This window comes from Triturus cristatus, chromosome 2_1 (assembly GCF_964204655.1).
Source record: "Triturus cristatus chromosome 2_1, aTriCri1.1, whole genome shotgun sequence".
Classification (NCBI taxonomy): Eukaryota; Metazoa; Chordata; class Amphibia; order Caudata; family Salamandridae; genus Triturus; species Triturus cristatus.
Window position 1 is genome coordinate 96,910,998 of NC_140581.1, and position 144,179 is coordinate 97,055,176.

A 144,179-nucleotide genomic window follows, 5' to 3' on the forward strand; every position below is an offset into this window, starting at 1 on the left:
GGTCACCACTACCTGGCTGAACTCACTGGTGTCACGCCGGTATGCATTTATGATGTTGGGTATGTGTGACATACCGGTCCCTTCAGCTGGCTGGTCAGGTTCTCGCCTCACCTGCCTCCACTCCCACCACCCCTGCCCACACGAGCCTGGCCTGCCGTTGTGGGCACATCGGGTCTACGGGACCCCTGAGGGATGGCAGTGGCGGTATTGTCTGCCTCCTCCTGGGTGCCCGGCGCTCCTTGTCCCTCCTGGTCAGACTGGCTCAGTTGTTCACTGCGGGCAGGGCTCCTCGGTGTCTCCTGGCATGTGGCAGGAATGGGGGTGGTGGTTGGCACAGAAGGTCCTAAACCAGGTTCTGCAGGGGCTTGGACACCAGAGGGTCCAGGTCGGTCGGGGTCATCGGCGGAGTGTTGAGAGGCGTCGGTGCCGGTGGGATCAGGTTCCTCCCGAGCCAGGGACTGTGAATCTTCACCCCCATTGTTGCGGGTAGATTCATCACATTGCCCTGTGTGTGAGACAGACAATGTTAATGCTGTTTCATGCAACATGCATGTATCATACACATTCAAGTTGGCACTGTTCCTCCAGGTAGTTGTATGTGCCTAGCATTCTCCTCAATGTTCACTTGTGGATGGGTATGTTGCGGGGGACAGATTGATATGTTCTCCTGAGTCTTTGACATGTAGATTTTTGGCTTGGATGCTTCTTCGGCTATGTATTGGTGTTGTTGTGTTACATGTCCATTGTGACAGTGGGTAAATCCATTGCCTGTCCCTGGGGTGTCTGCTTGTGTAAGGGGTGTGTGTGACAGGGCCTGCTGGTGGGTGTAGTGTGATTTGGCAGTGGCGCTCCCAGGTGATGTAGCTGTCCCCCCATGGAGCATGTTGCCATGTCAGTGAGTGTGAGTTCCTGTCCTAGATATCTGACCTTGTTGTCTTGGTGTTTGTGTTTGCACTGGTCACAGGAGGGCCTTGTGCTGCCTACACCCAGGCCGAGTGTGAGCTATCTTGTCAGTACTTTCCCAATCCCTGTGCATTGCGCATGGTGCATGGGTATGTACCTGGGCCATATGGGATGAGGGTAATTGTGTCTGATTTTGAGTTCAACAATGTGTTTTGTGCCACCCACCCTCCCAGCATACCGGACATCCATTCTTGGGTTGCTGCTTCGTGTAGTATGGGACATAGCATGACCTTGCTTTCTCAATGGAGCATACACATGTTAGTGGCATTAGCGTTATTTTTGACTGTGGTTCTGGCCGGTGAGGGCTTGGGGGTAGTTGCGCGCATTTGGTGTAGTTGGGGTGTGGATGCCATTACCCCCATGTTACCTAAGTTGTTTGTGTACTCACCAGGCTCTGGAAGTCCTTGAAGTCCATGTACTCCCACCGGCGGAAGCAGGACCATCACCTTTTCCTCCCAGGGATGGAAATGTACTGGTCTGCGGGGCCCACCACCTCCAGTGATGTTGCTCTGGGTGTAGTCATCATTCATTTTGCGCTTTACCGCCCTCCGCAGATCATACCACCTGGCTTGGCATTCATTCCTGGTCCTTCTGAGGGGTGCAACAGCATTCACCCTATCGACGATCCTCTGCCACAGGCGTGATTTTTCAGCTATGCTGGTCTGTCTGACCAATGTTCCAAACAGCTGTGGCTCGACTCTGATGACTTCATTGACAAGGATCTCCAGCTCCTCCCTTGTGAACTTTGGATTCTTGTTTGTGGGCATGGTGTGGGGTGAGGGTGTGGATGGTTGTGGGTGTGTGGGTCTGAATGTGACGGTGTGGGTGTGAATGTGAAGAGGGGGTATGTGTGAAGGAGGTTGTGTGAAGGTGTATATGTTAAGGTGGATGGGTGCAGTTGTTGGTGTGTGCTCTCTAGCTGCAGTGAGTATGTTGCAAAGGCTCATGGTTTGTGTGTGTGGGCCCTTTTTATTGGTCCATTTGTGGGTGGGCCTCAGTTTGAATTTTTGGTGGGTGTGTTATAAGGGGTGGTTGTGAGTTTGCCCCTCTGTTTGCCTGTTTGGATGTGTCCAGGTCAGTCATTTCCATTTTTTGTGCACTGTAGACGTGTTTTGTGGTGTTGTGCGAGTCGAATAGACCCTCCTTGTGCTGTTTTACAGTGTCCGTGGTTCAGTACGGTACAGGGGTACGAGTCGTACAGGCACACACCCCCATGCGTTGTGAATGTACGGTGCGTACACGGACATTGCTATGTACGGTGCGTACACCGCCATTGCGTCTGTACAGTGCGTACACCGCCATTGCGTATGTACGGTGCGTACACCGCCATTGCATATGTACGGTGCGTACACCGCCATTGCTATGTACGGTGCGTACACTGCCATTGCGTATGTATGGTGCGTACACCGCCATGGCGTATGTACGGTGCGTACACCGCCATTGCGTATGTACGGTGCATACACCGCCATTGCGTATGTATGGTGCGTACACCGCCATTGCTATGTACGGTGCGTACACCGCCATTGCTATGTACGGTACGTACACCGACATTGCTATGTACGGTGCATACTACAACATTGGTCCGTACAACAACATTGCGTATGTACGGTGCGTACACCGCCATTGCGTATGTACGGTGCATAATACAACATTGGTGAGTTCAACAACATTGCGTATGTACGGTGCGTACACCGACATTGCATATGTACAAGTCATTCCCCGTGTACGGGACTTTTCCGTACGAATCGTATATCAGAAAGCCGGTCCGGATCGTACTTGTACGCTCGGACTGTATTTTTACGATTCGTACGGAAAAGTGTCCGGGTCCGTCTCGTACAACTTTTCCCGCTACGATTCGTACGGATCGGGCCGATCCGTATGTACTTTTTCCCGTACGAATCGTACTTCACGGGTCGGACGTGACTTGCACGATTCGTACGGAAAAATATATGGATACGAGTCGTACAGAAAAAAAAATACAGGATCGGAATCCACCCCTTAATAGTAGGCCTGGGCGAAAATTTTGTTCCGTTCGCGGAAATTGCGATAATTTAACATTTTCGCGTTCCGCGGAGAGCGCGAAAATGTCAAAAATTCCGGTTTCCGCAGCTTGGCGATAATTTGTTTCTTGCTCGCGCTGTAAAATAATACATTCTCGCGCGCGCGCGATCGCCTTACCTGAATCCCTGCGTTCGACGACAAGTTTTCTTCATCCGGTCGCGTTCTCCATGAGATGTTGTATTGTTTTTAGCCATTTGCGCTGTCTCGCGACAGTTCGCGCCCGCAGTGACGTCATGCGTCGCGCGATCACGTCTTTCTTCTCATGATCATGCACCGCGAGACAACTCAAAACAAGATGGCCGCGCCCGCAAGCAACCACATGGGTAAGTTGGCGACCCGCAACCATGCAGAAAATCTCGCGAACATGCCGGAAAAAAACTTCCGCATCTTCGCGATATTTCCGCTTGTTTGCGATAATTTTAAACATTTTCGCGTTAATTTGCGAAAGTTAATTTCGCAAATTCCGCCCACCCCTACTTAATAGGGGTAGGTGCTGGACACTAAACTTAATCAATTTTCTATTCCCACTCCAGTCACTAATTAATAGGGGTAGGTGCTGGGCGCTGAACTTCATTAATTTACTATTCCCATTCCAGTCACTATTTAGTTAGGGTAGGTGCTGGACACTAAACTTAATTAATTTACTATTGCCACTCCAGTCACTATTTAACCCCTTCGCTGCCAGGCCTTTTCCCCTCCTGTGCCACGCCCTTTTTTGGCTTTTTGGGGTAGTGCGCGCTTAGGCCCCTGTAACTTTTTGACCACATAAGGTATCCACGCCAAATTTGCATCCTTTTCTTCCAACATCATGGGGATTCTAAAGGTACTCAGGGTTTGTGGATTCTCCTAGAGGAGTCACAGAAATGAGCCAAAATACAGCAAAAGTTTGTTTTTTTTCGGAAAAATTGGAAAAACGGGCTGCAAATCAAAGCATCTGGGTTTTTCCCTGCAGATGTTTTCAAAAAAGGGTTTGTGGGGTTGAAATCACCATTTTCCCAGCTTTTCGGGGATACCAGACTTTTGTCAGAAACCCAACATTTTTTACACAGTTTTGGCATTTTTCTGGGACATAGCCTAATTTTGCTATTTTTTGTGCTTTTGACCTCCTTCCAGTTAATGGCAGAAATAGGTACAAAAGCAATAATGGATCCTGGCAAGCTATACATTTTCGAGAAGAAGACAAAATTCTGAATTCAGCAAGGGGTCATTTGTGTAGATCCATCAAGGTTTTTTTATAGAAACTAACAGTTAAATATAGGATAAATTGAAAATTAGTTGAAAAAAAAAGCCTTTTGTGTCAACATTTTCACCTGTAACTTCTTGTAATCATGACAGCTCTTTGAAAGCAATATACCATTACATCCGCTGGACATTACTGGTTGTGGGGATATATAGGACTTGTAGGTTCACCAAGAACCCGACGAACCCAGAGCCAAAAACTGAGCAGCAACTTGCAATGGTTTTTTATTATGTACCGGGTATATAGTAATTATTCTGTAAAAATGTGTACATGGAAAAATCGGTATGAAAGACACCTATGTATTTCTGAAATGGGAACAAAATATAGAGTTTAGAAACAGTAGATATTTGCACATTTCTGAAATTGGGAATACTCATACTAGCATGAGAATTATCAGTAATTTTTTAGAATGACTTCTTTTTTACACAATATCTTTCATTTGGAAGGCAGAAATGCATCGAAAGTCAATAGATAATAACAGTCCCTTTACAAAACTGAATTACCCTAAGTCTACCGATAAAAATGGTACCTCACTTGTGTGGGTAGGCATAGTGCCCGCGACAGGAAACGGCGCAAAACGCAACGTGGTCACAACTCAATATCGCAGTCAAAATGTACCCTTTTTTGGCAAAGTGCCTAGCTCTAGTTTTTGAACCCTAGCTCTGCGGGCACCTTGGGAAACCTAGCAAACCTATACAGTTTTGAAAACTAGACACCCAGGGGAATCCAGGATGGGGTGACTTGACTGCCTCCCACCAGGGTCTGTTACCCAGAATCCCTTGCAAACATAAAAAATTGTCAAAAAAAACACATTTTCCACACATTTCTGTGGTGGAAAGTTCCGGAATCTACCTGGATCCACAAATTTCAACCCACCTTGCGTTCCCCAAAGTCTTACGAGAAAAATGGTACCTCCCTTGTGTGGGTCGGCCTAGTGCCCGCGACAGGAAACGGCGCAAAACGCAATGTGGTCACAACTCAATATCGCAGTGAAAATGTACACTTTTTTGGCAAAGTGCCTAGCTCTAGTTTTTTAACCCTAGCTCTACGGGCACCTTGGGAAACCTAGCAAACCTATACATTTTTGAAAACTAGACACCCAGGGGAATCCAGGATGGGGTGACTTGACGGCCTCCCACCAGGGTCTGTTACCCAGAATCCCTTGCAAACCTAAAAAATTGACAAAAAAAACAAATTTTCCCCACATTTCTGTGGTGGAAAGTTCCAGAATCTGCGTGGATCCACAAATTTCCACCCACCCCGCGTTCCCCAAAGTCTTACGAGAAAAACGGTACCTCACTTGTGTGGGTCGGCCTAGTGCCCACGGCAGGAAACGGCGCAAAACACAACGTGGTCACACCTCAATTTCGCAGTGAAAAATGACCCTTTTTTGGCAAAATGTCTAGCTGTAGTTTTTGAACCCTAGCTCTGCGGGCACCTTGGGAAACCTAGCAAACCTATACATTTTTGAAAACTAGACACCCAGGGGAATCCAGGATGGGGTGACTTGACTGCCTCCCACCAGGGTCTGTTACCCAGAATCCCTTGCAAACCTAAAAAACTTGACAAAAAAAACACATTTTCCCCACATTTCTGTGGTGGAAAGTACCGGAATCTGCGTGGATCAACACATTTCCACCCACCCCGCGTTCCCCAAAGTCTTACAAGAAAAACGGTACCTCACTTGTGTGGGTCGGCCTAGTGCCCGCGACAGGAAATGGCGCAAAACGCAACGTGGTCACACCTCAATTTCGCAGTGAAAAATGACACCCAGGGGAATCCAGGATGGGGTGACTTGACTGCCTCCCACCAGGGTCTGTTACCCAGAATCCCTTGAAAACCTAAAAAATTGACAAAAAAAACACATTTTCCACACATTTCTGTGGTGGAAAGTTCCGGAATCTGCGTGGATCCACAGATTTCCACCCACCCCGCGTTCCCCAAAGTCTTACGAGAAAAACGGTACCTCACTAGTTAGGGTCTGCCGTCAGGAGCATGCTCAATCTCATGTAAATGTTGAGTTATAATTGTATTTTTATTGTTTCTGTCTTTTGTTGCTTTTATTTCTATTGCTTTGCGATAATGGGGGCTTGAATCGCCATCCTGAAATCTTATTTGACTCCTTGGTATGCCTCTGCATTTGTAAATTGCAAAAATGACATTGTTTCTATTCCGTTTTGTAATAATACACGTGGTGCTGCACATGATTGAACTGCTGTTGCCAAATGACATTGTTTCTGCTCCGTTTTGTAATTATGCACGTGTTGCTGCACAAGACTGAACTGCACTTAAACGTCACGTTACCCTTATGGCAGTTGACACGGGGCTTAGGATGAACATGTGCATCTGCTCAAAAGTAATTACACGTGAAACCCTTGGTGCATGCTCCGGTAACCTCACGGCACGTGTACGCGGTGTGCCAGGAACCCCACCCAGTCTAGAAACTATTTAAACCCACCGCAAGCGTGAAACGCTGCTTGCGCTCGTCCTATGCTACCAGCTTACCTGAAGTCTGAAGTCATCGCGTCTTCCTCTGGAGCTCCCGTTCCTGGATCGCCTTCATTCAGCTTCTTCCTGCTTCCGGATCCAGGAGTCAAGTTCTGGTCCTCACCCGCTTGTCTTCCCCCTCGGCAGCAAACAGGAAACCCAGCATACAGCAACCTAGCTTCGGTTCTTAAAGGAGCCACGACCTGGAAAAGAAGAAAAAAGACAGTGAGTTAGTGTTTTGCGCAAATACACGAAGACAAACCAAGTAAGTTCTCATTATTTCTTTATACCAACGTGGAGAGAAAGAACAATACTTATCTTTGCTAACTCCTTCCTCAGCCAGGCAAGAACTTCTTTTAAAAAACCTGAAAGAGGACATAAAAGGACTTTAAGGAAACAGAAAAAACAAAGACAATTTGTGTATACAGTTTTCCTTATCTTGGTAATCAGAGTTTAGGAATACATATATATTTATATATATATCTTCAGAGGTATTAGAGTTAAGGTTAAGTGTGTTTGCTTATGTTACAGAGAACAGTGTTATTCAACACACAGAAAAGTCTGCATATTTATCAGGTGACGTTCTGGCAGATGTAAGACCAGAATTAAGAGGTAAATGAATGTTATCATAGGTGATTATTAGTTGCAAACTAAGTATTTTATTTTAAACTCCAAAGACTTATAAATGTTTATTTTGTGTCTTGCTGTCCAGAGAAAAGAGACCGCCTGAGGCGACTGAACCCTCACAGCGCAGTAGAAGAGTGGCGTGTTTGTCTCTCTCTCTATTTATTATTTTGTCCACTTCCCCCTTCCCTTAAGTGTTTGCATTCAGTAAGCCGCAATTTGTAGTTGGTTTGCTGGAGGTAAGCTCTTGGGGGCAGCCAAGAAAAATCTTCACGTCTCTCAAGGTGACACCCCGGACTTCAGGTGAGTGAAGGTTTGACAGAAGCGCAAGCCTTTACTAAACCTAAGGGGTTTTGAGAGACATGGATTTGGAAGACGAAGGAATCGATAGTCGCGCAATGACTCAGGCCTTAGATGAAGATGTAGAAAGGGGTAACACGATCACAGATATGATGCAGAAGATGCAATTAGAAATTAATAAGTTAAAGCAGGAAAATGTGGTGTTGCGACAAGAGGTAGTTCGTTATAAGCCAAGAGAGTCCTTATGGGATGTACCCTTTACACCTTCTGTTCCAAGATCTTTTGAATCAGATAAAAAGACTAAATCTTTTAGGGGCGGTTTGGATTCAGACTCTAATGCACCTTCGGTACAAGTTACGGTGTCAGTTCCTAATGTAGTTCCACTATCTGCTCCAGAGCGTTTCTTTGGAGATAGTAATAAGTTTAACGTTTTTATCAGTCAATGCCAGTTACATTTTATTTGCAAACCGCAGTTATTTCCCAATGATGCAACCAAGGTGGCTTTTGTACTTTCTTATTTAGGAGGTACAGCGGCCAATTGGTCTATACCCTATATCAACAGGAATGACCCAATTCTGCATAACTGGCCTCAGTTTAAAGATACTATGACCAAATTGTTTGCACGACATACATACATTCAGGCCAGTGATAACGAACTTTTAAATTTGAAACAAGGTAAATCAGATTTGTTAACCTATGTCACAGCTTTTAATAGATTGTTAACTGAGACTCAGTGGCCAGAAGAAAAGCGCACCTCTTTATTTTATAGGGGCTTGCGTGACGAATTAAAGGACGCCTTGGCGCACATTGTAGATCTCCCAGATGATTACTCCGAGTTTGTGGATCTAGTGGTAAAATTAGATCATCGTTTGGGGGAACGAAAGGGTGATAAATCACGTTATGAGCCACAGTTTACAGTGTTGAAACAGGACAAGAAAGAATCTGACTCAAAGTCAACAGAGGTTGAACCTATGCAAATAGGAACAATAAAAGGACCTTTGACTATAGAGGAAAAGGATAGAAGACAGAAATTGAATTTGTGTTTATATTGCGCCCGGTCTGGGCATTTTGCAAAAGAATGTCCAAATAAACCTAAGGGTCCTAAAAAGGTGAATGCCCTCACACAGAGTACTTCAGAACAGGAAAACTAGGCAACTCGTCAAGGAGGGAGGTCACTTGCTCGAGTAGGAATTCCTTACAGATCTCCAAAATAACTAATATGGTGCCAAAAATACCACAACATTTTGTCATTCAAGTAGTGTTAATAATTAGCACTCATATGCGTCATTCAATTCCAGTTTTGTTGGATTGTGGGGCGACTGGTAATTTCATAGATATTAAGTTGGCTCAAGATTTACAAATACCCACGGAGTGGAAAACTCATCCAGAATCAGTGTGTGCAGTGGATGGTTCTGCACTCTCTTCAGGTATGATAACTAGAAAGACGAGTCCTCTTGTTATGGTTTGTCAGAATGGCCCTACGGAAAAAATATCTTTTGATTTAATTGACACACCTACTTTTGGCCTTATTTTAGGGGTACCATGGTTATCTTTACATAACCCTAAAATAAATTGGTCTTCTAGAACAGTGACTTTAGATTCCTCTCGCTGTAGGGAATTATGTTATCAGGAAGCATCAAATGACTTTATGACTATCTTACATTGTGCAAATACAGTAACGTCTATTCCTAACATTCCATCTGAATATCAGGATTTTAAGGATGTTTTTGATCCTGTAAAAGCCGCCTTTTTACCGCCACATCGGTCATATGACTGTCGCATAGATCTAATACCTGGAGCACCTCTGCCCAGTAGTAGAGTCTAGGGGCCCGATTAACAGAACTAACTTAAGACAAAATCCTAAACTTACTACCATTTTGGTATTCACAGAAGGCACTTACTCATTTTGGTATTCACAGATGGCACTTACTCATTTCGGTATTCACAGAAGTTAGGAGTCCTAACTTTAGGACTCCTAAATGCCTTCTGTGAATACCGAAAGTCTTAAAATTAGGATTTTTCTCAGTTTAGTAGTAGTATAGTTAGGACTCCTAACTTTAGGACTCCTAAATGCCTTCTGTGAATACCGAAAGTCTTAAAATTAGGATTTTTCTCAATTTAGTTGTCCTAAGTTTAGGACTCCTAACTTTAGGACTCCTAAATGCCTTCTGTGAATACCGAAAGCCTTAAAATTAGGATTTTTCTCAGTTTAGTAGTTGTAAAGTTAGGAGTCCTAACCTTAGGACTCCTAAACTGAGAAAAATCCTAATTTTAAGACTTTCGGTATTCACAGAAGGCATTTAGGAGTCCTAAAGTTAGGAGTCCTAACTATACTACTACTAAACTGAGAAAAATCCTAATTTTAAGACTTTCGGTATTCACAGAAGGCATTTAGGAGTCCTAAAGTTAGGACTCCTAACTTCTGTGAATACCGAAATGAGTAAGTGCCTTCTGTGAATACCAAAATGAGTAAGTGCCTTCTGTGAATACCAAAATGGTAGTAAGTTTAGGATTTTTCATCCCGAAACCTGACGGTAGTCTTCGCGCTTGCATAGATTATCACGGATTAAACAAAGCAACCATAAAAAATAAATATCCGTTGCCTCTAATCCCTGTCTTGTTAGATCAGCTGCGTCATTCAACCATCTATACGAAGTTAGATTTAAGAGGGGCTTATCATCTTGTTAGAGTGAAAGAAAATGACGAATGGAAAACAGCTTTTAAAACTAAATTTGGTCTGTTCGAATACACTGTGATGCCATTTGGCTTGTGTAATGCGCCTGCGGCATTTCAGTATTTTATAAATGAAGTGTTGCATGAGTTTCTTGATGTGTGTGTGATTGTATATATTGATGATATTTTGATTTATTCAAAAGATAAAGAACAACATATCCACCATGTCAGAGCAGTGTTAAACAAACTATTGGAAAATCATTTGTTCGCAAAATTGGAAAAATGCATTTTCAATGTTGATACAGTTGACTTTCTTGGATATTGCTTGTCACCTGCAGGTATAATGATGGATCCAAAAAAGGTGAGCCCTATTCGAGAATGGCCTGAACCCACGACTCTTAAAGAAGTGCAGAAAGTATTGGGATTTGCTAATTTTTATAGGCGCTTTAGTCCTCAGTTTGCTGAAACAGTTGTGCCTCTCACCAAGCTTTTGCATAAGGGTCAGGTATTTTCTTGGTCTAGCCAAGCAGCTCAAGCATTTGAATCCCTTAAACAAAAATTTACCACTGCTCCTCTGTTAAAGCATCCAGATCCAGATTTTCCATTTTTTGTTGAGGCGGATGCCTCACAGGTGGCGGTCGGAGGAGTACTTTCTCAAAGAGATGCTCAAGATGGGCAGTTGCATCCTGTAGCTTTTTACTCTAAAAAATTACTTCCTGCTGAGCAGAATTATACTGTAGCTGAAAGGGAGCTTTTGGCTATAAAGCTGGCATTCACAGAATGGAGACATCATTTGATGGGGACAAGATTCCCAGTCACTATTTTTAGTGATCACAAAAATTTACAGTTTTTTAGTTCAGTAAAAGCATTAACACCACGACAAATGCGATGGTTGAATTTTTTTAGTGCTTTTGATTTTGTAATCACTTACAGACCAGGTACTCAACAAGTACAATCAGATGTCTTATCACGATATGGGTATACACAGGATTCGAAAAAAGATCTGACAGGACCTCCTATTATCCCTCCACAAAAGATAGTAGCGCCATTGGTTCAACAAGAGTTTTTGACAAAGTTACGAGCTGAACATTTACAAATAGATGCACAAAGATGGTTGAAAGATCCTCACCATTCGATACAGGATGGTTTGCTCTACCATAAAACTATGTTGTTGGTGCCTACCAAAGAATTACAAGATGTGGTAGTGGCGTGGCATCATGATTCTTCACTGGCTGGTCACCCAGGATATCAAAAGACGCTAGATAATTGTAGGAAACATTTCTGGTGGTCTTCCATGATTTCAGATGTTAAGGAGTATGTAAGTGCTTGTGCTATCTGTGCTAGGAATAAATCTTTGCATAAAGCTCCTATGGGTTTATTACAACCCTTATCTACTCCACCCTATCCTTGGCACACAATCAGTTTGGATTTTATAACCAGTTTACCTAAAACTAATGGTTATACAACTATTCTAGTAGTCGTGGATTATTTATCAAAAATGGCACATTTTGTACCATTGAAAAAACTTCCAACTGCAGTAGAGTAAACAGACATATTTCTTAAAGAAATAGTGAAATTACATGGCTTGCCCACGAAGATTATTTCGGACAGAGGGGGTCAGTTTACTTCTAAATTTTGGACACATGTGTGTAAAGCTTTAAAAATGGAAATTGCTCTTTCCACTGCTTTCCACCCAGAAACAGATGGCCAAACCGAAAGGGTGAATCAGACGTTGTTGCAAACGATAAGATGTTTAATGGCAGATTTTACGTCAGAATGGGATAAAGCTTTACCTGTCGCTGAATTCATTTACAACAATAATGTACATTCAGCACTACAATGTACCCCATTTTATTTTTTAAACGGTTACCATCCAAGGATTCTTCCAATAACTATGAGTCCTTCTTCACCCCCAGGAGTTACAGAAAGACTTACCTCTCTGTTAAATATTCAAGAAAAAGCAACAAAACATTTAAATAAATACAAGAGGGTAATGAAGCAACAAGCAGATAAACATAGAAGTGACATTCAGGAATATCAAATAGGTCAGAAAGTATGGCTTTCAACCAGAAATTTAAAACTATTGGGTGTCAGAAAACTACTACCTAAGTACATAGGGCCATTTCCCATAATCAAGTTACTGACCCCTGTGACTGTGCAACTAGACTTACCTCCAGAATATGCAATCCATCCTACCTTTCATGTCTCCTTGTTGAAACCATACAATCTAAACACTAGATTGGAACCCCCACCCCCACCACTTCCTATTGATGGACATTTGGAGTATGAAGTCCGAAAGATACTGGATGTTAAAAGCATACAAGGAAAATTGTACTATTTAATTGCCTGGAAAGGTTATGATGCTTCTGAGAACTCTTGGGAGCCGGCTTCCTTTGTTCATGCTCCTAAGTTGTTACGACAATTTCATTTAAGATTTCCACATAAACCACGTCCGGTAGGGAGGCCTTTGAGGGGAGCGACTGTTAGGGTCTGCCGTCAGGAGCATGCTCAATCTCATGTAAATGTTGAGTTATAATTGTATTTTTATTGTTTCTGTCTTTTGTTGCTTTTATTTCTATTGCTTTGCGATAATGGGGGCTTGAATCGCCATCCGGAAATCTTATTTGACTCCTTGGGATGCCTCTGCATTTGTAAATTGCAAAAATGACATTGTTTCTATTCCGTTTTGTAATAATACACGTGGTGCTGCACATGATTGAACTGCTGTTGCCAAATGACATTGTTTCTGCTCCGTTTTGTAATTATGCACGTGTTGCTGCACAAGACTGAACTGCACTTAAACGTCACGTTACCCTTATGGCAGTTGACACGGGGCTTAGGATAAACATGTGCATCTGCTCAAAAGTAATTACACGTGAAACCCTTGGTGCATGCTCCGGTAACCTCACGGCACGTGTACGCGGTGTGCCAGGAACCCCACCCAGTCTAGAAACTATTTAAACCCACCGCAAGTGTGAAACGCTGCTTGCGCTCGTCCTATGCTACCCGCTTACCTGAAGTCTGAAGTCATCGCGTCTTCCTCTGGAGCTCCCGTTCCTGGATCGCCTTCATTCAGCTTCTTCCTGCTTCCGGATCCAGGAGTCAAGTTCCGGTCCTCACCCGCTTGTCTTCCCCCTCGGCAGCAAACAGGAAACCCAGCATACAGCAACCTAGCTTCGGTTCTTAAAGGAGCCACGACCTGGAAAAGAAGAAAAAAGACACTGAGTTAGTGTTTTGCGCAAATACACGAAGACAAACCAAGTAAGTTCTCATTATTTCTTTATACCAACGTGGAGAGAAAGAACAATACTTATCTTTGCTAACTCCTTCCTCAGCCAGGCAAGAACTTCTTTTAAAAAACCTGAAAGAGGACATAAAAGGACTTTAAGGAAACAGAAAAAACAAAGACAATTTGTGTATACAGTTTTCCTTATCTTGGGAATCAGAGTTTAGGAATACATATATATTTATATATATATCTTCAGAGGTGTTAGAGTTAAGGTTAAGTGTGTTTGCTTATGTTACAGAGAACAGTGTTATTCAACACACAGAAAAGTCTGCATATTTATCAGGGGACGTTCTGGCAGATGTAAGACCAGAATTAAGAGGTAAATGAATGTTATCATAGGTGATTATTAGTTGCAAACTAAGTATTTTATTTTAAACTCCAAAGACTTATAAATGTTTATTTTGTGTCTTGCTGTCCAGAGAAAAGAGACCGCCTGAGGCGACTAAACCCTCACAGCGCATTAGAAGAGTGGCGTTTTTGTCTCTCTCTCTATTTATTATTTTGTCCACTTCCCCCTTCCCTTAAGTGTTTGCATTCAGTAAGCCGCAATTTGTAGTTAGTTTGCTGGAGGTAAGCTCTTGGGGGCAGCCAAGAAAAATCTTCACGTCTCTCAAGGTGACACCCCGGACTTCAGGTGAGTGAAGGTTTGACATCACTTGTGTGGGTCGGCCTAGTGCCCGCGACAGGAAACGGCGCAAAACGCAACGTGGTCACACCTCAATTTTGCAGTGAAAAATGACCCTTTTTTGGCAAAATGTCTAGCTGTAGTTTTTGAACCCTAGCTCTGCGGGCACCTTGGGAAACCTAGCAAACCTATACATTTTTGAAAACTAGACACCCGTGTGCTTCCAGGGAGGCATGGCTTGCATGGATCCCCCAACGTTTCCTTACCCAGAATCCCCTGCAAACCTCAATTTTAGCTGAAAAAATCAAATTTTTCACACATTTTTGTGTGGGAAAGTTGAGGCATCACCGGGCTGACACAAATTTCCTACCACCCAGCGTTCCCCCGGGTCTCCCGATAAAAACGGTGCCTCACTCGCCCCAAAACCTATTGCCATACCTCCCTGGAATCCCCCGGGTGTCTAGTTTTCAGAAATGTGTGGGTTTGGTAGGTTCCCCTAGGTGGCCGCTGAGCACCGGGCCAAAAACCCAGGTGACCCCCCTTGCAAAACCAGGTCGTTTTGAGGTAGGCAATTTTCATGTCGCCTCAATACGTTTTGGGGCCTTGCCTGTCGCGGGTACTTGGGCCTCCCACACGAGTGAGGCACCGTTTTTATCGGGAGACCCGGGGGAACGCTGGGTGGTAGGAAATTTGTGTCAACCCGGTGATGCCTCAACTTTCCCACACAAAAATGTGTGAAAAAGGTGATGTTTTCAGCTAAATTTGAGGTTTGCAGGGCATTCTGATAAGGAAACGTTGGGGGATCCACGCAAGCCATACCTCCCTGGAATCCCCCGGGTGTCTAGTTTTCAGAAATGTGTGGGTTTGGTAGGTTCCCCTAGGTGGCCGCTGAGCACCGGGCCAAAAACCCAGGTGACCCCCCTTGCAAAACCAGGTCGTTTTGAGGTAGGCAATTTTCATGTCGCCTCAATACGTTTTGGGGCCTTGCCTGTCGCGGGTACTTGGGCCTCCCACACGAGTGAGGCACCGTTTTTATCGGGAGACCCGGGGGAACGCTGGGTGGTAGGAAATTTGTGTCAGCCCGGTGATACCTCAACTTTCCCACACAAAAATGTGTGAAAAAGGCGATGTTTTCAGCTAAATTTGAGGTTTGCAGGGCATTCTGGGTAAGGAAACGTTGGGGGATCCACGCAAGCCATACCTCCCTGGAATCCCCCAGGTGTCTAGTTTTCAGAAATGTGTGGGTTTGGTAGGTTCCCCTAGGTGGCCGCCGAGCACCGGGCCAAAAACCCAGGTGACCCCCCTTGCAAAACCAGGTCGTTTTGAGGTAGGCAATTTTCATGTCGCCTCAATACGTTTTGGGGCCTTGCCTGACGCGGGTACTTGGACCTCCCACACGAGTGAGGCACCGTTTTTATCGGGAGACTTTGGGGAACGCAGGGTGGGTGGAATTTTGTGGACCCACGCAGATTCCAGAACTTTCCGACAAAGAAATGTGAGGAAAAAGTGTTATTTTGAACACATTTTTAGGTTTGCAATGGATTCTGGGTAACAGAACCTGTTTAGAGCCAGTGAAGTCACCCCATCCAGGATTCCCCTCGGTGTCTAGTTTTAAAGAATGTACAGTTTTGCTAGGTTTGCCTACGTGCCAACTGCGCTAGGGCCCAAAATCCACAGATCTGCACATTGCTAAAAAAAAATCGGAGCCCAGTGGGCTTTCTGCCGCCCTGGGGGGGAATCGGGGAAGGAGGTTTCATCCTGATATGCCCCTAAAGGGGCAGAAAGACTGTGGCTATTTTTTGTGGGGGTGGGGGCATTGGTATGACCATTTTGGGCAGCCCCCACCCCCACGCATAAAAAAAGCCTGCATACTCGCTGGCGCCTACTGGGCTTTCTGCCCCCCCAGGGGGCAGATCAGGGGCCACTGCCACCATCTGCCCTCCCGGGGGGGGGCAGAAAGACTGGAATTTATCTGGGGGTGGGGTGGGGTATTGTCATGCCCATTTTGGGGAGCCCCTACCCCTCCACTAATAAAACAGAAAAATCCATGGTTTCTAGTGGGCATTGGGGGCTACAGCTCCCATCTGCCTCCTGGGGGGCAGAAAGACTGACATTTTTGTGGGGGGGAGAGTGGGGGCATTGGCGTGCCCGTTTCAGGCAGCCCACACCCTAAAAACAATTTCGCAAAAAAAATCCTTGGTGTTTAGTGGGCTTTCTGCCCCCCCCCAGAAGGGGCAGATTAGGGGCCAATGCCCCATCTGCCCCCCGGGGGGGGGAGCAGAAAGACTGTAATAATTGGGGGGTGGGGGTATGGGCCTGCCCGTTTTGGGCAGCCCCCACCCCTATTTTTTTTTTTAACAATTCCCTGGTGTCTAGTGGGCTTTTTGCCCCCCCCCCCCGGGGGGCAGATTGGGGGCCGATGCCCCATCTGCCCCCCAGGGGGGGGCAGAAAGGCTGTAATGGTGGTGGGTGGGTGGGGGCATTGGCGTGCCCGTTGCGGGCAGCCCCCACCCTAAAAATAAAACTAAAAACGAATCCCTGGTGTTTAGTGGGCTTTCTGCCCCCCCGAGGGGCAGATTAGGGGCCAATGCCCCATCTGCCCCCCGGGGGGGGCAGAAAGACTGTAGTAATTGGGGGGGATGGGGGCATGGGCTTGCCCGTTTTGGGCAGCCCCCACCCCTATTTTTTTTTTATGCAACTTCCCTGGTGTCTAGTGGGCTTTTTACCCCCCCGGGGGGGCAGATTGGGGGCTAATGCCCCCATCTGCCCCCCAGGGGGGGCGAAATGACTAAAATTCGCAAAAATACACAGGGGGGAGCAAAGGCCCTTGCCCAAGGGGCCGCTCCCCCCTCCCTGGTGTCTAGTGGGTGGATCCCTGCTTGGGGATCGCCCTCCTATGGCGATCCCCAAGCAAGGATCCACTGGGGAGGGGTACCATTGGAAAGGGGAGATTCTCCCTTTTCCAACGATACCTCTCCCGTCTTTCTACGTGCCCAGGGGGCTGAGATAGCCACCTGAGCAGGTACAAAGTGAAACCTGAAATGAGCCTCTTGGCTCATTTCAGTTTCACTTTCACTGTAATGACGTCGGCGCGACGTGCGCGCCGATCGTCATTACAGTGAAAGGGGGGGGGGCCTCGGGTGCTGGGGAAGCTCTTCCCCAGCTCCCAAGGCTATTTGTGCACAAAGGGAATCCCTCTGGTGCCCGCACCAGAGGGATTCCCTAGGGTATGCCTCATGACGAGCTGGACTCGTCATGGGCACAGCGCGACTGTGCTCCATGACGAGTCCAGCTCGTCATGGGCGTACAAGGGGTTAATAGGGGTAGGTGCTGGACACTAAACTTAATTAATTTACTATTCCAACTCCAGTCAGTATTTAATTGGAGTAGGTGCTGGACACTAAACTTAATTAATGTACTATTCCCACTACAGTCACTATTTAATTAGGGTAGGTGCTGGACACTAAACTTAATTAATTTACTATTCCCACTCCAGTCACTATTTAATTGGGGTAGGTGCTGGACACTAAACTTAATCAATTTTCTATTTCCACTCCAATCAATATTTAATAGGGGTAGGTTTTGGACACTAATCTTAATTTACTATTACAACTCCAGTCAGTATTTAATTGAAGTAGGTGCTGGACACTAAACTTAATTAATTTACTATTCTCACTCCAGTCAGTATTCAATTGCGGTAGGTGCTTGTAAGGAGGAGGACGGAGCGGACCGGAAGCGGATCGGGACTGTGCCGCTGAACTCCGCTCCGGAAGTAGGAAGCGGTCTAGCCTTAGACGCAGCCGAGGGGGAGGAGCCACCAACGGAAGGGGACGCAAGATGCCTAAAGAGAGGAGAGGGAAGAGAGAGAGAAAGCAAGAGTACGGCGGAGAAGGAGAGATCAAGGACGAAGGAGAGCGGCGAAGGGGAGGAGCGCAGGAGGAGGAAAGGGTAGATGGCGAACCAAGGAGAGAGAACGTGATATTCACGGCGACCAAACCCGGTGGGCTGAAGGGAGGAGAAGACGCCCCGGGTCCCAGCGCCACGGTCCGGGGAACGGGCCGTGGCTCAAGGCAAGTGACTCTACGGGGACCTTTTGGGTGGGGTTGGTGGGGAAGTTGCGAAGGGAGGTAGGGCACTAGAACAAGGGTGAGACCCTCCCAGACTCCCACACTTCCCTCCCCACACATGCCTTCGGTGATGGTAGCACGAAATACACCGCATAACTAGCAGCCATGACTCAGACCTGTTTTTGTTTCTTTTCCTCCCTTCCCTCACCTATCGAGCGTCTCAAGTGGCGGATTCCGAACACAGAAAGCCAAGACCCCTCCAAGTGTCGGACGGCCCGTGCAAGGAAGATTCCAGGGACAGTGACTGTACATTTTGTTTGTTAAAACTACTTATTCGGCCAAATCATACCGGAACATACCCCTGACATACCTACCGGGCTTGCTAGAATAAAGATTCAGTACAATTGCACCTTTTGAACTCAGCGGGTGTTTATTCTTGGGGTCGACCTTCCCGTTAGGGACTCACGAATACCACAGTTTGGTGTCAGAAGTGGGATAAAGTCAGGTGTCGACAATAACACAGCCCATGCCTGTTACTATAGAGAGCATCATTAACCAGCTGGCAGAGGGACAGAGACACCTCCAGTTGGCACTCGAAGAACAGGCCCAAACAGCCCGAAAAGACAGGGAGGTGTTGCATAGCGCCTTAAGGGATCAAGCCGTCATACTCACCTCCAAACAACAAGTACAAGATACAGCGATACTGAGACTGACAGACGCTATTGTCAGTACAAGAGTCCGTCCTAATGTTCCCGGGTCGGTCCTACAGAAATTTCAAGAAGGGGATGACCCCGATTTTTTTTTTGTTAACTTCGAGAGGGTAGCAACTACCGCTGCATGGCCCCAGGAACGGTGGAGTCAATATATAGCTCCTCTCCTGGCTGGGGAGTTACAAGCCGCCTATCAGGCCGCCAACCCCGCTGGAACGACCGCATACGAGGACGTGAAAAAAGCCATTTTAGAACGGCTAGGCTGTGACCAAGAATACTACAGGACCAGATTCAGGAAAGAGAGGTGGAACACTGGAGACAATCCACGGGCCCTATATTACCGGATCAGAGACTTGGGAAATCGCTGGTTAACACCCTATGTATCCACGGTAGAGGAATTGACAGTAAAAGTGTATCTAGAACAGTTCCTCAACGCCCTACCCACAACAACCCGTACATGGGTAAAACAACACCCTAACCTCACAACCGCAACAGCGGTCGACTTGGCTTGTGCTTTCCACAGATCACCTGAGTTTAAAGTCGGAGTAGCCCGGACCTCCTCTTTTCCGCTGAGAAATACACCCAGACCTGAACTAAAACCTCGTATACAGCCTAGACCAGTACCTCCCATCACGAGCCCGGGTAGTCAAGGCCCCCAATGCTATCATTGCTCCGAGTGGGGACACATAGCCCGACAATGCCCTCACAAAACCCCGACAGTAGAACCCATGGAAGTAGGGTATTCTAGGGGTCAGATATTATTGTGCGGTCAGGAGTCCCCTCGATACAAAAAGGACATACTGCTTAACGGAAGAAAACAAAAGGCATTATTTGATACCGGGTGTCACGTGTCCGTAGTGGACAGGTCCCTAGTTCCCCAACCGCAACTACGAGAAATGGAAAGAGTACAAGTCACCTGTGTACACGGGGATACAAAGTCCTACCCAGTCGCAGAGGTCCTCCTCGATATATCTAACGATTCCCAAATACGGAGAGTAGGGGTCATACCGTCCTTACCTGAGGCAATCATTATCGGTACAGACCACCCAAAGTTCGAGCAGTACTTGAATGAGACAAAACAAGAAGCACTAACATGGTTACATGAGGCACCCTTTAGCGAATGTGTCCTAGAGAATGGAACCGGCAAAGACCGGAAAAGCAAGACTGAAAGAAGGAAAGCAAAACAACTGTACATAGAGACACATACATCACATCACGCTTTTCCTATCTCCCTTACAGACCCCGTTGAGGCAGTTCCGATTAGCTTCGGCTCAGCCCAGAGGGATGATCAAACCCTTGTTCACGCCTGGGAACAGGTACAGGAGCCATATACAAACAAGGTAGGACCATATTTTATTATTAAGAAAGGTTTGCTGTATCGCGCTGTAAAGGAGGGGGAACAGGTCAAAACACAGCTCTTAGTGCCTCTTTCCTTTCGCACCCATGTATTGCAGTTGGCCCACAATCACACAGGGGGTGGACACTATGGGAAAGAGAATACATTGAAGTATCTCTTAGGCAGGTTTTACTGGCCGGGAGTCTATAAGGACTTGGCGAAACACTGTGCATCCTGTGTGAGGTGTCAATACTCCAATCCCGAAGGGATCAAAAAAGCCCCTCTATGTCCCTTACCAATAATCGATGTCCCTTTAAGCGTGTGGGCATGGACTTGGTAGACCCGCTTACTCCCTCTGCTAGAGGACATAGATACATCCTAGTCATCATAGACTATGCCAGCAAATATCCCGAGGCTTTTCCTTTGACAACAATGACCTCCCCTGCTGTGGCTAGAGCCATGATTTCTTTCTTTTCCCGGGTGGGTTTTCCATCCGAAATACTTACGGACCAAGGAACCCCTTTCATGTCCCGTTTAATGTCCCAAGTGTGTAAGATCTTAGGTATCCCCCAAATCCGAACATCGGTTTATCATCCCCAAACAGACGGCCTTGTGGAACGCTACAATAAAACCCTTAAAGGCATGCTCTGCAAGGCTATCTCTGAAACAGGGAGGGACTGGGACCAACAACTACCCCTTGTCCTGTTTGCGATCCGAACACATGAGCAGAAATCTACAGGTTTCTCTCCGTATGAGCTATTATTCGGGAGAAAACCCCGAACCCTATTAGACATGGCAGCCGAACAATGGGAGGCAGAGGACGAGGAGGGACAACCCATACCCAAATACGCAGCCGATTTAAAATCCGCTGTTGCCAAGATCTGGGGTTTGGTACACGAAAACATGGAAAAAGCCCAAGGCACTCAAAAGTTGTATTACGACCGAAACAGCAGATTAAGAGAGTTCGCTCCCGGAGACAAGGTTCTTCTCTTGCTCCCAACGACAGAGAACAAACTTCTATCCAAGTGGCAAGGCCCCTACGTTATCGAAAGAAAAGTCACCCCAGTCACATACAGCGTTCTCCAACCTCTCAGGTCCGGGGGCAAACAAATTTACCACATGAACCTTCTAAAAAAATGGGAGGAGCCCACTACACCCGATGAGCCAGGGCGATCGGTTCTTACGATAAACACAGAAAGGCCCCTAGAGATATCCACAGCAAACACACAGGAAGCCATAAGTGAGAAAGCACCTGTTGGGCACATTCTGTCCTCTAACCAGCAGACACAATTAACTTCCATGCTTGACCGCTTCCCTGGTCTATTCTCTTCCTCTCCAGGACTGACATCCCTAACCCACCACGATATCTTTCACTAGATAACAGTATTGTAAAGTTGAAGCCGTATCGCATCCCTGAAGCGAGAAGAGAAGCAGTAGAAAAAGAAGTCACAGATATGTTGCAGGCCCATATCATAGAACCCTCCACAAGCAACTGGTGTTCACCAATAGTGATAGTACCGAAACCCGACGGAAGTCTGCGTTTCTGTATGGACTTTCGCCAAGTAAACAGTGTCACAAAATTCGACTCATACCCAATGCCTCGCATTGATGAACTCATTGAGAAATTAGGGAATGCCAGATATTTAACAACCTTTGATCTGACTAAGGGATATTGGCAGAACACCCCAAGCCAAAGAGAAAACAGCCTTTGCAACCCCCTCCGGGCTCTATCAATTCCAGGTGCTCCCTTTCGGCCTCCATGGGGCGCCAGCAACGTTTCAACGTCTTATGGATTGCTTGCTGAAGACCCATACTAGTTACGCAGCTGCTTATTTAGACGACATAGTCGTCTTTAGCCCAACATGGACAGACCATCTGAAACACCTAGCAGCCGTATTTTCAGCCATTCAGGAAGCCGGTCTAAAAATAAACCCAAGGAAGTCCCTACTGGTTACTGATACCATACAATACCTCGGTTACACGATACAAGGGGGTCTCATAAAACCGCAACTAAATAAAGTAGAGGCAATCAAATCCCTCCCTAACCCCAAAACCAAACGCGACATACGTTCTTTTCTTGGGTTCATCGGGTACTATAGGAGATTCGTCCCTAATTTCTCCTCCCTGGCTAGCCCCTTACAGATCTACTAACCAAGACGTATCCGTCCCGGATACACTCTTGGACAATAGAACACGAACGCAGCTACCAAGCGCTAAAAAACGCCATATGCACGGCTCCCGTATTACATTGCCCGGACTTCCGTAAACACTTTGTCCTCCAGACCGATGCTTCCGGTCTCGGTCTGGGTGCCGTACTACAGCAACCTGACTCGGGGGGTGATCTCAAACCTATCCTCTACATTAGTAGAAAGTTGTTTCCTAGGGAATGTCATTATTCCACAATTGAGAAAGAGTGCCTGGCTATAAAGTGGGCAGTTGAAGCACTACAATACTATCTGCTAGGACGCCGCTTCACCATACTTACTGATCATGCCCCCTTAACATGGCTCGTGAAACACAAGGATTCCAATAATCGCATACTCAGGTGGTTCATGTCACTAGAACCTTTCTCTTTCCAGACATGCACATACCGGGAGCCAGACAAGGCTGTGCCGACTACCTGTCTAGGAATCCCTCCACTGAATGGCCCCAACGTCCATTCCTAGAGGGAGAGATATGTAAGGAGGAGGACGGAGCGGACCGGAAGCGGATCGGGACTGTGCCGCTGAACTCCGCTCCAGAAGTAGGAAGCGGTCTAGCCTTAGATGCTGCCGAGGGGGAGGAGCCACCGACGGAAGGGGACGCAAGACGCCTAAAGAGAGGAGAAACAGGGCTGGCAGCGCGCGAGTCGGGAGAGAAGAGAGAGAGAAAGCAAGAGTATGGCGGAGAAGGAGAGACCAAGGACGAAGGAGAGCGGCGAAGGGGAGGAGCACAGGAGGAGGAAGGAGAGACGGGAGACGGCGAACCAAGGAGAGAGAACGTGATATTCACGGCGACCAAACCCGGTGGGCTGAAGGGAGGAGAAGACGCCCCGGGTCCCAGCGCCACGGTCCGGGGAACGGGCCGTGACTCAAGGCAAGTGACTCTACGGGGACCTTTTGGGTGGGGTTGGTGGGGAAGTTGCGTAGGGAGGTAGGGCACTAGAACAAGGGTGAGAACCTCCCGGACTCCCACACTTCCCTCCCCACACATGCCTTCGGTGATGGTAGCACGAAATACACCCCATAACTAGCAGCCCTGACTCAGACCTGTTTTTGTTTCTTTTCCTCCCTTCCCTCACCTATCGAGCGTCTCAAGTGGCGGATTCCGAACACAGAAAGCCAAGACCCCTCCAAGTGTCGGACGGCCCGCGCAAGGAAGATTCCAGGGACAGTGACTGTACATTTTGTTTGTTAAAACTACTTATTCGGCTAAATCATACCGAAACATACCCCTGACATACCTACCGGGCTTGCTAGAATAAAGATTCAGTACAATTGCACCTTTTGAACTCAGCGGGTGTTTATTCTTGGGGTCGACCTTCCCGTTAGGGACTCACGAATACCACAGTGCTGGAGACTAAACTTAAAACATTTACTATTCCAACTCCAGTCAGTATTTAATTGGTATAGGTGCTGGACACTAAACTTAATTAATTTACTATACCCACTCCAATAATTATTTAATTGGGGCATGTGCTGGACACTAAACTTAATTAATTTACTATTCCCACTCCAGTAAAAATGTATTTAATGTACATGCTGGAAATTACACTTAGGGGCCGATTCCAATTCTGGAAAAGGCTGTACGAATCGTTGTACGGAGCGTTTTCTCCGTACGACTCGTACCTGGTAAACTTTCCGTACAACCTAGGAAGTACTATTCGTACAGAAAGCCTATTTCCGTACGAATCGTACAAAAGACCGTACGGGTAAAAAAAACAACGAATAGGATCCGGAACAGCCTGTACGTGACATCCGGACGTATTTAAGCAGCGGTTTCCGGCCCAGCAAGTACGATTCGTCCCTACGGCACTCCGAACGGCTCTTTTCTTACGGGAGCCAAAAGCAGCCGTAAAAACAGAGTCCTACAAACGGAGTCCCGGTACGTGACGTACACGCTATGAACCCCATCGTACATGTCATCCCGGTCCTCTTAGTCTACGACCTGGTGCACCGAAACCGACGCACACACCGCAGAAGGTGAGAACAACACCCAGGGGCCAGGGTGGGGGTGAGGGGCAGGAAACATACCCCATACCCAAAGCCAAACCTATAATATGGAGCCCATACATTACCACCAGGGTCTGGTCACTTGGGGGGGGCGTGTCCAGGAACCCCTGCGTGCGGCAACAACGGAAGTGTACGTGTACGTTGCGTTGCACACGTACCCGTACGGCACCAGTACAATAGTGATACGGGGCGTACACACACAATGAATGCAGGAGTACGGTGCGTTTCACACATACAGGTACGGCACCAGTACAATAGTGATACGGGGCGTACACACGCAATGAATGCGGGGGTACGGTGCGTTTCACACGTACCCCTACGGCACCACTACAATAGTGATACGGGGCATACACAAGCAATGAATGCGGGAGTACGGTGCATTTCACACACTACAATGGTGATACGAGGCGTACACACGCTAGGAATGGAGGGCTACGAGTCGCACAAGGATGTCCATCAAGTACTTGTCATTGCATACTTTCATGTGCAGGCCCTAGGTGTGTCAGCCAGTGATATTACACAGGTCATCTCATCTAGTTGCACAATTGATGTATGATGACCTGTGTACACATGTCATGTGTGATGGGGCACTATGTGACACACATCACCTTGAAACTTGCCACATGTGTGTCTGTAGTCCAACTGTGTCATGCACAGCAGCAGTGGGATGGCACAGTCATCACCACCCGCACCTGTCTCCTGATGCCAGGGACACTCTATCAACTGACATGTCACGATCAGCGTGCCCCTATGTGACTATGTTAGATGTGTGTCATGAACTCCCATGAGCTTGCTGTTAGTGTTCCGTCAACTGCATCTGCTGTTGGGGCATCCAACATGGGTCTGTGTGGAGATGGGCATGGCACACATCTACGCTCACCATGCCACATGTGGATTCCCACGGCTGTAGGGTCTGTGTGCATGGGACATCATATTTTCCCAGGCATACATGTCTGTGTCGTCTCAATGGCTGTGTTTTTTGTTGTCACGTGTACCCCTTCATCGCAATGTGTTTGATATGTACATTTAACATTCCATGTGACCTGTGCGTGTGCCTTGCAGTCAGCTGTCTGGATGAGATGACATCCTTCCAATGCAGCTATGTGGATGTGTGTCACTCCGGTGATATCTCTGGCTGTTCACTCAGACTTGCCCCCAGCTCATTTCAGGGCATGTCATGTAGACTTGACAATCAACAGGTGTATCTGGCTTTTCGTAGGAGTGCCAGCAAGCTGGCATATGTGTCCTGGATGTATTGCACATACCAGACTCCATAGCTACCTGATGTTTAGTAGCAGTTTAGCATGTGCTATGTTCATTGACATTGATGTTGGCAGACTCTCAATCTTCATTATTCCTAACAATGTCCTGCAGGGCACCGCCTGTCCCAAGACCAATGCCAGACTTGGCTGCCATGAGGGAACGTGCCTGCATCTGACGTTACAGATTCACTCGACAGTTGATTGAGGACTTGACTAACAAGCTGGCACCACACCTCCAACCGCGACACAGGTATCCTACTGCGCTGACCCCCAAGATGAAGGTGATGGCAGCCCTACATTTTTTTGCCACAGGTACGTTTCAATTGACCATAGCTGATGTTGGTGGGATGTCACAGACAATGTTCAGCCATGTTGGAGCACCTTGATGAATTCATCAAATTTCCTACTCCTGAGGAGTTGACAGATGTCAAGGGTGATTTCTATGCCCTGGGAGGGATGCCCCATGTCATTGGGTCCATTGATGGGACACATGTGGCTTTGGTACCACCACAGGCACAGGAGCAAGCCTATCGCAACCGAAAACATTACCACTCAATAAATGCCCTTGTGGTGTGTCTTGCTAATATGCTGATTTCCCATGTCTGTGCACGTTTTCCAGGACCAGCACACAATGCCTACATCATAGGCGTAGCAGGGTGCCACAAATGATGCTGCGGATGCACAACGAACGAGCATGTCTTGTTGGTGGGTATACTCTGTTTGTCCTGTGTGTTGCGGTATCTTTGGCTCTTACGGCATCTCCTGACGCACTTATTTACATGATGTTTCCATGTAGGGAACTCTAGATATCCCAACATGCCATGGCTACTGACACCTCTCCGCAACCCAAGAACAGCTGCAGATCACCGGTACAACAATGCACACGGGCAGACCAGGCAAGTGATTGAGAGGACGTTTGGCCGGTGCCTTGACAAGAGAGGCGGGTCCCTCCCATATGCACCGGAGAAGGTCTGCAAAATCTTCGTCGTGTGCTGCATGCTGCACAACATGGCAGTTGAGAAGGCAGTGCCACTCATCCTAGATCCGGATGAGCAGGAACATCCACCAGTAGAGGATCCAGGGCTTGGTCACGAGGCAAGTGATGAGGAGGAGGAGAATGATATCCGGAGTCAGCTCATACGCAACTTCTTCTCATAATGGTGAGTCACTGTATGTATGAGTGTGCAAGCTTGTAGCATTGAGTGGCATGTGTTGCAATGTGTGTGTCCAGCTGACTGAATGCAAAGTGACTTTGATGTGTGTTCTGATTTGTCACTCGAGTGATGATGTCATGCCACACAGTTTTGCGGAGAGACTTTCTTTGAAATTTGCATGTGTCCAACATTGTTCATGTTTCGTAACTGACCATGTGTGCGGCGAGAATTGTTTTAGGTGACTTCTTGTGTGTCAGTCATTCCCAGGTTTTTGCGCCTGTTGTCTGCTCGTGTCATCTTTGTCCTCCTGCTATTCCTCATGAGGATTGCAACGTGTGCTGAATCAGCGTTCCATGCACGGACATGTGGAAATGTCAGTTTGGGTAAGGATTGCAGCAAGGCTTTTTGGTGGTGGTACGGGTTGGGAATGTGTGGGGACTGCTTCTGTGCATGTTGTGGTACCTTGCATACATGTCTTCTCACCATGGAGCATATAACATGTAGCATCACTCCCATGACATGATAGTCATCCTTCTTGACAGTCATCTGTAGTGGAGTGTGGAGTCTGATGAAGGCATCAATGTGCGTAAACCTTGCCTCTGAAACATTGCGGATGCTACGGGTGGACATAGTGTGGAACATCACAACAACAGGCTCTATGGTGAATTGCAGCCTCTCCGTGTGCAGCAGGATGTGTTTGGCTCATCCCCTTAACTTGTGTGCCAGTTCATTGGGCTTTACAACATCCGTGTTGTGAAGGGGGGGTCCAGCGTATGTCCCACATGTTATAACTGACCTCTGAGTCTGTTCATATGGATGCATTTCCCTTTGTGTGAGTTTGTGTAATAAAGGTGTTCAGCACAATCCAAAGTGTCTCATCTGTCACTGCAGATCTCTTGCCAGTTTGCATGCGTCATCTATGGCATAATTGTCAAAGATTGAGCATATGAGTGTATGTGTACTTCGGCAACATGCATGCAGTTCTTCATGGCTAATAATCTCTATTGTGCATGAAGTACCTGGTTGTGTATGTATTTGTGCAGGTTGCTCCCCACAACGGGACGTCAACGCCTGCTGACGGTGTGTCTCCTGTGCGCAGCTCCGCATTTTGTTGCCTGATCCTATGGCCATCATTTTTGGTGATTGTTCATATATTTTCTCGGAGTGACCCATGAGTAACCTGACACTCCTTCCTTTACATACACCTGTTGCACTGTGCCTTTCTGACCTCCTTGTCTTTGTGTGCTACTTTTTGCCTAGTTTCTCACCCCTTCCGCCTGCTGCTGCCTCACCTGCGGCACCGCCCCACCGAATGCCCTGATTTTGCAACCCACACGCCTCCAAAATGCTCCTCCTTCCCCCCTCCACCCATTGTTAATGCAGCCAGCAGCTTGTCTGTGCCACTGTTGCGCCAACGCCATGCCAAAGGCAGCACCGTCTGCGCCTGCAACGTGCACAGTGCACGACCCTCTGGTCCTTGCATGACCCACGTCACACAACAGGCTCATGCTGCAGCCACCCTCCAAGCAATGTCCACCAGACAATCAACCGCCTGCTATCAGGCAACCCCTAAGCGCACACACGACACCTTTGCATACTGAGTGTGCAACTCCAACTGCCTACACAGCGCTGCCCTGCCTACCAGACCCTGTCAGAACAACCAGGTCATGTGCCTCCTATTCCACACCCGCTCCGTCCACCAGCACGCCATTGGACTCTGTTACCTCCTCAACACAACAGTCCCACACATCACCTTCATGACAGTAACCTGGATCAAAGCATCCTCAACACACAACTTCTTTATTGCCATCTCTGACGGATACAAGATCACCCGCAGGGACGGCACCAACAATCCCGGAGGATGAATTGCAATTTATTCACAAGTACACCCTCAGAGTCACAAATCCGGTTTCGCACCAACCCCCTGGCAACCCTCAGAGTAACACTCATCTACAGATCTCCAGGCCTACATCCACAATTCCGCAAAGCCATCAACACGTACATCTGCACGCACGCCCTCACCTCCACAGGCTACATGTGGCTGGGGGCCAGTAACGTCTTGCTGGAGGAGAACCACACCACCATCCATCATTGGGCCATCAACATTTGAATCCACGTCTCCGACAAGCAACACACTGCCCCACACCCCGCTACCGATCCCCCAAAGATGCTTGATGTAAGTCACCACAGACAAGCTGTGTGGGACACTCGAACCAACACCACCGCCACACCCTGCAACCTCACACACTGGATCAGCAACTGATCCAACAATCTTGCCACATTGACGGACTTTCCTGTGAAGCACAACAACAGTTAAGCCACCTGGGACAAGGCAGACCTACTGGACTCATACAGATCTAGCCGGACTCTTGTGCAAACCTTGCAACACAAAGAACCATCAGTTACCTTACAGCCCTGGAAAACACCACACACAGCCATCACCATATCATCAGCAAGGACAAGTGGAGATCCTTCAGATAGGGCAGAGGCACCAAAACACACGACATCAAGGAGCTCATCAGCATTGTGAGTGAACTGACAGCAGCTCTCCATTCAAAAGACACCCCACCCTTGCAAGGCAGATCAAATCTCTTGCAACTTTCTACCACTGCAACCTCATGGACTTACACGACAGCCTTGGCACACAGAGGCAGACATCACTATTATCCGCAGGACAAACCCCCCTCAGGTTCTGGACTCCCGTCAGCAGCAAATACATCACCTGGCTCATGTGCACCATCCACTCTGGCTCTCCATCAGGGCCCTTCCTACACAACATCTCAACCACATCATTCCCCATCCTTAAAGCCCACGTCCAGCACTTCATGAATGTCTCCTTTGAGTTTGCCACATTCCATGGGAGCTGGAGGCATGCAGAGACCCAGGACCTTCTTAAACAACGGACGGCAGTACCGCAGGATCTCCTGGATCATCACCCTGCTTCCCTACCCAGCAAATGTCATCAGGAAGACACTCAACGAGCAACTGACAAACTTCCTCCACGCAAACAGCTCCAGGTAACCGGCACCAGACAATCTTCCACAGTAATCACACCACTGCAACCGTCATAATTGCCACCACCAACGACAACTTTGCCCTGCTCAACAATGGTGAGACCACCCCCTTGACCTCTCAACGGCATTCTACACCATGTGCTACCACACTGTCAGCTCACACATTTCCAACACTGGTATCCAGAGGAGGGCCCAGGATTAAATCAACAAGTAGCTCACCAGCAAGGCCCAGGGAGTCGGCCTCCACCCTTCAGCATGTAGTACACTGAGGTCATCTGGCCCATGGCCCAGGGCTCATCTCTCAGCGTGACGATCTTCAATGTCTCCATGACCCCCCTCTCCACCATTACATGCACACATGACCTCATCATCATCTCGTATGCCATTGACACCCAGCTGCTCCTCACCCTCACCCTCACCAAAGACCCAGCCATTGCCAGATGCAACCTTCAAGAAGGTATGAGATCCGTTGATGAATGGCTGAACATCAGCCACCTGAGGCTGGACTTGGACAGGACTGAGGTCATCATCTGAGGATTGTCCCCTTATGGCTGGGTCAACTCCTTGTGTCCCACCAGCCTGGGCACCGCACCAGCACCCAGTGGCCACGCACCCAAGCTGGTGTTCATCATGGACTCATCGCTCACAATTACCATGCAACTCAACACCATCTGTACCTCATGCTGCAACACCCTCCGCATGCTGCAAATGATCCACAGATAGATCCACTCCAAGGCAAGACAGACCGTCCCCCAGGTCCACGACACCAGCCGGGTGAACTACAGCACAGCCCTCTACGGAGGAACAACAGCAAAACTGCAGGAGAACTTGTCCACATCCAGGGTGCATCCGCACACCTCATATTCAACATCCCCCACCCCAGCCACATCACCGTCCACCTGAGATAGCTACAATGGCTCACTGTCTGCTGCAGGATCACCTTCAGACTCCTCAGCCACACTCAGAAGGCAGTCCACAACCCCAGACCCAAAACCGACCTTGGACGTCTGTCATCCATCACCCCGTTGGCCCAACTCCGTGCAGCCAACCTTGCCCTGGCCACCATTCATCACATCCACAGAACAACTGCATGCAGGAGATAGTTCTCCCACCTCGCCAAACAGACCTGGGACCCCCTCCCCGGGCACCTCCACATGACCCATGACCTCTACGCCTTCATGATAATCTTCCAAATTTGTCTGTCCGAGCAGTATTGCCAGCCCCCCCTCAGCAGCTTGAGGCCTTCACGGGTGAGTATTGGGCTCCATGTCTGTATTTGAGGATACATTGTGACCCATGTGTGTCCTCGACCGGACTCAGATCCCAGTGTATGGATGGCTGGAGTTAGATCCACACTCAGGCATACTTTGACATATCCCCACACGTATGTTGTGGACTCATGCTAAATGACTGCAACATAAAATTTAAATTATTCTTTTTTGTATTATAGGTCTGGTGCGTGATTTGTACAAAGAAAAAGGTGCAATACAGGGACCATAGAATCCAAAGTTCACAGGGGGAGATGGGATCCTTGGCATTTGAAGTCAGCAGAGTCCAGACCACAGTGTTTGGTATCATTGGTCAGACTGTGACCAGCAAGTCCATGTGGCAGATAATGTCAGTCAATGAGGTGATGCTGTTGCACATGAAGGCCAGGTGCCAGGCCAGGTGACCTGGGAGATGTGGATGGGCCGCTGCCTCTGACGGTCTTTTCCGTGGACGACCCACCTTCCTCAGGGGACCCTCAGATGCAGGCCTTGACGATGCTTGGGACGCTCCGTCGGACAAATCCTCCTCCTCCTCCCTCCCTGTGGCTGGTGGTGGTCTTCGCCTTGTGGCACAGGAAGGGTTGCCCATGTTGCCGGCGATCCGATGGAGTGAATGGCTTATGTCCCTTTGCACCGCCAGGAGCTCAACCAGTCTTGCCTCCATCCGTCCTTGGTGTTCTTGTTGACTGGCGTGTTGCTCGGCCTGCTGGTTCTTCATCTCTGTGATTTATTTATTTATTTACTCATTTGTATTGCGCAACGATTCATCCCCATGGGGATCTCTCGACGCATGAGAGAAGAGCACCAGGAGATGAAGGAAATGCTTAGAATAGCCAGGTCTTGAGTAGCTTTTTAAAACAACAGAGATTAGTACAGGCACGGATCTCATCTGGCAAGGAGTTCCAATGGGTAGGGGCCAGATACGAGAAGGCCCGGTCTCCCATCCTAACCTTCCTGACTCTGCGAACACAGAGCAAATTTCGACTGCTAGATCTCAGCAGTCGTGTAGGATGGTACCGTTCGAGCTTCCTTGTCAAATAGGCTGGGCCCAGGCCGTGGAGGTACTTATAGACTACACATAACAGTTTGAAGATGGACCTCTTTTTTGTAGGGAGCCAATGTAGTTGGCGCAGGAGGGGTAGCGAGGGGGTCCGGGCCGGCTTGTTAAGAACAAGACCGGCCGCTGGGTTATGGACCACCTGTAACTTGGCGACCAAATCCTCCCTCATCCCTACCAACAATGAGTTACCATAGTCCAGTCGACTAATCAGAAGTGACTGGATAAGGGTCTGTCTGGCCGTGAATGGAATCCATGGAAAGATCCTACTGAGCATTCGCATGGTTCCAAAGCAGGCTCCAGCCACTGATTTTACCTGATCATCCATTGCTAAATTATTATCAATTTTTATACCCAAATTCTTCGCCCAGCCTCTGGGGGAAGGTGCATCTCCTAGTTCAGATGGCCACCATTCCGGGGTCCACATCTCTTTCGCCTTACCATATAGGACGATCTCAGTCTTTGAGGAGTTAAGCTGAAGAAAATGTTTCCTCATCCACTCTGCAATGCTGATCATACACTGGCGGAATTTGAGTCTAGTTTCCGCAGGACTTTCCTCAATAGGGACTATCACCTGGGTATCATCCGCATAGGATATGGTTTCAAACCCACACTCGCGGATGATTGTGGCCAGGGGGGCAACGTATATGTTAAACAAAGTAGGGCTCAAGACTGAGCCCTGGGGGACCCCTTTATCAATACTTGTGGTCCGGGAGCTAAACAGCCCAAGCTGAACACATTGGGTTCTGTCCGCCCAAAAATTCTGGAGCCATTTAAAGGCCCCGCCTCCAACGCCAATCTCTCGCAACCGATCTAGGAGGATCCAATGGGAGATGGTGTCGAAGGTGGCCGACAGATCCAGCAGCACCAATATCACAGGGACATCCCTATCCAAGGACATCCTTATGGTGTCTGTTACCTCCAACAGTGCCGCCTCGGTGCTATGTGAGGCGCGGAAGCCCGACAGCAGTATATTGTTCTGCTCCAGATACTGGTAGAGATGCTGATTAACTAAGGCCTCCATGATTTTTGCACAGCACGGCAAAAGAGAGATTGGTCTAAAGTTCTGAAGGTCGCTAGGATCCGCTAGTGTCTTCTTCAGAAGAAGTTTTATACACGCCTCTTTCCACTAGCGCAGGACGGTAGAGGTTGCAAGCGAGTTGTTACAGACAGTTGTGAGAGACTCGGCGAGGGCTGGAGATAGTGCTGATATAACAGCGGGGGGCATTGGATCTAATGGGGAGCCAGATTTTGCTCTGGCTAATAGAGAGCTCACTTCTTCGCTCGTGACATTAGGGATAAGTTCTAAGGTTGACTGACTCTGATTCTCCAGAATTGAGGAGGTATCGTACACGCCCTCCTCAGAATCAAAGGAACTATAGATCCTGTCAATTTTATTAATGAAGTGGCTACCTAAGTCCTCGCATAATTCCTGAGTAGGCGGTGGAAGTGGATTATTTGCTCTGGGGTTAGTGAACTCCTTTACAATCACAAAGAGTTCCTGAGATGAATTTTTAGCTTTCATAATGCGGGCATTATGTGATGGTCCCCTTTATCTCTGTGAGGGTCCCCACTACCTGGCTGAACTCCCTGGTGTCACGCCGGTATGCGTCCATGATGTTGTGTATGTGTGACATACCGCTCCCTTCAGCTGACCGGTCAGGTTCTCGCCTCCGCCTGCCTACACTCCCACCACCCCTGCCCACACGAGCCTGGGCTGCCGTTGTGGGCACATCGGGTCTACAGGACCCCTGAGGGATGGCAGTGGCGGTGTTGTCTGCCTCCTCCTGGGTGCACTGCGCACCTTGTCCCTCCTGGTCAGACTGGCTCAGTTGTTCACTAAGGGCACGGCTCCTCGGTGTCTCCTGGGATGTGGCAGGAATGGGGGTGGTGGTTGGCACAGATGTTCCTGAACCAGGTGCTGCAGGGGCTTGGACAGCAGAGGGTCCAGGTCGGTCGTGGTCATCTGCGGAGTGTTGAGAGGCGTAGCTGCCGGTGGGATCAGGTTCCTCCCGAGCCTGGGATTCTTCTCCCCCATTGTTGGGGGAGATTCATCACGTTGCCCTGTGTGTGAGAGACAGAAAATGTTAATGCTGTTTCATGCAACATCCATGTTTCATACACATTCAAGTTGGCACTGTTCCTCCAGGTAGTTGTATGTGCCTAGCATTCTCCTCAATGTTCACTTGTGGATGGGTATGTTGCGGGGACAGATTGATATGTTCTCCTGAGTCTTTGACATGTAGATTTTTGGCTTGGATGCTTCTTCGGCTATGTATTGGTCTTGTTGTGTTACATGTCCATTGTGACAGTGGGTAAATCCATTGCCTGTCCCGGGGGTGTCTGCTTGAGTAAGGGGTGTGTGTGACAGGGCCTGCTGGTGGGTGTAGTGTGATTTGGCACTGGGGCTCCCAGGTGATGTAGCTGTCCCCCCATGGAGCATGCTGCCATGACAGTGAGTGTGAGTTCCTGTCCTAGATATCTGACCTTGTTGTGTTGGTGTTTGTGTTTGCACTGGTCACAGGAGGGCATTGTGCTGTCTACACCAGGGCCAAGTGTCAGCTATCTTGTCAGTACATTCCCAGTCCCTGTGCATTGCGCAGGGTGCATGGGTATGTACCTGGGCCATATGGGATGAGGGCAATTGTGTCTGATTTGGAGTTCAACAATGCGTTCTGTGACACCTACCCTCCCAGCATACCAGACATCCATTCTTGGGTTAGTGCTTCGTGTAGCATGGGACATAGCATGGCCTTGCTTTCTCAATGGGGCATACACATGTTAGTGGCATTAGCGTTGTTTTTGGTGAGGGCTTGGGGGTAGTTGCTTGCATTTTGTGTAGTTGGGGTGTGGATGCCATTAACCCCATGTTACATAAGTTGTTTGTGTACTCACCAGGCTCTGGAAGTCCTTGAAGTCCATGTACTCCCAACGGCGGAAGCAGGGCCATCACCTTCTCCTCCCAGGGATGGAAATGTACTGGTCTGCGGGGCCCACCACCTCCAGTGATGTTGCTCTGGGCGTAGTCATCATTCATTTTTCGCTTGACTGACCTCCGCAGATCGTTCCACCTGGCTTGCCATTCAGTCCTGGTCCTTCTGATGGGTGCAACAGCATTCACCCTATCGACGATCCTCTGCCACAGGCGTTATTTTTCGCCTATGCTGATCTGTCTGACCAATGTTCCAAACAGCTGTGGCTCGACTCTGATGACTTCATTGACAAGGATCTCCAGCTCCTCCCTTGTGAACTTTGGATTCTTGTCTGTGGGCATAGTGTGGGGTGAGGGTGTGAATGGTTGTGGGTGTGTGGGTCTGAATGTGAAGGTGTGGGTCGGAATGTGAAGAGGGGGTATGTGTGAAGGAGGTTGTGTGAAGGTGTATATGTTAAGGTGGATGGGTGCAGTTGTTGGTGTGTGCTCTCTAGCTGCAGTGAGTCTGTTGCAAAGGCTCATGGTTTGTGTGTGGGCCCTTTTTATTGGTCCATTTGTGGGTGGGCCTCAGTTTGAATTTTTGGTGGGCGTGTTATAAGGGGTGGTTGTGAGTTTGCCCCTCTGTTTGCCTGTTTGGATGTGGCCAGGTCAGTCATTTCGATGTTTTGTGCACTGTAGACATGTTTTGTGGTGCTGTGCGAGTCGAATAGACCCTCCTTGTGCTGTTTTACAGTGTCCGTGGTTCAGTACGACTCGTTTCGTTGTATTTGCTTCTGTTTTTTTGTGTGTCCGACTCAGTCATACGCGACGTTCTCCGCGGTACGAGTCGTACTCCGACACATTCCCAGGGGTGCGAGTCATACAGGGGTACGAGTCGTACAGGCATACACTCCCATGCATTGTGTATGTACGGTGCGTACCCCAACATTGCGTATGTACAGTGCGTACATACGCAATGTTGTTGTAAGGTGCGTACATACGTGATGTTGGGGTACGCACCGTACATACGCGATATTGTTGTAAGGTGCGTACATACGCGATGTTGTTGTAAGGTGCGTACATACGCGATGTTGTTCTAAGGTGCATACATACGCGATGGTGTTGTGAGGTGCGTATATATGCATGGGGGGGCCTGTACGACTCGTACCCCTGTACGACTCGCACCCCGGAAACAACTTTTCACGGGATACGAGTCGTACAAAGTTCTCTTCGTAGCGGGTAAAGTCATTCCCCGTGTACGGGACGTTTTCCATACAATTCGTAAATCGGAAATCCGGTCCGGATCGTACTTGTACGGTCGGACAGTATTTTTAGGATTCATACGGAAAAGTGTCCGGGTCCGTCTCGTACAACTTTTCCCAATACTATTCGTACGGATCGGGCCGATCCGTATGTATTTTTCCCGTACGAATCGTACTTCACGGGTCGGACGGGACTTGTACGATTTGTATGTAAAAAATTACGGATACGAGTCGTACGAAAAAAAAAATACAGGATTGGAATCGACCTCTTAATTGTTATACTATTCTCACTATAACAGCTTTAATTTTTAAATCATTTTTGTTTAGATAGACTACGGGGTCTATTAACATGGCGGTCGGAGGCACCACCGCAGCGCTGGTGGTGGCGGAAAATGCTTTTTTCTGCACGCCAGCAGTGGTCCTCACGGCTGCCATATTAGTATGGTCAAACATAGCCCATTTCCTCTCCGCTGTGGTGCGACGCGAACCGCCATCAAAGTGTGCCCGCCACCGTGGTGGTGGGAGCCAATGGAGACTCACCGTCATGCGAAATGACGTCCCGTCGGCTGTACAAATCATGATGTCCCAAACATCTAGTCGCACCGCTGCGGAGAAACCGCCCAACCAGAGACGTCGGAAGATCAACAGCAGAGCGTGAAACCAGAGTCCCGGTCCCTTTTACCCGGTGCCGACCGCAATGGAACCAGCTCTACACATCTTCCCGGTGCTGTATCTGATACATTACCAGCAACTCATGGACCGTCGCGGACAATGCCGCAGATACGCAAACACACAACTCCGCACACAGCACACAACTCATGGGCTGATATAGGGTTCCTGTCCACACCAGATACCCTGGTGGGGACAGGAACACATCCACAAGTGTACCCACACATGTCCCACCTGTCACCAAATCGCCCCTCTGCATCCAGGACACCCATCGACCGCGATATTGATGTAATGTCCCGGTCACGCCACCGCAGCGGTAAAGCCATGGGAAAGCATGCGCACAATGCAGAGGGCAGGGCAGAAGGCAGGGCCTGCGCCAGGCATGGGCAGTGAACAAAGGTCATGGGGCCACACCTCCACCCTCCACACACTAGCCCCCCCAAACATGAAGGGACATGCCATGTGCCCCTCCTGTGCACCCACATGTCCCAAAACAAGCCAGGTGAACCCACACCCTGCACCACACACCAAACAACTAGGGAGACAACCTCAGCAGGTGTGGCTGCAGAGGAACACACAGCACAGAAGCACAGGGCCAGGCCAACACCACACACATGGCTAGAAAACTGAGTCCAAGCACAAAATGAACACAAACACAGATAATGAACAACACTCCACTGGGCACACGGCCTGCCAAGTCACACAGACATAACCCACACTGACACACAGTCACATACACAGACCACATGCCAGCAGCAATGGAGTACAACATATAGGAAAGCTAAATTGAGGTGGACACAAATTGAAGGACAAGGAGCTAACTACCAAGCATGTGTACATCACATGCAAGACAAGCCAAATATAAGAACATCCTCAGCCCATCAAATCACACATGGCTGACACAGTGAGTGAAGTCAAACCACAGTCACCTCAGTGCAACAACTCAGGGAGACAGCAAGGCAACCCATGTATAGGCACAGGGATGAAAGGAAGGCCTTGATGTCAAACAGTGAAAAGCAACATCTCTGTATCCAACTACTTGTCAGGAGTATGTCAGCAGCACAACACACATGGCCCATAGCAACACTCCATGACTGCCAAACACATGTAGGAATCTACACACATACCCCCATCACACCTGCAGCACACAACACCAGTGTTAGACACACAGCAGGGTGTCAACAATGTCCAGTCATTACACAGACAAACAATCACACTCTCTGTGTGGTATCCACAAACATCACACACACACACACAGGGATGCCAGAACCAATGTCTGCACAAAAACAACAGCCAAACACAGAACACAACTAAAACACACACAGAACCACAACAAGACCAGACATGAACTGTGCAGCAAAACTGTGGAAAAGGCAATGGGAGCACAGACAGAACAGGAGTGCACAACCCCATCAGTCAGGAACAATGCACAGACAACATACCGCACCACAGACAAGAAGTGCACCATCACAAAACAACCATGGAAACAAACTGGGACCAATGGGCCTACAATGACACACAGACAGACATTCCACACCACCCATCAATTCAACTTGGTGTCACAGTGTACCACATGCCTGTACATGCAGAAGAATGACAAGAGACAGCTCAAATAAGAGAGGAGAAAACACCAAGGACGCACCTAACAGAAGCACAGGAACTAGAATAGACCTAAGTTCATGTGACAGACACACATGTAAGGCAAACCACAACGGCAACACACATCTGAATGAAACACACCACACAAACAAAACACACACACTGACATTCAAATAGTACACCACACACAGAGCATCTGTCAGTTATAAGAGACAACACAGCCCAAACACTGCACACAGCCACATCAAACACACAACAGATGCACATGCCAATAAATCACATAGCAAACACAGCAGGAAATCAGGGGATGCACACCAGGCCAGGACAAGGCAACATACGCCCACAGCACTGCATGTACACCAAGCAGTGTGTGCACACCAAACATACCAGTCACACACATATATGAGTGACACACCATGAACACCCACAACAACAACCAAAACAGCACACAGACAACACCACACTCAGGAAGTGAAGCAGTACCTCAGCAAACACACATACACCTAACCCAACACCCACAGATGCACAAGTTTGGGACACCGAAGTGGAAACAACCTGACCAGAGGACTGCGCAGCACAAACAGTTGAACTGCATATGAACAACCATGACTGCTAAATAGTACAAGAGAATCACATATAACCATGTGGCAAAATGTCCTGAGTGGAACATTGCTCCCGCGCAAAGATCTGCACCACAAAGCACAGTGAAAAAGGAAGTGATGGGGAGGCACACTCACAGGCAACCCAAGGGGACAGCTGACATGTAAGTGAAGTGGTGTGTACGTCAGTAGTGGACATGGCAGGAGTGTACCATACACAAATAGATGGAGTGCAGACTCACAATGGCTAGGCATCTGAAGCACAGATAGGGGATGGTATGACACCACATCCCACATGCCATACTGGAGACAATAAAGCCCCATGTGACAGCAATGCATGAGAAAACACAACCACAATGTCAGTGTGGCTGAGCAGGAATGCACAATGACAACAAACAGCATCAAGACACAAGGATGATCAACAAAACACCAAACGGACTTGCCAGTCATATACTCTGCATAAACATGATTGTCATTAACAACAAGTAGGAGTCAGCCAGAACTGCAAGGACACAACAACACACTGCACAGTGCACAGCATAAAACACACACATGCGCACACAATCACAAGCACAGGGCTGACCAATCACACAAACAGGCATTCTACTCCTGGGTGACACATGTTTTGTTGACATTGCAGGGGCACACACACATCAACACTCCCGACAAATCCACCCCCTTCACACTGCACACTTCTAGACCACCCAAGTGCACACATTGAAAGTAACCCATGTGACTAGGATGACTGACCATCACAAGATGACTATACACCTACACTGCTGAGGAACAGATAAAGTAAGATCACACATACATGATAACCCTGGCCAGCCTGCCTACAATCCTGTGGATTGAATCCCACTCTGCTTCCAGTGCCTCCAAACCAGACATGTACAATATAGCTAACATGAACAAAGTATGATAATGACAACAGTATTTCAAATAAAACCACCATCATTGCAGCCACAAGCATCAGAGTCAGGAAGAACTGAAGTCCCTGTCACCCCTTTAAAAACTAGAAAAAGTGAGACAAGCCATTGGCAATGTTTAAGTGGCATACAGAGCATGTGGCACAGTAAACCATACACACACAGAAATAACTTTAATCAGTAAGGACACTGACAAAACAGACAACTGGAGCAACTGTCTTTATTCACATATTGCACAGATAGGCACCAATATTAGACAACAGCAAGGCCAATGGCCAGCACAAAGTGCAGAGTAGTTACATGAGAAGGTGCACAGGCAAGGGGAAAACAGGAGTGAACAACAAGGCCAGTGGCCAGTCCAATGTGCAGAGTGAGTCCATGAGAAGCTGCACAGGCAAGGGGCAAACAGGAGTGAACAACAAGGCCAATGGCCAGTCCAATGTGTAGAGTGAGTCCATGAGAAGCTGCACAGGCAAGGGGCAAACAGAAGTGAACAACAAGGCCAATGGCCAGTCCAATGTGCAGAGTAGTTACATGAGAAGCTGCACAGGCAAGGGGCAAACAGGAGTGAACAACAAGGCCAATGGCCAGTCCAATGTGCAGAGTGCATCCATGAGAAGATGCACAAGCAAGGGGCAAACAGGAGTGAACAGCAAGGCCAATGGCCAGTCCAATGTGCAGAGTGGGTCCATGAGAAGATGCACAGGGAATGTGGGTGACTGTCCCTGTCACCAACACAGTCAGGGGGGTAAGAATCGGCAGTACAGGCACCGCTGTAGGAGAGACAGGTGTAAGAGGGTGACTACCACTGAGATTTGCCTGTCAGTCGGACTGGGAGCTGACTGTGTGTCGGGGACAGTTGGAGGCCTGGCCTGGGGAGAGAGAGTCCCAGCTGAGGTCGAGGCATCAGTGGCTTGGGAAGCCAGAGGGCTGCTTGGACCAGGTGGTGTAGTGGCACGTGGAGGTGGAGTCATGCTACCGTGAGACACAGTGTGGGTGGGAGATTGTGGAGGGGTGCCTTTCCACTTCTTGGGGACTCGAAATGGTTTACCTGTCTTGAGATTAATGGGAAGTGGTGTGGACACAACAGGCACACCCACCACCAAAGCTGCATCAGGTGCAGACGGTGGCCCACCCTCTGGGGACAAGCTGGATCCTGCAGTTCGCTTGGCCTGGCTTTGCCTTAGTACCTCCATCCCCTGTTTACCAGGTGTTCCCCCTACAGTGCCCTCCTTCCCCTGCTTCACTGGGCTTTGGATGGGAGTCAAGGTTGTGGGTAAATCTGCCATGAAGCTCTTCTTATGTGTACTCTTGGCAGGCACCACCTTCTCTGTGGGCACGGAAACTGTCTGTTTGTCTCTGCGAGACGCTTTTGGGACAGGAGAGTCCTTGGCTGGGGATGCCTCTGAGGCATGTGACCCTGAGATCTGCTTTTTGGCTTTGTGGCCCTTGGTGTTGCCAGATGGGCTTTTGTCTTTGCCTTCTGTGGTGGCTTTAGTTTTCTGTGAGGATGGTGTCTGCGTCCTGGACCGCTTGGGGTGCTGCTGCTGTGTGCTGAGTGTGCTGTATCTTGACCTTGATGTCTGTTGTGCGTGGTCACTATCGTCAGATGTGGCCACTGGCAGGTGGGTGGACAACAGGACTGGATCTGGACTCCGAGATTGTGCCAGTTGAAAGGCTGCCGTCACTGCGGAGGACAAAGACTGGACAGTCCGGTGTAGCCCACCCACGTCTGAATGTATGCCCTCCATGAAAGCAACCACCTGTGGCAACTTTTTGTCATGGTCTATTATGGCATTGAGGAGAGCTGTTTGGCTCACACACAGCTGGCGTAAAAGATCCACAGACTCAGCACTGATGGCAGCAGGGGGGAGAGGGGCAGGGGCAGCGGTGCCTGAGATGAAGGACACTCTTCCCTTCTTAGTGGTGCGAACACGGGCAGCACTAGTGGAAGTAGCTGGGAGGGTGGGCACTGTACGCTCTGTAGTGGACGAGGAAGCAGAGTCCCCATTCCCTGTGCCCGCCAGCAAAGATGCGTCACCGCCGTCATCAGATGACGTAGAGCTTTGCGTCTCTGGCTGTGATTCCTCCAGCAGACTCCTCTCCCCCTCCGAGACGCTGGTCACATCTGTGTCACTGTGCTCGAGGGCAGCTGATGTGCTTGATGCCTCACCACTGGTGTCCATCCCCTGTCCTTCCGTGCCCACGGGAGATGCTGCATGAGAGAGAGATGTAGGGTCAGTTCATTAGCATCCACAGAACAAACATATGCAAACAAAGCATCACTGAAGATGATGAAATCTACATGTTGCACACCACCCTGTGCAATAACATTGTGCAACCTCAATTTTTTACTCGAACAGTGCGTGTCAACAAACAAACCAGGCATAAGTGAGCCATGTAATGACCACACAGCATAATATCCTGCCAGTGGCTCTGTTCAAGCAGACACACAAATAGCTCTGAGCACACCTAGGGCCCTGATGGGGGCAACATGTTGCCACTGTCATATCTGGATGGAGCAGAAGGGGACAACACAGATACAGACTCCAACATAACAGTCCACAATGGCCATGAGCCCATGCCATCCACCATGTTGTACTTTGGGGCACAACTACTGTTTCACATTGGCGTCAGATGTCCAAGCCTCACAAATCTGAGGTCAGGCAATGCACGTATTGATGAAAGCATGCTCAGAACAGGCACACTGCCGTTCCCTTCCATGTGATTCACCAGACTTCCCCCATGCAGACGATACCTGAAGACCACGACTCAGATTGCAATGTAAATGCCCAGTAATCAATTTACATTAGAAAGTACTGGTAGGGGAAATGCATGACAGCTGCACCCAGCACAGAGGCCACTTACAAGCCACTGCATCACACCACCAACATCACATAGACCAGCGCTGGCCCAGGCTGTGTACACATGCAGCCACTCACAGCCAAAGTCACCCTTTTCAGAATACTCACCCTAGCTTGCTGTTGATGTTCCTTCAAACGTGCATCCAGCTCAGGCTGTGTCACGGGCAAGATGCGGGCCATTATTGGTGTCATGCTGCGCCGCACCAACCTGCCAGTCCGAGGGATGAGCCCCAGTGTCATCTCGGCCACGTTCTTGCTCAGCTGGCAGATGTCATCCCACCTCTTGTGACAGTGGGTGTTCTGTCGGTTGGAGACACCCAGAGCCCGCACCTTGCATGCAATGGCCCTCCACACGGCCTTACGCTGGTGTACTTTGAGCTGCAGAAATGGGAGACAAGAGGGGGAAAACATCAGTGACACAATGTTATGTACCAATATCTCTCAGTACAGTAGCATGACACTGACTCATCACAAATCCACAGATAAGTCTCACAGAGACAAGAAAGCATCTCACATGGTACATCAGCATGGGAGAACCACACGTACATGCATGCAGGTGTGAGGGTGGACACAGTACCTGCTCATTTCTATACACATGCAGGATGCCAGCACATAAAGCCATGTCTTGTCTGCCACATCTACAGTCCATTTTTAAGTGAAGCAAGACATACATTACATATCAACATATGTTTTGGGGTAGACTCACTGTGTCCAACACTGCGCAACCCTCAATGTCCTTGCCCTGTGAATGGCTCACTGTGTCATGGATGTCACATTGAGGGACATGATCTCACAAACCCACACCCTTCTCACAAGGCCGGTCGTGTGCAATCTACACCGCTGAGACAGCTCATTGATGGAGAGTAAGGAAAATAAGACACATGTCACACTCTGTACATTCAGTGATGTGTCCTTGTCAGATTGGGCAGTGACTGTGCAGGCCAGTTGGGCTCACACTGAGAGGGACAACAGGGACCCACACAGCCATTCACACAAGCAATTACTGTCCTGACTCCTGCATTACCAACTTGCTGCGTCATTGTATGGCTGAGAAGACAATACATGTCCCTCAAATCTTGATGTGCAGGCAGGGAAACGTGTGACATAGGCTATACACCCCTTCCCCCTGGAGAAAGCATGCTAGGCATTGCATGACAAAACCCCACACTCTCAGGCACATACTGCAGCATCTCAACGTCATGTGTGCCCCCCTGCAGTCTCACTCACACTGTTGAAAACTTACCACAACATTTGGGGCCCCATATAGCCTTGGATAGTGTGTGAACACCTCGTCCACCAGGACCTCCAGCTCCTCGCTGGTGAAGGGACTGGCCCGGATCTTCTCAGTCCTCGCCATCGCTGTGGCCAGGTGACAGCAGCTGCTACAGTTGGTGCAGCAGTCCCTGGCGGCAGCAGCAGCAGCAGCAGCGGCAGGTGAGGGGTCTCAGGCAGCAGGCACTGGAAGCTGTGGAAATGTGAGGCTCTCTCCCACACATATATATAGCCCCTTGGGGTAGCTTCTGTGGTTCTAAGCTGCTGCAATTGGTGTTCCAGGTCAGCCTTTTTCAAATGCATCCAATGACCGGGGCTGCGGTGGTGGAGAACGCCTACCGCGATTTTCAAAATTGCATTAGGCTACCGCGATTGCGGTTCCCATTGGCTGTAAGGGCATGGTCCATGGCAGTGACACACCGCAGGGGCCAGGTGGGTGCTACCGCGGTGGTGCGTCTTTCAATTGCATCCAATGAACGGCCCCACGGTGGCGGAGCACGCCTACCGTGATTTTCAAAATTGCATTAGGCTACCACGATAAGGGCATGGTCCATGGCGGTGAAACACCGCTGGTGGCAGGCGTGCCAGACACTGCAATAAGTGACCGTGATTTGGATGGCGGAGCATGCCAACTGCCATATTGCAAGACTCATATGCCTATCAGTACTGAGAGTGTGGCTTTGGCATTGCCGGTGACACACCGCTGGGGCCAGGCACACCGCGATTTCGGTGCCATACAGTACAATGAGTGACCGTGATTTGGATGGCACAGCACTTTGTTTGGCAGCACCTGTGGACACATCATGCTGTGTCAATGGCCAATGGCCACTTATCAACAGTGCACAGTGGCCACGATTAATGGCACATCATTGTGCACACAATGTCATATTGACATTTAGACCACTGCTGACTACACATGCCATGTCTGTATATGTGATTTAGTATATTGGCATGTACTCACTCACATGTCACTTGTAATTTTGATGGGCATGTACACAGAACAGAGTTGTGATGGACTTTCCAATGGGTACACATGCCAGTGTGTGAAAGGGCAGATAAAATCCCAGTGATGTATGTGTCAATGAACAATGTGCATGTTGGACTGTCTACTTTTCTTGGCTCAGGCACACACTTGTAGTTTGTGCTCATTGTGTTGTCGATGTGTGCCCTGTGCAACTTACCGCTGAAGGTGTGGCAGGTACAGCAGCTAGGTATGAGACAGTAGTGTTACTGTTTCACACATATTCTGCATGAAATACTCACAGGCCAGCTCATGCTAGGTGTGGCCATATCCCTTTGTGCATTCTCATAGTCAGATATTGTTTTGTAGGTACTTGCTATGTGAAAGGGGACAAGTGTACGAGTAGTATAGCTGAAGGTGTCACTACATGTAAGGTGGTCTGCAACTCGACTGTGATGACAGTCCTTGTTGGCGTTCTGTCAGCTCAGTCAAAATGTAAGATGTGGTACAAATCTCATGGTGTATTGCATTGACATGTGTCCCCTTTTCTCTCAACTAGGAGGAGACCAAATCTGCATCGTCCCTACACAGTGTTGGCAGATATGGAGAATGAGGAGATCATCCGGAAATTCCGTCTGGATAGGGCCACCCTACAAACCCTATGTGCTATGTTGGAGCCCCACCAGCAGCCTCGCAGGACATATCCAGGTGCTTTCACCACAACAACTAAGGTGATGGCGGCCCTGCATTTCTTTGCAACTGAATCATTCCAGAACACAGTGGCCAGCGCAGGTGGGATGTCGCAACCAATGTTCAGCATGGTGCTGCGGGATGTCCTGTCCGCCATGATGATATACAAGGACAGATATTTACATTTTCCCTGGAGGCATGAGTCGGCGGATGTTAAGGGTGACTTTTATGCCCTTGGGCACATCCCCAATGTTGTTGGTGCCATTGATTGCACACATGTTGGGCTGGTTCGACCACAGGCATGTGAGCACGTCTACAGGAATCGGAAGTGGTGTGCCAGGCGGATAAGATCATCTCGCACGTGTATGTCAAATTTCCAGGCTCGGCCCACGACTCATACATCATGGAGAACAGCATCGTGCCCCAGCTGATGGCTAATCTGCTTCCTGAGCGGGCATGGATTGTGGGTGAGTATGCAGAGTCATTTAGCATGCTGTGTGTGTGACATGCTGTCCTCTGCCACAGTTGTATTACAAAGTAGGTCTGTTTATCTAACACCTAGGTGACTCTGCATATCCCAACAGACACCAGCTGAAGTCCGCTACAACGATGCCCATGGGAGGACCCGTCGTGTAGTGGAGCGAACTTTTGGTCTCCTCAAGTCACGGTTTCGCTGCCTGGACAATAACGGAGGTGCCCTCATGTACTCACCACAAAAGGTGTGCCAGATCGTTGTAGCATGCTGCATGTTCAACAACCTTGCCCTGCGCAAGGAGATCACCCTACTCCTGGATGGTGATGAGCAGCCGAGGTCCCCGCCTGCTAACCAACCCATGTCCAGTGATGAGGATAGTGGAGAGGAGGAAGGTGTTGACCTGTGGCAACAGCTCATCAACCGCTACTTCACTTGAAGGTGAGTGTTAGAATTGGGGATCTCTGGTTGGCACAGGTAGGTACTTGTGACAAGCAGGGATCCTCTCCTCTAGTCAGGGTAAGGGGTTACACTCCAACAATAACCCCTGCTCACTCTCTAGGTAGCTTGGCGTGAGCAGACAAGGCCTATCTCAGAGCGTTTAGGTTAAGCATTTGTGAACACACACACAGTAACTCAGTGACAACCCCACCAATGGACTCCACACTGGGATATATAAAAAATAGTACTTTATATATATATATATATATATATATATAGATTAGGCTTAGCACAAGACCAGATAACGTTTAAACGGCCCACAATACTTATTCGAAAAAGAGTTCTTGGGTTTAGCGTAGTTTTAAAGTTCTGTGCGCTCCGTTCGTTTCCGTACGCTTCGTACGCGGTAAAAACTGCTTGGGAGCGGGTCTCACACGCACTGTAGGCGCTTCGGGATGAAGCGTACACCCTACGGTGCGAACAGGCACAGTACCTTTATCTTCTGGTGAGTTCGTCACGGATGCTGCGCTGACATCAAGCGCGACGTACGGTGCGTTGTCCTCCGGGTGCGGTGCGTACTACGGTACGTTGGCCCTTGGGTGTGCAGGGCTTCAGGGGACGGTGTGTAGGTACGGTGCTTTCAATGTTCGTCGCGGCGTTCGCGCCGTACCATGAGATCGGCAATCTTGATTTGAAGTGCTGGACACAAGCGAACAGTACGCTCCGCTCAGGGGAGACGTATGCGACCATCGTACGCACCGTAGCCTTCCCAAAGCAGGGGAAAGGAGCGTACACTGGGCAGTACGGTTCGTAGGGAATGGAAGCAAGTACGGATGGCAGTCCTTCCGTTACGGTGCGAGCTACGGCTCGTAGGGGCCTGTTAGTCGCGTTGCTCAGGCCGGACGATACCTTCCTTTGCGGTGCGAGCTACGGCTCGTAGAGGGGCCTTAGTCACTTTGTTCGGGCCGGACAGCTTTGTGCAGGCTTCCAGGGGGGTACGCTTCGATCGTCGAGGCGTACACAGCAGTTCGCTTCAGGATTACGGGGAAAACGGTCCGTTTTCCAGTGCGCTCTCACGGCGGTGAAGTCCACTGGTCCTGAGACTTCGTTCAGGGGGCAAGCTCACTCACAAGCCCTTGGAGATCTTCAGCACAAGTCAAATAAAAGTTTCTTTGGTCTTTTCTTCCTCTTCTTCAGCAGCAAGGCAACCACTGCAGGCCAATCCCCCAGGTCAGGGACAGTACTCCTCTATGCAGCTTTCCCAGTTCCTTCTCGTCGGACAGAGGTTTCTTCTTGGCAGGACAGGATCTAATTTCTTGGGAGCAGGGTCCCAATACTTATACCCCTAATTCCTTTGTTCCTCTGGGGTAGAAGGGCCTTTGCCCAGCCAGAACCAGTTCCTGAGCACTTTTTTGACATGACTCTGACTTTCTATTCAGGGTACAGGGCAGAGACATCAGCCGCTCCACAGGAGGTGGAGCCAGCATTGTGGTGGCAGAGCACAGCCCTATTCAGAGTCCAGGTGCACTCCTCCTACCCATCTGGATATCAATCTCTCTATTCACCACCAGGCTGCCCCAGCCTGTCTCCTGGAATTCCTCAGCCCTGTCACTCACAGAAACCAGGCAGCAGATACACATCCTAGCAGAGGCGGGCTGAAATGATTAGGCAAGCGAATACCAGCTTTCTAAAAGTGGCATTTGCAAACACAGAATATTAAAATAAACTCTACTAAAAGATGTATTTTATTATTCTGAGTTCAGGCATACTAAACTCGAATTTCTACCATGTTCCCTGGGTCTGTTAGGATCATAGAATGTAACAATTCTAACAGCCCTTTCTGGCCTATGGAGAAAACGTAGCCTTACAATAGTGAAAAACGAAATTGGCTGTAATTCACTATTAGGACATGCCACACACATCAGGGCTTGTCCTACCTTATGCTTACAATGCACCCTGCCCTTGGGCCTACCATAGGGGTGACTAATATGAAGTTAAGGGAAGGTTTAGGGACTGGCAAGTGGGTGCACTTGCCCAGTCAGCATGACAGTACCAGACTGCACGCAGGTTCTGCAGTGGCAGACCTTAGACACATTTTACTAGGCCGCTTCTGTGGGTGGTACAACCAGTGCTGCAAGCCCACCAGCAGCATTTGTATTTACAAGCCCTGGGAACCCCTGGTGCACTTTACTGGGGTCTGACAGTAAACCAAATAAGCCAATCATGGAATCCAACCAACATATACATTTTACCATAGGGAGAGCATATGCACTTTAGCACTGATCAGCAGTAGTAAAGTGCCCAGAGTCATAGAACAGCCAACAACAGGTCAGAAAAAATACAGGAGGAAGGTAAATATTTCAGGGATGACCCTGCAAAAAGGGCCAAGTCCAACACAACCCCCTTCCAGCCAAAACGCAGGGTAGCCCAATCATCACCGTGATGGGCTTCCCTGCTTCGGGCGATAGAACAAGGACCTGGCCCACAACTACAGGGGCAGACTCCAGTTCTACGCCAATCTGAACCTATTGGAATCCCTCTGTCCACACTCTCAGGGCCCACCAAGCCAATCCATGGGGAACCCTTCTCCTCACCTGTGGACACCACCTGTGCAGCACCTAACCGTAACTGGCTCACAGGTGTGTCCCAAAAGACAGACAGCAAAATGCTACAGTGGCCACTGACAGTAGTCAGGGATGAGACCCAGGCCGTGTGCCTCTCAGGGCTCTCAAACCTCTGTGGCGCCAGGGAGTGGGGGGCAGTAGCCCCAGGTGCTTGGCAACCTTTGTCCATTCTCCCTCCTGTCAGGTCAGGTATGACATCCTGGCACTGACCCACCAGCCCCAGGCCTGTACCCGGCGGCTGGACCAAAGACTGGGGTGGCCTCTCCCACACCCGGTCCCCCTCCTTGGGGCTCTGTACCCTCCCACTTGGAGTGGTACCCCCTTCCAGAATTGCCAGGGCACCTGTGGCAGGTGTCCTGCGCAATTCGCCCACCAGTTCAGGGGTTCTATCCTGCAACTGGGCGTCCAGGTCAGGGGGGACACCCTGAACCTGGCCCTCCAACCTACGGTCTAAACCCTTCAGTTGAGCTGGGTCAGAGGCGAGGACTCCCTCCCTCTGCACCCCCTTCCAGATGGCTGTACCCTCCCACCTGGAGTGGTACACCAAAAAGCAACATGGATCAGGACACTGATTACAGATGGCCCTCCCTTCAGGTCAGACAACACCTGAACCTGGCTCTCCAACCTAGGGTCTAAACCCTCAGGCTGCACCGGGGTCAGAGGTGAGGACTCCCTCCCTCTGCACCCCCTTCCAGAGTACTGCACACTCCCAACGGGCGTGGTACCCCTAGAAGCAACATGGGTCAGGACACTGATTACTGTTGTCCCACCCTCCAGGTCAGACAATACCTGAGCCTGGCTTCCCAACCCTGAGACCAACCCATGCGGTTCAACGCTCGCCTGGCACACCAGGACTTCCCGGGGAGCACGCATGCCCCCCCTGAGGGTGACACATAACTCATGTGTCATGGGACAGTCTGCCTGGCACAGATCTCCCAAACCCTGTCCATCTGACAGTGCGCGAAGATCCCCCAGGACAGAAGTGGTGTCACCATGGTCATTCACTGGGGACGCAGCCCTTCTGGCTGGCCCCTGACCCACTGGTTCTTCCACTGGGGACTCCTTCCCCCTCTCACCCCTCACTCTGGTCTTCTGCACCCACCCAACTGGAGCGGTACTGCCAGACACCGAACTGATGGAGGCCTGCTTACAGACACTCCCCGTTTACCAGACACTAGGGGGTCCAGCACAATGGGCAGCCCCTCAGGACAGACTAGGCTCCCCACCTGGTGTTCCCTTAAAGAACCATCGAGGCTCTGAGACTGAGGTTGGGCACTACCGGGACATAACCCATTCTCACTCCTTCCCCTTAAGGACAGGATGTGAGGCCCTATACCCCTCTCACTACTACAGGACCTAGTTGGGCTATTCTGAGCCACTTCCACCACACTGGGTTTGAAGATACCTGAACCACTCATCTTGGGATCACTCCCCAATGCCTTTGCAGACCCTTTGGACTCCACCAAAAGGTCTGTCTCCAATGTGAGCTCCCTGCGGTCAGAGAACTCACTCTCCCACAGGTGTTGGCATAGTTCTGGAAAACAGGGACTTACAATATGCTCTCCCATAATTGGATCGCACAGCCCCCTAGCAGGGTTGACCAAACTATCCTTCACCTCACCATCCAGTGCCTCGCACACATACTCCACACCACTCTCCTGAGACTGGCAAGACAGTATCTGACTGTCTCTGTCACACAACCCACACTCTTCTGGGCGGTCTTCACACTCACATACCAGGACTTCAATTTTGGGGGAACCCCTCTCCCTGCACCTCTCATCTAGAGTCAGTAGAGTGTCCCTCCCACCACTAGGACCATGAACCCCTGCGCCAGTTACCCTATTCCTCTCAGGGACACTGCACACAACTGGAGCTACCTCATGTCACTGAACCTCCTGGTGTATGTTAACCCCCTCCTTCAAGTCAGGTGCCATGTCTCTGGGTGTGTGTACTACTCTCTCAGAACTAGAAAATTCAATATTACTGCCACCATCTGAGCTGGATTCCCCCCCCCCCACTCAGCAAAGCTCAATCTCTGAGCTACACACATTTCTTGTTGCTGGGCTGAGACACTCATGGTCTCAAGCCTCTCGATCTCTAAGTTAAGCTTCCTCATTATCAAGTCATGCTCCATTTCCATTTTCTTTTCTTCCAGAGCCAGCTTTTTGCTTTCCAGCTCCAGTTGCCCATTCAATTCAAGTTTTGCCATCTCCATTTCATGCATCCTGGTTTCTTTCCTGTCTGCCAACTCCTATGGCGACAGGCCTCTGCCAAAACTATGGACGCTTCCTGCTGGTTCAATTATTTCTGCCTCCTCATGTGATCTTGACTCAATCCAGGCCCTCAGCGCCTTGAGTAGATCTGCCTTGAGCTTACATCCAACAATGGGGACTTTGAACTTTTTACAGAAGCCCTTGAGCTGGGCCTTAGTGTAGCTCTTTAGTCTCTCCTCTTCCCATTCAACATCTTCAATTTGAGACAACAGATGCTGCTCTTTCCACAATGACTGAATCAGGCATGATTTCTTCAAACAATGGCGATTTCAAGCAAAACGAAAATTAAAAAGTATGTGGCTACGTTATTGGTCTGAACTCACTATGTGGCGTTTCAAAAAATCACTGTACATAAATCACAAATGCAAATTCAGAATCCTCACCGCTGACCACCAATGTTAGAATCCGGGTTCTCTGGTTGGCACAGGTAGGTACTTGTGTCAAGCAGGGAACCTTTCCTCTAGTCAGGGTAAGGGGTTACTCTCTAACAATAACCCCGGCTCACCCTCTAGGTAGCTTGGCGCGAGCAGACAAGGCATTATCTCAGGCGTAATGGTTAAGCATTGGTGACCACATACAATCACTTAATGACACCCCCACAAATGGACTCCACACTGGGATATATTAAAAAATAGTACTGTATATATATATAGATTAGGCTTAGCACAAGACCAGACAACGTTTAAACGGCCCACAATACTTATCAGAAAAAGAGTTCTTGGGTTTAGCGTAGTTTTAAAGTTCTGTGCACTTCGTTCCTTTCTGTACGCTTCGTACGTGGTAAAAACTGCTTGGGAACGGGTCTCACACGCACTGTAGGCACTTCGGGATGAAGCGTACAACCTACGGTGTGAACAGGCACAGTACCTTTATCTTCTGGTGAGTTCGTCACGGATGCTGCGCTGACATCAAGCGCGATGTACGGTTCGTTGTCCTCCTGGTGCGGTGCGTACTACGGTACGTTGGACCTTGGGTGTGCAGGACTTCAGGGGACGGTGCGTAGGTACGGTGCTTTCAATGTTCGTCGCGGCATTCGCGCCGTACCATGAGATCGGCAATCTTGATTTGAAGTGCTGGACACAAGCGAACAGTACGCTCCGCTCAGGGGAGACGTACGCGACAACCGTACACACCACAGCCTTCCCAAAGCAGGGGAAAGGAGCGTACGCTGGGCAGTACGGTTCGTAGGGGATGGAAGCAAGTACGGATGGCAGTCCTTCCGTTACGGTGCGAGCTACGGTTCGTAGGGGCCTGTTAGTCGCGTTGCTCAGGCCGGACGATACCTTCCTTTGTGGTGCGAGCTACGGCTCGTAGAGGGGCCTTAGTCACTTTGTTCGGGCCGGACAGCTTGGTGCAGGCTTCCAGGGGGGTTCGCTTCGATCGTCGAGGCATACACAGCAGTTCGCTTCAGGATTACGGGGAAAACGGTCCGTTTTCCGGTGCGCTCTCACGGCGGTGAAGTCCACTGGTCCTGGGACTTCGTTCAGGGGGCAAGCTCACTCACAAGCCCTTGGAGATCTTCAGCACAAGTCAAATAAAAGTTTCTTTGGTCTTTTCTTCCTCTTCTTCAGCAGCAAGGCAACCACTGCAGGCTAATCCCCCAGGTCAGGGACAGTACTCCTCCATGCAGCTTTCCCAGTTCCTTCTCGTCGGACAGAGGTTTCTTCTTGGCAGGACAGGATCTAATTTCTTGGGAGCAGGGTACTAATACTTATACCCCTAATTCCTTTGTTCCTCTGGGGTAGAGGGGCCTTTGCCCAGCCAGAACCAGTTCCTGAGTACTTTGTTGACATGACTGACTTTCTATTCAGGGTGCAGGGCAGAGACATCAGCCGCTCCACAGGAGGTGGAGGCAGCATTGTGGTGGCAGAGCACAGCCCTATTCAGAGTCCAGGTACACTCCTCCCACCCATCTCGATGTCAATCTCTCTATTCACCACCAGGTTGCCCCAGCCGGTCTCCTGGAATTCCCCAGCCCTGTCACTCACAGAAACCAGACAGCAGATACACATCCTAGCATAGGTGGGCTGAAATGATTAGTCAAGCAAATACCAGCTTTCTAAGAGTGGCATTTGCAAACACAGAATATTAAAATGAACTTTACTAAAAGATGTATTTTATTATTCTGAGTTCAGGCATAAAAAATTCGAATTTCTACCATGTTCCCTGGGTCTGTTAGGATCATAGAATGTAACAATTCTAACAGCCCATTCTGGCCTATGGAGAACAGGTAGCCTTACAATAGTGAAAAACTAAATTGGCTGTAATTCACTATTAGGACATGCCACACACATCAGGGCTTGTCCTACCTTATGCTTACAATGCACCCTGCCCTTGGGCCTACCATAGGGGTGACTAATATGAAGTTAAGGGAAGGTTTAGGGACTGGCAAGTGGGTGCACTTCCCCAGTCAGCAGTGGCAGACCTTAGACACATTTTACTAGGCCGCTTCTGTGGGTGGCACAACCAGTGCTGCAAGCCCACCAGCAGCATTTGTATTTATAAGCCCTGGGCACCCCTGGTGCACTTTACTGGGGTCTGACAGTAAACCAAATAAGCCAATCATGGAATCCAACCAACATATACATTTTACCATAGGGAGAGCATATGCACTTTAGCACTGATCAGCAGTGGTAAAGTGCCCAGAGTCATAGAACAGCCAACAACAGGTCAGAAAAAATACAGGAGGAAGGTAAATATTTCAGGGATGACCCTGCAAAAAGGGCCAAGTCCAACAGTGAGTGACAATGTACAATGGACCCATTGTGTGATGATGTCGCTGTTGTTGGCAAGGTGTGTGTCAGCTTTGTGACTGCAGCCGGTTGTTGACTCAATGGTGGCTGACAATGTTTGTGGGACAGAGTTGTGTGGCACATCTACATGGTGTTTATATCAGCACTGTCGCTCATTGTAATGTGTGCAGTATTGAGTACCTTGATGACAAGTGTTGAGTGATGGCTGTGATGCCAACACCTGACTAGTGAATATTGTTCTGTTCTCCTAGGTCCCTTCAGCCTCTCCTTGCCAACACACATTCCATACTTCAAGTACATTGTAATCATGGTGAAGACTGCACTACCTGGAATAAACATGGAGCTGACACAACAACATGTGTGTGTGAGTAGTGTTTATTTACAATGGGGACATGTGAGGGTGGGTGAATATTTACAATAAGGTGATTATTGATGCAGTGAGTTGTCAGTTATGGTAGATGAGACAATCAAGTAGTCACCACATCGATGAGGTGACCCAGTCCAACAGACAGATGCCATTCACAAGGCAGTGTGGGTAAGGACAGTCCAGAAAGTCAATGCAGTACTGAAGAGTGAGCCCATCATGGCTCGCTCCGTAACTGGTGTTTGGCAGGTGCTTTGCCACGGGTTACTCCCAGGGATTTCTTTGGACGGCCCCTTGCCTGTTTTGCAGGGGGGCCCTCTGCTGCGGGCCAGTGGGGTCTGAGGACTCACCCCTCTCTGTGGCCGCAGGGGAGCATGGTGAACTGTCATCCTGCAGCCCACCAGTGTGAGGTGGAGGTGTTGGTTGTGGTGCAGTCCTGTCCCTCAGTACCACCACTAGCTGGCCCAAGAGGTCCACAATTTGTCCCATGTGGGTGTCCATGGACCTCATCAGCAGGAGGAGCTCGCGGGAATCTTCCTCAGTCCGGCTCCTTCATCCCTGGGCCTGTTAATAGGCCCCAATGACTCTGTTGATATTGTCCAGGACTTTGGTCCCAGTGTCTGGTTGTCTATGTCTGACCCTTGTCCCACCTATCCTGCTGCCATGGACCTGTTGCCTCACCACTGTAGACACTCTCATTCTCTCCCTGCACTCCTCAGTTGGTGGTGTGGGGTGGTCATCCTCTGGTGCTGGGAGGGTGTTGCAGGTAGCACTGGTGGTGGTGGTGCTTGTTGAGGACGCACAGGCCATTACAGCAGGTGGCTACAGAGATGTTGTTGTAGCAGCAGATGTGGTGGGGGGACAATGGGGTCCTGGGACCTGTTGCGCCCTGGCACACTAGATGGGCTGGCTTCGAACTCCTCATCCAAGGAATCCAGGGAGTCAACATCCACGAGTCCATGTTCCAGGGGGGGTTGACTGGCTCAGCAGTTTGCTGTTGCCGTCCTCTGCAGTCAGTTCTTGGTCACCTGTGGGACAGAGGAGAGATGGTCATTGAGGTGCACCCTTCAAGCATGGTATTAGATGTACCTTATTCACTGATCATACACAACACCGTTTACTAGTTGTCACATTGTTTGTCTGCACACTACTGTGCATCCTGACTTGCAGTGGTAGGACATGCATCGCTTGTCCATGGTGTGACATGTCAATACATGCAATGCGCAACATGCATATTTTGTGATTACAAGGACATGTTGTCATCTGACGACTTGCGCCACAAAAATTTAATGTGAAGCGTCTTTGTTGATCACTCTGCCTGGCAGAGGTTACAGCTAAGCATGGACTGGCCATTGTTTTCTCATGCATTCCTTTGTCATGCCATATGCAAACCTCAATTTGTATTGCTGCCCATGTTTTCTTTGTTCTCATATGGTAATTGATGCTCTGGCCCCATGGCACTTACTCGTGGCATTCAGTGCTGTGCATTGTTGTGCAGCAAGTTTCATCAACATGTGAATTGGTGAGTCACACTTTAGTTGCTGTTACAGTTACATTCGCTTGGCTGGCTGCACCCTGTAAATGGCACTAGGATCTGTGTGAATTTTGGTGTGTTGAGAGTGCGGGTGTTGTCATATGGCAATATGCTTTTTGGGAGGAATGGCTGGGTGCATGCACTGTCTACTTACCTGTTTGGTTCTGACAATTGGGTGATTTTGTGACATCTCTGTGTGTGTGTGGTGGAGGGCTACATCCGTCTCAGGGGTGGAACAAGAGAGCATAAGATGGCTACCTACCTGTTAGGTGAGGTGTACAATGCAACGACTGACACATGCTTCTGGGTGGGGGTGAGTGCTACATCTTGCTCAGGGGTGGGACAGGGGTGCATGGTGGGAGTGGTGGTGCAGGCCTCCCACCCCCAAACAGCCCTCCCTGGGAAGATGGCTACCTACTTGTTAGGTGAGGGGGAACCATACAATGGCTGCCACATGCATCTGGGTGAGAGGGAGTGCTCCATCCTGCTCAGGGGTGTGGCAGGGGTGCATGGTCAGAGTTGTAGTGCAGGCCTCCCACCCCAAACAACCCTCCCTGGGAAGATGGCTACCTACCTGTTAGGTGAGGGGGAACCATACATTGGCTTCCACATGCATCTGGGTGGGAGGGAGTGCTCCATTCTGCTCAGGGGTGGGATAGGGGTGCATGGTGGGAGTTGTGGTGCTGGTTGCCTGGACACATGCCACCCTGTAAATGTTGTGTAGCTTTGGGGTGATTCAGATGGAGTGAATGTTACATCTGTGAGACCTGTGTTGGATATTGTGGGGCAGACTTGGGCCTAGAAGGTGTAGCTTTGTAGTTGTGCAAGACAGTACATAGCAGTGTGATGGTATACATTTGTTTGTATTTACCAGCCTGCACTCCCCCGGCTATTCCTGAGAGACTCTATGGATGCAGTATGGCAAGCACCTTCTCCTCCCATGAAGTGAATGTTTTAGTGGAACAGGAGGGCCACCGCCAGTCATCTGTGCCAACTCACGGTTCTTGCTCCTCTTCTTCTTCACAACAGTCTTTTAGGTCATGCCACAGCTTCTGGATTCCCTGTTTGTTGCGCGGGGTGGTCCCTACTGCATTGACCGTATTAACTATCCTTGCCCACATTTGTGCTCTTGTGGCTAATGTCTGTTGGACCAGGCTACCAAGCAATTGTGGTTCAACTCTGATTATCTCATCAACCATAACCTTCAACTCACTCTCTGTGAATTTCAGCATTTTCTGTGGTGCCATGATGTGTGATGTGCCATGGGGTTAGAGGTGCAGGTGTGGGAGTGGTGGTTGTGGTGGTGATGTGTATGGTGTGTGATGTGCAAAGAGGTTAGATGTGCAGGTGTGGAAGTGGTGTTGGTGGTGGTGATGTCTGTGTGCTGTGCTGTGCTGATTTGCCTCTCCTTTCAGCTGTGGTGTTGGGCCCTTCAGTTGTGGAGTATTGCAAAGGATAGTGGTCAGGGAAGGGGCTTGTTTTATACTCAGCTATGTGGGTGTGTCAAAGTGGGTTATTGCTGTCAGGTGTGTTGTGTGGGTTGTCCTGGGATTTGTAGTTTTCAGATTTACCATGGGTGTGTGTCTTTGGGATGTGTTAGGTGTTTTTAGGGGTAGGACTAGTTTGCTGTGTGCACTTGGTGGCCATGTTGTGTGTTTTCATAATGTCCGCCATTTTATTAACGGAGCGTCTGCGGCGGTGGCTATGCTACAGCCCTTCCGCCGCATCTCCCATTCATCACTGTTTTGCGACAGCGGTGATTGGAAACAGCAGAACGTACTGCGGGCACATCGGAGATATCCACATTTTCCAGGCAGTGTCTCTGCTATTGTGGCAGCGGGTTGGTGTGTTTCTGCCGAGAATCTGTACGTCGCGGACGGCTTTTGACCCTCTCCGCCCGCTACAGCGTTCTCTCTTTGGCTCTTTCCACCGCGGTCCTAATCGGACCGCCGGTTTTGCCACGGTACCCACGGGCAGTTGTTTTCCGCTACCATGGCGGTCGGGGTGGTTTTCCGACTGCCATCCTAATGTGCCCCCAAGTTACCATTCGATAAGAGGGACAGCCAGTGCCTGACTTTGAGCTTTATTATTTGTGTGCACAGGCAAAGTAACTTCACCACTGATACTTCCTCACACTCAAGCCAGATGGGGAAAAGAAACCAGCCCTGGCAAACTGCTCGGCTGGCCCCCCCTGGTGAGGGTGAGACCGAGCTGTTTGCAAGGGCCGGTTTTGACCGGTTTTGATACAGGGGGCTGTCTGATATTGCCGACTCCCGGTAACAAATCTTCAAACATTCAGAAGTATGTGAGTGATAAATGGGGCATCTGGGAATCAAAGTGTTGTAGTCAGTAGGGATGGTAGGCATAGTATCCCCAGCCATGGTAGAAATGATATTGTGATGATATCTCAGATAAAATCTGAGGATTAGCTCATGCTCTTCCTATTTTCAACAACCTCATGTGTACCTATCTTACAATTCTGGTTATAATAACCTGATATTTTTCCCACAAGAAATAATTGTGCTCTCTTAGATTAAAACGAAAATATTTAGTCCAGGTGGATATGCCCTTCGAAAAACAGAGTAGATGAGGTTTTCTGGAACTCAGTTTAAGAATGACTCCATCACAAATTGGCCACTATCAAATGCGATAATTTAAAAACAAAAAATTACATTTATGCAAACAAACGCATGTAGGTGTAATATCACTGCTGAAGTCAGCATGAGTGTAGTATCACATTTAGGTGCGAAATTGTTCAATGCAGAGGGAAATTTGGTAGTAGGATGTCACAATAGACATAAAAGGTGTGCATATCTATGAAATCACCCTTGGTTCATAGCACATGTAGGTGCAAAATCACTCATATCATCATGAGTGCAGAAAATGTTACAACCACAAATAGGACCCAAATCACACAGATACAAAAAACCCTTGGTGTATTGTCACCAGAGTGTGGAACCATTTTGGAAGCAAAATCACATTTTGGAGCAAAACCACATTTAGATGAAAACTCATCCTTGGTGCATCAACAGGCATGTGGAAACACTTTTAGATGCAAAAACACTTTTAGGAACTTAGGGGCCGATTACGATGGCGGGCAGCTCGCCCCCGCCTGGCTAGCGGTAGTCAACGCCGGCCCGGCGGGGGCGATCCGCCCGCCATCCTGACTGCAAAGACCACCCGGCATATTATGATGGCTGGGGGGTCCGCGGTGGACGGAAAGACCATCCGTCGCTTTTCCACCGGTTTACTCGTCGACTGGCGGAAAACGGGTTTAATATGGTGGTGGTGTCTGGAAGACACCGCCATCCATATTACGATGCAGGCTGTAATCAGCCTTTCCATGGCTGCATTGCTGCCATGGAAAGTCTGGCGGTTCCTGCTGTTGGGGGACTGTTGCGGGCCCCCAGGGTGTTGGGGGGTGCACATGGGCCCCTGTGTTTGCATGTACAATGTGGCAGGCACCGAGCGGTGCCTGTCACATTGTGCATGTTAAAGCACAACATGTATTTTTTACATTGCGGTGGGTGCTGCTTGCAGCACCGCCCGCAGCAAGGTAAAATATACAGGATGCGCCAACCACACTGGCGGGCGCATCATAATTCATATGGTGGGACCGGCGCAACTATGGCGGTGGTCCCATTTGCAGCTGCGATGGCGGGCAGACTTTGTCCGCCCGCCATCGTAATCGGCCCCAAAGTTCACATGAGGTACATTTATTTTTTGTTTTTGAAAAGCATTCCTATGAAAGACAAAGTCATACAAGACTGCAGTTCAAGGAAAGACAAGGTTTGATTAAATGAACCTCAGCTACAGCAAGCATTGGCTCCTCCTTCTCTAAGTGTCAATTTAATATTCTACTAGGTGAAAATAAACATAATGGAACAAGGAACAAAGAACAGGCCATTCCCTGAGTCATCCTCAGGAGAAGGGAAGCAATTGAGGAAGGCATCAGAACACAAGTGTTTTATTTTTGCAAAACTAAAACAAAATGTGGCATAGCAATGCAGCCATGGCATGATGGGTTCGCCGAAACTGCTCATGCACATTCGACAAAATAAATCTGATGACCAGGTGGGGTACACAAAATAAGTGACGAGCTGGACCAGCAGAGGCAATGTCTCAAAATATTCTTCAAACCTCCCAGCCAGCATTTCTGATAATCACACTGTGGATACTTTTTACACGTTAGTAAGGCCTAGCTAGGTTCACTTATAGAATATCGATGTTAAAAATATCGATGTTCTAAATATCGAAAAAATAATTTAGAATGCAAAAATATAGACTCCTATACCTAAACAGGTAAGTACAAAAATATCGATGTAAACAATACCGATTTAAATGTTATATAAAATAAAATAATATATATTAAATATATTAAACATTATTATTAATTTTAAGAAAATAAATTTAATATACATTTTTACAAAATATAACATATAAACTTAAAAAAATATAAACACACAAACATAATAATTTATACATATATATATATATTTACTTTAAAATAATTATTGAACTATTATCTTTAATTTATTTTAAAATTCTAAAATTATATACAAATAAAATATATATATATATATCCAGAAAAGCATTTCCCTGTTCCGGAGCCCCAAACCCTTCAGGGCGGCCTCACACAATGAGCACGGAGCAGCCCATCAATACCTCACTGATCACACAAACAACGTGAGGCCCAATACTGTGAAAATGGCTTGATTTCCAAAATCCAGCAGCGCCAGGTTCCATTCGTCTAACGTTTCGGCACCATTGCCTTGATCACAGACTGGAACGCCAACGCCCAGGTGCGCTTGGGCGTATTTAAACAGATTGCATCACGTGACTGAAATCACCTTTACTACTGATCCCACAGTGCATTGTGAACATACTTCAATGTAAGCTGGAAGTCCAAAATGTTAATACCTTAGTAGTGATTATTTCTTAACACACGCACTGTTGTTACCGTGGAATTATCTTTGCAAACAGTCAGGTGAGTTTGTACATACCGCAAATGTTCTCATGGCATGTTACATTCCGGAAAGAAAACTACTCGCAGCACGATCATAACAGGATTTTGTCCTGTCCGAATCCCTTCCATGCGCAGTTCCTTTTTTTTGCTCTAGTGGCAAAACCTCAGTAGGTTGGAGGCGCAAGTGATTCGGGCTCCTCGATTAAACATCCAGAAAAGCATTTCCCCGTTCCGGAGCCCCAGACCCTTCAGGGCGGCCTCACACAATGAGCACGGAGCAGCCCATCAATACCTCACTGATCACACAAACAACGTGAGGCCCAATACTGCGAAAATAGCTTTATTTCCAAAATCCAGCAGCGCCAGGTTCCATTCGTCTAACGTTTCGGCACCATTGCCTTGATCACAGACTGGAACGCCAACGCCCAGGTGCGCTTGGGCGTATTTAAACAGATTGCATCACGTGACTGAAATCACCTTTACTACTGATCCCACAGTGCATTGTGAACATACTTCAATGTAAGCTGGAAGTCCAAAGTGTTAATACCTTAGTAGTGATTATTTCTTAACACACGCACTGTTGTTACCGTGGAATTATCTTTGCAAACAGTCAGGTGAGTTTGTACATACCGCAAATGTTCTCATGGCATGTTACATTCCGGAAAGAAAACTACTCGCAGCACGATCATAACAGGATTTTGTCCTGTCCGAATCCCTTCCATGCGCAGTTCCTTTTTTTTGCTCTAGTGGCAAAACCTCAGTAGGTTGGAGGCGCAAGTGATTCGGGCTCCTCGATTAAACATCCAGAAAAGCATTTCCCCGTTCCGGAGCCCCAGACCCTTCAGGGCGGCCTCACACAATGAGCACGGAGCAGCCCATCAATACCTCACTGATCACACAAACAACGTGAGGCCCAATACTGTGAAAATGGCTTTATTTCCAAAATCCAGCAGCGCCAGGTTCCATTCGTCTAACGTTTCGGCACCATTGCCTTGATCACAGACTGGAACGCCAACGCCCAGGTGCGCTTGGGCGTATTTAAACAGATTGCATCACGTGACTGAAATCACCTTTACTACTCATCCCACAGTGCATTGTGAACATACTTCAATGTAAGCTGGAAGTCCAAAGTGTTAATACCTTAGTAGTGATTATTTCTTAACACACGCACTGTTGTTACCGTGGAATTATCTTTGCAGTCAGGTGAGTTTGTACATACCGCAAATGTTCTCATGGCATGTTACATTCCAGAAAGAAAACTACTCGCAGCACGATCATAACAGGATTTTGTCCTGTCCGAATCCCTTCCATGCGCAGTTCCTTTTTTTTGCTCTAGTGGCAAAACCTCAGTAGGTTGGAGGCGCAAGTGAGTCGGGCTCCTCGATTAAACATCCAGAAAAGCATTTCCCCGTTCCGGAGCCCCAGACCCTTCAGGGCGGCCTCACACAATGAGCACGGAGCAGCCCATCAATACCTCACTGATCACACAAACAACGTGAGGCCCAATACTGTGAAAATGGCTTTATTTCCAAAATCCATAATTTAAAATATATATAATAAAAAAACATTCTAGAATAAATTAAAACATAAAACTATAAAAAATATTTAAACTTAAATTGCCCAATACTATTGGCAACAGTAGAGAAAATGTTGGATAGCAAAATAAATAAATTTACTATTCCAACTCCAGTGAGTGCAACAGTAGGGAAAGTGTTGGATAGCGAAGATGTGAAATTTATTATTCCCACTCCAAAGAGTGCAACAGTAGGGAAAGTGTTGGATAGCGGAGAGGTAAAAATGACTATTCCCACTCCAGTGAGATCAACAGTAGGGAAAGTGTTGGACAGCAGAGGGGAAAAAAATTCTATTCCCACTCCAGTAAGTGCAACAGTAGGGAAGGTGTTTGATAGCGGAAGGATAAAAATTACTATCCCCACTCCAGTAAGAGGAACAGTAGGGAAAGTTTTGGATAGCGAAGATGTAAAATTTACTATTCCCACTCCATTCCAAAGAGTGCAACAGTAGGGAAAGTGTTGGATGGCCGAGGGGTAAAATTTACTATGGCCTCCACGTATTGAATGAGGAAGGGGAAAAAATGATGGAAGCTCCAATCACTCAGGAACAGATTAGGGGGCAATTAAAAGAGCTAAGAATGGGAAGGCCACTGGTTTAGATGCTATCCCCTCAGAAGTATATACAAAATGTTAACAGAGGAAGTCCTCCTGTATGGGAAGGTTTGTTTAATATGATATATACGGGGTGACACAGGTCCCAGAATCATGGAGAGAGGCATCCATAGTCCTGATATTAAAGTCAGCCAAGGACCCGGTAAAAGCAGAGTCCTATCGACCGATATCCCTGCTGAATTCAGACCATAAGATCTTTGTCAGCATTTTAGCAGGGAGGTTGACTAGAATTGCCCCTCAGCTTATACATGAAGACCAATTATATATATTCCCGGGAGGCAGATGCATGAGTTGACCCAGCAGCTGATCGGGTGTATAGCTACTTCAAGGTCGGTACCCTTGGCAGCTGTCACTTTGGACGCCGGCAAGGCCTTTGATCATGTGTGTTGGGACTATTTATGGGCAGTATTGGAAATTATGGGGTTCGGGCCATATTTTATAACAACATTAAAAGCTTTATACCATCGATCGACAGCTAGGATTCTTCTCAATGGCTCTCTTCCAAAGAGTTTTTGATCCTAAGAGGGACGAGGCAAGGGTGTCCCGTTTCCCCATAATTGTTCAATATATATATCGAACCATTCGCCCAGGTCATTGCTTTCAGGGCAGGCGCCTATGAAAAAAAAAAAATCGCGTTATACGCGGATGACCTTATAATTTACACTGCAGATCCGGCTGTTACAATTCCTAGGGTGGCGATATTAACGAAAGAATATGGAGCCTTCTCAGGATATTGAGTAAATAATGAGAAAACCGGAATAATGTGCTGGAATATTTCAGACTGGAGGGGAAGTGCCCAGGGGGAGATCAGGTACCTCGGAATAGGTATTATTAATCCATTAGAGAGAATTCCTCAGCATAATATAGAGAGGGTGTAAAGGATATCGAAAAACACTTTCTAGATGGAAGAACCTCCCACTCATTATATGGAAGAGTAAATCTAATTAAAATGGTGCTACTTCCTAAGCTGACATTTCTTTTTAATTGTATTCCACATACTTTCCCCAAAGGTCTGATAGACAAAATACAGGGCAAATTAGGCAGTTTCGTCTGGGCAGCCAGGGGGGCATGGATGTCCTGGAAGAAATTGCGACGAAAATTGGCAGAAGGCGGGCTGGCACTCGGATTTAAGGCTATACTGTATGGCTTTTCAGTTCAAGAACTACAGAGTTCTCCTAGGTACACCGGGTCCCATGGTGTGGGGCGAGTTGCTGGAGGAGATGGTTAAGGAGTGGGGCACGAAAGGGTCTCTCTACAAATTTGGGGGGAAAAAAATCTGCCAAAAAGTCAGACTGAAGACGCTAAATGCAGCACTCATCCTCTGGGTAGGGATAAGGAATATACTGGGAATGGGGTACTTTTCAGGTGGTGCACCAATATGGGAATCACCAGGCACGCCAGAATGTTTGCGTGATCATTTAAGTATTCCACTAAAGAGGGCAGGGATTGAACTATGAGGGGATCTTATAGTGATGAAAGAGATGGTGCCATGGGAAATCTTGACAGCAAAGACAGGGGGGTCCCTCTCAAGGTTTAAATATATGCAGTTGTTATCTTGGGGGGAGGCAAATAGGAAAGAGATTGGAGGAGGTACTTGGGAGTTTCAAAAGAAATTACAGAACGAGAACCCGAAAAGGAAGGAAGTTACTGACTGGTACTGGACCCTGGTGTTATCCGAAGAAAAGAAGTTGAAAGCACCATATGCGATCTGGTATGGTGCCATTCAGATGTCAGAGCTACAGAGAATGTGGCAACTTTCTTTCAAACTGTTGTATAAAGGGGTCAAGCTAGCTAATTTGAAAAGGATCCATTTCTTCACTGTCAATGGGTTATATTGGACACCAAGCAAACTGGCAAAATTCGTAGCAGCAGTAGCTCCAAGATGTCATAGATGTGGTATGTTGAGTGCGGATGATCGGCAAATGTTTTTTGAATGCCCCCTGTTACAGGATTATTGGACTTCAGTTGAGAAAGTAATAAATGATTTTTTTTTGCTCCAATATAAAAATCAGCTTAACGTTGATCATGATGGCGTTGGAGGATCAGTCGACCTCGCCCCCATCGACGAATAGGCAGGCCCTACTCTTCTATCTGATCCTTCTCGCTAGGAGAGAAATCTGTAAAAATGGACAGATGCTATACCGCCACAAGGGATGGAATGGCCACAGGCGGTTAAAACTATTTGCAAAATGGATATAGGACTCGAAAACAGTACACATCCGGAAATCTGGGATGAATTTTTAAACTGGAATGGTACTATAAGAGCTTAAAATCTTGTGCGTGCTATGATTACACCTGCGTGGAACTAGCAACCAGGAAACTGGGCAGGCTGGTACGCAGGACTGTCAAGATACTGCAAATAGCCTGGAGCTATGGTAAAAATGACTATTCCCACTCCAGTGAAATCAACAGTAGGGAAAGTGTTGGATAGCGGAGGGGAAAAAATGTGTATTCCCATTCCAGTAAGTGCAACAGTAGGGAAAGTGTTCAATAGTGGAAGGATAGCAATTACTATCTCCACTCCAGTAAGAGCAACAGTAGGGAAAGTGTTGGATAGCTGAGGGGTAAAATGTACTATTCCCACTCCAATGTGAGAGCAACAGAAGGGAAAGTGTTGGATAGCTGCATGGAAAAAAATACTATTTCCACTCCAGTAAGTGCAACAGTAGGGACAGTGTTGGATAGTGGAGGAGTAAAAATGACTATTTCCACTCCAGTAAGAGCAACAGTAGGGAAAGTGATAGATAGCGAAGGGGTAACATTTACTATTCCAAATCCAGTGAGAGCAACAGTAGGGAAAGTGTTGGATAGCGGAGGGGAAAAATGACCATTCCCACTCCAAAGAGTGCAACAGTATGGAAAGTGTTGGATATCTGAGGGGTAAAAATTACTATTCCAACTCCAGTGAGAGCGACAGTAGGGGAAGTGTTGGATAGCGAAGGGTAAATAATTACTATTGCCACTCCAGTAAGTGCAACAGTAGCGAAAGTGTTGGATAGCGGAGGGGCAAAAATTACTATTTCCACTCCAGTAAGAGCAACAGTAGGGAAAGTATTGGGTAGCAGAGGGGTAAAAATTACTATTCCCACTCCACTGAGTGCAACAGTAAAATAAATATTGAATAGTGGAGTGGTAAAAATTACTATTCTCACTCCAGTGAGTGCAACAGTAGGGAAAGTGCTGGATAGCGGAGGGATAAAAATTACTATTCCCACTCCAGTGAATCAACAGTAGAGAAAGTGTTGGATAGCTGAAAAAAAATTACTATTCACTATCAAACACGTAAACAATTTTGTCTACTAAAAATACTAATAATAATAATCATAATTGTTAAACAATATTAAAAAAATTAATATAGAAAATATTAAACATATAAAGAAGAACATATTAAATATTAATTACATATAACAAAAACCTAGAAATATTATAGAACATAAAATAAAAAATACATTTACAAAAAATAATTCTTTTAAACTAGAAAATATTTAAAAATAAAAAAAATTGATTAAAACATAAGTGTGTTAATTTTATTTCCAACCCCATAACACCAAACCAATAACAAAACACTTCAACATTTTTAATTAAATGTATTTACATAATTAATAATGAATTAAAAAATATTATTCATAAAAAAAGCTACTAAACGTTAATTAACTACATAATATCCACAACTCACACCTAAATAAACTATAAAATAATAAAACACAATGAAAATGTATTTTAAAATTTAAAACTATTACTATTAACAACTAATAATTAAATTTAATTTAATACCCACCTTTTACCCCTTTTAAAGTAAAAACAACACCCAAAACAATAAACAATTACCCAAACTAAATATCAAATAATTAACATTAATTAATAAGTATATATTAATTAAACACAAATTACTTACCACCCTTTACTCCTATAAACACCACAACATACACCTAAAATTAATTACACAATTAGCATAATTAATTAAAATTATTTAACAACCAATACTTAATTCATCAATTAAAAATAAATTACTTGCCACCCTTCCCACCCTTTACACCTATAAAAACCACAACACAAAATTAATTACACAATTACAAAAATTAATAGCCAATGAATTCATTAAAATCAATTAACAACCAATTATTAATTCATAAATTATAAAGAAACTACTTCCCACCCTTTACACCTATAATTAACTACAGAATTACCACAATTAATTACCAATTAATTAAGTAAATGTAATTACCAACCAATTAATAATAATTTACTTTACACATTCAACACTATAACACCTAAATAAAAAAAATATTAATACATTAAATTGATAAATATTAATAAATACAAATTAATCAATACATTTAATATAATAAAATTACTTTCCACCCGATTCCCCTACTAACCCTCAACCCGCTATGGAACTAAAAACACAAACTTCAAATAAAAATAAACTTATAACTTTAATATAATTACATTACTTCCTACCCTATTCCCCTATAAACCCACAACCCGCTACAGAACTAAAAGCGCAAAATTCAAATGAAAACAAAATACAAACAATTCTTATATAAAAAACACACACATCACATACATATAAAATATATACTAAAAATACATAACAATAATAAAAACGATATTTTTAAAAACTATGGGGTTCATTATGATGGCGGGCGGACTGATGTCCGCCTGCCATCATAGCGCCAGATGTGCGGCGGTCCCACCAGTGCAATTAGGATGCACCCGCCGGTATGTTAACATTGCGGACAGTGCTGCTGGCTGCAGCACCGTCCGCAATGTTAAAAGGCCATGCTGAGCATTTCCCTGCACTACGTGGCAGGCACCACGCGGTGACTGTCACACAGTGCAGGGAAATGCAGGGGGGTTTGGACACAACACAATATCCACGGGTCTTTTGAGCCTAAACAAGCTCCAAAAACAAGTAGCACAAGCAGCAACCTTTTAATTCTAATCAGTGGCAATCCTTTAAAGAGGACGGAATCCCATCACTCACCAAGGTGACATGCTTCATCATCTGGGATCTCCTCCTGGTTGCAAACCTAGTGCAACTAAGGGCTACAACCCCCTCACTGAGAGGGAGGAGCTCAGGGATGTTTTCCAAAAAATGGTATGTTAGTAGGATCTCCTAAAATCCAAAAGATGTGAAGAGTTGGGTTTGGTAAGAGTGATGAGCGCACTGCATAAGTGTAAAGTGTGATGTGAGGGTTAAAATTGGCTACCAAGAGAGGAATTTTTATGTATTCATTATCTCATGATTACCAAATTAAAAACAGTGCAGGTGCAGTTGTGAAATAATGACTGCATAGGTCCAAAAACGAGGTCTACATGTTTCAGCCATGTTGATTCTATGTAATTGTGGCCTTCCTCAGGACCAAGATGTTATTATGCTACTGTGTTGTGAGTAAAGTGAAACCAAGAAGAAATCTTGGTTGGAATAAATACAACCTTCAAACCAGATATCTAGGTTCTCAATGGATTACAGTGTGCTGGTGGCACCTGCAGAAAACAAGGTGAAAAAAAGGTCAGATGCTTGTGCAAAAATGTTTAATTAAAAACGTGGGTCATAATAACCCATCGTCATTAGCAATGTGCTCATGAAATTGTATACTAAGCTGTGCTTACCCGTAATTCACGAGAAAACAGTCTCACCTCATCTGGCTACAGCTCAGGAAATGAGGCCCCACTCTAAGAAAAAGAAACAGCATAGGTGGCCTGTAATACCTATGTTGCCTGTGAAATAAAGAGTCAAAAACATAACAATAATGCAATACTGACTAAGACTGTTCAGAAATGATATATTGAAAAGTATATATTAGAAATAAATACCCATGTGTTATCTATAGATGTAATCACTAACTCTCTGGTTTGCAGAGCCTGGATGACTCTACAGAGAGTGTACATGTTTCTTGTTAAATGTTGAACAAAGCAGCTTGCCCTACACTTCATCTAAGCCACTGTAATGCACTATAAGGTCAATAGAAAGACAGTGCCCATGCTGTTAGAAAAGGCACGAGTTAAGGTAATGGCATGCTGACTAAGCTAACGGATACTGTGAAGTGCGAACATCCCGGCATGACAAAGATGTTTAAAACCAAGTCGCTGACAGATAATAGAATAAACAACTGACAGTGGTCGGATTTAGAGAAGGTAATGGACAGCTAACAAACTGCTCTATTTAAAAGACAATTGTACGGAGAATACGCTTCAGGGGAATACACTAACCGCCTAAAAAAAATGGCAAGGCTACTTACCTATCCATCGGTGGCTCGGCCCCTACAGAGCCGTATTCGGAGGTAACCAACGGAAGGTACAGCGCCTGTATTTATGTCAAGAGAGAACCGCCGGTGTGGCTCGTTAGCTACCGTGCAGCTATTCCTGATGATGTGTGTTCGACAGGAACTACACAAAAAGCATTGCTTCATGGGAGTTGTAGTCCTAATTGGCGGTAGTATTGCGAGACCAATTTGAGCATAGATGTAATGCATGCATCTCGCTGGGGACTTGAATAGCATATTACATATTAATATTGCGCATATAAATGATCCGCTTATCACTAAGCTCAATAAATTTACTCCATGACTGTCGTGTAATCATTACTCATGACATACGTTAAGGGTAAACTAAGAAAAAGCCTTTGTACCGTGGGAATTGTAGTCCTAATTGGCGGGACGAAACAAATCCAAGCATAACTCTAGTGTATATGTATTGTCATAAGGCAAACCATAAGCTTGGATAATATTGATCGCCTGCTATCTACAGAGTGAATGTCCAAATAGCTAAATGACCTCTGTATTAAGCCTAGATGGAACACTGATAAATGAGTGACAGTGCATACTGGTTTGGGGAAATTAAATGCATGGTTTTGTCCCCTACGAAGACGAAGTGCCCAATCAGATGTTTATTTAAAAAAAAAAAATATATATATATATATATATATATATATATATATATATAGGAAGGAGGCAGCAGCAGCAATGTTCAATGATGAAATGGCCCCACCAGGAAACTCAATTAACCAGAATGCACCAGCATTGACTAAAAATGCTAACCTGAGGGACAAATGCAAATCACTAGAAAAAATGATGAGAAATGAACAAAAACGCTGGTGGGAAGCTAAATCATTGCAACGTTATATTGATGTGGGGCGGGTCCCCAGAGGTCTAAGAATACTTATTGCCCCCAGCTATGAAACACCGGATCGTGAAATGATGCGGGAGTGGGCAGAAACGAACTTAGATTCTTCGCGCAAATTATTATTTATTTTGGTTAAATATGCTGAACGAGACTGTATCAAGCTGGCGGAGGACATTGCCATCCTCAACAAAGAATTGGAATCAATGGAAGGGCAAGATGAAATTGAAAAACTCAAAACTGATATGAAAAAAAGACTCAAAAAGGAGGAAGACATAATTAGAGAGAGAAAAGCGTTCAAATTCCACCGGGACCGGTGTGACTATGAACAAGGCAAAATCTTTACATTCGCAAGAAAGTTTGAGGCATTGAAGGCTGACAAAACAGGTACCACAGCAAGCCAACGACAAGGGACTGAAGCAAACAAGGCGCAACCTGATTTAACTTCTGCATCAGAGTTGAGTTCAGCCGTAGAAAGTGGGTCTGAATCTGAATTGAATATGAAAGCCAAACAAGCAGCAACACGCAGACACTCACTAACGGAGGAGGTGGATTTTTTATGTCGAGAGCGCCTCCAATCACTCAGACCAAGAAAGCAACAAGCGAATCTAAAGCGAGGCGAAACAGCAAACGGAGAGAGAGAAGGAAAGCCAACCGACGAAAAATTAAACAAAAGACCACCAAGACGCCAGCAGAAGAAATTCTGGAAAAAATAGGTGCTATAGACCCTTTGACAACCAACGACAAAACCGTGATTAATTTAACTGATGTAGTCCTCAATACAGCAGAGAAACAATTGCTTGCCTTAGGTCTATCTTTCTGTCCCGAAAGTTCATTCAACTACGCCAAATCACGTGTGGATATTTACAAAAGTGTCAGAAAACTCAAGCTTTTAAAATACCATGCACAATTTAAAAAGAAAGAGAAAATTGTTGGAACAGAGACCAAGAATGATAACCAGCTTACAGAAACTGTTCCTTTAGAACTCACCCAAAATGAATCCGGTAATTTGGTGGACACTCTCTATGACTTGATTCACGAAGGTGACCAATTGGACAGTAATACCAGTGGTGAAATAATGAGAACCAACACCAAATTATGTCAGACCCCCTTCAAGCCACCATCGAAATTCTACCCGCTTATGATAAAGGACACAATAGACAGTTTTCAGGAACAGGTCATTAAAGACTTAAAACAACTGAATAAAGTTACATTCAGAGAAAGAAATAAAAATGTGAAAAATAAAAAAGAGCTCCAATATCATCAACTAATGACGAAGATAAAAAACAACAAGGAAGTAGTCATAAGGAACGCGGATAAAGGCGGCAACATCGTACTGTGGAAAAGAGAAGATTATTTGGCAGAAGCAATGTGCCAACTTAATGATAAAACATGCTATGGGAATAGTAACAAAATGATTTTTAATTCAATACAGACAGTGTTCAAAACGAAACTGATGGGATGGCGCTACACTGGTCAGTTAACCACAGATGAATATAAGTACTTATGGAATGCGAATCCCACTATCCCTATTTTGTACTTCATCCCTAAAGTGCACAAGAATGGTAAAAAACTCCCAGGAAGACCAATAATATCGGCGAGGAATAGCATTTTTGAAAACACTTCAATTTATATTGACTTCTTCCTACAGGAACATGTCCAGAAACTAGCGTCCTACATCAAAGACACAGGAGATTTTTTGGCTAAAATGGTAAACTTTCCATGGCACAATGACTATTTACTGATCACCCTTGATGTGACCTCGCTGTACACCTCAATCAAGCACAAGGATGGGTTACGAGCACTACAATATTTTTTGTGTAAAAGAGGAACTTAATACTCTGACCATACTAAAATGCTAGTGAATATGGTAGAAATGTGTTTGTTTAACAACATATTCATGTTCCAAAACATTATGTTCCAACAGTTACAGGGAGTAGCCATGGGAGCCAGCTTCTCCCCCAGCTATGCCTGCCTACACATGGGCTGGTGGGAGGAGCTGGTTCTCAGGATCAAATATATGGAAACTCTGGAAACTCACGTGAAATGTTGGTGGAGATTCATAGACGATCTTTTTTTGGTATGGCAGGGCACTGAAGAGTCAGCACTAAAATTCATTGAATCTTTCAATATTAATGATTTAAATCTCAGTTTTACCGCCAACATTAGTAGAACAAATGTGGTGTTTTTGGATGTTGAACTTGTTGTCAATCTAGACAAATTAGACACTAGACTCCATAGAAAACCTACGGCAGGAAATGCCATCCTTCATGCCAAAAGTGCACACCCAAAACACTTAGTGCAAAGCATTCCATATGGGGAGTTACTGCGCATTAAACGCATCTGCAGTAACGATAAAGATTTGGAAACAGCACAATTGGAATGCTTAACCAGATTTAGAGAACGAGGCTACAGTAAAACTTGTTTGATTAAAGCTCTTAACAAAAGCAATTCGAAAACAAGGGATAATCTGCTAAAGCAAAAAATAAAAGCGAGCAAATTAGATACATCAGACAGTAAATTTAGATTTATCCTGGAATACAATCAACATGAGTCATCAATACGCAAAATTATCAACAAGAACTGGTATCTGATTAAACAGGATCCAAGCATAGGTGAAATAATTTCCAAAAAACCATCTATAACATATAGAAGAAACACCTCTATGAAAGATGCTTTGGTGGACAATGATCCCTGTGGCGTTATAGCCAAGGGGTCATGGCTAGCTCAAAGGACCGGATTTTACAAATGCAAAACATGCAAGGCTTGTCAGTTTGGAGTAACGACCACCGAATATTTAACCCCCTTCGGTGGACCAATCAGACAGATTACAAAGGCCTTAAATTGTAAAACCGAATTTGTGATTTATGTCTTGGAATGTCCTTGTAGACTGAGATATATCGGCAGTACCATCTTGCAAGGACATAAGCGCATACTCCAACACATACGGGCCATCAAAAATCATGACCAGGCCTATCCTGTGGCTCGCCATTTTCATGAGAAACATGATGGAGATCCAAAGGATCTCAAGTATTTCCTATTGGACTCAGTCCCCAAAAACAAGCGAGGGGGCAATAGGGAAAGAGCCCTCCGTATCTTGGAAATGAACTACATCCTCAATCTAGATACCAAACAGCCAAACGGACTCAATAGCTCTGATGAATTACATGCCAGCCTGTAGTAACATCTATAGTCCACCAGCATTAATACCAAATGAATCATAAAATATGCTCTTCAGAAGTACATCTTGGAACAATCTAAGTGAAATGTTAAACTAAAATGATAAAATGAGAAATTGCCACAGCCGCAAAAACCGGCCTCAGTAACAAATTCATTGGCAAATTAAACCATTATAAAGTTACCGTCAATATTATAATCAATCGACCTACTGAATTTTCCCTTCCTAAGTGTATTGTTTTTAAACCACGTTTTTTAGATTAATTTTAGGCACACAGCACTTTTTTTACCAGCACTACATTTTTACACATTCATGGGTGATATTTATTTAATAAACACAACCAATAATCTCAAAATGAAATTAACTAGTAAGCAAAGATATTAGACATCACGTTGAATCCAGTCTCAGACTAAGGTGGAAAGATTGCCAATGCATTGGCTTAACAATATCCTATTAAAATACCAGCATTGGAAAACTAATATATGAAAATGATTAAAGCCAAACCATCTATCTAGATCAGCCTACACTCAGTATAAACACTAATATAGTGAATGAAAAGAGCATTTTAGGCCGATCGATTGATTAGGGATTTATCCTTCAAATATAATTTTTGTGCATGCATTTATTTATTTATAATAAAAAAAATGTATCATATAATGCAATGTATTTAAACATCATATAATATTGCTTTTAGTGATTTTATGGATGTATTTTAAGCAAAAAAATTGTGTTTCATTTGTATATTATTAAGTATTTAACTATTTATTTATTTATCTATTTATTCAATTGCAAATTTGCACACAATGACTTGCACTTTATTGTTATCCACAAAACAAAGTCTGAATCTTAGATTTAAATGATTCAAATATTGATGACAACAAAACAAGCAATATATGTTGATGTCTTTTACCTGCTTTTAAATGTTGTTATTAACAACTTTAAGATATAAGCACAATCACAATACATAAAGTTAATGTATTAGAAAGAAAAAAAACGACATAGAAAAAAACAAGCTTGGAAAAAAAAGTGTGTATCCTATAAAAAGCATTCCTATTGGCAAATGCGCGTCATGTGATCAAGTCCCCAGGGAGGGACGAAACGCGTAATGGCTGCCGTTCCTGTTGTGTAACTACGAAAATAAACTGAGCGGTATTACGAAAGGATTTTGTGGTCCGTGCTCTTTTGTATCCAGTATCCAGATGGAAGGAAATGTGGTGAAAGAGTATTAAGCGATATATATATATATATATATATATTATCTACTGGCGGTCGCCAGTAGATAGTTATAGTTAGGACCGTGTTTCCATAGGAAATCTCAAAATTCTATTTTGAATAACTTTGGCGCCGGTTGACGAATCCTCGCGAAATTTCAAAACTAATGGGGCGCTCCGCTCAGCTCCTACCCTGAAAGTCTCGGGGTGATTCGTTAAGCGGGGGCCGAGAAAAAGGGGGGTCCCAAAACGCGTTTTCCCCATGCATTTTTCCATAGGACCTTTAGTCGCAGCTACAGCCCGAACGGCTGAACAGAATTACTTGAAATTTGGCAGAGAGGTAGCCATAAGTTCAAGGAAGTGCCTTTCGCAGGTATGGTGTAAATCTGTTCAGTATTTCCTGAGAAAATAGCATTTAAAAGCATATCAATATCTATACGCGCGCAGGGTGCGCGCACTGTGCAAGCCCTGTGCGCGCACCCTGCCGTGCACGAGCGTAATTCTGATTGGTTGTTAGATGTCAGTAAACATTCGAATCGGTCGAAATCAGGAAGTGTCGGCCGCCATTTTGTCTGTCGCACTGAAAAGGAAAGGTGGAGAACGTGAATAGGGGGCAGAGTAGGGAGTTCTTGACCCCCTAGCCATTGTCAGGGGGTCACAGTAGGACCACGAAGGGCAAAAAAAAAGATTTTAATTTTTTTTTAAAACATCGGGAGGTGCGCGCACTCTGCGCGCAACCGAAAGAAAACATTAAAAAAAATAGAAATAAAAATCAAGTTTAAGTGTTTAGATATTAGGTGGCTCTAAAAAGAGCCCTTGTGTTTATTGAGTGATTTTCGGTGAAAAACCTGAAAAACAAAATAATTAATAAATACATAACTTAGCATTTAAAAAACCGTACAAATTCACTGAAAAAACCATAGGTTTCACACACGTTATAGTTAGGAATTAGCATTTAAAAAACCTTGCAAATTCACTTAAAAAACCATAGGTTTCACACATGTTATAGTTAGCTGGACATTTCACTCGTAAAAAACCAATGAAATTCCCCCGTTATAGTTAGTGCAGGCAACTATAACTCACGCGACCGCAATCCTCTGCTGATGACGTCAGATATTACATCACTGATGACATATGTGTCTTTATGAAAAATAAATATTTGTAATATATGTATAGCTAAAGATTAATGGAAGAAGACATGGGTAAATAAGTGTCTAAATACAGTGATGTAATATCTGACGTCATCAGCAGAGGATTGCGGTCGCGTGAGTTATAGTTGCCTGCACTAACTATAACGGGGGAATTTCATTGTTTTTTTACGAGTGAAATGTCCAGCTAACTATAACATGTGTGAAACCTATGGTTTTTTAAGTGAATTTGCAAGGCTTTTTAAATGCTAATTCCTAACTATAACGTGTGTGAAACCTATGGTTTTTTCAGTGAATATATATATATGCAAATATCTATTTGCAGTGTAACGCACTTTCGCTCATTGGTAAAAATGTATCAGAAAAGGGTAGTTAACCCTCGACAAGCAGTCAGTATACATCGTGAGTGAAGAATCCTATTGTCAAGTGTGCATGTACGGTCTGTTCTTCCTTCAGAACACCGCCACTCCGAATAATCAGTGCACCCTCACACACAGAGGGGACCCGCAACGGGCCCCCAAAGCCAGTCTCCGCCTGTCTTTTTGCGGCGGGATATCCGCCACAAAAAGACAGGGGGAAAGGGATACCGTAATCCCTACGGCTGTGCCTGCAATGTTGCCCTGGTTCCAGGTTCTGCAAGGCGGGTGGAAAAGGACCACCTTGCGGAACCATGGCGGACGGACTTACCGTCCACCACGGAAACATTGGGACTCGCACCGCCATGGCGGTGAGAATTTTCTGTATGATGGTGGAAGGACCGCCATTGCCGGCCCGGAGGTGGCGGTCCTTCCGCCATCATAACGAGCCCCTATATTTTTTAAAACGATATTAAGCACTTCCATATTTTTTAAATCGATATTACTTACCATAAATCGATATTCTTGACCACGATATTCTTGCTGTCGATATTTCTGACCCACGATATTTATGCCTCGATATTTGTGCAACTCGATATTTATGACTCGATATTCTGTCTCTGCACTGCCTAGCTAAGCAGAATAGCACGTTTAGCAAGCATGTATTTGATTGCATTTTTAAAAGGTTTAACATAACTATAATGTTTAAATAAGTCCAGACATATTTAAACATTATGGTGTCGATCACGATCCGTTAAAAAAATTCCCCGTACGACTCGTATCCGGTCTTTTTACCGTACGAATCGTACAAGTGCCGTACAAACTGGCAATCACGATTCGCATGGTAAAAAGTCCATACGAACCGCCTTGGGAATTATTCCCCTCACTTCCTCGGGTCGGAAAATGTGTCCGACACGTCCTCGGACGATTTACCGTACAAATGTGAAAAGTGAAGTCCGACCGAGGAATCACGATCCAACCCGTGCGTCCGATCTTACAACCGTATGGTAAAAACACCGTCCGCACCGAACTCCCATTGCAACCATGGAGACATGTGCCCGCATACACGCACAACACTCCCCCCAGCACCCATACGTACGAGTCGTACTCCCCGTGAATGTACACCCCCCCTGTATGTACACCCGTGTACGTGTCGAACCCTCACCCGTGTATGCACACCCGTGTACGTTCGAGTCGTACCCCCACCCCTGTATGTGTCGTACCACCGTGTATGTACACCCCTGTACGTTCGAGCCCTACCCCCACCCGTGTACGTGTCGTACCACCGTGTATGTACACCCCTGTACGATCGAGTCCTACCCCCACCCGTGTACGTGTCGTACCACCGTGTATGTACACCCCTGTACGTTCGAGTCGTACCCCCACCCCTGTACGTGTCGTACCACCGTGTATGTACACCCCTGTATGTGTCGAAGCCCCACCCGTGTATGTACACCCCTGTATGTTCGAGTCGTACCCTCACCCCTGTACGTGTCGTACCACCGTGTATGTACACCCCTGTACGTTTGAGTCGTACCCCCACCCCTGTACGTGTCGTACCACCGTGTATGTACACCCCTGCACGTGTCGAAGCCCCACCCGTGTATGTACACCCCTGTACGTTCGAGTCGTACCCCCACCCCTGTACGTGTCGTACCACCGTCTATGTACACCCCTGTACGTTCGAGTCGTACCCCCACCCCTGTACGTGTCGTACCACCGTGTATGTACACCCCTGTACGTTCGAGTCGTACCCCCACCCCTGTACGTGTCGTACCACCGTGTATGTACACCCCTGTACGTGTCGTACCACCGTGTATGTACACCCCTGTACGTTCGAGTCGTACCCCCACCCCTGTACGTGTCGTACCACCGTGTATGTACACCCCTGTACGTTCGAGTCGTACCCCCACCCCTGTACGTGTCGTACCACCGTGTATGTACACCCCTGTATGTGTCGTACCACCGTGTATGTACACCCCTGTACGTTCGAGTCGTACCCCCACCCCTGTACGTGTCGTACCACCGTGTATGTACACCCCTGCACGTGTCGAAGCCCCACCCGTGTATGTACACCCCTGTACGTTCGAGTCGTACCCCCACCCCTGTACGTGTCGTACCACCGTCTATGTACACCCCTGTACGTTCGAGTCGTACCCCCACCCCTGTACGTGTCGTACCACCGTGTATGTACACCCCTGTACGTTCGAGTCGTACCCCCACCCCTGTACGTGTCGTACCACCGTGTATGTACACCCCTGTACGTGTCATACCACCGTGTATGTACACCCCTGTACGTTCGAGTCGTACCCCCACCCCTGTACGTGTCGTACCACCGTGTATGTACACCCCTGTACGTTCGAGTCGTACCCCCACCCCTGTACGTGTCGTACCACCGTGTATGTACACCCCTGTACGTTCGAGTCGTACCCCCACCCCTGTACGTGTCGTACCACCGTGTATGTACACCCCTGCACGTGTCGAAGCCCCACCCGTGTATGTACACCCCTGTACGTTCGAGTCGTACCCCCACCCCTGTAAGTGTCGTACCACCGTCTATGTACACCCCTGTACGTTCGAGTCGTACCCCCACCCCTGTACGTGTCGTACCACCGTGTATGTACACCCCTGTACGTTCGAGTCGTACCCCCACCCCTGTACGTGTCGTACCACCGTGTATGTACACCCCTGTACGTGTCATACCACCGTGTATGTACACCCCTGTACGTTCGAGTCGTACCCCCACCCCTGTACGTGTCGTACCACCGTGTATGTACACCTCTGTACGTTCGAGTCGTACCCCCACCCCTGTACGTGTCGTACCACCGTGTATGTACACCCCTGTACGTGTCGTACCACCGTGTATGTACACCCCTGTACGTGTCGTACCACCGTGTATGTACACCCCTGTACGTTCGAGTCGTACCCCCACCCCTGTACGTGTCGTACCACCGTGTATGTACACCCCTGTACATGTCGTACCCCCGTGTACCTACACCCGTGTACGTCAGAGTCGTACCCCCACCCGCGTATGCATGGAGCGTACCCCCACCACAACATCCTAAGGACGGAGCGCACCCCAGGCCCCAACATCACAACCGAATGTACGACTCGTACAAAGCCACACACAAGGACAGCACTGTACAACAAAATGGGCCATGTACACACCGTATACACGCCAAAAAACGCACGTACACAACCAGGACAAACCACAACGACACTTGAATACACCATTCGAATGGCACAAAGCCACAAAACATGTCCAACAACTACCAAAACAACACATTCACTGACCTGCAACTGCCAAAAACAAACAGAGGCCCAAAACACCACCACTCCTTATAACACACCCACCCAAACTTCAAACACAGCCACACCCACCAATGGACCAATAAAAAGGGCCCACACACACAAACCATGAGCCTTTGCAACAGACTCACTGCTGCCAGACCCCACAGACAACCTACAGCACCAAACTAGAAGCTTCACCAGACCTTACACTTGCACACCTTCACACAACCACCTTCACAAACACCCCCTCATCACATTCACACACACACCTGCACAACCACAACCACAACCACACACCCACAACCATCCACACCCCCACCCTCACCATCCACACCCACACCCCTCACCATGCCCACTAACAAGAATCCAAAGTTCAGTAACCGAGAGTTGGAGGTCCTTGTCGATGAAATCCTCAGAGTCGAGCCACAGCTCTTTGGAACATTGGTCAGACAGACCAGCATTGCAGATAAAACAGCCATGTGGCAGACCATCGTCGATGCTGTGAATGCTGTTGCGGACACCAGAAGGAACAAGCAGGAATGCCAAGCCAGGTGGTACGATCTGCGGAGGAGGGTCCGAGCCAAGATGACGGATGAACACAACCAGGCCAACGTCATTGGAGGAGGGCCGTCCCGCAGACCCGTACACTACCATCCCTGGGAGGAGAGGGTGATGGCCATACTGCCGGTGGAGGCAGTCGCAGGATTAGGAGGACCCCGAGACCCGGGTGAGTACACAAACAACGCACCTCACATGGGGGGAACGTCATCCACAACCAAACTCACAAACAGGCACGCAACCACCCCAAGCTATCGCATGACTCAACCACACTCCATGAGCACGCACATGCCACTGGCGCCACCATGCCCCATGCACCCAGCTGGACAATGTCAAGTCACAGGCCACACAAGACACCAACACATGACACGGTAACCCGGATGGCGGGAGGGTGGGCCCCAAAAATCACATAGTGCAACTCAGAAGCAGACAACAATGCCCTCTGCCCATATGGCCTAGGTCACAGCCAGACAAACAGTGTGTCCCCACACAGGAAAGACTCGCCAGCAAATGGCGGACGCCTTGCATTAACACATGGGGGTGAAGGCACTGTTTTGCACATGACAGCAGCTAATGAACAGCCAACATTGTGAAAGAGTGGCAGCACACACCACCACAGCAGCAGCGCAGAGACACACACTACACCCAATGGGTGCCTGGAGATCAGAAACAAACTCACATCAACAAGCCAAGGGCCATTCAAAGATCTGCTAAGTGTGTGCCCAGGAAGCTGGGCTGAGGTAACAGAGGGTGACACACAGAGGGAGGGAGAGGGGGATAGAGAGTGAGGGAGAGGGGGACAGAGAGGGAGGGAGACACAGGGAGACGGACAGAGGGAGGAGGCTGACACACAGAGGGAGAGGGGGACAGAGAGGGAGGGAGACACAGGGACACGGACAGAGGGAGGAGGCTGACACACGGAGGGAGGGAGAGGGGGACAGAGAGGGAGGGAGACACAGGGAGACGGACAGAGGGAGGAGGCTGACACACAGAGGGAGGGAGAGGGGGACAGAGAGGGAGGGAGACACAGGGACACGGACAGAGGGAGAAGGCTGACACACGGAGGGAGGGAGAGGGGGACAGAGAGGGAGGGAGACACAGGGACACGGACAGAGGGAGGAGGCTGACACACGGAGGGAGGGAGAGGGGGACAGAGAGGGAGGGAGACACAGGGAGAGCAAATCAGCCATGTGGTGTGTGGGAATGTCTGCTCGTCAGCAGGTGGACTGCGTGCATGTAGACAAGGGTGGCCAGTGCCAGCACCCCCCCTCTCCGCCATGGCAAAACACAGGGCCATGTCACAACCTGTGCACGAGCACAACGACTGCATCATATAAGTGTGTGTAACTACTTCATGTGCCCACGTCCAGTGCAACACGGAAGGTGCCAATGCACGGCTCGCCACACCTGCCCACTCCACTGCTGACTGCAGTCACACTTGACGCAGCAAGTAAGACTGTGCCACACATAGTTAAAGGTGCCAAAGCTGTGCCCAAGGGACACACCCATGCACAAGTGCACTGTGAGTGGAATGCAAGACAGATCCAAATTTCCAGAGGAAATGTTCCAACTTTGAAACTGATGAAACATGGATGTTGCATGGACCAAAATTAACATTGTCTCTCTCACACACAATTCAACCTCGTGGTTCACCCCCCAACACTGGGGGGGAAGACTCACAGGACCCGGCTCTGCGGGAGGCCGATCCCACCGGCAGCGACGACTCTCACCACTCTGTGGACGACCCCGACCAACCTGGCCCCTCTGGTGTCCAACCACCTGCAGCACCTGCGTCAGGTACAACGGGGCCAACCACCACCCCCACTCCTGCCACATCCCAGGAGACACCCAGGATCCCTGCCCCACCACCACAAAGCAGCCAGGCTGGCCAGGAGGGACACGGTGTCCCGGGCACCCAGGAGGAGGCAGGCGACAACGCCAATGCCACCCCTCAGGGGTCCCGGAGACCCGATGTGCCCACAAGGGCAGGCCAGGTGCAAGTGGGCAGGGGTGGTGGGAGTGGAGGACGGCGGAGGCGCCAGCCTGACCAGTTGGCTGGGGAACCGGTATATTCCCATGTCCGAAACATCCTGGACACATACCGGCAGGACACCACGGGCATGGCCCAGGTTGTGTCCACCCTCAATGAGATGAAGGGGACCCTCGATGAGATCAAGACCCAGCAGGCCCAGCAACATGCCTGTCTACTGCAACACCAACGGAGGATGGAGGACAGACAGGCTGAGCTCGTGACGGTGTTCACGGGAATTCACGATACACTCCGACGGATGGCCGACAACATGGCCAACCCTCCCTGTGCCAGAAGGCGTAGAACATCACCACCCACAGGGAGGGATCAGGAGGAGGAGGATACATCCGACGGAGCATCCCAAACATCGTCACGGCCTGCTACTGAGGGTCCCCGCAGGAGGGCGGGTCGTCCACGCAAAAGACCGTGAGGGTCGGCGCTACAGCACCATCTCCCAGGACACCTGGCCTGGCACCTGGCCCACTGGAGCAACAGCAGCACAGCATCAAAAGACATTCTCTGCCACATGGCCTTGCTGGTCACTGTCTGACCAATGTTGACAAAGACTGTGGCATGGACTCTGAGGATTTCAAATGGCAAGGACACCAACTCCCCTACTGAACTTTGGATTCCAAACACCCGGAAAGCCCCTCATGTCATACCCCCCCCCCCACTAAAATAAAAAGTCACACCATGAAGAGAAGATGCCTGCTGGTTGCATTATTACCTTACATGTGTCTTGTAAAGTCTAAACATGCCTGAGTTCTCTTTTGACTTCAACCATCCACACCCTGGGGCATGAATCTGGCACAGGACACACGGGTCACAGTGTATTAGGCAAGACAGACATGGAGCACCATACACACCCGTGATGGGCCCAACCAGCTGAGGGGGTGGCCGCACAACCGTGCTGACAGACATATTGAGTACAGCAACAGTCATGCGCAGAGGTCAGGGATCATGTCCAGTGTCCTGGGGGGCACCCAGGTATGTGTAGACAGGTGGCAGAACCATGTCCTGCAAGCTTAAGTCCGGTGGATGCAGATAATGGGGGCCTGGCCAACGTTGGATGCATGGGGATGGCACATGTCACAATACCCACACAGTCATGGACATCATGCACAATACACAGTCTCATCCCACACACACAGCTTGCATCTTGCTACTCGACACATAGACACATAGCCACTATCAGGGAAAACCATGCCAGACATGCTGGATGCACCGTGGCAACACACCAGCATTGACTGAGAAGAGGCACTTTGGAGTCATAGGGACACCTTTATTAGTCATGTTTTCGGGATTGCAGAGGCAACTTGAAGTACACATGAACACTTCATGTGGAGTAACATGTGGGTCCAACACTGGCACCCCCCTCCTGCAGCACAAATGCGGGATAGCCATGGAACTGGCACACAAGTGTCGGCTAACAGCTAAACACCCACAGCTGCTCACGGAGAGCCTGCCATACACCATTGATCCGCTGATGTGGAAGTCCCACAGCATGTCAAGCCAATGCAAACCGTATGTGTCCGAGGGCAGTGTTACACACATTGATGCCATCATCACAATCCACTATCCCATCACTGATGACTGTCAACAAGTCTGACCATCTATTCAGGTGTACCCAGCTGCATGTAATGTGTACCATGGTGATGCAACATGTCTGCAGAGGAACCAAACATCGACAGGGGCAGTGTGCATACATCGTGAACAACTGCCACACCCAATACACCCCTGATGCATCCCTTACCCTAAGGAGACTTCCAAATGTGTCCGTGCCTGTAACGCTGAGTCAGCACACGATGACGTGTCCATGAGGAATAGCAGTGCCACAACAATGCAAGCAGCAGACGGCATGCGCAAGTACCTGGGCAAGAGAGACACACAAGAAGTCAGCCACAAAAAACACAGCCACTTGCATGTGCATTTACTCGACACATGTATGGATGACAACATGCTAGGTCACAATTATGACTGGGGAAATACAACCATCACTGGCACCATCACTCCAGTGACACACCCACACACACCTCTGACTCACGTGCCATACATGCAGGTGGAGACACACATCACAACACATGCCACACGGGGACCAATGCGTGCACACTCAGACACCGGTACTCACCACTGAGCAAAGAAGTCGCGTATGAGCCGAGTCCGGATGTCCTCTTGCGGCTCCACATCCTCCACATCACTAGCCCCATTGCCAAGCCCTTCGTCCTCCACGGGTGGATGGTCCTCGTCATCTTGATCGAGGATGAGTGGCACAGCTTTCTCAACTGCCATGTTGTGTAGCATGCAGCAGACCATGAAGATTTTGCAGACCTTCGCCGGGGCATATGGGAGTGTAGCCGGTCTTGTGTAGGCACCTGAATCGGCTCTTCAGCAGGCCAAACGTCCTCTCTATCACTCGCCTTGTCCGGCCATGGGCGGTGTTGTAGCGGAGCTGGGCCGGCGTGATGGGGTTGCGGAGAGGTGTGATCAGCCATGGCATGTTGGGATAGCCAGCGTCCCCTACATGGGAAGCACATGGACATCGTTAGAACAGGAGAAGCGGTCGTGCTGGAAGTCAACGCAAAATACAGGACAGACAGACTGTACCCACCAACAACACATGCTCGTTCGTTGCGCAGCTGCATCATCATTTCAGGCATCCTGCTACGCCTCATGATGTAGGCATTGTGTGCTGATCCTGGGAAACGAGCACAGACATGTGAAATCACCATGTTGGACAGACACACCACAAGGGCATTGATGGAGTGGTAGTGCTTGCGATTGCGGTACGCTACCTCCTGTGCGTGTGGTGGTACCAAAGCCACATGTGTCCCATCTATGGACCCAATGACATGGGGCATCCCTCCCAGGGCATAGAATCCACGCTTGACCCCAGTCAACATTTCAGGGGTTGGGAAATGGATGAAGTCATCCAGGTGAATCAACATGGCCTCTAAGAAATCATGCAGCACACGGCAGAACATGCTCTGGGACATGCCACCAACATGAGCTATGGTATTTTGAAAGGTGCCCGTGGCTAGAAAATGTAGGGCTGCCATTACCTTCAGCTTGGGTGTCAGTGCCGTAGGATAACTGTGCAGCGGTTGCAGGTGTGGTGCCAGTCTCGCCGTCAAATCCAGAATCAACCGTTGGGGGAAGCGGTAGCACCGGATACAATCATTCTCCCGCATGGCAGCCAAGTCCGGAATTGGTCGGGGAAGAGGCGGCGCCCTGCAGTAATTTGGAAGTGACAAGGAAGAGTGAGTGTACCACAACAACAAATAATTTGTCCTGAGCACATGTTAATCTGTCTATACACATATGCGACATACGGAGTCAGGTATGTGCCACATGCCCTGGACACGTATGGCTGGCAGGTGACACTCCTACCAAGACCCAGCTACACACGCAGATTGAGAACCTCCACATGCCATGGCATGGGATTAGCTGTGTCCCAGTGCAAGTGAACAGCCAGACGCAAGACAGGAGTGACATACACCCACACATCAGCAGAAGTAGGATGTCGATTGCAGAGACTGGTAGCGGAACACTAGAGCCACAGGTCACATGACATCACACTAGGACAGCCCACACACCTTGCCATGAAGGTGCACATGTCATGACTCACCACACATTCATAGAGAGGATGCAGACATGTCCTAGTTACGCTACTCCGTGTCCCATGCATACATACGCACCTCACATCCGATACCACATGTGGCATGGTGTGCGGAACAGTGTGCCATGGCCATCTACACACAGACACATGTTGGTTGCTGCAACGGCTGCAGCTTTTGAGGGAGCTCAAACATCTACCTAATGTGAACCCCCCACACATACATGACATAGTCACATCGTGCACCGTGGGTAGTGACATGTCAGGTGTGGTAACCCCTGTACCGGGCCTCAGGGGACACTTGCGTGTGTTGTTGTCCGTGCCATGCCAGTGTCGGTCATCCCAAGTGTGCAGTACGACATGCACACATGTCCAAGGAGTCAAGGGCATGCCTGGCACACATTGCACCGTCACACATTACATATGTACACATCTCATCATACATCTGGTGCCTTCTCCACTCAGGAGTATTGTGCCACATCACAGCCTTTCACACCTGTGCCCCACACATGTAGTACTGCCCAGACAATGCCTTGATGTCCATCCATGGACAAGTATGTCAGCCCTATTCCTTCCTGTGTGCTGCCTGTCACCACTGTGATGTGTGAAAAACACCGTACTTCTGCTAAGAGGGCCTGTGTACCTTCCCGTATCACTATGGGAGTGCTGCCGTATGTGTACCCATCGTGATGGTGAGCGTACAGGCGTGTGTACGGTCCGTACCACTACGAGTACGCATACGCAAGAACACTCATAGTGGTACGGCCCGTACACGCGTGCCTACGTTCACTTTCACTATGGGTGTCCTCGCGTATGCGTACTCGTAGTGGTACGGCCCGTACACACGCCTGTACGCTCCCTATCACTATGGGTGTCCTCGCGTATGCGTACTCGTAGTGGTACGGCCCGTACACACGCCTGTACGCTCCCTATCACTATGGGTGTCCTCGCGTATGCGTACTCGTAGTGATAGTGAGCGTACAGGCGTGTGTACGTACTCGTAGTGGTACGGCCCGTACACACGCCTGTACGCATACGCGAGGACACCCATAGTGATAGGGAGCGTACAGGCGTGTGTACGGGCCGTACCACTACGAGTACGCATACGCGAGGACACCCATAGTGATAGGGAGCGTACAGGCGTGTGTACGGGCCGTACCACTACGAGTACGCATACGCGAGGACACCCATAGTGATAGGGAGCGTACAGGCGTGTGTACGGGCCGTACCACTACGAGTACGCATACGCGAGGACACCCATAGTGATAGGGAGCGTACAGGCGTGTGTACGGGCCGTACCACTACGAGTACGCATACGCGAGGACACCCATAGTGATAGGGAGCGTACAGGCGTGTGTCCGGGCCATTGCTATGCATTTGGGGTGCCCTAGGGCCCCGGAACGCACCCTACCTGTGTGTGAAGCTCCAAATTACATAGGGGACACATGAGGGACAAGTATTAAGGCCTACATGCATGCTGGTTGTCATGGAGACCAAGTTTAAACTTTGATTTTGTTCTGGAAGGTGCACAGCAGAAGTCAGTTGGAATGAATCTACTTTGTTGCAATGTGTTTGTGGGGTTGACATCATGCTGAAGAAAAAAACAGAATAAGAACCCACTGACTGCTAGGTTTGAAGGGATTGGAGGAAACATAGGATGCAAATGTGAGTGACCAATCACTCTGCACTCCTGTGCATGTAATGGGCCAGCAAGGCAGATATAAGGCAGCCAGGTCCCATGAGGTAGCACTTGCCTGCACATCTCTGTATTCCACGACCCAGCTGCTGCTACTGATTCCCTGGAACCATGTCAAGGGCTGTGGAGAGGTCACAGCCATTCACCCTGGAGGAGAACATGGCTTTGGTGGATGTGATCCTCCCACAGTACCCCATGCTGTATGGGCGACCAGGTTATCAGGTGAGTGCAGTGTCCACTGGCACAGACTGTGTCCCTTTTTTGTGACTGTGACTTCTGCCATTGTGTCCAGGTGTGACACACATGCTATGTACTGTAAGGGGGGTCCCAGGGGGGGGAATGCCTGATGTCTCCCAGCAGTGCCCAGAGACAGGAGGGGTGTGTGCAGAGTCCTCCCAGCAGTGCCCAGAGGCAGGAGGGGTGTGTGCAGAGTCCTCCCAGCAGTGCCCAGACACAGGAGGGGTGTGTGCAGAGTCCTCCCAGCAGTGCCCAGAGGCAGGAGGGGTGTGTGCAGAGTCCTCCCAGCAGTGCCCAGACACAGGAGGGGTGTGTGCAGAGTCCTCCCAGCAGTGCCCAGAGACAGGAGGGGTGTGTGCAGAGTCCTCCCAGCAGTGCCCAGAGACAGGAGGGGTGGGTGCCTATCACTCCCAGCAGTGCCCAGAGACAGGAGGGGTGTGTGCAGAGTCCTCCCAGCAGTGCCCAGACACAGGAGGGGTGTGTGCAGAGTCCTCCCAGCAGTGCCCAGAGGCAGGAGGGGTGTGTGCAGAGTCCTCCCAGCAGTGCCCAGAGACAGGAGGGGTGGGTGCAGAGTCCTCCCAGCAGTGCCCAGAGACAGGAGGGGTGTGTGCAGAGTCCTCCCAGCAGTGCCCAGAGACAGGAGGGGTGTGTGCAGAGTCCTCCCAGCAGTGCCCAGAGACAGGAGGGGTGGGTGCAGAGTCCTCCCAGCAGTGCCCAGAGACAGGAGGGGTGTGTGCAGAGTCCTCCCAGCAGTGCCCAGAGACAGGAGGGGTGGGTGCCTATCACTCCCAGCAGTGCCCAGAGACAGGAGGGGTGGGTGTGATGCACAGTGTGAGCCTGGATCATTGATTGTGTAGTTGCCCTCATTCCACCTGTGTCCTTTCAATGGCACGTACTGCTTTTGGCCTTCCCCAGAGGATCATGTCCCTATGACAAAGGTGCAATGCGTTGGATGCATACTATGCCTTGTTGTAAACAGCAAATGTGTTCTAATATGTGTCTCTGTGACATGTGCCAGGTGTATTGATGTAGTGTCACTTGTTCATCCTCACAGGTAGACGCCTCTGCCAAGGAGCACATATGGCTGACCGCCGTCAGCGCCGTGAGGAGTGCGGATGGTCGGAAGCGGCGCCTGTCCCAGGTGAGGAAACGCTGGCAGGATATCCGGTGCTGGACGCGGAGGATCGCACGGGTCCTGCTGGGGGACTCACCTGAGAGCCATAAGAACCGCGGGCGCCGCCGTCTCTCCCACATCCACAAGCGTGTGCTGGCGGTGGTCTTTCCAGACTTGGACAGGCGCCTACAGGAGATGCAGCAGCAGGAAGGGGGTAGGTACATGTGTGTTTGTTGTGTTTCACCAGCATTTGTACGTGCACTGTTCCATGGATACACTGCCAGGGTTTTATGGTGCTGTGCAGATCCTGTTACCCACAGTATTGCAGTGCTCTCCTGCCTCCCTTCCGCTCCTTGCTATGTGTTCCCTGGTCTGTGTGTAGTCACTCCGTCACAAGGTTATGTAGCCTGGCACCTTCTCCAAGTGTACTATGCCTGCAGCATCATGTGTGGGGGTGGTGTGTAACAGGTTTTGGGACCTTGCCTGTGCCCTGTCCAGTTCTGGACTTGTGGGTTCCATGTCAGTTGGCACTAATGCTGAGTCCAGACATGGGAGTTAATCTCTCAAGTGCGAGGCCTTCCAGCACGCATGTCCTATGTGGTGGCCTGTGACATGATGTGCATGAGTGTGCGGTACGCATAGTGCAGGGATGTTAGCGTGTGTTGCAGTCATTCCCATTCAGGAGCATGGAGTTGTGTGGCCACTACTGTCCCCAGGGGCATCTTTACCTAGGTATCATGTGTGTAATCCGAAAATGTCGAACATCTCTGTGTCTACAGCATAGGTTGTGCTCTGTGCCATTGTCCCCTGGCACCATGTATATTGACGTGAAATGTAGTACAAGTGTCCACTGTCCAGCCTGACCTGATTTTCCCAGTACATACTCACGGTGGCCATTGCCTGTGTGTCTTGTTACAATCATCTGATGATGCCCATTTGTACATGATTATTTGGACAGGCGCACCTTGGGTATTTTGTGTGCAATATTGAATTTTTGCATCCCATGTGTATTTCACCCAGACTAAGAGATGTACGTGCTTCCTGTGTCTCCAAAGACCCATCCCTCTGACCCCCCCCCCCTCCTTGGGGCCTGTGGTTCCTTCGGGTGCAGGGGAGTCCCTGGAGGACCTTGCCGAGGTGTGCAGCGCGCTCCTAGAATCCACCTTTGGCCCTGCCCCACCCCCTGTGGTGGAGTCCTCCATCCCTGCACCCACGTCGCCTACCCTTCGCCCTCCTGTCCCTGCGGTGCCTGTTCCTTCCCCCCCACATGATGCCCTCACCCCTGTGGAAGACGACGGCTTGTAACTGTGCAGGCAAGCTAGGGGACACGCATCCCACTGTGTCCCCCATCCAGCTGTGACTCATGGACTGCCCTATGGGCTTTGTAAATATTGAACTTTCTACTAACACACTATTTAAGTTCATGCTGATTAAAGCCATTTTTGTTTCCTTTGAACACTACTGCTTTTCTGATGTTGCTGTTGGTGGGGCTGCAACCTGATTTTGGGTGGTAATCATGTGTTGGGTGTGTGGGAAATGTAGTAGTGTGCTGGTCATAGGGGGGACCCTGGTATCTGTGTGCCATCACACGGTGTTAGCTAGGTTTCTATGTCCATGTACGCAGTTGCTGCTTGGTGGAATTGTACCAAGGTGTATTCCTTCCTCTGTGTACCCTGACATCTTCCCTGCAGGGTGTTCCCAATATGTGGTGCTGAGCTGTGTCTACACCAGCTGGGTGTGTGACGGACTCCTTCAACTTTGCACATGCATGCTGAGCGATGTCTCCACCTGCATCATTCGTGGCATCCTTGGTAGTCATAGTACTTGTGTGTGTGGACTATTGACATGACTTCATGTGTACATGTTTTCTTTTCTGCGCTATGCATGCGTATACTCCCAGCCTCGCACACATGTGGTACATGTACTGCAGGGTCTTTGTGCACCTGACTGACATTTGTGGGCATGGTATCTGTGGCTACTCCACCCTTTGCGTTGCATGGGCACTGCTGGGAGTGTTAGGCACCCACCCCTCCTGTCTCTGGGCACTGCTGGGGGGACTCTGCACACACCCCTCCTGTGTCTGGGCACTGCTGGGAGTGATAGGCACCCACCCCTCCTGTCTCTGGGCACTGCTGGGAGTGATAGGCACCCACCCCTCATATGTCTGGGCACTGCTGGGGGGACTCTGCACCCACCCCTCCTGACTCTGGGCACTGCTGGGAGTGATAGGCACCCACCCCTCCTGTCCCTGGGCACTGCTGGGAGTGATAGGCACCCACCCCTCCTGTCTCTGGGCACTGCTGGGAGTGATAGGCACCCACCCCTCCTGTCTCTGGGCACTGCTGGGAGGACTCTGCACCCACCCCTCCTGTCTCTGGGTACTGCTGGGAGGACTCTGCACACACCCCTCCTGTGTCTGGGCACTGCTGGGAGGACTCTGCACACACCCCTCCTGTCTCTGGGCACTGCTGGGAGTGATAGGCACTCATCCCTCCTGTCTCTGGGCACTGCTGGGAGGACTCTGCACACACCCCTCCTGTCTCTGGGCACTGCTGGGAGTGATAGGCACCCACCCCTCATGTCTCTGGGCACTGCTGGGAGTGATAGGCACCCACCCATCATATGTCTGGGCACTGCTGGGGGGACTCTGCACACACCCCTCCTGCCTCTGGGCACTGCTGGGAGGACTCTGCACACACCCCTCCTGTGTCTGGGCACTGCTGGGAGGACTCTGCACACACCCCTCCTGTCTCTGGGCACTGCTGGGAGTGATAGGCACCCACCCCTCCTGTCTCTGGGCACTGCTGGGAGGACTCTGCACACACCCCTCCTGTCTCTGGGCACTGCTGGGAGTGATAGGCACCCACCCCTCCTGCCTCTGGGCACTGCTGGGAGGACTCTGCACACACCCCTCCTGCATCTGGGCACTGCTGGGAGGACTCTGCACCCACCCCTCCTGTGTCTGGGCACTGCTGGGAGGACTCTGCACCCACCCCTCCTGTCTCTGGGCACTGCTGGGAGGACTCTGCACCCACCCCTCCTGTCTCTGGGCACTGCTGGGAGTGATAGGCACCCACCCCTCCTGTCTCTGGGCACTGCTGGGAGGACTCTGCACACACCCCTCCTGTCTCTGGGCACTGCTGGGAGAGATAGGCACCCACCCCTCCTGCCTCTGGGCACTGCTGGGAGGACTCTGCACACACCCCTCCTGTCTCTGGGCACTGCTGGGAGTGATAGGCACCCACCCCTCCTGTCTCTGGGCACTGCTGGGAGGACTCTGCACACACCCCTCCTGTCTCTGGGCACTGCTGGGAGTGATAGGCACCCACCCCTCCTGTCTCTGGGCACTGCTGGGAGGACTCTGCACACACCCCTCCTGTCTCTGGGCACTGCTGGGAGGACTCTGCACCCACCCCTTGCTGGGAGGCCTCTGCACACACCCCTCATGTGTCTGGGCACTGCTGGGAGGACTCTGCACACACCCCTCCTGTCTCTGGGCACTGCTGGGAGTGTGAGTGATAGGCACCCACCTCTCCTGTCTCTGGGCACTGCTGGGAGGACTCTGCACACACCCCTCCTGTCTCTGGGCACTGCTGGGAGTGATAGGCACCCACCCCTCCTGTCTCTGGGCACTGCTGGGAGGACTCTGCACACACCCCTCCTGTCTCTGGGCACTGCTGGGAGTGATAGGCACCCACCCCTCCTGTCTCTGGGCACTGCTGGGAGGACTCTGCACACACCCCTCCTGTCTCTGGGCACTGCTGGGAGGACTCTGCACCCACCCCTCCTGTCTCTGTGCACTGCTGGGAGGACTCTGCACACACCCCTCCTGTCTCTGGGCACTGCTGGGAGTGATAGGCACCCACCCCTCCTGTCTCTGGGCACTGCTGGGAGTGATAGGCACCCAACCCTCATATGTCTGGGCACTGCTGGGGGGACTCTGCACACACCCCTCCTGCCTCTGGGCACTGCTGGGAGGACTCTGCACACACCCCTCCTGTATCTGGGCACTGCTGGGAGGACTCTGCACACACCCCTCCTGTCTCTGGGCACTGCTGGGAGTGATAGGCACCCACCCCTCCTGTCTCTGGGCACTGCTGGGAGGACTCCGCACACACCCCTCCTGTCTCTGGGCACTGCTGGGAGTGATAGGCACCCACCCCTCCTGTCTCTGGGCACTGCTGGGAGTGATAGGCACCCACCCCTCATATGTCTGGGCACTGCTGGGGGGACTCTGCACACACCCCTCCTGCCTCTGGGCACTGATGGGAGGACTCTGCACACACCCATCCTGTGTCTGGGCACTGCTGGGAGGACTCTGCACACACCCCTCCTGTCTCTGGGCACTGCTGGGAGTGATAGGCACCCACCCCTCCTGTCTCTGGGCACTGCTGGGAGGACTCTGCACACACCCCTCCTGTCTCTGGGCACTGCTGGGAGTGATAGGCACCCACCCCTCCTGTCTCTGGGCACTGCTGGGAGGACTCTGCACACACCCCTCCTGCCTCTGGGCACTGCTGGGAGGACTCTGCCCCCCCCCCTTCCTGTGTCTGGGCATTGCTGGGAGGACTCTGCACCCACCCCTCCTGTCTCTGGGCACTGCTGGGAGGACTCTGCACCCACCCCTCCTGTCTCTGGGCACTGCTGGGAGTGATAGGCACCCACCCCTCCTGTCTCTGGGCACTGCTGGGAGGACTCTGCACACACCCCTCCTGTCTCTGGGCACTGCTGGGAGTGATAGGCACCCACCCCTCCTGTCTCTGGGCACTGCTGGGAGGACTCTGCACACACCCCTCCTGTCTCTGGGCACTGCTGGGAGTGATAGGCACCCAGCCCTCCTGTCTCTGGGCACTGCTGGGAGGACTCTGCACACACCCCTCCTGTCTCTGGGCACTGCTGGGAGGACTCTGCACCCACCCCTCCTGTCTCTGGGCACGGCTGGGAGGACTCTGCACACACCCCTCCTGTGTCTGGGCACTGCTGGGAGGACTCTGCACACACCCCTCCTGTCTCTGGGCACTGCTGGGAGTGATAGGCACCCACCCCTCCTGTCTCTGGGCACTGCTGGGAGGACTCTGCACACACCCCTCCTGTCTCTGGGCACTGCTGGGAGTGATAGGCACCCACCCCTCCTGTCTCTTGGCACTGCTGGGAGGACTCTGCACACACCCCTCCTGTCTCTGGGCACTGCTGGGAGTGATAGGCACCCACCCCTCCTGTCTCTGGGCACTGCTGGGAGGACTCTGCACACACCCCTCCTGTCTCTGGGCACTGCTGGGAGTGATAGGCACCCACCCCTCCTGTCTCTGGGCACTGCTGGGAGGACTCTGCACACACCCCTCCTGTCTCTGGGCACTGCTGGGAGGACTCTGCACACACCCCTCCTGTGTCTGGGCACTGCTGGGAGGACTCGGCACACACCCCTCCTGTCTCTGGGCACTGCTGGGAGTGATAGGCACCCACCCCTCCTGTCTCTGGGCACTGCTGGGAGGACTCTGCACACACCCCTCCTGTCTCTAGGCACTGCTGGGAGTGATAGGCACCCACCCCTCCTGTCTCTGGGCACTGCTGGGAGGACTCTGCACACACCCCTCCTGTCTCTGGGCACTGCTGGGAGTGATAGGCACCCACCCCTCCTGTCTCTGGGCACTGCTGGGAGGACTCTGCACACACCCCTCCTGTCTCTGGGCACTGCTGGGAGTGATAGGCACCCACCCCTCCTGTCTCTGGGCACTGCTGGGAGGACTCTGCACACACCCCTCCTGCCTCTGGGCACTGCTGGGAGGACTCTGCTCACACCCCTCCTGTGTCTGGGCACTGCTGGGAGGACTCTGCACACACCCCTCCTGCCTCTGGGCACTGCTGGGAGGACTCTGCACACACCCCTCCTGTCTCTGGGCACTGCTGGGAGTGATAGACACCCACCCCTCCTGTCTCTTGGCACTGCTGGGAGGACTCTGCACACACCCCTCCTGTCTCTGGGCACTGCTGGGAGGACTCTGCACCCACCCCTCCTGTCTCTGGGCACTGCTGGGAGGACTCTGCACACACCCCTCCTGTGTCTGGGCACTGCTGGGAGGACTCTGCACACACCCCTCCTGTCTCTGGCCACTGCTGGGAGTGATAGGCACCCACCCCTCCTGTCTCTGGGCACTGCTGGGAGTGATAGGCACCCACCCCTCATATGTCTGGGCACTGCTGGGGGGACTCTGCACCCACCCCTCCTGACTCTGGGCACTGCTGGGAGTGATAGGCACCCACCCCTCCTGTCTAGGGGCACTGCTGGGAGTGATAGGCACCCACCCCTCCAGCCTCTGGGCACTGCTGGGAGGACTCTGCACACACCCCTCCTGTGTCTGGGCACTGCTGGGAGTGATAGGCACCCACCCCTCCTATGTCTGGGCACTGCTGGGAGGACTCTGCACACACCCCTCCTATTTAACAATATGTACGCTTTGTCCATACATGTGTGTGGGTTCGCTCCATGGGGGTACGGGTCGTACTTACACTGTTGGGGTGGGGGTACGCTCCATACGTACGCGGGTGAGGGTACGGGTCGTACTTACACTGTTGGGGTGGGGGTACGCTCCATACGTCCGCGGGTGAGGGTACGGGTCGTACTTACACTGTTGGGGTGGGGGTACGCTCCATACGTACGCGGGTGGGGGTACGGGTCGTACTTACACTGTTGGCATGGGGGGTACGCTCCTTGCATACGCGGGTGGGGGTACGTGTCGTACTTACACTGTTGGCATGGGGGTATGCTCCATGCATATGAGGTGGGGGTACGTGTCGTACATACACGGTTGGGGTGGGGGTACGCTCCATGCGTCCGCAGGTGAGGGTACGGGTCGTACTTACACTGTTGGGGTGGGGGAGTACGCTCCTTGCATACGCGGGTGGGGGTACGTGTCGTACATACACTGTTGGGGTGGGGGGTACGCTCTATACGTATGCGGGTGGGGGTACGTGTCGTACTTACACTGTTGGCATGGTGGTACGCTCCTTGCATACGCGGGTGGGGGTACGTGTCGTACTTACACTGTTGGGGTGGGGGGTACGCTCCTTGCATACGCGGGTGGGGGTACGTGTCGTACTTACACTGTTGGCATGGGGGAGTACGCTCCTTGCATACGCGGGTGGGGGTACGTGTCGTACTTACACTGTTGGCATGGGGGGTACGCTCCATACGTACGCGGGTGAGGGTACGGGTCGTACTTACACTGTTGGGGTGGGGGTACGCTCCATACGTCCGCGGGTGAGGGTACGGGTCGTACTTACACTGTTGGGGTGGGGGTACGCTCCATACGTACGCGGGTGGGGGTACGGGTCGTACTTACACTGTTGGGGTGGGGGGTACGCTCCTTGCATACGCGGGTGGGGGTACGTGTCGTACTTACACTGTTGGCATGGGGGGTACGCTCCTTGCATTCGCGGGTGGGGGTACGTGTCGTACTTACACTGTTGGCATGGGGGGTATGCTCCTTGCATACGCGGGTGGGGGTACGTGTCGTACTTACACTGTTGGGGTTGGGGGTACGCTCCATGCATACGGGGTGGGGGTACGGTCCGTACATATCCGTCCCCACGCTATGTGATGCTTGTGCGGCCCGTACCCAGGCCTTTGCCACGTGGGTACGAGCCGTCTCGCCATTGTTGGGGTGACGTAGGATTGGGCGTGGTACGACTCGTACCCACGCTCTTAAGGCGTGGGTACGGGACGTACCTGTCTGGTTGTGTTGCCGGTTCGCGTCGTCAAGAACTTCCGTTGTGGCGGTCGCTGGCTTAGCTGGACACGCCCCCACCCCCTCGTAGTGACCAGGGCCTAAGGGTCAGGTATGTCCAGGGCATGTGTGCTGTGTGACTATGGTGGGGGTTTTGTGGCCTGCCCTGGACCTGCCACCCCCCCCCTTTCCCCCCTCCCTTTGTTGTTCTGACCTTCTGCGGCGTCTGCGTCGTAACCTGTAGAGGAGGTCGACTGCTATGAGGGCCGGGATGACACGTAGGTTCGGGTCCATGTCTGTCCGTCGCGTACGGGTACTCCTTGTTCGCGTCGTCCTGTCTGTCCGTCGCGTACTGGTACTCCTTGTTCGCGTCGTCCTGATTTCCCGGCAGTTTTTGGCAGCCGGAAAATATTCACCGTGCAGGATGACGTCGGTGCGAATCGTAATTCCTGGTTCGTGAATGGCAGGCTGCGTGCGTCCCGACGTCAGGTCGGCGCTTTCCCGGATCGCATTTGTATGTTTTTTTTCGTCGGTCGGGGTTTTGTACGATTCGTACGGAATTTCCATGTTGGTATATTTTGACGACCGGGTACGCGTCGGACGGAGAATATGCTCCGTCCGACGGTTCGTACCCGGTTTTTACAGGATCGTGATCGGCACCTATGTATTGAATAGAATAATTGTGAAAAAGTCTTGGGGGGGGCATTTTTTTTTTAACTGTGAGGAAGTGGCATTAAAAAGTTGAAGACCACTGTGGCAGGAGGTGTAGGTCTGAGATTCCCCAACAAGCAACATGGTGAACTCAACAACTAAGGATAGTGGGCAGTTTGAGGCTGTTGGCTGATGCTGAGAGGAATTAATGGCAGTATTTCTGCTATCATAAATATATACGATTAGCCATAAACCACAAGAAGGTACCCCAGCACTCTGACTGTCTTGGTATTTGTTTACAAAGTTTAGTAGGTACCAATTTATGCTGTTGTTATAAGAGTGAGCATGGATGGATCTGGATGTGCTGTTGAGGGAGTTAATGGTAAACCAGCTGGATGGCTTGAAGCCCTTTCGTGTGAGTGATGGTACAGGAGGGCTGTTTGATGTGCACTGTTGCTGCAGGTGTTCTACCCACGACAATCTGCAAGATATTTGGTTATCCTGTGGCAGAGCCGCATAAGGAGAAGAACACAATTTCTGTGGCCCTAAATGCATAGATCACACATCACTTGGTTAGGCTCAAGGCACTAGCAAACACGAAATAATATTCATTGTCCTCCTTTTGATCGCACTATTTGTAAATGTATGAAATCCGGTATTGAGGACTACCCAGCTGGGCGGAGATGCCACAGACCCGAGTCCTATGGAAGCGCAGCTGCTCCATAGTTCTTCAAACCTCCCATCTCCAGAATTGTACTGGTAGGCTTCCAGGAAAGTTGATAGGTTTCACGTGACATGCGTTGTAGAGAAATGAGTTTAGCAGGGTCACACATGAGTTTCGTGAGTGTGTCGCCCTACTGGGTGAGCCAATAGGCATCTCCCTATCTTACCTGATGACAGCGCGCCCAACTGCAGTATGATCCCAGGAGCTCACCATTCCACATCAGGTCACCAACACCCTCTGTCTGCAATCCTCAATACCATGTTTAACGAGGACAGGCAAAACAGAAATGGGCCTTAGGCAATGGTCTGTTTTTGGAGACTAAACAAAAGTAAGTCCCTCTCATTTTAAATGTTTTAATGATGTAATCAGCACTGTCGTATCCACACTCCACACTCCACTCACTCCACTATCCACACACTGAACTTTGTTATATATGTCAAAATGTCACATTTATTTTAATATAAAAAATTTGTTCATTAAAATCTTTCTATTGGTATCCTAAAATGACAAATACATGGCTTTATACTTGTTACAAATAAAATGTATTCAGGTAAAGCTCTACTGTATATTCCATTGCCGTTAAAAAACACAATTCGGTTGACCACCGCGACAGGAAAGTCGAGGAATGTTATAGATCACACCGGAAAGGCAGACGGAGCGGCCTTACCCTAACAAAGTGACATTGTCTAGGGACCTTATGCTGAAAGAGGTACAAGGACCACATATAGAGTGAGTTGCCCTACAAGAAACATGTGGAAGAGGCTAATTGAAATTAATAAATGAAATTCTTCTGAAGGGTGGAACAAGGATATAAATATAAGAATAAATTCTAAAACCTTCTCCAAACAACTGGAATTACAGGAAGTGGTCGTAGAACAACAGAGTGCAGAGAGATTTATGTTGTCAAAAAAATGTTTTTGTCCTGAAGAAGGTGGTATCTATCAAGTTTCATCCACTGAAACGCTACGTCGACAACCCTAGAATTTTCTTGTGATTTCTCTCTGTATTATGCTGGTGAAACTATGCAGTTAATTGTACATGTTGAGTGTTAGACCCGGCCCTCGTAACATAGCCAGACCTGACCCCTGCACCTCACACCAGCCCCCGAGCCCACGGCCTAGCCGATCCTTCCCACCAGAACACACACACCCGACCCGGACTTCCCCGTCCGTGGCCTTCCTTCTTCCGGCCACACCGGGCCCGCGTGCCCAATTCATGCACCAAGATGGCCGCCCGGCCCCAGCGCGACCCTGGCCTAGAGGCGCCACGCCGGCTGGAGGACATCGCGCTCCCCTTAGGATGAGAAAGGGAGGAGCAGTTTCCATCACACCTCGGCGCTTCCCTGGGAAGGTGGGTTTCGATCGACCCGCCGGCCTCCCCGAGGGCTGGCTCCACGCCTGCTGGGTGTCTGGGACTCCTCCCGACCCGGCCCTGAAGGGATCAAAGGACAATGGCAGGAAACATCAACAAGCGACCCCCAGGTGACAAGACCCCTGCCTGCACAGACTCCGGACATCAAAGAGGAGTCGCCCTATAACAAGGGGTGCTCAGGGACTGTCCGGCAGATTCGCCTTGGAAACACCTGAGCCCTGCTGAGTGACTCGCGGCTCCTTGAAGATCGTAAGACCTCCGAACTTGTGCTTGAGCCCTGCTGAGTGACTCGCGGCTCCCTGAAGTTCGTAAGACCTCCGAACTTGTGCTTGAGCCCTGCTGAGTGGCTCGCGGCTCCCTGAAGATCGTAAGACCTCCGAACTTGTGCTTGAGCCCTGCTGAGTGACTCGCGGCTCCCTGAAGATCGTAAGGCCTCCGAACTCGTGCTTGAGCCCTGCTGAGTGACTCGCGGCTCCTTGAAGATCGTAAGACCTCCGAACTTGTGCTCGAGCCCTGCTGAGTAACTCGCAGCTCCCACAGACCCTCTTGGTCCCACCGGACCCCACGACGACAAGCGTATCCCCCCAGCTCGAGGATTGTGAGCTGTGCGCCGGGTACGCCCTGCATTTGATCCATAGCCTCAAAGACTGTCCCGCTACCTCCTATCCCCCCTCCAAGACTTTGTGAGCCCGCGCTCTACTTGTATATATTTTGCCTTGCGGATCATAAAGATCCTACCACTCCGATCTGATAAAGATTTGCTCTTAAGAACTCCTCGTGTGGTGTCTCTCTGTCGTGTGGTGCCGAGTGTGCGATCCTAGATACGAGGTTCCTCCCCTGAGGAGTCTCCCGCCAGTGCCCGGCTACGATACCTTGAGGGTGGGTCTCAGGGCAGTCAGGGCCCCTTCCGGGCCCCTCTGAGGTCGCCTTCTAACATTGGTGGCAAGCGACGGGATTCGGGCCCATAATCTAGAGATCGTACCGTGAACGGCTGACGCACTACCGACAAAGATGGCAGAAGGAAACGCCGTGGTTCTCATAGAAAACGACGCCAGTACCGTGTTCCAGGTGGAACAGCTGGAAGAGTACACTCACAAAGAACTAAAGCAATTCTGTAAGGAACTCAGAATCGCTACCACTGGTCTCAACACCAAAGAAGATATGCAAAAGGCACTGAAAGCTTGGGTGGATTCTGGAGCCTCCCGCCCAGAAGGAGCGGGGGAGCCCCACGACGAAGCTGGGCCCTCCCAAGGAGAACGCAGCAGCAACCAGGTGCGAGGCTTCGTACCAGACGGGGGCCTATCCCCGGAGGAACTCGCAGACAGAGAAAAAAGTCGCCATCACGAGCTCGAATTAGCCAAACTCAAAATTGAGGGCGAGTTGAAATTAGCCGAGAAAAAGCTAGCAGTAGAACAATTGCGAGTACAAGGAGAACTAGAAGAGAAGAAACTCCAACGAGAACACGAGGGAAGGAGACTTCAATTGGAACATGAACGCAGCCTGAAGGAAATAGAACTGAAAGCAAGAAGCGAAGAAACGCGGCCCCCGGGGAACCGGGAGGCGGCCGCCCCGACGGAGCAGAAGGTCCACATCCCCAAGGATGTGGTCAAGCAATATTACAAAAATGATGACATTCAGCAGTGGTTCCGGGCCTACGAGGTCGCCATGACCTCCCATCGGGTCCCACAGAAGGATTGGGGGGCTGGGTTATGGGGACGATTCCTGAGCGAAGGGAGAGACACCCTGCTCGACCTACCCACCTCCATGCAAACCTCCTATGAACACATGAAAGCGGCCCTCCTCACAAGGTACGGCCTCACCCCGGAGATGTACCGCCAGCGGTTCCGGGACTGCAGGAAGATCCCGGGTACCACCTGGGTGGAATATGTGAATGTTAGACGGACCGGGAGGGTCGGCCGAGGACAAGGGGAGAGGTTTCCGGGGAGAGCCGTCTCCAGCGATCGTACAGACGAATAACTTCCCCCCCACTGATGTACACCACACAATGATAAGGTTCAACGTTCTTTATAAGCAATCTTTAGGTACGATAGAATGGTACAAGGAGGTCAGGACTCAGGGGTCCCCTCGATTCTAGTCTCTTGGTTGGGGAAGGGGGTAGCGGGACAGTCTTGTTACCAATCTGGTGGGTACGATGTTTATGATGGATGGCTCACAATCCTCGAGCTCGGTGTTCTAGAAGGACGGGCCGCGGCAGCGCCAGCAGGTCCCAGAGAAGATGGTAGTTACACGGTCCGCGGCAGCGCCAGCAGGTTCCGATGAAGATGGTGGTTACAACGGTCCGCGGCAGCGCCAGCAGGTCCCGACGAGGATGGTAGTTACGACGGTCCGCGGCAGTGCCAGCAGGTCCCGATGAGGATGGTAGTTACGACGGTCCGCGGCAGCGCCAGCAGGTCCCGATGAGGATGAATGATGCAGAAGGCCGCGGCAGCGCCAGCAGGCAGGATGATAGTTCACAAGGCAGGGCTACGGCAGCGCCGGTAGTCCGTCAAGGATGAGTTCTTCACGGTGTCTCTCGACTCCAGGATACAACTAGCTTCCTGCTCTGGAGCTGCCCCAGTTATAGGTCTGGCGCCCTTTGATGTCCGGACCCTCGCACTGGGAGGTCGGGAGGTCCGGGATGAGGGAGTCCAGACACCCAGCAGGGGGGTGGAGCCAGCGCCCGGGGAAGCTGGGGGGCGCTCGGCACCTTGCGGGGGAGAGCCATCGACACCTCTTTCTCCCATTGACCTGTCAAGTGGTCCGTTCACCTCCTGGGTGGATGGTGGTGCCGGGATGTCGGGGCTTGGCCAGGCCCAGGGGTAGGGTCGAGCTGAGGCCACGCGGCCTCGTGGTGTAGTGTCCAAGATGGCGGCAGGGCCGGGCGAGGGAGCCGGTAGTGGTTCGGCCCCATGATACAGAGATGTCCGGGGGCAGGAGTCCCGTCTTGAGACGGGGTGCGGGGTGCTTCTGTGGGTAACACCTGGAGGGCCGGGGCTCGGGGCCCTGTCATGCGGGGAGGGAGCAAGCCCTTCATGTGGCCTGTCCAACATGCGTCCCCCCCAGCTGAAGGCGGGGAGAGTCACCCATCCTCTTGGGGACTCTCCTCGTCGAGGCGGAAAAAGCGTGACAGGCCATCCGCGTTGGCGTGGTCTTGGCCCAGTCGATGCTCCACCGTGAAGTCCATCCCCTGCAGGGAGATGGACCAACGCAATAGTTTGGGGTTTTCCCCCCGCATCTGCATTAGCCACTGCAGGGGCCGATGATCTGTTTGCACCCGGAAGTGGGTACCGAAGAGATAGGGCCGGAGCTTTTTGAGGGCCCACACCACTGCGAAGGCCTCCCTCTCGATAGTGCTCCAGCGCTGCTCTCGGGCCATGAGGCGTCGGCTGATGAAGGCCACCGGCTGGTCAAGTCCCTCGGAGTTCAACTGAGAGAGGACCGCCCCGATGCCATGGTCGGAGGCGTCTGTTTGCACGATGAATTCCCGACTGTAGTCGGGGGCCTGGAGCACAGGGGCAGTGCACATGGCGGCTTTCAGCTTCTCGAAGGCCGCTTGACAGTCGGGGGTCCAGTTGACCTTCTTCGGTTGGTTTTTGGATGTGAGTCCCGTGAGGGGCCCCACAATGCTGCCATAGTCCCTTACGAACCGCCGGTAGTAGCCGGTGAGCCCCAAGAATGCTCGGACCTCGGTCTGCGTGACTGGGGGCTGCCAGGACTGGATGGCAGCGATCTTGAGTTGTAGAGGGGCCACCAGGCCGCTTCCCACCTGGTGTCCGAGATAGGTCACGGACCCCTGACCAATTTGGCACTTGCTGGCCTTGATTGTGAGGCCGGCCCGTTGGAGGGCCTGCAGGACCTCTCGGAGGTGGTGGAGGTGGTCGGACCAGTGGCGGCTGTACACGGCGATATCGTCCAGGTAGGCGGCGCTGAACTCCTCTAGTCCCGCCAAGACCTGGTTCACCAGTCGCTGAAAAGTAGCTTGGGAATTCTTCATGCCGAAGGGCATGACCTTGAAGTGGTAGTGGCCATCTGGGGTAGAAAAGGCGGAGCGTTCTTGGGCCCGGGGTGTGAGACCGATCTGCCAGTAGCCCGCTGTCAGGTCGAAGATGCTGAGGTAGCGGGCCGCCCCTATGCGGTCGATCAGCTCATCCGCTCGGGGGATGGGATGAGCGTCGGTTCTGGTGACAGCATTCAAGCCCCGATAGTCGACGCAGAATCGGAGCTCAGGAGTGGTGCCGGGGGCAGCAGCCTTGGGGACCAGCACAACCGGGCTGGCCCAGGGGCTGTCCGAGGGCTCGATGACCCCGAGCGTGAGCATCTTTGATACCTCTTCTTGGATGCAGGTCTGTACCCGATCTGGTACGCGGTATGCCCGGTGTCTGATAGGGGGACTGTCCCCAGTGTCCACGTCGTGCAAGCACCAGGGGGTGACCCCTGGGGTGAGGGAAAACAGGGTCGCAAACTGCAGCAGGAGGTCCCGGCAGCCTTGGCGCTGTTCCGGGGTGAGGGCCTCGGAGAGCCGGACCCCGTCCACGGAACCATCTTTCTCACGCGTCTTCAGGAGATCAGGGAGAGGCTCGGAGTCTTCTTCCGCTCCACTGTCTGTAGCCATCAGGAGGCTGAGCTCCGAGCGCACAAAGTGGGGTTTGAGTCTGTTGGTGTGGAGGACCCGGAGGGGGTTCCGTGGGGATTCCATATCGATGAGATAGGTGACGGGGCTCTTGCACTCGACCACTTTGAAGGGCCCCGTCCACTTGTCCTGCAAGGCACATGGTTCGGTGGGGGACATCACCCACACTTGCTGGCCAGGTTCGAATTCGATGGAGGAGGCATTTCGATCGTACCATTTTTTCATGTCCTCCTGACTGGCCTCAAGGTTCGCTTTCGCCACCTCTCTGAATCGCCTGGTCTGATTGCGTAGGGTCAGGAGGTACTTGAAGACGTCTGGAGGGGTCTTTAGGGGGGCCATTTCCCAACCTTCTTTGACTAGGCTGAGGGGCCCTCGCACAGGGTGTCCGTACAGGAGCTCAAAAGGGCTGAAGCCGAGGGACTTCTGGGGGACTTCTCGATATGCAAAGAGGAGGCACGGAAGTAGCACATCCCACTGGCGACGGAGGGGCTCTTCCAACCCCCCGATCATTCCCTTGAGCGTGCGGTTGAACCGCTCGACTAGTCCGTTTCCTTGAGGGTGATAGGGGGTCGTGATTCGGTAGGTGACCCCGCACTGTTGCCAGAGGGACTTCATATATTTGGAAATAAAGTTTGTGCCTCTGTCGCTGACGACTTCTCGGGGGAAGCCCACCCGGGAGAAGATCCCCATTAAGGCCCGGCCGACCACCGGGGCTGTCACAGTTCGCAGGGGCACAGCCTCGGGGTAGCGGGTGGCGTGGTCCACCAGTACCAGGATGAACCGATGTCCTTGTGCTGTACGGGGGTCCAGGGGGCCCACAATGTCTATTCCCACCCTCTCGAACGGGGTGGTGACAACTGGGAAGGGTTGCAGAGGGGCTTTAAGTTTGCGGCCGCTCTTCCCGCTGGCCTGGCACGTGGGGCAGGACCGGCAGTGGTTGAGGACGTCGTTTCTCATCTTTGGCCAGAAAAAGTGCGTCACCAGGCGACTGTAGGTTTTGTCCTGGCCCAGGTGTCCAGCCAGAGGGACATCGTGGGCCAAATTTAACAAGAAGTCTCTAAAACGGAGGGGCACCACCAGCACTCGACTGGCCCCTAACTCCGCAATTCTCTGTTCACTGTACAACAGGTCGTTATCCCAATAGATCCAATGGGCTCCGGTGGTGTCCCCTGCGCTCTGGGCGAGGGCTTGCTGGCGGAGTCCCTCGAGGGAGGGACAGGTCTTCTGCTCTTGACGGAACTGTTCCTGGGTGGGCCCCCCTTCTTGACGCCACTGAGCCAGGTCGGGAAGGTCCTGGGTTTGAGCGAGCCCTTCGGGGGTTTGCTCTGGGGGGTCGGTATGGTCGGTGTCCTCTCCTGGAGCGATCGGGGGAGGAGGTGCTGGCCATTCTGGTTCTTCTGGTCGGGGGATGGCACGGGCTGCCATGGACCGGGTGGTTACGCACGCCCAGTCCGGGAGGCCCAACATCCCCAGGTGCTCTCTTCTTTCTACGGCGGCCCACGGGGAACTCTCAAGATCATTCCCCAGGAGACAGTCCACGGGGGCATCATCTCGGACCGTCACCTTCAACATGCCGGAGACTCCTCCCCATTCGAAGGGGACGCAGGCCATTTGACATAGACTCTCCGAATTGTCGGCTGAACGGACGGGGCAGAGAATGTTCGGCAGGATCTGCTCTGGTTTTACCAGGTGACAGCGGACGGCCGTCACACTGGCCCCCGTGTCACGTAGCGCTTCGGCCCGGCGTCCATTAATGTTCACCCACTGACTATATTTTCTGGTGTTGGCGGGTAAGGGAGCCCGCGGGACCATGTCTCTTCCCCCTAGGCACGCTAGAACCATGGCGGCCGGTTCCCACTCTTGTGGTTCCTGTTCGTATTCTTCCTGTCCTTCGGAGATCTGTTCTCCCCCCAGGGCGGCGGCAGCTACCTGGCGGGGTCTCGGAGTTTGGTTCTGTGGACAGTTCGGGTCGCTGGCGTAGTGGCCGACTCGCTGGCATCGGTGACACGTGACATTGGCTCGGAACCCCGGACGCATCGGGGGGTTGCCCCGGCTGGCCGGGGGTGGGGTGCTGGCAGCGGGAGCGGCCGGGACGGTGTCTCTTCCTCGTCCCTGGCCTCCTCCTCCTCCTCGGGGCCGGTGCGGACCTTGGTTGTTCCGGTTCTGTTCGTGCGGCCCTCTCCGGCCTACTCGGGTGCTTTCCCACCGGTCAGCTTCGGCGGTGAGTTGCCGTGGGTCAGTCAATTTACTGTCGAGGAGGTGCTGCCTGAGCTCGACGAAGCAGTTGTTAGAGAGGTGCTCCCATACCATGAGATTAAAAAGTTGCTCGTAGGTCGTTACGTGGCTTCCCTTGATCCAACCCTCGAAGGCTCGGCTGAAATAGTTGACGTATTCCACCCAAGTTGTACCCGGGATCCGGGTGCAGTCTCGGAACCTCTGGGGGTACATTTCGGGTGTGAGCCCATACCGGGTGAGGAGGGCAGCCTTCATGTGGTCATAGGATGACATCAGATGGTCTGGGAGCTGTAACAGGGCATCGCGGCCTTCATTGACGAACCTCCCCCATAGACCGGCTCCCCAGTCACTTCGATCGATCCGGTGGGAGGTCATGGCGATCTCGTAGGCCTTGAACCACTGCTGTATGTCGTCCTCTCGGAAATACTCTCGCACGACATCCTTGGGGATGTGGACTTTCTTTTCCGTCGCTCCTGAGGTGCGCGGTTGCTCGGGCACCTCCAGTTCTTTGTTCTGCTTCCGTAGGTCTATTTCTGCCAGTTTGCGCTCGTGTTCGTACGCTAGTCTCTTTTCTTCGAGCTCTCTCTGCCTCTGTTTTTCCTCCCGTTCTTCTCGGAGCCGCAGATGTTCTAGGTTCAGTTTTTGTTCGGCTAACTTTAGTTCACCGTCCATTTTGAGCCGTGCCATTTCTAACTCATGTAGTCTGTTCTTTTCTCTCTCTTGGATCTCTTCCTGCGAGAGGCCCGTTCTTCGCTCCTCGGTAGCCGTGGTGTCCCTCTCTGATGCTGCAATGTTTTGGTCCGGGGATCCGGCGGCCCCGGTTTCTGCCCATGACTCAATGGCGTGCTTGAAATCGTCTTTAGTACTCAGACCGGTGGTAGCAATGCCTAGTTCAATGCAGAATTGTTTCAACTCACGATGGCTGTACTCTTCCAATTTCTCCATTTGGAATTTCTCGGTAGATCCGCTCTCTTTGGTTGGCATTGTGGTTTTGTCGTGGGGTGAGCTACTATCTGTACGATTACGCGTTGATTCGGATCGCGCCGCTGGCCACCAATGTTAGACGGACCAGGAGGGTCGGCCGAGGACAAGGGGAGAGGTCTCCGGGGAGAGCCGTCTCCAGCGATCGTACAGACGAATAACTTCCCCCCCACTGATGTACACCACACAATGATAAGGTTCAACGTTCTTTATAAGCAATCTTTAGGTACGATAGAATGGTACAAGGAGGTCAGGACTCAGGGGTCCCCTCGATTCTAGTCTCTTGGTTGGGGAAGGGGGTAGCGGGACAGTCTTGTTACCAATCTGGTGGGTACGATGTTTGTGATGGATGGCTCACAATCCTCGAGCTCGGTGTTCTAGAAGGACGGGCCGCTGCAGCGCCAGCAGGTCCCAGAGAAGATGGTAGTTACACGGTCCGCGGCTGCGCCAGCAGGTTCCGATGAAGATGGTGGTTACAACGGTCCGCGGCAGCGCCAGCAGGTCCCGACGAGGATGGTAGTTACGACGGTCCGCGGCAGCGCCAGCAGGTCCCGATGAGGATGGTAGTTACGACGGTCCGCGGCAGCGCCAGCAGGTCCCGATGAGGATGAATGATGCAGAAGGCCACGGCAGCGCCAGCAGGCAGGATGATAGTTCACAAGGCAGGGCTACGGCAGCGCCGGTAGTCCGTCAAGGATGAGTTCTTCACGGTGTCTCTCGACTCCAGGATACAACTAGCTTCCTGCTCTGGAGCTGCCCCAGTTATAGGTCTGGCGCCCTTTGATGTCCGGACCCTCGCACTGGGAGGTCGGGAGGTCCGGGATGAGGGAGTCCAGACACCCAGCAGGGGGGTGGAGCCAGCGCCCGGGGAAGCTGGGGGGCGCTCGGCACCTTGCGGGGGAGAGCCATCGACACCTCTTTCTCCCATTGACCTGTCAAGTGGTCCGTTCACCTCCTGGGTGGATGGTGGTGCCGGGATGTCGGGGCTTGGCCAGGCCCAGGGGTAGGGTCGAGCTGAGGCCACGCGGCCTCGTGGTGTAGTGTCCAAGATGGCGGCAGGGCCGGGCGAGGGAGCCGGTAGTGGTTCGGCCCCATGATACAGAGATGTCCGGGGGCAGGAGTCCCGTCTTGAGACGGGGTGCGGGGTGCTTCTGTGGGTAACACCTGGAGGGCCGGGGCTCGGGGCCCTGTCATGCGGGGAGGGAGCAAGCCCTTCATGTGGCCTGTCCAACAGTGAATTTCTTCAGCCGCACCTTCGATGGGTGGATCAAGGGCAGCAAGGTAACCACCCTGGAAGAACTAACCGACCTTATGTTGTGGGAACACCTGGCGGCCAACTGCTTTGTGGAACTACGCCAGCATCTGCTCGACAGCAAGCTCACGGACCCAAGAAAGCTGGCTGTCGAGGCGGATCGCTGGACCAACACCCGGGTCTCCCGGGGCCCTGTAGGAGAGTACCCCCGAGCCAGTCAGGGACCACCCCGCCAGAGAGGGGGGGGAAACCAGGGAGGGCAGAGAGAGTCCGAGGCTAGTCCCCCGAAGTCCCAACCTCCACCTTTCCCGGCACCCCCACTGTTAGAAGGCGACCTCAGAGGGGCCCGGAGGGGGCCCTGACTGCCCTGAGACCCACCCTCGAGGTATCGTAGCCGGGCACTGGCGGGAGACTCCTCAGGGGGAGGAACCTCGTATCTAGGATCGCACACTCGGCACCACACGACAGAGAGACACCACACAAGGAGTTCTTACGAGCAGATCTTTATCAAATTAGAGTAGTAGGATCTTTATGATCTGCACGGCAAATATGTACAAGCAGAGCGTGAGCTCTCAGAGTCTTGGAGGGGGGGTAGCGGGACAGTCTTTGGGGATATGGATCAGATGCAGGAGCGTACCCGGCGCACAGCTCACAATCCTCGAGCTGGGGGGTACACTTTTAGTCGTGGGGTCCGGCGGGACCAAGAGAGTCTGTAGGAGCCGCGAGTCACTCAGCTGGGCTCAAGCACAAGTTCGGAGGTCTTACGATCTTCAGGGAGCCGCGAGTCACTCAGCAGGGCTCAAGCACAAGTTCAGAGGTCTTACGATCTTCAGGGAGCCGCGAGTCACTCAGCAGGGCTCAAGCACAAGTTCGGAGGTCTTACGATCTTCAGGGAGCCGCGAGTCACTCAGCAGGGCTCAAGCACAAGTTCGGAGGTCTTACGATCTTCAGGGAGCCGCGAGTCACTCAGCAGGGCTCAGGTGTTCCAAGGCGAATCTGCCGGACGGTCCCCGAGCGCCCCTTGTTATAGGGCGACCCCTCTTTGATGTCCGGAGTCTGTGCAGGCAGGGGTCTTGTCACCTGGGGGGTTGCTTGTTGGGGTTTCCTGCCATTGTCTTTTGATCCTTTCAGTGCTGGGTCGGGAGGAGTCCCAGACACCCAGCAGGCGTGGAGCCAGCCCTCGGGGAGGCCGGCAGGTCGATCGAAACCCACCGTTCCAGGGAGGCGCAGAGGTGTGATAGAAACTGCTCCTCCCTCTCTCATCCCAAGGGGAGCGCGATGTGCTCCAGCCGGAGTGGCGCCTCTAGGCCAGGGTCGCGCTGGGGCCAGGCAGCCATCTTGGTGCATGAAGTGGGCACGCGGGCCCGGTGTGGCCGAAGGGAGGAAGGCCATGGACGGGGATGTCCGGGTTGGGTGCGTGTGAGTTTCTGGTAGGGAGGATCGGCTAGGCCGTGGGTTTGGGGACTGTGTGAGGTGCAGGGGTCGGGTCTAGCTATGGTGCGATGGCCGGGTCTAACATGCGTCCCCCCCAGCTGAAAGCCGGAGAGAACTACCCATCTTCTTGGGGGTTCTCTTCGCTGAGGCGGAAGAACCGGGAGAGGCCATCGGCGTTGGCGTGGTCATTCCCAGGGCGATGTTCGACGGTGAAATCCATCCCCTGGAGGGAGATTGACCACCGCAGTAGCTTGGGGTTTTCTCCTCGCATATGCATGAGCCATCGCAAGGGGCGATGGTCGGTTTGTACCTTGAAATGGGTGCCGAACAGGTAAGGGCGTAGTTTTTTCAGGGCCCAGACTACGGCGAATGCCTCTCGCTCGATGGTGCTCCATCGTTGTTCCCTGGGCAATAGCCTTCGGCTGAGGAAGGCCACGGGCTGGTCTAGACCTTGGTCATTCACCTGGGAGAGGACGGCCCCGATGCCGTGCTCGGAGGCATCAGTCTGTACCATGAACTCCTTAGAGTAGTCGGGGGCCTGGAGGACGGGGGCAGTACACATGGCCGCTTTCAGGGCCTCGAACGCCTCTTGGCAGGCAGGGGACCATTGCACCTTCTTGGGCTGTTTTTTGGATGTGAGCCCCGTGAGGGGACCGACCAGGCTGCCGTAATTCCTGATGAATCTCCGGTAATAGCCTGTGAGGCCCAGGAAGGCCCGGACCTCCGTTTGGGTCGTGGGTGGTTCCCAGGCTAGGATGGCGTCGATTTTGGGCTGTAGGGGGGCGACCTGGCCGCTTCCGACCTGGTGTCCCAGGTAGGTTACTGAACCTTGCCCAATCTGGCACTTGCTGGCCTTCACGGTGAGGCCTGCCTGGCGCAGGGCGGTCAGTACCCTCCGAAGGTGCTGGAGGTGCTCACTCCACTCAGAACTGAAAACTGCGATATCGTCGAGATATGCAGCACTGAATTTTTCCAGCCCGGCCAGGACTCTATTTACCAGACGCTGAAAGGTGGCCGGGGCATTTTTCATCCCGAACGGCATCACGCGAAAGCGATAGTGCCCATCCGGGGTGGAGAAGGCGGACCACTCCTTGGCTCCTTCTGTGAGCGCAATTTGCCAGTAGCCACAGGTGAGATCGAAGGTACTGAGGAATCGAGCAGCCCCGAGCCGGTCAATGAGCTCGTCGGCTCGGGGAATGGGGTGGGCATCGGTTCGGGTGACTTCATTGAGCCCCCGGTAGTCCACGCAGAAGCGGAGTTCTGGCGCGACCCCGGGGGCGGCTGCTTTGGGGACTAGGACCACGGGGCTGGCCCAGGGGCTATCTGAGGGCTCGATTACGCCTAGGGTCAACATTTTTGAGACTTCGGCCCGGATACAGGACCGGACCCGATCAGGGACTCGGTAGGCCCGGTGTCTCACTGGCGGACTGTCCCCGGTATCCACGTCATGGACACACCAGTCGGTGACCCTAGGGACCAGGGAGAAGAGGTCCGAAAACTGCCCTAGGAGCTGGCGGCAATCTTCCCGTTGCTGGGGAGTGAGAGACGGGGAGAGGTTCACCCCTTCTATGGAGCCATCCTTCTCTTTGATGCACAGGAGATCGGGGAGAGGATCGGACTCCTCCTCGGCCCCGTCATCGGTGGCCAGCAGCAGACTCAGCTCTGTCCGCACAAAGTGGGGCTTGAGGCGGTTCACGTGAAGGACCCGGAGGGGGTCCCGGGGGGACTGGACGTCCACTAAGTACGTGACCTGGCTCTTCCGCTCAACCACTTTGAAGGGCCCTGTCCATTTATCCTGGAGGGCGCAGGGTTTCACTGGGGCCATGACCCATACCAGCTGGCCCGGCTGGAATTCGACCAGTGTGGCGTTCTGGTCGTACCAGCGCTTCATCTCTTCCTGACTCGCCTCCAGGTTGGCCTCGGCCATCTCTCGGAACCTTCGAGTCTGATTTCGGAGGGTCAGGACATACCGGAACACATCTCGGGGGGGGCCTCGAGTCGCCGCCTCCCAGCCTTCCTTGACCAGGCTGAGGGGCCCCCTGACGGGGTGCCCGTAGAGTAACTCAAAGGGGCTGAACCCCAAGGACTTCTGGGGAACTTCGCGGTAGGCGAATAGGAGGCAGGGGAGCAGGATGTCCCACTTACGCCGGAGGGGCTCTTCCAGGCCCGCGATCATCCCCTTCAGAGTCCGGTTAAACCGCTCTACCAGGCCGTTTCCCTGGGGGTGGTACGGGGTGGTGAATTTATAGGACACCCCGCATTGTTGCCATAAAGACTTCATGTATCGTGATATAAAGTTGGTACCGCGATCGCTCACGACCTCGCGGGGGAAACCCATGCGGGAGAAGATTCCCATCAACGCCCGGCCCACCACGGGGGCCGTGACGGTGCGCAGGGGGATGGCCTCAGGGTAACGGGTGGCATGGTCCACCAGGACGAGGATGAACCGGTGCCCTTGGGAAGTTGGGGGGTCCAGGGGCCCTACAATGTCGATCCCGACCCGCTCAAAAGGGGTACTGACGACAGGGAAGGGTTGGAGGGGAGCCTTGCTCTTCCCTCCGCTCTTCCCACTGGCCTGGCACGTGGGACAGGACTTGCAGTGGGCTCCTACCTCGGCTCTCATCCGGGGCCAGTAAAAGTGGGTCACGAGGCGACTGTACGTTTTGTCCTGGCCCAAGTGGCCTGCGAGGGGGACATCGTGGGCCAAGCCCAGGAGGAGGTTTCGGAAGCGTAGGGGTACCACCAGCACCCGGCCGGACCCTAGCTCCACCGACTTCTGTTCACTGTACAGGAGGCCATTCTCCCAGTACATCCGGTGTGTCCCCGTCTGGTCGCCCGCGGCCTGGGCCTCTGCCTGTTGCCGGGGCCCGTCCAGGGAGGGACAGGAAGCCTGCTCTCGGCAGAACTCTTCTCGGGAGGGGCCCCCCTCGTGGCGCCACTGGGCTAATTCGGGCAGATCGCCGAACTCGGTGACTGGGGTGGAGTCGGAAGGCGGGGGTTCGTCACTGGCGATCGACCCCTCGGGTGGGGTAATGGGGGGACCCTCTGCTGGGACCATCCTATCTTCAGGGGTCGGGGCGCCTTCGACTTCCCTCAGGGGGGTCAGACGGGCCGCCATGGATCGAGTGGTGGCGCACACCCACTCAGGGAGGCCCATCATCCCTAGATGGGTCTTGCGCTCAACCTGTCGGCAGGGGGAACTTTCCAGGTCGTTCCCCAGGAGACAGTCGACGGGCTGGGAGGTTCTCACTGCGACCTTCAGTTTACCGACCACCCCTCCCCACTCAAAGGGCACCAGGGCTACTTTACATAGGCTTTCAGTATTGTCGGCTGAGATGACAGGGCAAAAGACGTTGGGGAGGACCTGGTCTTCGTGTACTAAATGGCTAAGGACCCCGGTGATGCTGGCCCCGGTGTCACGGAGGGCTTCTACTTGGTGGCCATTGATCGTTACAAGCTGCCCATATTTCTTTGTGTTAGGGGATAGGAGGCTCCCAGGGACCATCTCTCTATCTCCTAAGGATACTAGTGCCATAGCGGCCGGTTCCCACTCCTCGGCCTCCTCAACCTCCTCCCCCAGGGCTACATTGGCGATCTGTCTAGCGGGGGTGCTGCCTGGGTGGTGCGTGGGGCCATGGGGCATTCAGGGTCGTTGGCGTAATGCCCTGGTTTCTGGCAACGAAAACAAGTGACGTTTACCCAGTGCCCCCGTCTAAGGGGGGGGCGGATACAGCAGGTGGGGGTGCCGGGAAGGGTGGAGATTGGGACTTCGGGGGACTAGCTTGGGACTCTCTCTGCCCTCCCTGGTTCCCCCCCCTCTCTGGCGGGGTGGGCCCTGACTGGCTTGGGGGTACTCTCCTACAGGGCCCCGGGAGACCCGGGTGTTGGTCCAGCGATCCGCCTCGACAGCCAGCTTTCTCGGGTCCGTGAGCTTGCTGTCGAGCAGATGTTGGCGTAGTTCTACAAAGCAGTTGGCCGCTAGGTGTTCCCACAACATAAGGTCGGTTAGTTCTTCCAGGGTGGTTACCTTGCTGCCCTTAATCCAACCATCGAAGGCGCGGCTGAAGAAATGCACATATTCCACCCAGGTGGTACCCGGGATCTTCCGGCAGTCCCGGAACCGCTGGCGGTACATCTCCGGGGTGAGGCCGTACCTTGTGAGGAGGGCCGCTTTCATGTGTTCATAGGACGTTTGCATGGAGGTGGGTAGGTCGAGCAGGGTGTCTCTCCCTTCGCTCAGGAATCGTCCCCATAACCCAGCCCCCCAATCTTTCTGTGGGACCCGATGGGAGGCCATGGCGACCTCGTAGGCCCGAAACCACTGCTGAATGTCATCATTTTTATAATATTCTTTGACCACATCCTTGGGGATGTGGACCTTCTGTTCCGTCGGGGCGGCTGTCTCCCGGTTCCCCGGGGGCCGCGCTTCTTCGTTCCTGGCTTTCAGTTCTATTTCCTTCAGGCTTCGTTCATGCTCCAGTTGAAGTTTCTTTCCCTCGTGTTCTCGCTGGAGCTTCTTCTCCTCCAGTTCTCCTTGTACTCGTAACTGTTCTACTGCTAGCTTTTTCTCTGCTAATTTCAGCTCGCCCTCAATTTTGAGTTTCGCTAATTCGAGCTCGTGATGGCGACTTTTTTCTCTGTCTGCGAGTTCCTCTGGGGATAGGCCCCCGTCGGGTACGAAGCCTCGCACCTGGTTGTTGCTGCGTTCTCCTTGGGACGGTCCAGCTTCGTCGTGGGGTTCCCCCGCTCCTTCTGGCCGGGAGGCCCCTGAATCCACCCAAGCTTTCAGTGCCTTTTGCATATCTTCTTTGGTGTTGAGACCAGTGGTAGCGATTCGGAGTTCCTTACAGAATTGTTTTAGTTCTTTGTGAGTGTACTCTTCCAGCTGTTCCACCTGGAACACGGCACTGGTGTCGTCTTCTACGAGAACCGCAGCGTTTCCTTCTGCCATCTTTGTCGGTAGTGCGTCAGCCGTTCACGGTACGATCTCTAGATTATGGGCTCGAATCCCGACGCTTGCCACCAATGTTAGAAGGCGACCTCAGAGGGGCCCGGAGGGGGCCCTGACTGCCCTGAGACCCACCCTCGAGGTATCGTAGCCGGGCACTGGCGGGAGACTCCTCAGGGGGAGGAACCTCGTATCTAGGATCGCACACTCGGCACCACACGACAGAGAGACACCACACAAGGAGTTCTTACGAGCAGATCTTTATCAAATTAGAGTAGTAGGATCTTTATGATCTGCACGGCAAATATGTACAAGCAGAGCGTGAGCTCTCAGAGTCTTGGAGGGGGGGGTAGCGGGACAGTCTTTGGGGATATGGATCAGATGCAGGAGCGTACCCGGCGCACAGCTCACAATCCTCGAGCTGGGGGGTACACTTGTAGTCGTGGGGTCCGGCGGGACCAAGAGAGTCTGTAGGAGCCGCGAGTCACTCAGCTGGGCTCAAGCACAAGTTCGGAGGTCTTACGATCTTCAGGGAGCCGCGAGTCACTCAGCAGGGCTCAAGCACAAGTTCGGAGGTCTTACGATCTTCAGGGAGCCGCAAGTCACTCAGCAGGGCTCAAGCACAAGTTCGGAGGTCTTACGATCTTCAGGGAGCCGCGAGTCACTCAGCAGGGCTCAGGTGTTCCAAGGCGAATCTGCCGGACGGTCCCCGAGCGCCCCTTGTTATAGGGCGACCCCTCTTTGATGTCCGGAGTTTGTGCAGGCAGGGGTCTTGTCACCTGGGGGGTTGCTTGTTGGGGTTTCCTGCCATTGTCCTTTGATCCTTTCAGTGCCGGGTCGGGAGGAGTCCCAGACACCCAGCAGGTGTGGAGCCAGCCCTCGGGGAGGCCGGCAGGTCGATCGAAACCCACCGTTCCAGGGAGGCGCAGAGGTGTGATAGAAACTGCTCCTCCCTCTCTCATCCCAAGGGGAGCGCGATGTGCTCCAGCCGGAGTGGCGCCTCTAGGCCAGGGTCGCGCTGGGGCCAGGCAGCCATCTTGGTGCATGAAGTGGGCACGCGGGCCCGGTGTGGCCGAAGGGAGGAAGGCCATGGACGGGGATGTCCGGGTTGGGTGCGTGTGAGTTTCTGGTAGGGAGGATCGGCTAGGCCGTGGGTTTGGGGACTGTGTGAGGTGCAGGGGTCGGGTCTAGCTATGGTGCGATGGCCGGGTCTAACACCCACCAGCTGTATCCGGCCCCCCTTAGACGGGGGCACCGGGTAACCATTACTTGTTTCCGTTGCCAGAAGCCCGGGCATTACGCCAACGACCCTGAATGCCCCATGGCCCCACGCACCACCCAGGCAGCACCCCCTGCTAGACAGATAGCCAATGTAGCCCTGGGGGAGGAGGTTGAGGAGGCCGAGGAGTGGGAACCCGCCGCTATGGCCCTAGTATCCTTAGGAGATAGAGAGATGGTCCCTGGGAGCCTCCTGCCCTCTAACACAAAGAAATATGGGCAGCTCGTAACGATCAATGGCCACCAAGTCGAAGCCCTCCGTGACACCGGGGCCAGCATCACCGGTGTCCTCAGCCATTTAGTACACGAAGACCAGGTCCTCCCCAACGTCTTTTGCCCTGTCATTTCAGCCGACAACACAGAAAGCCTATGTAAGGTAGCCCTGGTGCCCTTTGAGTGGGGAGGGGTGGTCGGTAAACTGAAGGTCGCAGTGAGAACCTCCCAGCCCGTCGACTGTCTCCTGGGGAACGACCTGGAAAGTTCCCCCTGGGGACAAGTTGAGCGCAAGACCCACCTAGGGATGATGGGCCTCCCTGAGTGGGTGTGCCCCACCACTCGATCCATGGCGGCTCGACTGACCCCCCTGAGGGAAGTCGAAGACGCCCCGACCCCTGAAGATAGGATGGTCCCAGCCGAGGGTCCCCCCATTCCCCCACCAGAAGAGTCGATCGCCAGTGACGAACCCCCGCCTTCCGACTCCACCCCAGTCACCGAGTTAGGCGATCTGCCCGAATTAGCCCAGTGGCGCCACGAGGGGGGCCCCTCCCGAGAGGAGTTCTGCCGAGAGCAGGCTACCTGTCCCTCCCTGGTCGGGCCCCGGCAACAGGCAGAGGCCCAGGCCGCAGGCGACCAGACGGGGACGCACCGGGTGTATTGGGAGAATGACCTTCTGTACAGCGAACAGAAGTCGGTGGAGCTAGGGTCCGGCCGGGTGCTGGTGGTACCCCTACGCTTCCGAAACCTCCTCCTGGGCTTGGCCCACGATGTTCCCCTCGCAGGCCACTTGGGTCAGGACAAAACATACAGTCGCCTCGTGACTCACTTCTACTGGCCCCGAATGAAAGCGGATGTGGAAGCCCACTGCAAGTCCTGTCCCACGTGCCAGGCCAGTGGGAAGAGTGGAGGGAAGCGCAAGGCTCCCCTCCAACCCTTCCCTGTCGTCAGTACCCCTTTTGAGCGGGTCGGGATCGACATTGTAGGACCTCTGGACCCCCCAACTTCCCAGGGGCACCGGTTCATCCTTGTCCTGGTGGACCATGCCACCCGTTACCCTGAGGCCATCCCCCTGCGCACCGTCACGGCCCCCGTGGTGGGCCGGGCGTTGATGGGGATCTTCTCCCGCATGGGCTTTCCCCGCGAGGTCGTGAGCGATCGCGGTACCAACTTTATCTCCCGATACATGAGGTCCTTATGGCAACAGTGCGGGGTGTCCTATAAGTTCACCACCCCGTACCACCCCCAAGGAAACGGCCTGGTAGAGCGGTTTAACCGAACTCTGAAGGGGATGATCGCGGGCCTGGAAGAGCCCCTCCGGCGTAAGTGGGACATCCTGCTCCCCTGCCTCCTATTCGCATACCGAGAAGTTCCCCAGAAATCCTTGGGTTTCAGCCCCTTTGAGTTACTCTACGGGCACCCCGTCAGGGGACCCCTCAACCTGGTCAAGGAAGAGTGGGAGGCGGCGCCCCGAGGCCCTCCCCGAGATGTGTTCCGTTACGTCCTGACCCTCCGAAATCAGACTAGGAGATTCTGGGAGATGGCAGAGGCCAACCTGGAGGCGAGTCAGGAGGAGATGAAGCGCTGGTACGACCAGAACGCCACTCTGGTCGAGTTTCAGCCGGGCCAGCTGGTGTGGGTCATGGCCCCCGTGAAACCCTGCGCTCTCCAGGATAAATGGACCGGCCCTTCAAAGTAGTCGAGCGGAAGAGCCCGGTCACGTACTTGGTAGACGTCCAGTCAGCCCGGGACCCCCTCCGGGTCCTCCACGTGAATCGCCTCAAGCCCCACTTTGTGCGGACGGAGCTGAGCCTCCTACTGGCCACTGATGACGGGTCCGAAGAAGAGTCAGATCCTCTCCCTGATCTTCTGTGCACCAAGTAGAAGGACGGCTCCGTAGAGGGAGTGAAACTCTCCCCATCCCTCACTCCCCAGCAACGTGAGGATTGCCGCCAGCTCCTAGGGCAGTTTTCTGACCTCTTCTCCCTCTTCCCCAAAGTCACCGACTGGTGTGTCCATGACGTGGATACCGGGGACAGCCCACCAGTGAGACATCGAGCCTACCGAGTCCCTGATCGGGTCCGGTCCTGTATTCAAGCCGAGGTCTCGAAAATGTTGACCCTAGGAGTGATCGAACCCTCAGACAGCCCCTGGGCCAGCCCCGTGGTCCTGGTCCCAAAAGCAGCTGCCCCCGGTGTCGCCCCAGAACTCCGCTTCTGCGTGGACTACCGGGGACTCAATGAAGTCACCCGAGCCGATGCCCACCCCATTCCCCGAGCCGACGAGCTCATTGACCGGCTCGGGGCTGCTCGGTTCCTCAGCACCTTCGATCTCACCTGCGGCTACTGGCAAATTGCGCTCACAGAAGGAGCCAAGGAGCGGTCCGCCTTCTCCACCCCGGATGGGCACTATCGCTTTCGCGTGATGCCCTTCGGGATGAAAAATGCCCCGGCCACCTTCCAGCGACTGGTAAATAGAGTCCTGGCCGGGCTGGAAAAATTCAGTGCTGCATATCTCGACGATATCGCAGTTTTTAGCTCTGAGTGGAGTGAGCACCTCCAGCACCTCCGGCGGGTGCTGACCGCCCTGCACCAGGCAGGCCTCACCGTGAAAGCCAGCAAGTGCCAGATTGGGCAAGGTTCGGTAACCTACCTGGGGCACCAGGTCGGAAGCGGGCAGGTCGCCCCTCTACAGCCCAAAATCGACGCCATCCTAGCCTGGGAACCCCCCACTACCCAAACGGAGGTCCGAGCCTTTCTGGGCCTCACGGACTACTACCGGAGATTCATCCGGAATTACGGCAGTCTGGTCGGTCCCCTCACAGAACTCACGTCTAAGAAACAGCCCAAGAAAGTGCAGTGGTCCCCTGCCTGCCAAGAGGCGTTCGATGCCCTGAAAGCGGCCATGTGCACTGCCCCTGTCCTCCAGGCCCCCGACTACTCCAAGGAGTTTGTGGTACAAACTGATGCCTCCGAGCATGGCATCGGGGCAGTCCTCTCCCAGGTGAATGACCAAGGCCTAGACCAGCCCGTAGCCTTCCTCAGCCGAAGGCTGTTGCCCAGGGAACAGAGATGGAGCACCATCGAGCGCGAGGCGTTCGCCGTAGTCTGGGCCCTCAAGAAATTACGCCCTTACCTGTTCGGCACCCATTTCAAGGTCCAAACCGACCATCGCCCCTTGCGATGGCTCATGCAGATGCAAGGAGAAAACCCCAAGCTACTGCGGTGGTCAATCTCCCTCCAGGGGATGGATTTCACCGTGGAACATCGCCCTGGTATGGACCACGCCAACGCCGATGGCCTCTCCCGGTTCTTCCGCCTCAGCGAAGAGAACCCCCAAGAGGATGGGTAGTTCTCTCCGGCTTTCAGCTGGTGGGGACGCGTGTTAGACCCGGCCCTCGTAACATAGCCAGACCTGACCCCTGCACCTCACACCAGCCCCCGAGCCCACGGCCTAGCCGATCCTTCCCACCAGAACACACACACCCGACCCAGGCTTCCCCGTCCGTGGCCTTCCTCCTTCCGGCCACACCGGGCCCGCGTGCCCACTTCATGCACCAAGATGGCCGCCCGGCCCCAGCGCGACCCTGGCCTAGAGGCGCCACGCCGGCTGGAGGACATCGCGCTCCCCTTAGGATGAGAAAGGGAGGAGCAGTTTCCATCACACCTCGGCGCTTCCCTGGGAAGGTGGGTTTCGATCGACCCGCCGGCCTCCCCGAGGGCTGGCTCCACGCCTGCTGGGTGTCTGGGACTCCTCCCGACCCGGCCCTGAAGGGATCAAAGGACAATGGCAGGAAACATCAACAAGCGACCCCCAGGTGACAAGACCCCTGCCTGCACAGACTCCGGACATCAAAGAGGAGTCGCCCTATAACAAGGGGTGCTCTGGGACTGTCCGGCAGATTCGCCTTGGAAACACCTGAGCCCTGCTGAGTGACTCGCGGCTCCTTGAAGATCGTAAGACCTCCGAACTTGTGCTTGAGCCCTGCTGAGTGACTCGCGGCTCCCTAAAGATCGTAAGACCTCCGAACTTGTGCTTGAGCCCTGCTGAGTGACTTGCGGCTCCCTGAAGATCGTAAGACCTCCGAACTTGTGCTTGAGCCCTGCTGAGTGACTCGCGGCTCCCTGAAGATCGTAAGGCCTCCGAACTCGTGCTTGAGCCCTGCTGAGTGACTCGCGGCTCCTTGAAGATCGTAAGACCTCCGAACTTGTGCTCGAGCCCTGCTGAGTAACTCGCAGCTCCCACAGACCCTCTTGGTCCCGCCGGACCCCACGACGACAAGCGTATCCCCCCAGCTCGAGGATTGTGAGCTGTGCGCCGGGTACGCCCTGCATTTGATCCATATCCTCAAAGACTGTCCCGCTACCTCCTATCCCCCCTCCAAGACTTTGTGAGCCCGCGCTCTACTTGTATATAGTTTGCCTTGCGGATCATAAAGATCCTACCACTCCGATCTGATAAAGATTTGCTCTTAAGAACTCCTCGTGTGGTGTCTCTCTGTCGTGTGGTGCCAAGTGTGCGATCCTAGATACGAGGTTCCTCCCCTGAGGAGTCTCCCGCCAGTGCCCGGCTACGATACCTCGAGGGTGGGTCTCAGGGCAGTCAGGGCCCCCTCCGGGCCCCTCTGAGGTCGCCTTCTAACATTGAGTGTGACATTTTCGTGTTTTTTTAGTGATATCATACATGGAAGTGTATGAATTGTGTTTTTAACGTCGGTGGAATATAGAGTAGAGCTTTATCTGAAGAAATTTTATTTCTAACAAGTATAAAGCCATGTATGTGTCATTTTAGGATACTACTATAAAGATTTTAATGAACACATTGTTTATACTAAAATAAATGAGACATTTTGACATATAACAAAGTTCAGTGTGTGGATATTGGAGTGAGTGGAGTATGGATACGAGAGTGCTGATCACATCATTAAAACTTTCAATACAAGAGGAACTTTCTTTTGTTTAGACTGAAACTGACTCTGTCCATTTTAAGATATAAGGGCATCTCTCACATTATTGTGCTGTTTTTGGAGACATCTTACTGGTTTGAGAAAGGTGTGAATGAACCTGCTAAGGTGCCACAACCACATGCCTGAGAAAGAAGGTGTTAGACCTGGCATATCTTGGCGTGATTTCCCCTGACTTTTTGCCTCTACCCGCTTTGCTTTTAGATGCTTTGGGTACTTTGCCAATGATGATCAGTGTCAAAGTACAGGAGTTCCCTATGTAAAATGTAATGGTGATTGGTTGGTAATGATTGGTATGTTTGCCTTACTAGTAAACGTCCTTAATGATGTGCACTGTGTGAACAAGGGCTAGTAATGCAAGGACGCGCAGAGAAGGGAACTCAGGCCTTCAGTGTAGGGCCTGCGCGCTGAATGCTAAGTTAGCATGTAGTGCTGACAAGTGCAACCACTTGTCAGGCCTGACTTTCCCTTTTACATACACATGGGGCACCCCTGTGGTAGGTACCAGGTAACCCCTTGGCAGGGTGCAGTGTAGGTAAAAGGCAGAACATAAACTGAGGTGTGTGTTGTGTTCTGACAGTGAAAAACTCTATATTTCGTTTTTCACTGCTGGAAGGTCATTCTGCCCATAGGACAGAATAGGGTAGGCTGGGTTTTTGTGTTTGTTAACCTAGTTTCCTGTCAGTTTATAATGGAGAGGTGAAGTTTAGTATGTATGGACTCACAGTGTCATTATGCATCTTTCTATGAAGGTGGTTTTGTCACTGTGTGTTTATAAACCACTCTTTTAGAAAGTGGCTGAGTTCTGTGCTCTGAGCATTTCTGTGTGTCTCTGAAATGTGGATTGTCTGTCTGGAACTGAAAGGTGAGAGGAGCTGGGAGAGGTCTTGACCCAGGGAGGGGTTGAGATGGCACCAGGCTGCCCTGCATCTGGAGAGTAGGGGGAGGAGATGCCCGGGAGGTGAAAAGGCCTGAGCTGGTGCTATAAACTATTTGACCCATCTCCTGCTGAGTGATTAAGGATCCAGACCCCCAATATCAAAGGGAGAGAGGTGAAATTGGGAGGGAGACACCCAGAACTGATTTAGGGAGGGGTCAGGGACCCCTGAGCACATACAAACTTCAAAGACATTAAGGGGTATAGCTATGAGAGCTGAAACCCCTGAACGTTGGAATGAATCAGATATGGATTGAGACTGAAAAGGCTTGGACCCATTCTGTGGTCAAGAGGAACCTCTGCTAAAGAAGGAACAACTGAAGAGACTGCTGTGGATTGACCAATCCTTGCTTCATGATCTGGGGCTGGTCTGCAGTTTGCTGTTCTAACCAAGGGAGAGGCTGTTGGGACTGTGCTTGGAGGCGCTGGGTCCCCCTGCTTGAAGAAGACTGTGCTTTGTGCTGTGTTTTGTAACCCCAAGGGCCCGAGGTGAGCTGGATCCCTGTTTGGATATACAGGATCATAAAAGTGTCCAGAGAAGTCCCAAGCACTGCGGTGTGCGCGTGCTTTTTTGCCGCTTGAGGCCCTCAGAAGTTGTGCCTTGTGATCGTGGGCACGCAGGTGTAAGCTAAGTCTCCGACAGGCAGCGTGCATGTCGTGGTGCACAGTATCTGAGTATAACGTGGCGCAGTGTATTATTTCTTAATTGCACAGTACAGGATTGTAGCGTGACGCATTGCTTTGTTTCTTCCTGGTACAGGGCATGCTGGTAGTGATACGCTTCGCATTATTCCTTCTATTGCAAAGTACATGACTGTGGCGCTACGTATTGCATTGTTTCTCTGTTGCACGGTATAAGAGAATATCTTTACGCATTGCAGTATTGTTTCCTTTTGCAATGTGTGTGATTCTAGCTATACGACATGCCTAACCTTTTGGGAAGCGGTTAGAAGTGAGCTTAACTGTTGGTTAGAAGCGGTGGTTGGGATTAGAACCTACCAACCTACTGGAAAGAATACTTCCCATTCTCATATGTTGATTTTGTATCATTTGGTCGTATTGTATAATTGGTTATATAAAGATTATACCTATTTTATCAATGCTCGTGTGGAGTCGATTTGTGATGACATCATGGGGTTACTGTGAGCATAGTTGCACATACTGAACACTCGTGCCTTGGAGATAAGCCTGGCTGCTCGTGCCAAGCTGCTAAGGGGGTGAGCAGAGCTATCTCAGAGGGTGTACTTACTAACTAACGTTGAAGTGAGGGGTCGGGGACGCACGCCACCAGCATTTGATGGCGGCGGTAAGCGACAGGGACCTCAACTTCCAACAGAAGGGAATTTAAAAACAACCTTTTGAAGTGCTCATAATACTTTTTAATGGATGCCTCCTCCCTTGCCAGCTACTGGGGCTGCTGACATTACTGAATATATTCGAACGTGAGATATTAGTGAGGTTAAAGCTACTCGCAGTGCTCAGAATCACTTGTTTATTTCATTTTGATTATTCCAGAGTGTCATTTGGATAAGTCCTAACATAATTTTCTCTGATGTGGTCAGTGTCGGGTGATGTGTTCTTGCTGCAATTAAATCACTGGTAATGAGGCTACATAATCTCATTGCAAGTAATGCAGCATTATACTAGCTGGAGTTTTTTTAAAGTAAAAAATATAAAACCTAATATATGGGGTTTGGTACGGGGCAGTGCTGCGAGTCACCTTCCTGCACTGCCCTATGCCAAAGGGAAATGGCAGGACTGCACCACTGCCCTACATCAAAGTGAAAGGCCTGGAATGCACCGCATTTATCCTGTCCTTTCCCCACCCCTTCTGCCACTGATTTGGCAGCTAGCGCCAACACAGGCTTTTTCCTCTTTCCATGTGTGCTGCAGAAATAGAGGAAAAATAAAGTTATTTCTTATTGTTGCACCACCCCCAAGGAGGCGGAAGGTTTTGGCACATTGCCAGGTTTACATGTTTTTTTATTTATTTGGGGAAGCATCAAATCCATGGGGGCTGCGTGGTAACACCCACGCAATGCCCATGGAATGCCCCCGTAGCTCAGAGTAAGGCAACACAGTGATTTGCTTTACCTATGACATCATTCAAAACCAGGCAAAGTGGCTTTGCGTGACCTCATAAATATGATTTTGTAGTTTACGCCACCGGAGCATCACAAAAAGTGACGCTCCGCAGTGCAAGGGGTTCATAAATATGCCTCATAGCATCTACCTCCTTTTCTCATATAATTTTGGCAAGTATGTATGCACACATATTTACAACTTCTCTTACATATACTAACAAATACTCTCAAGCAGTATACCCACATCACGAATGCATGATTAATGTCTCTCAGGCCTCACCCACTGGAACTGGAAGAGTTACTTGATGGGCTGCCTTAGGGGCATATCATCAACGATCAGAGATATATATCACAGAGTGCGCTTAGCGCGATTTTGCTTAACGCCGGCTATCGCTTATCTCCACGGCGATGAAAAATCCAGCGATAGCGGCAAAATGCAGGTTTATCGCTGTGAATCCAGCGATAAACCTGCATCGATGGGGGAATCCTTAGTGATAGGGAGATGTGGATTTAGCCGTACCTTCCACCTCCCATGTAAAAGATAGTCAAGTCAGGATTTTCACAGACGTAAAATACCGGCGATAACCGCGGTTAGCGCAGCTTTTAATATCACTATATGTGTCCTGGGAGGGCTTGTAAATTCCGCGAAGGACAGATAGTGATATTTTTAATGTTGTTTAGCTAGGGAACGCCTACTTTGCATCTCCTTAGAGATGCGATGCAAGGTGTAAGGAAAACCGGTGCTAAGACAAGGAAACACGTGCTAACGTGTCTTTGCTAATACTGCGATGCCATTATCGCCGCTTTTCGTCCGAAAACGGCCGCTAAAGCAGCAATAATGGGCTTGCTAATATGCCCCTTGATACGTTATTCATAAGCACATAGTCTGAAGAGAAATAACAACAGGAAGCAGAGATGGGACCGGGCTGAGGTAGGATGATGGGAGATGCTGAGATGCTCTACAAATTAAGTCAAAATAGGAAGCAGGAGAAAGAATTAAAAAGAGGGTCCGGAATCTGATCTATGATGCGGTTTGAGAACCACACCTTTGCCTACACTTCAACAGGATAAAATAACCCACATGAACTGGACCACTAACTCCCACCCACTTCTCAAACATGTAGACAAGTTCTGGTTACACATGGGGCAGACTTGCACTGGGTGCTGTGGCAGCACAATCAGGTGCTTTTCTGCCACCCGCCGCAGTAAATAGTAGAGGGAGTGCATGCAAAAGGTAGAGGTAGGGCGGGCAAGGAACCCTACCAGTTGGCACTAGATACTTGTCTGTATGAGCAGCAGCTGCTGCTAAAATAAAGTGGTGTGGCAGCTCTAGGGCAAATCATTTTTTTTTAATTGCACTTACCTGTTTCTTTCGCAGCCACTCCTGCTGCCGACTGCCTTGGTGCTCCTCTCATCGGGAAGTCCCTGGGCCAGCACAGGCTCCCAGACTCCCCACCCAATCCACACACTGCTCTCATGCTGTGAGAGCAGCGCCTGGATTGGTCTAAGCAGCCTGGTTAGGCGCTCACGAAGGGACTGAGAGCCTGTGCCATTTCACCACCCTGCTGCACAATACAGCTGGGTGGGGAAAATCTAAGTGCACATGTCTGTTTAGCCAGCCTCAGATGGCCCGCCAAACTGACATGCGCACTTACAAGTTCCCTCCACTCCTCCTCCCAGTCCCTGGCTAGTGTCAAGAATGGTTTGCCTGGCCCGCCCTAGGCGGTGCAGCATCAGCTGCCAGTGAAAAGTAAGACGATAATAAAAAAATGTATGAGCGCTTTATTTTTCATTCTGCAGTTGGGCGATGCTCTTCCACCATTGCGGAGCAGCCGCCTGCTGGTCTGTATGTTATTTTGCTGCTAACATTTAATTGTAGCAAAACCCTTCTAGGAGCCAGAGAATGCTTTGCTTCGCTCACAGCGGTTAGCGCTGGTTTCACAACTCAGGGAGTTTTCCCAGGACTGTAACTTGTGACCCACAGATTACACAAGAATCCCTGCAACAAACTGCTTTTTACACATTGGGCTTTCTTACTTGTAATGCGGGTGTTTGACATAAGACTACAAGCATTACAGTTGGGCAGGCAAATTAAACCTCCAAGTACTCAACCCTTCGACCTGATATTACAGAGAACTCTGGCTCCAGCGAGTATGGAGACCACCAGAGTTATCAAATACCAAGAAACCCCATTATTTACAACACTTCAGAATGACACAGCATGAGGCGCTACTACAAAAACACTTATTCATATAATGGCTTCAGAATAAGTGTCCCTGCCGCTGAAATCAGGTTTAACAATTCTGCACTGAGATTATGTACCTGGCTGGCATTCACACACAGGCACCTTCACTCTCATAAGAACAGGGGCGGATGGGTGAAACCTGAGGTAAATTATATGGTTTGGGGCCTCAGGGTCTAACCTGACTAAAACCTGCTGATATATGTTGAAGGTGCAGTATTATGACCGGACCCAGGCACGTACAATTCCTGTTACACATGTAGGTGGGAGATAAAAAGGCAGTACTTCAGCTGCTGACACAAAGTCAAAGATCTGACTTCTAGAGCAGCGTTTTCCACCCAATGACAATGGTCGGTGTTGCCTGTCACTCCTTTCACTCCATACACACCCTTTAGGATACACCATAGAGTTCCTTTGACTACATATATACCTTCATGGTAAGTAGATGTGGGTTAAATAATGATTATTCTATGTTTACCTTCTCAATTTTGTTGGGCATTCTGGCTATGATAATTTTGCAGGGTTTTCACATGACGCATGCTCCCCAAAAAAGTATCAGTCAGAAGATCATGAAATGTTTTCTTTCCACGAAGTCTTGAAATAAATCACTTTGTTGTTTGGTGGAGTGTGAAGTTGAGATCCTATACAGACCCCATCCCACTGTGCATGTTCAGGAGATATCCGGGCTCCCTGCAGGCAGCTTCCAAAACCATGCATCCACCCACATTAAAATGCGACTGGCTATGCATCCATTACTAAGTATGAAACCGTCCACTTAACTTTTCATCATTCCCAGGCTAATAAAATGAGTTTCAAACAAGTACAACTTAGAAGTCTGTGGGAATTTGTTACACATTCATTGAACTGAAACCAGCAATTAGAATCTATTTCAGATCTAACACTTGGGGCCTGATTTAGGTCTCGGAGAACAGATTATTCTGTCACAATGGTGATGGATATCCCATCTGTTGAAATATAAATCCCATTATATCCTATCAGTGACAGCTGCTCCCGACACAACAAGGTATGGTGGCAACGCAGGAGAATACATAAATATAAAAACAAAAACATTTTAAAAGAAATAAATTACCACTGTGTTCCCTGTCTTCCTCCTCTCCGGCTCCCAGATGCCAATCTCAGTGCTTCTCTCATGCTGGGAATTGCATTTCCAGCATGAGAGAAGTGCTAGGATTTGTCTGAGCAGCTTGGTTTGACTCTCAGACAGTCCCTGGGAGCCTGTGGATTTTCATCACCCGGCTGAACAACTCAGCCTGGTGGAGAAATGCTAAGTACACATGATGGTTTGGCCGTCCTAAGACGGCGGACCAAACCGTCATGCGCACTTAGCAGTGCCCACAACGCCTCTTCCTGAAGCTCAGGATGGCCCGGCCCCGCCCTGTAACTCGGCTGCCCAGCAAAGGCAACGGTGAAAAATAATAACATATTATTATAATTTTTTTTTACTGTTGCCTCTGCTGGGTAGCAGCAGTGGGGCGACACTCCTGTGCCACTGCAGAGGAGCCGCCTCTGCATTCAATGTGATTTTGTTTTCAGCAGAAGGGATATCCAACACCATTGTGACAGAGTAACCCGTCCGCCGAGTTCTCAATCAGGCCTTTAGTGTTGTTGCAGGTTCAAATGTAGGATCATATTTTACTACATTTGAGCAGTCTAATCCGTATTCACTGGCAGGTCCCTCGCAGTTGGAAATAAATTGCCAAGACACATTTACCAAGATTTTGTGGAATCAGAATATCCCTTTACATACATAAACTAGTTCAATCTGCCATCTTCTCATGCTGGCTCACAAAGTTCCAGCTGAAGAAATTATTACATCAAAAATGTGAAGAATTAAGTTTTGAGAGATACATAGGTAAACTCAAAATGTTGCAGGGTACCACAAGTTTATTCTGCAAAGTTATTTTCTTTCTTCATTAGATCCAAGAGTATGTGAAGGATTCATGTGCTGTAGTTTCAGGCACTTCAGTTTATGATCTCTGCCCTCCTCCTGGATCGATATTCATAAAATAGGCAGGATTTGTAGATTGTGATGCACAATTTATATATTTTGGTGCACAATTTGTGAATGTTGCACGATTTGTGTATTCTGTTGCACAACTTATAGATGTTGCATGATTTGTAGATTCTGTTGCACGATTTGTAGATGTATGAATTGTAGATTGTGTTGCGCAATTTGTAGCTATTGCACAATTTGTAGATGTTGCACGATTGTAGATTTTGTTGCACAATTTGTGGATGTTAGATGATTGGTAGATTGTGTTGCACTATGTAGATTTTGCACGATTTGTAGATTGTGTTGCACAATTTGTGGATGTTGCACAATTTGTAGATGTTGTATGATTTGTAGATTATTTTGCATGATTTGTAGATGTTGCACGATTTGTAGATTGTGTTGTCTGTACAAGGAGTACGTGGGCCATGTTTTGTGTGTGTTGCCAGGTTTGACTGTTCGTCAACAACGATTTTCAAAATCATTTTTTTAATTAATTCTGGACAACATTAACCTGTCTTCAAAGGAATACGTCCGTCTAGGTTTGCCTAACTAAATCTGTGCATATGTAATATGTTTTTCAAGCGCTTAGCAAATGCAGAGATTGTATTTTAACTGCATTTTATACAGTATCTATGGCGAGTAATCTGCCTTTTAGTTTTTGTTTATAGCGACTATTGATTTCCCTTTTCAGTTTGAACACATTAGTGTTTCCTGTGTTTTAGAACCTTGTTACAAATGCTACATTTCCTCATCTCTGCTAAAATAAATTGCAGCCTCAATATAGCTAAAAAAGAACCTGAACTGAGTACCACAGAGTTAGATAACAATAAACACCTTGTTTCATGGGCAAGATGTCCCTATCGGAGACTGTGATCTTTATAAATACAATTTATTTTATGTTATGCACATTATAACACTTTAGTTCCATATAAAATATTTATTTTCTCAAGCACTGTCAAGCATTTAGGAATATTAGGAAAGCATGCACCTTAGGAAGCCATGAAACCACCCATCAGTGTCAGCTGACAGGTGTCATTTCAAAGTGAGTCAAAGCATGCTGTTGGACAGCTGGTTGAGAGGTGTTAGAAATGGGGGTCTCTAGTTGCCAATGGTTTGCATGGTTGTCCAAGTAGGGACCATTCTTCCTAGTCAGGGTAAGGGGGATACACTTCTAAAATAACCCCCGCTCCCCACCTTGGTAGCTTGGCACGAGCAGACAGGCTAATCTCAGAGGCAGTGTGTAAAGCATTTGCAAACAAATACAGTAATACAGTGAAAACACTACAAATGGACACAATACCAGTTTAGATAAATAAGTAATCTTTATCTAAATCAAACAAGACTAAAACGGCAAAAATCAACGATACAGTAATAGAAATATGATTTTTTCAAAAGGTAAAAATAGTTCTGTTGAAAGTAAATTGCAGGTGCAACACTTCTCACACAAAGTACCTTGGATTTGTCACGCACACAAACAAAAACTGTCACAGAGAAGGTGATGCGTCTGTTCCTAACGCCCAGGGGAGGTGATGCGTTGGTGCCTTACTGCCACGTAGGGGTGGTGATGCGTTGGTTCCTTACTGAAGGGGAGGTGGTGCATCGGTTTCTTACGGGGCGGGGAGGTGATGAATCGGTTTCTTACAGCAATTCCGGTGTTCCTGCTGGCGTGGCGCCCTGGTGCGATGCATGAGGATTGGGAATGCGTTGGTTCTTGATGCGGCAACGGGGCTTGCGTTGGTGTCTTCAGCCGCAGTCCCACAATGCATTGGTTCCTGCAGCCACACAGCAGGGCCTGCATGAGAATTGGTGTGGTGATCTCGGCCTTCGTAGATCGGTGCACTCGATGGGGCATGCAGCGATTTTTCAAGCCGCTGGCAGGCACTGCATCGGTTTCTTTGGCGATGTGTCAGAAACAGGTACGGATGCGTCACGCTTCTCGAAGTTGCGTTACTTTCCCAGCTCCCAGCAGCAAACAGTCTCGAGAGGTCCAAAACAGCAGCAGCCACCTCTTAGCAGGTCAGAACCCCCAGCAGGGAAGTTCAGGGTAGCTGGTGGTAAAGTCTTTGTGTCCCTGAGACTTCAGAACAGGAGGCAAGCTCAATTTCAATCCTTTGGAGATCTTCCTTAAGAAGGGACAACAGCACACAGCAAAGTCCTTGTCCTTTTCTTGGCAGAAACAGCCAATGCAGTCCAATCCCAGAAAGCAACAGGCAAAGGGGCAGTATTCCTCCGCAGTTTCTCCAGCTCTTCTCCTTGGCAAAGGTTCCTCTTGATTCCTAGAAGTGATCTAAAAGTCTGGGGTCTGGGCCCCTCTTTCTATAATACAAAATCATTGGTCCTCTGTGGCAGAGAAGCACTTTTCCCAGCCAAAACCAGTTCTGTCCTCTCTGGTGCAGCTGCCCAGCAGGAAGTGGAGACAGCATTGTCTACGGCAGGCACATTCAGGTGCAAGGAAATCTCCTCCCCCTACTCTAAATGCAGCCCAGGTCTCTTCAGCCCAGCCCTGACTCATTCAGGAAAGGCAGGACACACATCAACCCCCCCCCAGCCTCCCCAGTAGCTGTCTGAGAGGATATCCATCCCCAGCCCCGTCACTCCATAACCAGTCAATGCACAACCTAGCAGAGGCACACAGGATGGCTAAGCAAGAAAATACCTACTTTCTAAAAGTGGTATTTTCAAACACAGAATGCAAAAATCATCCTCACTAAAAGATGCATCTTTATAGTCTGAGTTCAGGCATACTAAACTTTACTTTCCCATCTTGTCCCAGTGGTAAGTTATATTTATAAGATGTTATAAATGAACTCCCATTCTATCCTATGGGACAGATAGCCTTTCAATAGTAAAAAACGAAATTGGCAGTATTTCACTATAAGGGAATGTCACAGATATCACAACTTGTCCTACCTTTCACAGGCACTGCACCTTGCCCACAGGGGTACTTGGGGCCTACCTTAGTCGTGACTCACATGTAAGAAAATAGAAGGTTAAGGCCTGGCAAGTAGGTACACTTACCAAGTCGACATGGCAGTACCAAACTGCGCACAGACACTGCAGTTGCAGGCCTGAGTTACATTTACAGGCTGCGTATGTGGGTGGCACAATCAGTGCTGCAGGCCCACTAGCAGAATTTAATTTAAAGGCCCTGGGCGCACACAGTGCACTTTACTAGGGACTAACTAGCATATCAAATAGGCCAATCATGGACTCACCAATCTATAACAACAATTTACAGGGAACACTTGAACTATGGCACTGAACAGCAGTGGCAAAGTGCCCTAAGCATCTAGACCAGCAAAAATGAAGTCCAACACAGCAAAGTAACAGGAGGGAAAGACGTAAATACAGAGGAAACCCATGCCAATGATGCCAGGGCTAACAAGAGGGTTGAGAGCTCGCTCTTGAAATCTGTGTGTGATTTGCAGGTTGCGGATATTAATTCTGAAAATATCGGCTCAGCCTTTTATTATTCTGAGGTTGATAAAATGAGCACCAAATGTCGTCTCGTTCATATAAATCGTAAATAAAACATTTCTATGCAAATCGCATTGGATAAAATCCTTTTATTAATAACAGCCTATCATTATAATGCTAAAATATAAATACTCTTGAAAGCTGAGTTTATGCGTGTGGCTTTTATGTGCCGTAAGCATAGTTCTATGCATCCACATTAGTGGTGACAGACCCTGCCATGAGGGCCTCCATTTATAATTAATATTCCAAGCTGCAGCACTAATTACCTTCTAATTTGCCTGGTTACAATAACATGTCCCTGTAGATGGCTTCTGTGACGGAGGGGAGTGGTCAGTCCAGACGGACTCTGACAGTGAATGAGTCTACTTCAGGAAGCTGCTAATGAGGGCAGAAGACAGTAATTAAGCATCTCATTAATTTGGTGACACTCCATCAATGCCAGCGAACAGATGGGACGTCATCATGTTGTTCGAAGCAAGATTTTGGAAGGCAGCTGCCTGGTGCGAGCTGAGACAGCCCTGCACGTGCTGAGCAGGAAGACAACTGCAGGGGATCCCAGCTCCAGGCCCCATCAATAAACAAATCGTTTCATTTCAAGGCTCGCGGGAAAGAGAACAGCTTGGTCCTCTTATTGAGAACTTACTGGGAGAAGAAGGTTCATGTACCATTCCAGTCACTCTTCTCATGAAGGTCTCCGCTTGGAGTCCACAGGGCCAGGCGGAATTAAACTGTGTGAGCACTCTATGGTTCAGAGATTGTCAGGGCAGCATGCCATGGGGGCATGAGGGTGTGGGGGGCAAGGCAGGGTTGAGACAGTTTTGTCTTTGCTTGCCCTCGAGCTACAGTGCTGGGGGTGGAAAGTCACTTGGGGGCAGATTTACGTTCCCTGGCGCATCCCTGCAAATCAGCAGGGATGCGCCAGGGGAGATGCGTCACGCAAGTTTACCCTTGCGCCACTGGAGATGCGCCGCATTTACAATGCGGTGCATCGTGGCGCAAGGACAAGCAGATGCGTGACGCATCTGCTGGCGTAAGGTTGGCGCAGTGCTGAAGTTGTGTCGCAAGCGCGACGCAACTCCAGCACTGTTCCAACCTGCCCTATCCCTAACATGGTGCATCACGCCTTACGTCTGCTTGAAGCAGGCGTAAGGATTTGACGCACCAGCGTCGGAAAAGTGACTGAGTGAAATCTTGTAGATTTCACTGCGTCACTTTTCCGAGGCTTTTTCCGACGTAACGCCCACCCTGCATACATTAAACCTTACGCGGGTTTAATCTGGCGCAGGGCTTTACAACGTGACGCATCTCCCTAGATGCGTCACGTTGTAAATCTGTCGCAGCATGGCGCTAGCTTTGTGTCGCCGCTGCATCACAAAACTGACGCAACGGTGGCGCAAAAGTGGCGCACGGGGCTTGTAAATCTGCCCATTGGTTTGAAGCAACAAGAGCCATTCCATGAATGACTGGGAGCAGCTGGAGGACGACACTTCAAGCCCTTTATTCCAATGAATTAAACTTTGTATGCCTTGTACCATTGAGTAAACCTAATTAAAAAGACAAATGCGATACATTAAAAAAAGGAAATCAGTGTGCTTTCTGTCAGCAAGAGGGCATAGACACTTCTTGAAACAGAAAATTAATACCAAAAGGGACACTCTTCAATTTATATCTAAAAGAGAATGAATGATATGCTGTCAGAGAAGAAGAACTTACACTTGGAGCACAGAACCCAGAAGGAAAGCTCCATCCAGGTGGCATCGCGTGTTCATCGCTTGGCATCCAATCCTTGGCCAGTATTCCAGCACACCCACCTGTAGGTGTGTTCACCAAAGGCATGGGAAAGGTTTTGCAACTGCTCTTTCACTAGCAGCATTTCTGTTTCTCTCTGTTGTGGTTTATGGTAGAGCTGTCTCATACCAAGAACTTTCACACTGCAGTCTGCCCAACAGCCTGACTTCAGAAGAAGAATGTGTCACATCAGCTTGGAAGCAGGAATTTTAAAGTTGCTTGTGGAATGGATAGAAGTATGCCTTGTTTTGCAAAACGTCTGGGTCTATATTTTACATTTCCGAGCTAAATATGAGAATGCCCAGCTTCCATTTCTCTGAAGCTATAACCAGGGCAGCTCTAATAAGCGTGATCCTGGGATGGGAGTACTTTATTTCATCTATCCAGCACAGCGGTCAGCAACCACATCTTTCTTTGTGGAGTGTCAAAAAGAGATTGGTAATGTGACCGTGTTTGTGAGGACTCACCACAGCAACATTGTCAACCAATTAGGCTATTTTCCAAGACAAGCTAGAGGGGCCAATTACTGAGATTTGCTTTAATTAATTTGCAACCTCATCGGTCTCAGCTAGCATCCATTCAGGGTCTGCAGCCTCTTGAGAGATCTGAACCAAACCAGTCTTTGCCACAAGCACCAAAGAAAAGGAAGGGCCGCAAAAGGAGCACAGATTGTAAACCTGCGAGGCTAGGGCTTGCTAAATATGGCGGCAACTCGGCTGGCCTTCCTGCCAACACATGGGCAAACTAGAGGTTTTCCGCTGATGTTATTTCTGCCTTGGAAAAGGCATGTTCTCCAAGCTTTAATAGAGGGGGTGATGCCTGGTAATTTTTCAGTGGATGATCCATTATCCATCTTCTCTGATTGAGTCCAGTCAAACCACTGCATTGGCAGAGGCCAGCAAGTTAAAATTAGACGTCTCCGCTGCTCTGGAGGGTCAATTTCAGCAAAAGGACAATTGCAACTGGAGTTCCAAGCCTTGGCAGTAGATCCTTCTCTCCCAAGGCACTCATGTCAAGGCCGCCCCCTGCGGATTACTGAGTGATCCTCTTCTGATCACAGCTCATGGTTTGTGCCATGCATGGTGCTGAGAGTTCAGGATCTTCTTCATCAGCAGAGGTGAGGTCAGACATGGGACAACGGGCTCCCAAAACCCCGAATTAGCACCTCTTAATCAGAAAACTCTTAATATTATTACCATTTTATGTTTCAGCTCCGGGGCTTGTGGGGCGACCCTCCTCTGCTCAAACGCAGGAGCCGCCTCAGCTTCACAGCCTTTGACCTCTCACTTCCTGTACATGTATATAGTGGATTCATAAAAAATATGGTTCACAATTGACAATATTGTTAACTGTACTTTGAAGACCAGAAAATAAATCTGTAGTATTAAATAATACACAGGGGGAAAGTGTAATATGGTCCTTCATTGTGATATCGGGGTTCTGATGACATCGATAAAGCACTTGGCCTTTAGCCTTGTGTTTTATGATGTCATCAGACCCTTCATTGGCAATATGGGCTCATATTAGACATTCAACTATTATATATAATCCATATTTTACATATTGAAGTGATTTTACTGTACAGAATTCAGTGACATAAAAGCAGTTTTTCATTGAGTACTGTGAAATATGGAAAATATTTGATGGTTCACTGTGAAATATTCATGTTATCAGGCTAATGCCAGCCCCCGACCATTCTGCAAAGCTTTACCATTGTCACCAAGGTTATCTAAAGTATGCAGCAAAAAATGCAAACCATGCAGTGTGTTCTCTGGCAGCACTAGTTCCACCATTTGGAAAATGGGTGGAAATAAACATTATGTTTATCAGTTAATTCCCTCCTTCAGCTTTTGAATTACGGATGAATCTGCAATGTCACAGGACCCAACAGGTGCCTTCTGGGGCTCTTGGCATCAGCGCCAATTCATGATCGATTATAGCATTGATCCGTTGCCCGTCACTTACTTACATACTTCACTAGAGGTGTCTAAAGGAATCCCTGCTGATTTCTTATCAGTCAATCTAATGCGCTGTGAGATAATATTCACTCTTCACAAATAATACGTTTTTAATGTATCTTGATAGAATAAGTCTGTGATGTATTTTTATCTTTGTGTGTAATACAATGTGAAATAGTTTCCTGAATTTGATTCACGAGACCCAAAAAAACTATTTGTAGATTATTGACCTGAGGGGACTTAGAGGTGTATTAGAGGATAAGACACTGTAAAGACATTGTTTTTAAATCACTGTTATTTGATATATGTTTTTCAATCTGTGCAGAGTATGTGATATATGAAAAGATTCACTTGATTGCTTTTAACAACACTGTTTATTAGTTAAATTATTATGAATTTGTTTGTATTTTAAGGAGACAGAGTCAGTCAGTTATTAATAATAATTTGGTGAATGTTTTCCATTATTTAGTGCATGTCCATTGAGTCAAAGCAAGGGGCAAGGGCAGAACCAAAAAATTATCGTTTAATAACCCTGATTGATACAGAGGCTAAATATTTTGCAGGGCTGCTCTTAAAAGAAATATCCACCTGGGCTGAAGAAAACAAGGTAATACCCTTGTCCCAAACTGGCTTCCGGAGAAGGCAAGGAACTATAACCAACATAATGGCACTGTCCCTGCTCATGGACGCTGCTAAACAGGGAAAATACCCACTTTTTCTATGTTTTATAGACTTTACAGCAGCTTTCGACCATGTCGACCGTACCAAAATATGGCAAAACCTCGACAGTTGGGGAATTCCTTCCAATCTACTTTCCCAATTAAGGAATCTGCACACTAATACATGGGTTAGGATAAAGCTTACAAACGGTGGTAAAATATCGAGAAAGATTCCCACCTCAAATGGACTTAAACAAGGATGCGTTTTAGCGCCTATGCTATTCAACCTATTTCTCGCAGACTTACCAGAGATACTGAGCAGTAGCGCAGGCCACGCACCAAAATTAGGGAACGTTCCCCTATCTTGCCTGTTATATGCGGACGACCTGGTTTTGATAAGTAGGACCCCCGTTGGCCTACAACACCTACTGAATGCCACTTTAAAATTCTCGCAAGAAAACGCACTAAAAATAAATTATAACAAAACTAAAACCATGGCGGTTAATTACCACAAGAGAAAACATCTTAGTTGGTTCCTAGAAGGACATCGCCTGGATCAAGGTGCTAGTTACAAATACTTAGGGGTCATACTGGATCAAAATAACTCATCAAAACCACAACTAGAAGCCGTGCGGAGAAAGGGGGTAACAACATATTTAACAATCAAACCCCTAAAGAAGCTCTTACCGGATCTGTCATTTGACCCCTTGCTTAGAATCATGCAAGCAAAATTCCAGCCAACTATATACTATGGGAGTGAAGCGCTGAAGGGAAAAGACGCCGTAACTCTTGACAATATAATATCTAAAGCATACCGCGCATTTTTCAATCTCCCTAGAATGGCCTCCCCCGCTCAAATTCGATTAGAATTCGGACTTCAAAAACAGTCCTTAGAACGCATGGGAGCTTATGTGAAATGCTTGCACAAAATTAAATACGACGACAAGGGAACCCTGAACGAGCTACTCTGGACAGAACTTTCCCTCCCAAGAAATACTCTGGCAAGCGCATACCTTCGGGAAGCGATTAAACAGCTGGGGTTAACAGAATTGTGGGAAATCCAGGGTAACCATCAAATTTTTAAAAAAACAGTCATAAAGGTAACTCGTACCCTATCCGCACTAGAGGATAAAAAAACTCTAGCGAATAGATCACATGGCTGGATGGTCTTACACACTTATAATAAATTAACACCTCAGCCCTACCTGAAAGTGGGCTTAAAAACTATTATTAAGGAAACATTCCTCAGACTAAGACTGGGGGCAGGCCCTTTCAACCAATTCTTGCCTCCCTGGGAGAGAAAGGATGAAAACAACCAATGCCGGCTATGTAGTACCGGTACAGAAGATGCAATCCATATTATATGCATTTGCAAAAAGTTAAAAGATATCAGGAGTACCCTACTAAAACCCGCCTTCAAACAATATGGTGTCAGATCATGTAGACAAGCATTAATGTTGTGCTTTAACCCCGACCGGGTACAGTTAAACTGTAGGTTAATTAAATTCCTTGACATTACCGCAAAGAGACTAAAAACCCGGATTGAGTCGCTGAAAGACTAAGTTCTATATGAAATTCAGATCAAAACACCTTCAGCTACAGTTATACAAACAACAACAGATAACTTTTGCAAAATTGTGTTAAAAATCTTATTGATTGTGACAAATAAGTTTTAATTGTATATAGTGATGGTATTCCTGAACTGAATCCCTCTGATAGAGAACCAGTAGGTGCATTAAAAAATAAAATCATTCATTGGTTGTCCAAAAATAGACCCCTGCCAGAGGGAACACACAGTGAGGTTCTCATGGTGAGAAGAGTCCCCTGGGTGGGCACCACCAATAAGAGCATCCAGGGTGACTGCGCCGTGATTAATTTTAGGGACCCCGCCACTGTGAAGTACATCTGCAGTTGGCCCAGAAATACGCATGGGTCATCCATCCACACACTGCCCCTGTCCTTTTTCTATCTTCTCCCAGGATATGATTCGGATGGAGAGGGATGGAAACTGGTACCTAGAAGGGACTATAGGCGGAGACCTAATGCAAATTCAGAATACCCTACCACTAGAATCACTGCTGACAATCATTTCCCCTTACAAAACAGCTACAGTTGCTTGGACATGCTGGACTGACTGAGTGAGAAAGGGACGGGCGACGTGCCGAGATTGAAAAGGTCTCTACTAAATGAGCCACAGTCAGATACTCCTACACAGGGTGATGGACTAAAGCAGACACAAACTAACGAGGAATTTAGCGCGTTGGTTACTATCACACCTTTAATTGAACTTCCAGTACAAGAGGTAGTGTCAACTGACCCGAAGGTCCCTCTCATGGGCATTCCGCCCTCATCCCCTAAGCCTGCCGAACATCAAACTTCTCTTTTAAATATTCTTTCCTGGAATATTGCGGGCTTGTCCAACAAACTAAATTGTCAGGCTTGGAATAGCTTTATAGTAAACAAGGATATATGTCTATTCCAAGAAACGTGGATGAGGGAGGACAGTACCCGCACTGGCTTTGCTGTCTTCTCCAAAAATGCCAAATGGAGTGGCAAAGGACGCCCCTCTGGTGGGCTTACAACCTGGATAGCCTCTCATCTAGGCTGCAGGGCATCCCCTATGATAGTAAACTCGGAGGATATTTTGGCAGTCCTACTGGAGTGGCCAGGCCTGCACAGTCTCCTGGTAATTAATGTCTACTCAAGGCCAGTTAGTAATTCGCAAGAATCTACTACTATTGCCGAGCTCGATTCTGCCCTAACCACAATCCCTGTGGGCACCCCCTACATAGTAGGTGGAGATCTGAATTGTCACTTCGAACCTCTTTTGGGCTTAACGGATGGCCTGTCCCAGGAGGAAGACCACGTCTGGTCCATACCATCGTCCCACCTACCAGCACCAAGAGCGTGGTCCCCCCTGGCGGTGCAAATCACATCTCTCACTCTCAAACATGGGCTTAGGGCCTGCAATGGAAGGCTACCATCAGACATTCCCCCAAACTGTACATATCATAGAGAGGGTAAAACATCGAGACTTGATTACATTCTGGTCCCACTAGCCCTTTGGTCGCAAATAAGTGACTTTCGGGTACTCCAAAGAGAAGATAGTGACCATAACGCTTTGCAGCTTGAGTTACATTATTCTGGTCTAGAACCAAAGGAGAATAACTGGGATTCACCGGACCCGGGATTACTCCTTTCAACTAACAGACGCAGAATAAAGTGGGAGAATCTAGTAGCCAAAGAAGAGATGTTACCGAATTTATATGCCCTACTTGTCCCGATCCTGGAGAAGGCTCAAACTCTTAACTTGCACCCCAGCACTCCGGGATCATTTAACAAGTTACGGCAGTTACATGTAGATCTTATTACCTCTACATCAGAAATTCTTACTAGCAAACCCAAAAGGGCCCTTCCTACTTCCGTCCCCTCCTGGTATAACTCAGCCTGTAGGAAGGCTAAGAGTGATCTCTTGTCCACAATTAAGTCAGGTCAGGGTCGGACAGAAATCAGGGAGAGAAGATCAGCATACAAATCACTTAATAAGAATGCAAAACTGGAATGGGAACACGACAAATGGGAGAAATTATCGAAATTTTTGGCAGAAGGAGACTCCAGGAATTTTTGGCGCTGTGTAAATACAGGCTCAGAGGAATTGGTCTCTGCGATTGAACCCAACATTTCAGCTGAGTCCTGGCGAGACCATTTCCAGTCCCTATATACGCCCCCTGAGGGGACCGGAGTCGACTCCGTCCCGACGGAAGCCACTACTACGTCGGGCTTTTTCTTTTCCTTAAAAGAAGTTAGAGTAGCTATCATGGCCCTTGCGACAGGAAAGGCGCCAGGTCTGGATGGATTACCGGGTGACCTTTTCAAGCAAGAACCTGAAGTCTGGGCACCCTACCTTACGTTTTTATTCAATTCCATCCTGAAGGGTATGGAACTACCAGATACTTGGCTGGGCGCAGAGATTGTCCCAATTTTCAAAAAGGGCTCTCCTCTGCTCCCAGCCAATTATAGACCAATTAGTCTCATTGATGTCTCCCAGAAACTTTTTGGCAGACTCATTCTCAACCATTTGCAGGACTGGATTGAGGATTTTAACATCATGAGCACATACCAGGCTGGTTTTAGAAAGAAAGTTTCGACCATTGACCAGATTTTTCGTTTAAATCTCATTCACTGGAAGACCGTATTAGTAGAGGGCGGCACTCTATATACGGTCTTTGTTGATTTACGCGCCGCATTCGACTTAGTGCCTAGGGAAAAACTGTGGGCCGTTCTTGATGATCTTGGCATTCCAACTGACATCCTAGCCATTTTGAGAAGACTGCACCTGGGGAACTATGCAAGGGTGAGGTGTGGGAGAGGGGGCACCCTTACGGATCGCTTCCCCGTGGACAGGGGGGTCAGACAGGGTTGTGTGCTAGCACCGACTCTTTTCTGCCTCTTTGTCAACGGGGTGATTAGCCACTTGAATGCGTTGAAAGACACTGACGCTCCGAGGCTTGGAGGCATGAGGGTACCCGCTATTCTCTTCGCGGATGATACCCTGTTGCTCTCCAAGTCTCCTATGGGCATCCAACGGATTCTTGGTGGGTTTGCACTCTTTTGTACGTCTCGGGGGTTGGAGATCAATGCGTCAAAAACTAAGTACATGATCTTCAACCCCCCATCAAATACTCGCCCCAATCCTACTCTTGGGCCCTCTAGGTTAGAGAGGGTCTTTACATTTGAGTACCTGGGGATAACATTAAATCAGTCTTTGTCCTGGGACATGCACCGCACTAGGGCGAACCTGAAACTAACTCAAATGACAGGAGGACTGGCAAGGATGTCCCGATGCTTGACTTACCAACCGTTCTCTCCTCGTCTACAAATATACAAGTCACAGGCAAAAGGGGCAGTGACTTACGGGGCTGAAATATGGGGACACACTGCCACTCAGACCATTCAGGTGACTGAGAACAACTTTCTCAGACAACTAACAGGTCTTCCCCCCAGCACCCCCCTTCTACCTTTGAGACTTGACCTAGGCCTCAGACCAATTACGGAAGAACTGGGCCTCAAACCCTTACTGTATTGGCGAAAGCTATGGTCTACACCGGAACTATCTGATTATAGATCTGAGCTTCAGGAAATCTTGACACTTTGTAATCCTGCACGACTTCCTTGGCTCAGACATATCAAACAAACATGTGAGGCACTAGGAAGACAGAATCTATGGTCTCATCCGGAAATCACATGCCCCAGAATCTCAAGGAAATCTCTAGCCAAAGACTATTATGAACACCATTTACGTGTCCAAATTAAAAACACACAGGAGAGGTCCCTAACGGGCAAATTCTTGGAGTCCAAAGACCTATACTGTCAAGAGCTAGTATATGATAATATAGGCCCTCCGCTTACCAGGAAGCTCTTTATGCAATGGAGGTACAGCACCCTTCCTCTCAAAGCGCACACTGCCTGCTGGACAAACTCTGAGACTTCACCACAATGCCCAGCTTGTGCGCATCCGAGGGAGTGTGACTTGCACATAATATTTTTCTGCCCGGCATATAGAAGAGCAAGACAGTACTGGCTTGTCCCAATCCTCAAAAACCTGGGCTTCAGGAGATACCTTCCGGCATACAGGATCTTAAAAAGAGATCTCTCGGCCCCAACTGTGTTTGCGGTTTCAAAATTTTTAACGGCAATGTGGCACAGTCGTACTAAATGTATTAAGCTTTTATTAACTGAATGATTGTTTTATACTCTGGTCAATCATCTGAAAATTATTACTGTATCCTTCGTTCTTTTAAAATGTTTTATAATGTATTCTTTTATGGTCCAGGTGACCGAAATAAAGATCAAGAATGAATGAATATAGTGATTTTATCATGGAATGAGTGGAATTTTATTCTTGTATATGCAAAGGTTTTAATTAATCATGCATAATAATAAACCATTGAGTCAAAGATAGAATAACTGGGATCCTGGGGAAATGCATCCGCATGAAAGAGAATTCTTTTCTGGTTTAAGCATAGTACCACCCAGTCCGTTTCACTAGTGAAGCGTGACTCTCCTTGTTTTGGGAGGATGCGTGGCAAAGACCCATGCAACTAAAGCCTGCATGGCAAAGGCCTCCCATTGTAAAGGCTGCATGGCAAAGACCTCCCATTGTAAAGGCTACATGGCAAAGGACTCCCATTGTAAAGCCTCCATGGCAAAGGCCTCCCATTGTAAAGGCTGCATGGCAAAGGCCTCCCATTGTAAAGCCTGTATGGCAAAGGCCTCCCATTGTAAAGCCTGCATGGCAAAGGCCTCCCATTGTAAAGGCTGCATGGCAAAGGCTGGACAGTTGTCCATCCTACCCCCAGCCACACCCTGAAGTCTTAAATGAGATTCACAGGCAGCATCCCTCCTCTGGTTGTCCTCCTACTTCCACACCAACCATCACCAGTACCAGGCACCACTAGACCCCAGACGCTCTTCGACCCAAAGAGGATCTATCTTATCCCCCATCATCATCAACTTTTCTATAGAACCTCTTAGAACTCCTGCCCGTAACAGCCTCAAAATCCATTAATATGCTGACGACATACAACTCCACATCTCTGCTTTAGGCATGCAATGCATTAAGTACTGGTTTCACCTTATCCAGACCTGGATTTCTAACACCGACCAGAAAATGAACCCTATGAAAACTAAGGGCCTCATTTACAACATTTTTGCACACCACAATACTTCTTGCTGTGCTGCCCTGCGTAAAAAAAAAGGGCAGGAATGTGGCGTATCTATGAGATACGGCGCGTTCCTGTCATCTTTCACAGCACTGGCTGCTATGCTCCAATGCAGGCACCCCTGCCTCCTGAAGCAAGGGGGCCTGTGCTGAAATCGTGTTTGTGCAGGAAGGGAAACCTTCCTTCACAAAAACAACTGGTGCGCCTGCCCTGGGCAGGTGCATGGTTTTGATGCATTCCCAGATTTTCCCTATGTTGTAAATCTAGGAATGTGTCAAAAACCATGGGCGTTAAGTGGAAACATCCACCGCAATTGACATGGCACACTTCCCCCACACAGTCTGAGGCAACGCAGCGACTTACGCCGCATTGCCTTACACCATATCTACAAGGTCATAAAAAACCATGCAGGGTGGCTTTTTGTGGCCTCGTAGATATGGGTAAGCCCAGTGTGCCACCGGTACGTCAAGTAAAGCGACTTTTCGGCGGCACACTGGGGTTGTAAATAAGCCCCTAAATTCTTTCTATTCACCAACAATGACAAGCAACAAATAGCCAAGTCCTGGCTGGACAGCATGAAGCTGGATGAATTTAAAGCATAACTTTTGGCCAATATCAAGCCACTCATTCT